This window comes from Enhydra lutris, unplaced genomic scaffold (assembly GCF_002288905.1).
Source record: "Enhydra lutris kenyoni isolate GAN:26980312 unplaced genomic scaffold, ASM228890v2 scaffoldscaffold13, whole genome shotgun sequence".
Taxonomy (NCBI): domain Eukaryota; kingdom Metazoa; phylum Chordata; class Mammalia; order Carnivora; family Mustelidae; genus Enhydra; species Enhydra lutris.
Genome location: NW_019154097.1, coordinates 56,205,367 through 56,306,658, shown reverse-complemented (window position 1 = coordinate 56,306,658; position 101,292 = coordinate 56,205,367). Strand labels below are relative to the sequence as shown.

At 41.1% G+C, this 101,292-nt stretch overlaps 3 protein-coding genes across 3 annotated transcripts in view; 1 reads left to right on the top strand and 2 right to left on the bottom strand.

Annotated features, from left to right (window-relative positions):
• The window catches only part of LOC111145517 (acyl-CoA synthetase medium chain family member 3), a 35,340-nt gene extending 27,505 nt beyond the window's left edge, over positions 1-7,835 (bottom strand). Inside the window, exons 1-3 of the mRNA XM_022500407.1 lie at positions 7,738-7,835; positions 1,206-1,475; positions 42-252 (exon numbers count right to left, since the gene is read on the bottom strand). Coding sequence (XP_022356115.1) covers positions 42-252; positions 1,206-1,424 — 430 coding nt within the window. The 5' untranslated portion in view covers positions 1,425-1,475; positions 7,738-7,835. The remainder of the gene's footprint in view (positions 1-41; positions 253-1,205; positions 1,476-7,737) is intronic.
• A 25,363-nt stretch (positions 7,836-33,198) lies between these two features.
• On the top strand, positions 33,199-40,682 carry LOC111145716 (THUMP domain containing 1). Its single transcript, XM_022500867.1, has 4 exons — positions 33,199-33,513; positions 35,645-35,819; positions 36,986-37,234; positions 39,078-40,682. The coding sequence occupies exons 1-4, from the start codon at positions 33,283-33,285 to the stop codon at positions 39,497-39,499; spliced, it is 1,077 nt and encodes a 358-aa protein (XP_022356575.1). The 5' UTR covers positions 33,199-33,282; the 3' UTR covers positions 39,500-40,682.
• A 3,133-nt stretch (positions 40,683-43,815) lies between these two features.
• Positions 43,816-75,176, bottom strand: LOC111145715 (acyl-coenzyme A synthetase ACSM4, mitochondrial). The gene is made up of 15 exons (XM_022500866.1): positions 74,983-75,176; positions 70,528-70,777; positions 67,786-67,996; positions 62,437-62,644; positions 55,968-56,111; positions 54,983-55,139; positions 52,864-52,943; positions 51,021-51,144; positions 48,630-48,710; positions 48,398-48,499; positions 47,796-47,923; positions 47,600-47,699; positions 45,566-45,685; positions 44,145-44,436; positions 43,816-43,937 (listed from the first exon to the last, which is right to left on the bottom strand). The coding sequence occupies exons 2-14, from the start codon at positions 70,723-70,725 to the stop codon at positions 44,350-44,352; spliced, it is 1,740 nt and encodes a 579-aa protein (XP_022356574.1). The 5' UTR covers positions 70,726-70,777; positions 74,983-75,176; the 3' UTR covers positions 43,816-43,937; positions 44,145-44,349.
• Between the last annotated feature and the right edge of the window lie 26,116 nt (positions 75,177-101,292).

Sequence of the window (101,292 nt, the reverse complement as noted above, 5' to 3'; positions counted from 1 at the left end):
CAGTCTACTTTAAATGTAATCAGATTTCAAACACTACTAACCTGTTCGCAGACAGGCTATATTTGCAAGCCACCATTCTGGGATCTTGGGAAGAATCACAATTACTCTATCTCCTCTTTGCAGGGAACAGGCTTCTGTAAGTATATTGGCAAATTTCCTAGACAAAGATCCCAGTTCCTCAAAACTCCATCTCACTTCTTCTCCATTTCCATTTATCCACCAGAAGGCTGGATTGGAAGGTCTCTTTCCAGCCTGAGGAAAGGCACACCAGATGATTTAAAGCTCCTGATGCAGCTTAATTCTATTTTAACTGACTCAGTGGAATATTTTCTCAGAAGAAAATTCATAGATCTTTAGTTAGGTCACATGGGAAAATTTGGAAATAACTCTGGGGTCTTCATTTCTAGCTGTCAGGAGCCAGGTTTTGTGTTTTCTTTTTTTTTAAGATTTTATTGATTTATTTGACAGAGAGAGAGATCACAAGTAGGCAAAGGAGGGGTTGGGGGAAGCAGGTTCCCCACTGAGTGGATAGCCTGATGCGGGGCTTGATCCCAGGACCCTGAGGCCATGACCTGAGCTGAAGGCAGAGGTTTAACCCACTGAGCCACTAGGCACCACTGTCAGGAACCATGTTATTTTTCATTTAGCCTGATTGTTTTTCTTTCCAAAAAGTTAGAATTCTTGCATCCTTTTATGTTCTCTCATTGCTATATCTATACCCCATTCCCTACCATTTCTGACCATTTCTGACTTTCATACTACTACTTTTTGGTATTTTTAAGAAGTTAACCTATGGGGTGCCTGGGTGGCTCAGTGGGTTAAAGCCTCTGCCTTCGGTTCAGGTCATGATCTCAGGTTCCTGGGATTGAGCCCCACATCGGGCTCTCTGCTCAGCAGGGAGCCTGCTTCGTCCCTCTCTCTCTGCCTGCCTCTCTGCCTACTTGTGATCTCTGTCTGTCAAATAAATAAATAAAATCTTAAAAAAAAGAAGTTAACCTATAATCATACATTTTTATAAACCAGGCTTTCTCAACTATGAAACTATTAACATGTTGAGCCACATAATTTTTTGCTATGGGGGACTGTCCTGTGTATTAGAGGATACACAGCAGCATCCCTGGCCCAAACTGTTTCCAGACATTTGCCCTGGGGGCAAAATCACTTCTATCTGAGAAACTATAGTTGGACTGGCCCTTGTTCCTTACCTTTTCCACATTGGTCCATTCGTCCAGGACATCTTTAGCAAAGTTGAAATACTCTGGAATCTCCAGTCTGAATTCCTGTTTCATAGATTCATAATTGGAAAAATTCTGAGGTGAAACTGTTCTATAATCTTTATGTAGTACTCTCACAGAACCAGGGATTGCAAGGCGCTGAAAACACTTGGCAAGAAGTGATGTCTCCATGGTGACAAGAGCTAGCATCAGTCTTGCTGGATGTGTTAGCACTCAGGATTTCTACAGAAGCCGGTTCATCTAAAAGACAAGCTAATGAACATGCATTTGTCTCTGTCCTAAAGGTAGCCATACCACAAAGTAGCTAAGTTATATTATTATTATTATTTATAATCATCATACAAGTGCCATCTCTGAGCACTCAATATGTTTCGAACACCGTACTCAGTGCTTTACTTACATATGAATTATAGTAAATTTTCAGAGTAACTCTGTGAAGTGGATATTATCATCTCTGTTTACAGATAGAAAAAATTACTAAGAGGCTGTCTTAGTGAACTCTGGCCACCATAAGAAAATACTATAGACAGGCTGGTCAAAACAACATTTATTTCTCACAGTTCTGGAAGCTGGGAAGTCCAAGATCAACTGCTAGCCAATTCAGTTCCCCCATATGGGCTCTGTTCCTGACTTGCAGATGACAACTTTCTCTTTATGTACTCACATGGTAGAGAGAGTGAGAGCTCTGGTTTTTCTTCTTCTTCTATTAGGATACTAAGCCCATCATTGGGGCCTCACCCTTATGACCTCATCTAAACCTAATGACCTCCCAAGGACCCCACCTCCAAATACCATCACATTTTGGGGGTTAAGGTTTCAACATATGAATTTGGAGAGAGACACAAACATTCAGTACACAACAAAGGCACTAGCTGGATTTGAACCTAGAGCTGTCTGGTCCCAGCCCATTTTCCTGACTATGTACGGCATGCTATTGTCTCCCATATGCGTTTCGAAAGAAGTAAAGATCTTAGTCACCCAGTTACTCCCAGTGAAAGCAAAGATATCTAATATATTTCACCTGCATTTCAAAAGTTATAGAGACATGTTAAGGAGAAATTTCCACAGTGGATAATCCATAAGTGAAGAAATAGAGTAACCTAGTACCAATTAGGCATGAAAGAACTGTCAAAAATCGTTTAGTTTATAGGCTGTAGTTCCCATGCTCCCAAATAGGAGCCCACACAACCTTCGAGTCCAGACTTGGAGCTGCATTTACCAGAGATGTCATCATAGGTCTTTAACCTTTGGGACTTTTGTGGGGGAGGACCCTCCAGGCCACCTAGCCCTCCCTGTTTCTGTGGGAATTCATCTGATCATGATGTCATTTACCTGGCTGAGATCTCATAAACAAGGTTGTTAAAAACATGGTTCTAGAGATGATAGGGTTCTTCTTCATACTTTCTGTAATTTTCCAAATTTCCTACAATGAAATACTACTCTCACAATCATTAAATCATTTTTTTATAGAGGGAGGGGCAGAGGGAAGGGAGAGAGAGAATCTTAAGGAGGCCTCACTCATGGAGCCTAATGCAGGACTGGATCTCACAACCCTAAGATCCTGACCTAAGCTGACACTTAACCGACTGAGCCACCCAGGCACCCTATCATTAAGTCATTTTTAACTGCAGCTCTAGCTGTGCAGTATGTAAGGCAGTGTGGCTATGTGGAAGAGTTTCTGTATTGATGCATTGCCAAATAATGGATATCATCCATAAGTTTAATCCTAAATGGGCCTGGTGTTTAGGCGTTATGTAGCTGCACCCAATGCACTGGGAGATCTAGGTACTTCTGACCCTCCCACATCTTTATGTGACGACCTGACAAGTCGCTGAGCTTGAGTCCTCTGAGATCATCCGGTTTGAGCTCCTCATTTTTCAGAAAGAAAATGGAACCCCAGAGAGGGGTTCACTTCAATAGGTCATGTCAGAGTGAGAACTAGAACTCATGTCTGTGGATTCCCATTTCAGTGTTCTCTTTACTATAGTTCAATAGGATTCAGTAGAGCAGTGATTCTCAACTCTGGATGTGTATTTGAATCACCAGGAAAGCTTCTTCTTCTTTTTTTTTTTTTTAAATACCAATGCCTGGGGCTTAGACCAGTTAAATCAAAATCTCTAGGGGTGGGGCCAGGGCATCATATTTTTTAAAAATTTCCTCAGAGGATGCTAATGTGCAATCAAGGTTGAGAATCACTCATCCAGAGGTGATCTGTGAGCCAGCAGATCAGCATCACCTGGAAGCTGGTGAGAAATGTACATTTTTGGGCACCTGGATGGCTCAGTCATTAAGCATCTGCCTTTGGCTCAGGTCATGATCTCAGGGTCCCGGATAGAACCCCACATCGGGCTCTTGCTCGGCGGGAAGGCTGCTTCTCCCTCTGCCCCTCCCCCTGCTTGTGCACACTCTCTCTCTCCCACTCTCCCAAATAAATAAATAAATAACTTTTAAAATATTTATTTATTTGACAGAGAAAGACGCAGTGAGATTGGGAACACAAGCGGAGGGAGTGGGAGAGAGAGAAGCAGGCTTCCCACTGAGCAGGGAACCTCTATCAGAGCAGGAACGTCTATCAGAGAGTTGTCACAAAGATTAAATGAGATAATGCATGCAAAGTGCTTATCATGGTGTCTTGCCTATTACTACCCACCCACTGGAGTAGGGGGTCAGCAAACTTTCTATAAAAGTCCAGATAGTAAATATGGCTTTGTGCACCATATGGTCTCTGTGGCAACAGTTTACCTCAACTCTGGTTGAGATAGCAGCCACTGACAGACAATACATGACTAAATGGGCATGGCTGTGTTCCAAACAAAACCCACTGATGGATATTAAAACTTGAACTTCATGCAATTTTTTTTTTTAAGATTTATTTATTTGAGAGAGAGAGAAAGCACATGCAGGGGGAGGGCCAGTAGGAGAGGGAGATGGAGACTCCCAAGCAGACTCCCTACGGAGGGTGGAGCCTGATGCAGGGCTCGATCACATAACCCTGAGATCATGACCTGAGCCCAAACCAAGAGTTGGACGCTCAACCAACTTTGCCACCCAGGTGCCCCTCATGTAATTTTCATATGTCATGAATTAGTATTCCTCTTTTGACTTTTTTGAAAGATTTGAAAATATAAAATAAAACCATTCTTGGTGGGGCACCTGGGTGGCTCAGTGGTTTAAAGCCTCTGCCTTCAGCTCAGGTCACGATCCCAGGGTCCTGGGATCAAGCCCCACATCGGGTTCTGTGCTCAGCAGGGAGCCTGCTTCCCGCCCTCTCTCTCTGCCTGCCTCTCTGCCTACTTATGATTTCTGTCAAATAAATAAAATTTAAAAAAAAAATTCTTGGTTTGTAGCCTGTATAAAAACAGACAGAAGGCTGGATTTAACTCATGGGCTGTAGTTCGCTGATCTTTGGTGCTACAGTATAGGTTTTGTGAGGGTGGGCATTTTGTCTGTTATGTTCATGGTACTATCCCTAGGAAATAACATAGTGTTTGGCTCGCAGTATGTGCTTATTTTTTGAATGAATAAATGATGTTTTCAGAAGGGAGAACTTTGTATATGGTTTATTTCTATAGCTAAAGGTTATATTAGACCTGAAAAGTACCTCTATTGCTTAACCAAATTTATATGACTACATGTACTGTTCATATATGGCTATTTAAATTTAAATTTAATACTATTTAAAAACACTGGCTGCATTTCAAATGCTTAACAGCCACATGTGACTAGTAGCTACTGCATATAGGTAACTGCAAACACAGAACATTTCTATCATTGCAGAACATTCTTGTGGACAGTGCTGACCTATATTGATAATCGCTGAGAAATGGATGATATGAAACATTAAAATACAGGCAGTTGGGGCGCCTGGGTGGCTCAGTGGGTTAAGCCTCTGCCTTCTGCTCGGGTAATGATATCAGGGTCCTGGGATCGAGCCCTGCATCGGGCTCTCTGCTCAGCGGGGAGCCTGCTCCCCCCTCCTCTCTCTGCCTGCCTCTCTGCCTACTTGTGATCTCTCCCTGTAACAAATAAATAAATAAAATCTTAAAAAAAAATACAGGCAAACTGAGGTGAATGGTTTCCCAGGTAAGATTTTTCCAAGGGTTTCCAAGGGGTTAGGATTAGCAAAGTACTGCCTCCCACTGTTGTCTGGTTTGGCAGTAAGGGTTGAGTAGAGAGGGAACCACCCTTCTCTGCTATTTGCTGGCAAGTTATAGCCCACACATTTGGCAGTTATCTCCCATATTACAGAATTAGTGTCAGGGCTCCTTCAACTGAAGGAAGAAGTTAAGTAGTACTTAAAACTATGTTTTTAGTGTTGTGACTTTTTCTCTTTATTTTCAATTTTTTAGAGAAGGTCTTCAAATGGTTCAAATGTTAAATGTTCAAATGTTAAAAATTACAGTGAAAAATTGCACCCTTCCCCCCCCCCCACCTGCCTGGGTGGCTCAGTCTGTTAAGTGCCTGCCTCTTCATTTTGGCTCAAGTCATGATCTCAGGGTTGTGAGGTTCAGTCCATGTATGGCTCCACACTGGGCATTGAGCTTGCTTAAGATTCTCTCTCTCCCTCAAAAAAAAAAAAAAAAAAAAAAAAAAACAAAAAAAAAAAAAAACGCCCTCTCCCACCCCCATTTCACAGCTGCCCAGTTTCATCCCAACCCACTCCCTCCAGGAACTATGATTAGTTCTATGTATTTCTTTAGGATTTCTTTCCATGTATTTCAGCAGATGACTATAGATCCTTATTTCTTCACTACTTTGACACAACAGGTAGCCTAGAATACTACACTGTTCTTGTAGTTTAAAAATTTTTTATAACAAATTCTTGAAGGTCCGTCCATGTCAGTACATGAGGATCTTTCTCATTTTGTTTTGTTTTCGTTTTTCTTTTATGTTTTGTTTTTTTTTTAAAGAGCTGCATGGCATTCCAGTGAACAACTGTACCATAATTTCTTTTTTTTTTTTAAGATTTTATTTATTTATTTGACAGAGAGACAGATCACAAGTAGGCAGAGAGACAGGCAGAGAGAGAGAGGAGGAGGAAGCAGGCTTCCCCCCGCCCCCCAGCAGAGAGCCCCATGCGGGACTCAATCCCAGGACCCTGAGATCATGGCCTGAGCCGAAGGCAGAGGCTTAACCCACTGAGCCACCCAGGCGCCCCTGCACCATAATTTCTTAAGCCAGTCCCCTATTGATGTCATTTGAATTGTTTCCATTATTGTGCAGTTAAGATGAAATTTTGAAACTATTTCCTCCACTACATTTAGAATCCTGCAAATATACATTGAAAAGAAAATTGACCAGTCAGTTGCAGCTTAAAATGAGCCTAACCATTCTGTTCTACCAAAAAGAAAATATCAGCATCGTCCTCATCAGAGATAATAAGATTGTCTTCTCCTCAAACAAAAATTATTTTTGTTAATCTTAGCACTTTACAACATCTATTTTCCAGCTTTCCAATATTCTTTGTAGGTAAAAGAGTTGAGATACGAGTCCAGATGTTTGCACTGAGCCATAGAAAACTCTTCTAAGAAAGAAAGTACCACTGCTGGTCAGTTGGGTGTGAAAGTATTTGTGGTCTCATCTGACATGCAAGCTCTACATCTGTATAAACATCAGTGCAGAGGAGGGCTTAGCCTCCTTACATCTTTGTAAGTATCTCTCCCACCAAGTAGTCCCAAGTAATCTCATTGGCTTAGCATATATAGCCTCAAAGCAAGGTGAAGCCCCTTCTATTCTCCCCAGCCCTAACAGGACCCACCCTCAACTTTTAGACAGGGTTTTTAGAGCTTCTCTTGATCATTTCATGGAGAGAGGGGCTACCCCAGGATTATTTCCTTGGTTTTCATGTATACATTCCCTGAGATTTCCCTAGATATAATATGCATACTTCCCAGATGATGCAGAAGATAGATTCCAATTTGCCACTGAGCAGGGTGGAAAGTGAAATAGACAGTACAGTGCAAAACTCAGCTGCTCCTTGGACCCAATTAAATTTTTTTCCCAAGACATTTTACCAAGTTAACACATGCACATAGTTATAAAAAAAAATTACATAGTACCAAAAGACTTAAAATTAAAAACTTAGCTATGTTTACAGCTTTTTTTTTTTTTAAAGATTATTTATTTATTTATTTGACAGAGAGAGATCACAAGTAGGCAGAGAGGCAGGCAGAGAAAGGAGGAAGCAGGCTCCCTGCCAAGCAGAGAGCCCAATGTAGGACTCCATCCCAGGACCCTGAGATCATGACCTGAGCTGAAGGCAGAGGCTTAACCCACTGAGCCACCCAGGCACCCCTATGTTTATAGCTTTTTGTGTGCACATACTCTTAGATAGACTTACACAGCAGCTGAGAAATTCTGATAGAAACACTTGGGCTGCCTAAGACTTCCATGAGAACATTTTTGGTCTGTTGCTTTTGGTTGCTTTTTTGTTATCTTGGCTCAAAAGTGTGCATGCCAGAGCAGCAAACCTTACATAGGAGACAGATAGGGTAGTACTCACTAAAGTGACGGATTCCGACACAGCTGGAGGTGATGGCAGACCAGTTTCCTGGGAGAGCAGGCCTGAAACTTGAACTCTCGCTTCTGTGTTAGTTCTGGCAGTAGCCAAAAGAAGAGGGAGAAGTAGTAGTCTGACAACTGGAAGACGCAAGACATACCCAGAGGGCCTTTCCTGGATTGGTAGAGACATTCCAGAGGGAGGAGCCAGAGTGCTGGGCTAAGATTATGCTCAAAGTTTATGCAATCTCCTGCCACCCTCCAATTCATAGTTAATGATTTAAATACACTGCAAGCTTTTGCTGGTGGGGGCGGGGGGACTGGGAAAGTAATTTATTCACAGGAAGGGAAGTGCCCATGGAGTTGCTGGAGGGTTTGGACTTGTGAAGGGGTAGAGCAAGTTTTATCTCAGAAGGAAGAAAGAACAAAGTATGGAAGAGGACATAGAAGAGTTTTGAAATGGAAAACAAAGAAGTTAAGTGGCGCATTTGAGTTGTTCTACACCTCAGAGAACCAGTTCCTGTGTTTATCTGTTTAACTGGTCAGGACTAAACATAAATGCTCTTAGGTTGCTCCTTTGCTCATATTCTGCAGTACTTCCCAGTTTACTCCAGGTAAAATCTCAAGTCCTTACCTTGACTACAAGGAACTGTGTGATCTGGCACAGGGTTCTCTCTGACCCATCAGCTGCTCCCCCTTCCCTTACTCAGCTGGGGCCACATTGGCACCCTTGCTTTTTTTTTTTTTTTTTTTTTTTTTTAACATACCATGCATGTTCCAGCCTTGGGATTTTTGCCACTGCCTGGAACACTCTTCCCTTAGATACGCCTTGGCTAAATCCCCATTTTATGAGGTATCCTATCAAAGAGGTCTTCCCTTACTACATTTTCTAAAACAGCACGCCTCAATTTTTCTCTTTAATCTGTTTTAACTTTTTACATCTCTTACCACCACCCTTAAGAGTAAGAAATTTGTTTTGTTTGCTGATACATTATTGTTGTGATGTGTTACAACAGTTGTCTAAAAAACTTACTGACAAATTTTAGGCATTCAATAAGTAATTGATGGGTAAATGAATAAATAAATAATTTTTTCAGTTACATGTGACAGAAACCCAATTTAAATTCACTTAAGCAGGGATGCCTGGGTGGCTCAGTTGGTTAAGCATCTGCCTTCGGCTCAGGTCATGATCCCAGCGTCCTGGGATCGAGTCCCACATCGGGCTCCTTGCTTGGCGGGGAGCCTGCTTCTCCCTCTGCCTCTGCCTGCCATTCTGTCTGCCTGTGCTCGCTCTCTCTCCCTTTCTCTCTGACAAATAAATAAAATTTAAAAATCATTTAAAAAAAATAAATAAATTCACTTAAGCAAAATGAGGAATTTATTGGACTCTTTTTGGTTCAGTGAAGTTTTGGTTGTTGATTATTTGGAATTTTCTATGTGGATAATCACATAATCTGCAAATAGGGACAGTTTTACTTGTTTCATTTTTTTTTACCGATATAATTTTTTAAATTTAAATTCAACTAATTAACATATAGCATATTATTAGTTTCAGAGGTAAACCTCAGTGATTCATCAGTTGCATATAACACTCCGTGCTCTTTGAATCCCATGGCCCCTTAATGCCCATCACCCAGTTGCCCCATTCCCCCACCCACCTCCTCCAGCAACCCTCAGTTTGTTTCCTATAGTTAAAAGTCTCTTATGGTGTTTCTCCCTCTCTGATTTTGCCCTATTTTTCCCTCCCTTTCCCTATGAGCTTCGGTTTTGTTTCATAAATTTCGTGTATGAGCAAAATCATATGGTATTTTTCTCTGATTGACTTGTTTTGCCTAACATAATACCCTCTAGTTCCATCCACGTCATTGCAAATGGTGAGATTCCCTTTTTTGATGGCTAAGTAATATTCCTATGTATATATCTCTCTCACATCTTCTTTATCCATTCTTCTGTCAATGAACATCTGGGCTCTTTCCATAGTTTGGCTATTGTGGACATTGTTGCTATAAACATTGGGGAGCAGGTGCCACTTCTGATCACTATGTTTGTATCCTTTGGGTCATAGGATATTGCTGGGTCATAGAGTAGCTCTATTTTTTACTTTTTGAGGAACCTACATACTGTTTTCCAGAGTTGCCGTACCAGTTTTCATTCCCACCAGTAGTGTAAGAAGGTTTCCTTTTCTCCATATCCTTGCCAACATCTGTTGTTTACTGACTTGTTAATTTTAGTCATTCTGCAGATGTGAGGTGGTATCTCATTATGGTTTTGATTTGTAGTTCCCTGATGCCAAGTGATGTTAGCATTTTTCATGTGTCTGTTGGCCATTTGTATGTCTTCTTTGGAGAAATGTCTGTTCACGTCTTCAGTCCATTTCTTGACTCTATTTTCTGTTTCTTTTTGGGTATTGAGTTTGATAAGTTCTTTATAGATTTTGCATACTAGCCCTTTATCTGAAAAGATATTTGCACATTCTCCCATTCTGTTGTCTGTCTTTTGGTTTTGTTGACTGTTCCCTTTGCTATGCAAAAGATTTTATCTTGATGAAGTCCCATAGTTTACATTTGCTTTCCTTTTCCTTGCCTTTAAAGATGTGTCTAGCAAGAAGTTGCTGTGGCTGAGGTCAAAGAGGTTGCTGCCTCTGTTCTCCTCTAGAATTTGGATGGGTTCCTGTCTCACATTGAGGTCTTTCATCCATTTTGAGGTTTTTTTGTGTATGGTGTAAGAAAATGGTCCAGTTTCATTTTTTTGCATGTGACTGTCTAATTTTCCCAACACCATTTTTGAAGAGACTGTCTTTTTCCCATTGGATATTTTTTCCTGCTTTGTTGAAGAAGAGTTGGCTATAGAGTTGAAGGTCCATTTCTGGGTTCCGTATTCTGATCTACTGAACTATGTGTCTGCTTTTATGCCAGTACCATACTGTCTTGATGATTACAGCTTTGCAGTACAGTTTGAAGTCAAGAATTGTGATGCCACTAGCTTTGGTTTTCTTTTTCAGTATTCCTCTGGCTATTCAGCACCTTTTCTGATTCCAGACATATTTTAGGATTATTTGTTCCAGCTCTGTGAAATATGTCAGTAGTATTTTGATAGGGATTTCTTTAAATGTGTAGATTGCTTTAGGTAGCATAGACATTTTAACAATATTTGTTCTTCTAATCCATGAGCATGGGATGTTTTTCCATTTCTTTGTGTCTTCCTCAATTTCTTTCATAAGTATTCTGTAGTTTTTAGAGTACAGATCCTTTACCTCCTTGGTTAGATCTTCTTGTTGGATGGACCCTTTAATTATGGTATACTGTCCTTCATCTCGTATTACAGCCTTTGGTTTGAAATCTAATTTGTCTGATACAGGGATTGCTACCCCAGCTTTCTTTTGATGTCCAGTAGCATGATAAATAGTTCTCCACCACCTCACGTTCTTTCTTTTCTTTCTTTTTTTAAAATTCTATTTATTTATTTGACAGAGAGAGAGAGAGAGAGATCACAAGTAGGCAGAGAGGAAGGCAGAGAGAGAGAGGGAAGCAGACTCCCTGCTGAGCAGAGAGCCTGATGTGGGGCATGATCTCAGGACCCTGAGATCCTGAGAGACCCTACACCCCCTCACTTTCAATCTGGAGGTGTCTATATGTCTAAAATGAGTCTCTTGCAGGGGCGCCTGGGTGGCTCAGTGGGTTAAATCTAATGCCTTCGGCTCAGGTCATGATCCCAGGGTCCTGGTATCAAGTCCCACATCAGTCTCTCTGCTCAGTGGGGAGCCTGTTCCCTCCCCTTCTGCCTGCCTCTCTGCCCACTTGTGATCTCGCTCTGTCAAACGAATAAATAAAATCTTCAAAAAAATTTTTTAAATAAATAAATAAATAAAATGAGTCTTGCAAACAGTGTATGGATGGGTCTTGTTTTTTTCTCCAATCTGATACCCTGTGTGTTTTGAGTGGAGTTGCCCATTTACATTCAGAGTAATTATTGAAATATATGAATTTAGTGCCATTGTATTACCTGTAAAGTCACTGTTTCTATATATTATCTCTGTTTATTTCTGGTCTTTGTTATTTTGGGGCTGTCTCTTCACTTAAAGGATCCCCTTTGATATTTCTTGCTGGGCTGGTTTAGTGATCACAAATTCTTTTAGTTTCTTTCTTTCTTTTCTTTTTTTTAATCATGTTCTTTTAGTTTGTCCTGGAAGTGCTTTATCTCTCCTTCAATTCTGAATATTCCTTGCTGGATAAAGTATTCTTAGCTGTATATTTTTCTCATTGAGCATGCTAACTATATCATGCCAGACCTTTCTGGCTTGCCAGGTCTCTGTGGATGGGTCTGCTGCCAGTCTTATGGTTCTACCCTGGTAGGTAATGATGTCTTGTCTGGAGCTGCTTTCAGGATTTTGTCTCTGAGATTTGGAAGTTTCACTATTAGATGTCAGGGTGTTGGCTTATTTTTACTGATTTTGAGGGGGGTTCTCTGGGCCTCCTGGATTTTGATGCTGGTTTGCTTCCCCAAATTAGGGAAGTTCTCCAGTATAATTTGCTCCAATATACCTTCTGCCCCCCACTTTCCTCTTCTGGGATCACAATTATTCTAATATGGTTTTGCTTTATGCTATCACTGATCTCTTGAATCATCCCCTTATGATCCAGTAGTTGTTTATCTCTCTTTTTCTCAGCTTCCTTATTCTCCATCATTTGTCTTCTATATCACTGACTCTCTTCTGCCTTATTTATCCTAGCAATTAGAGCCTCGTTGTTTTTGTTTTGTTTTTTAAAGATCTTACTTATTTATTCATGAGAGACAGAGAGAGCAAGAGAGAGGCAGAGACAGAGGGAGAAGCAGGCTCCCTGCTACACAGGGAGCCTGATGTGGGACTCAGTCCCAGGACCCTGGGATCACTACCTGAGCTGAAGGCAGATGCTTAACTGATTCAGCCAACCAGGCACCCAGAGCCTCTATTTCTTAAAAACTTATTTTTATTAACATATAATGTATTATTTGCCCCAGGGGTACAGGTCTGTGAATGATCAGGCTTACACACTTCATAGCACTCACCATATCACATACCCTCCCCAATGTCTACAACCCAGCCATCCTCTCCACACCCTCCCTTTCCCCAGCAACCCTCAGTTTATTTTGTGAGATTAAGAGTCTCTTATGGTTTGTCTCCCTCCTGATCCTATCTCGTTTCATTTTTTTTTAAGATTTCTTTTTTAATTTATTTATTTGTCAGAGAGAGTGAACACAGGCAGACAGAGTGGCAGGCAGAGGCAGAGGGAGAAGCAGCCTCCCCGATGAACAAGGAGCCCAATGTGGGACTTGATCCCAGGACACCAGGATCATGACCTGAGCCGAAGGCAGCCGCTTAACCAACTGAGCCACCCAGGCGTCCCATCTATCTTGTTTCATTTTTTCCTTCCCTACCCCCAAACTCCCCACTCTGCCTCTTGAATTCCTCATATCAGGGAGATCATATGACAATTGTCCTTTCCTGATTGACTTATTTCGCTCAGCATAATACCCTCTAGTTCCATGAACGTCGTTGCAAATGGCAAGATTTCATTTCTTTTGATCAGAGCCTCTATTTTTTATTGCATCTCAGTAAGTAATGTTTTTTATTTTTTTTTATTTTTTCATTTTTTTTTTAAGATTATTTATTTATTTATTTGCAGACAGAGATCACAAGTAAGCAGAGAGGCAGGCAGAGAGAGAGGAGGAAGCAGGCTCCCGGCTGAGCAGAGAGCCCGATGCGGGGCTCGATCCCAGGACCCTGGGATCATGACCTGAGCTGAAGGCAGAGGCTTTAACCCACTGAGCCACCCAGGCTCCCCAATGTTTTTTATTTTGACCTGATTAGATTTTAGTTGTTTTATTTCTCCAACAAGGGATTCTCTAGTGTCTTTTATGCTTTTTCAAGCCCAGATAGTATCTTTGTAATTGTTGTTTGAATTCTAGTTCTGACATCCTACTTATATCCATATTGATTAAATCCATGGCAGTGAGTACTGCCTCTTGTTTTCTCTTTTGGGGTGAGTTCTTCTATCTTGTCATTGTTTCCAGAAAAGAACAGAAGAGAGAGAGATAATATAAAAATAGCAACAACAACACCAGAAAAATAAACACTAAGCAAATCAGAAGAGAACAGAAACAAAACAAACAAATAAACAAAAAATCAAACAGAAGTTGAACACAAAAGAACAATAAACTAGATCCTCGGTGTATTTTGGTCTGTTAGAAGAAACTTGATCCCAAAATAGGAAAAAAAAAATATATATATATATATACACACAAAAATAAAATTAAATACAATGTAGGAAGCCACAAATGAAAAATACATTTGTGAAACATAAATGTAAAAATGAGAAAAAAGACTTTAAAAAAGAATTGATAACGTAAGAAAATAGCTGGAAAGGGAAAAAAAATATAAAACTGAGAAACTAAAGAATAATAAGAAAAAAGCATGAATGCTAATACTGCTCCCCCCCCCCCCCCAGCTGGAGTTTTCCAGTAAACTTGGTATTAGCTGGAATTTCCTGCTGGTGTCCTGGGGGAGGGGCCTGTTGCACTGATTCTCAGGTGTCTTTGCCTTTGCAGAATCACATTGACTTTGCTAGGGGGCGGGGTTCAGTGCAAGTGGCTCCGAGCCAATGTGGGGATGAAAATGGTGGTGCCTTGATCTCAAGCCCCAGAGCTGAAAGTTCGTGCTGTTCCCCCAGCCCACACTATCTAGTGGGCCCTCACAGAAAAGCAGTCCATCGCTCTTGTCTCCCTGATTTCTGTCTGAACTCTGGGTTCACTGAGGCTGTGACTGAGCATTTTTAGCTCAGGCACATGACTCTGTTTAGAGTCTCCAGACTTTACAGACTCCTGTGGCACATACCTGTGCCACTCCTCCTTGAGGCGGGGTGGGTCTCACCAAACATCCATTCTGCCTCATGCTGGGCCCCTGCTGAGAATGCAGTGGCCAGCTCCTGGACTCACTGTTTGCAGCCAGCTTCCCTGCTCCAGTGCTTGGGGAACTCCACCACACTCAGGCACCCCCATTCTTTTTGTGATGCTGGGGATCCTGAGACCATGCTGTCCACCTGGGATTCTGCCCTGCTTCACATCCTGAACATGTTTCAGGCAGACCTGTAAAATTTCTGATTTTGTGCTCTGCTGCTTATAATACTTTCCAGTACCCGGCTTATGAAGGCTCCCTCCCCCCCAGTTTATCTTCTGATATATTGCCTTGGATTCATGTCTACACACCTCCTATCTTCCAAAAAGTGGTTGCTTTTCTATTTGTAGAATTGTAATAATCTTTTCTCAGATCTCTGGTTGATATCATAGGTATTCAGAATGATTTGATAACTGTCTAGAAGAATTTCAGGGACCAGACAAAACTAGAGTCCCCTACTCCTCCTCCATCTTAATGCCTCCCCCTACTTCTATCTTACAGATCTATGTGCCTTTTATTTCCTTTTCTTGCCTAATTGCATCACCTAGAATTACAGTATTATGTTGAATAAGAATGGTAGGAGCAGATATGCTCCTTTGCATTTTCCCCGATATTAGGGAGAAAGCATTCAGTCTTTCATGCTTGGAGGTAATGTGAGCCGTAGGTTTTTTTTTTTTTTTAATATTTTATTTATTTGACAGAGAGATCACAAGTAGGCAGAGAGGCAGGCAGAGAGAGAGAGAGGGAAGCAGGCTCCCTGCCAAGCAGAGAGCCCAATGTGGGGCTCGATCCCAGGATCCCGGGATCATGACCTGAGCCGAAGGCAGAGGCTTTAACCCACTGAGCCACCCAGGTGCCCCGAGCCGTAGGTTTTTTGTAGATGCTGTTTATCAAGTTAAGGAAGTTCTCCTCTATTCCTCTTTTTCTGAAAGTCTTTATCATGAATAAGCCTTGAATTTTGGCAAATACCTTTCCTATATCAATTAATATAATCATGTGATTTTTATTTGTTAGCCTATCAATAAGGTGGATTACACTGATTGATTCTTTTTTTGATGATTTTATTTATTTATTTGAGAGAGAGAGTACATGAGCGGTGGGAAGGGACAGAGGGAGAGGGAGAACAGACTCCTCACTGAACAGGGAGCCTGACACAACATTGGGCTCAATCCTAGGATTCTGGAATCATGACCTGAGTTGAAGGCAGGTGCTTAACCAACTGAACCACCCAAGCACCCCTGCACTGATTGATTTTTAATCACTAAACCAGCCTTGCTTCCCTGCAATAAACTCCTATTGGTTCTTGTGTATATGTATTTTTATATATATTGATGAGAAATTTTCAGTCATTATTTCTTTTTCAGCTCTGTCCTCTTTTCCTCTCTCTCTCCCCTTTTGGGATTCTGATGATACAATATTAGATCTTTTGTAATAGCCCCGCAGGTCTCTGAGGCTCAGTTCTTTTTTTTTTCAAAGATTTTATTTATTTATGTGACAGACAGAGATCACATGTAGACAGAGAGGCAGGGAGAGAGAGAGAGAGAGGAGGAAGCAGGCTCTCCACTGAGCAGAGAGCCCGATGCAGGGCTTGATCCCAGGACCCTGAGATCATGACCTGAGCTGAAGGCAGAGGCTTTAAGCCACTGAGCCACCCAGGAGCCCCGGCTCAGTTCTTTTTATTCCTTTTTTTTCTTGTCTTCTTTTTGTTTTTGTTTTTGTTTGGTTGTTATTTTTTGTTTTGCTTTGTTTTGTTTTCCGTTCAGCTGGCTTCTCTCATTACTATTGGGTAATTTCTATTCTATCTTCTAGTTCACTGATTATTTCCTTCTCTTCCTCCCATTCTGCTGTTGAGTCCACACAATTAGCTTTTTATTTCTCTTATCATATTTTCTAATTGTATTTTTTAGTTTTTTAAAATTTCCATTTGATTCTTTTTAATATTGTCTATTCATTTGCGGAGGCTTTGATGTTTCAAGCATATGTATTTGTAATTGCTTGTTGAAGCATTTTTATCATGGCTGCTTTAAAACCTTTGTCAGGTGCTTCTAACATCTTTGTCATCTTGGTCTTGGCATCTACTGGCATCTATTGATTATCTTTTTTTTTATTCAGTTTGAGACCCGCCTGGTTCTTGGTATGGTGAGTGATTTTCACTTGAAACCTGGATAGTTTTATATTATGTAATCAGATTCTCAATCTCATTTAAACCATCCATTTTAACTGGCTTTGTTCCACAGTGTCCTGGCAGGGAAAGTGAGAGGGCACCACCTCATTAACGCCAGATAAATATAGAAGTCCACGTTCTCCACTAAGTTTCCAATGAAACTGGGATTGGGAGGAGTTGCTTTTTAGTGTTGGATAGGATGAGTTCCAACTCCTTATGGGGTCTCTACTGACACTGGCTTGCTCCCTATTGGCATTCTCTGATACTATCCCAGTGGAGGGTATGGGGATACAGCCTCATGAGAGTAGAAGTCTAGGCTTCCCATTCTACCTTTGTTGGCATAGATAAACATGAGTGGAGCCATGATTTTTTTCTGGGGTACTTGGCTAGCGTAGAGGATTTGATGTTTAAAAGTATTCTGTCTTGCTGGCCTGCTCCTTTCTTGGCCCTTTGGTGAAAGACAGCAGGCTTTCTCTGTTTTGTTGTTGTTGTTGTTGTTGGTACCGTTGGTGTTTCCAGGTTTTCAGCTTTTTCAACTCCAAGTCTAGGATATATGGGCCAGAAAGAAAACCCAGGGAACTGACCTTTGTGTCATTCCGTAGGTCCCAAAGTCTGTAACCAGTCTGCCTTCCTCTCTATACCTTCCAGAGTCTTCTTATGTTTGTTTTATAGTAATGTCAGGACTTTTAGTTGTACTTAGCAGGAGAAAAGAGAAAGATCTGTCTCCTCCATCTTCCCAGAGTAGAAGTCATCCCATCTCATATTTTAAAAAGATTTTTATTTATTTGAGAGAGAGAGAGAGAGAGAAAGTGAGCACATACAAGTGGGGGGAGGGGCAGAGGGCGAGGAAGAGAGAAAATCTGCAGCAGAATTCCTACTGAACAGGGAGCCCAACACGGGGCTTGATCCCAGGACCCTGAGATGATGACCTGAGCCAAAGGCTGATTTCTTCACCAACTGAGCCACCCAGATGCCCCCATCTTATTTTTTGAGGTTAAAATGGCATTGATAGCATTTTTAGACAAGAACATTGCTAAAAAGAAAATCACAGGCAAACTGAAAAGCTGAACATAAATAAAAAGCCTAGGGGCACCTGGGTGGCTCAGTGGGTTAAAGCCTCTGCCTTCGGCTCGGGTCATGATCCCAGGGTCCTGGGATCGAGCCCCGCATCGGGCTCTCTGTTCGGCGGGGAGCCTGCTTCCTCCTCTCTCTCTGCCTGCATCTCTACCTACTTGTGATCTCTGTGTGTCAAATAAATAAATAAAATATTAAAAAAAAATAAAATAAAAAGCCTAAAGTAAATTATTAACAAAACTGAAATCAGCAATGTACAAAAACCAAACATCCATTCTGACCAGTTTGAGTTTATCCTAAAAAAGGTAAAAGAAGGGGTGCCTGGGTGGCTCAAAGTTGATTAAGTGGGGGCTCATTGCCCTCGAAAGTAAATACAAATAGAAGGGAATTTCTTTAGTATGATAAATAATGGATATCAACAACTTTTAATTTGATACTGAAACATTAGAAATATTTTTTTAAAAGATTTTATTTATTTGACAAGGAGAGATCACAAGTAGGCAGAGCAGCAGGCAAAGGGAAAGGGAGAAGCAGGCTTCCCACTGAGCAGGGAGCCTGATATTGGGCTTAATCCCAGACTGTGGGATTATGACCTGAGCTAAAGGCAGATGCTTCACTGACTGAGCCACCCAGGTGCCCCGAAATATTGGAAACATTTTATGGTAAAATGTTGGAGGCATTTAATGAATCAGGAATAAGGCTATAGCCTCTATGCCTAATTAATATTATACCAAAGGCCTTTGTTAGCCCATTCCAGGTCAACTAGAATGCAAGTACTTTAACTGTTTGCTCATTACTGAATTTCAGAGAGGTAGAACAGGGCCCAACACATAACAGGCATTCAGTAAATATTTGTTAAGTGAGTGAGTTGAAGAAGCCATATCTATGAAAATTATATACTTAAAAAAGCCCAGGAAAACAGAGAATAAATATTTTTATATGTAAGTAATTCATGTTAATTTTAAAATTCTAGCAACATAGAAAAATGCAAAGAGGATGGTAAAAAACCATTTCAAATCTCACCACAAAAAAGCAACTGTTAATAACTCTGGGCTCACATCATTTTACATATCACACTGGGCATATTTACAGAGGGAAGGTAGGTAGATAAACTGATAAAAAGTGGATCTGGGATATGCACAGTATTTTAAGTAAAATGATATAGAACTTTAACCCACAGAAAAACAATCAAAGCGAAACTGAAGAATAGTCAAATACCAGGAAGGTATTTATTTTTTATTTTTTATTTTTATTTTAAGTGGGCTCCATGCCCAGTATGGAGCCCAGTGAGGGGCTTGAAATCATGACCCTGAGATCAAAACCTGAGCTGAGATCAAGAGTTAGATGCTTAACCAACTGAGCCACCCAGGCACCCCCCACGTAGGTGCTTCTTAACTAGACATGTCATTAGTTCCTAAAAGATCCCACCAAAGTTAAGGAAAACCTTAAGTGATTGGAATAATTTTTAAACCTACATTTTTCTAATTAAACTGTATCAATCAATATCTACTTTAAGAAATTAATCAATTGGTTCATTCTGTTTTTCTTATCTCCCTTCCCCTAGCCCCTTGATTTTTGTTATATTATTGCCAGGTTTGGAGACCAGTACATTCTCTTCTATAACCATAGCTTCCTCAGTTACCAAGCATTAATTTATGTCACTGATTCCCAAGGGGGGGGGGGCAGTTGTGCCCTAAGGGGATGTAAGGCAATGTCTGGAGACATTTTGGGTTGTCACACCTGGGGGGAATTCTATTGGCATCTAGTGGGTGGAGACTAGAAGGGCTGGTAGACATCTTACAATGCACAAGACAGCCTCTGCAACAAAGAATTAATTATCCAGCTCCTAACCTAAGTGCTATGGCTAAGAAACCCTGATCTAATGTCTAAGTGGGGTTCAGTGCTACCAATAGTCCTTTTCATATAGCTTCTCTTTCCTTGTATTCTTTACTGTTTTTCTTTATTAGCTGAATTTAACATCTAGGAGATTTTTTTTTTTCTTCACAAGGGCTTATAATAACTGTGTTCCCTTGCTTGGTTGATAATGCCTGTTTACTGACTTTATATGGAGAATAACTTGGCTGGGTTTGAGTTTCTTATGTTAAATTTTCTTTCCCTCAGAAAACTGTGGACCTTGTTCCACTGTTATTTGGCATTAAATATTACTTTGGAGGAGCCCAAGGTCAACCAAATTCTTTTCTCCTGGTATGTGTCTGTTGCACAATAAAAAAATGGACTGGCCTTTGTCCTTGGTTCTTGTCACTGGAGACTCTAAATCCTTAGAATTCCTGAGTAACAGGAGTGTCTTTGTTATTCATGAAACCCCTTAAAGATTTTATGTATTTATTTGTCAGACAGAGAGAAAGAGAGCACAAGTAGGGGAAGCAGCGGGCAGAGGGAGAAGCAGACTCCCTGCTGAGCAAGGTGCCCGATGTGGGACTGATTCCAGGACCCTGGAATTATGACCTGAGCCTAAGGCAGATGCTTAACCAATTGAGCCACCCTGGCGTCCCTTATGAAACCCCTAAATGACACCCAAGTTTATCCTAGCAAGATGACTCAGGAGGAAGGGTCTGGTCACCAGAAAGGTCAACCACGTGATTACAAGGTTGGAGCTTTGAAACTAGCCCAGTCAGTGTCTGGGGAGAAAACTGGAGATTGACTGTAGTCACTTGGCTAATGATTCCCTGATAAATACCTGGTGAAGCTTCCTGTTTGTTGAACTCATCAGATGTACTGGGAGGGTGACATGCCCTGATTCCATGGGGAGGGAACACAGAAGTTCTCTATTTGGGACCCTCTCAGACTTTGCTTTATGTTTCTCTTCATTTGGCTAGCTCTGATCTATGTTATTTGTAATAAAACTGTAATCCTAACTATAGCTCTTCTTTGAGTTCTTTGAATTCTAGTGGCTTAAGGAACATGAGGGAGTTGTGGGACCCCCTGATTTTGTAGCCAGTTGCCCAGAGGTTTAGGTGGCCTGGGAACCCCTGAACCTGCAGTTAACATCCGAAGTGAGGAAAGTCTTGTGGGGACTGTGCCTTTAAACCTGTGGGTTCTGATGCTCATCCCAGTTAATGTCAGAACTGAATTCAAATGTGGTATTGTAAAGCCTCACTTACTCTTCCTGGGTGCTTATGTAATTTTTTCTTTGTTCATAAGTTAATAAACTTCAACCAGAGGTGTCTTGATGTTGTTAGTCCTATATCAGATCTTACTGTGTTCTATTGTTCTGCAGATTCTTTCTCTTTTGTGCTAGTTTATAGTCAAAGCACAAGCTAACACCTCACAATCCCATCCTCCCCACTCCCAGGTGGGCTATACAGGACATTCCCCAGGCCGTCCTGGCTGCCCTAAAGCTAAGGGAAGGAAAAACAAATGGTTAGCTTATAGCAGATCACTGTCCAGCAAGACATGTGTCTACCTCAGTTATAAATGTCTTAGTAATTTGCATGAAAAAAGCATTTTTTAAAATGATTTTATTTATTTATTTAACAGAAAGAGCGAGATTACAAGTAGGCAGGGAGGAAGACAGAGAGAGAGGGGGAAGCAGGCTCCCCACCGAGCAGAGAGCCCAATGTAGGGCTCGATGCAGGGCTCAATCCCAGGACCTTGGGATCATGACTGGAGCTGAGGCAAAGGCTTAACCAACTGAGCCAACCAGGTGCCCCAGGGGAAAAAAAAAAAAAAGCATTATCAATAACCTGACTTCCAGAAGGAAATGTAGATAAAATTAAATGTCCTTATGAGCTGCAACCCACTGACAAATACTTGAGGCAGGCAAAACTTCCTCCAGGAAGCACCCAACTGTCTTCATGTTAGTGGCTTGCTAGAGGGAAAAACCACCTTGGGTTGACAATAGCAAGGCCTCAGATTTCCTGTGAGTCTTCTTTAGCATGTGAAATACACTTCAAAACTCCCTTATCTTTACTTCCCCCAACCCGGAAGTATATAATCAATTGCTTCTCCCCACTGCAGAGGTGACTCTTTCTGCCCACAGGTCCTGTCCTCATTCTTTAATAAAACCACCTTTTGGGGCACCTGGGTGGCTCAGTCAGTTATCTGCCTTCAGCCCAGGTCATGATGCCAGGGTTCTGGGATCAAGCTCCATGTCAGGCTCCCTGCTCAGCGGGGAGTCTGCTTCTCCCTCTCCCTCTGCCCCTCCATTTGTGCTTGCTCTCTCTCGTGTACTCTCTCAAATGAATACAGTATTAAAAAAATAAATAAATAAAATCATCTTTTGTACCAAAGGCATCTCAAGAATTCTTTCTTGGCTCTTGGCTCCGGACCTCACCTGCATTCACAACTACATAAGCGTGTGGCGGTGGGGAGAGATCCAGGAAGTTGGGCAAACTGGCACAGGGGGATAAAAGAGCTTCTTCATGTATATCGTTTCTCATTAGCATGTTAAATCTTCACCCTGGTCATTTGTTAGTATTATAATGAGGGGAAAAGTCAGTGAAAGGTCAGTGCTGGGGTCCAATTTCAGTCGTGTGACTTGATCTTTGCCAGTCAAGTCCCTCTTTGGTGAGCATCCTGCTTTCACATTCCTGCAAGAGCAGAGTTGTATCGAGGATTGCTGGATTTTGTGGTGAGGATTGAGGGGATGTCAGTCCAGTCCCTGCTCTGTCTCAGTAACTTCAGTCCTCATGTGAACAATCCATTTAATACCCTGGACTTTCATTCCCTTGAGATCCTGTCTCCCAATGACCTTGATCCTACTGAGCCTCAGTCTCTCATTATTGTGACTGTACCCTATACCTTCTTTTCTTTTCTTTTTCTTAGATTTTACTTATTTATTTATTTATTTGACCGAGAAAAAGGGAGCACAGGAAGGGTGAGCAGCAGGCAGAGGGAGGGGGAAAAGCAGGCTCTCCATTGAGCAAGCAGCCTGATGCAGGGCTCAATCCCAGGACCTTGAGATGATGACCTGAGCCAAAGGCAGTTGCTTAACCATGAGCCACCAGGTGCTCCTACACTATACCTTCTTATTACACCCATAGTACTACTCCCAAAATGTTTCAACATCCTTCCCCTCCTTTTTTAGAAATTATTTAATTCCTCCTGTCTTGTCACCTTGTTTGCCTTTGCTGTTTTTATTAAGGTAATTCCTTGACCCCACAAAAATCTTTAGTTCATTGACTTGAAAACTGTCTTCATGCCCTCACTTACCTCTTGCCCATCTTGGATTCTAGGTGCTACTCAGCTCTTTTGCACTGCCCTCCCTCACCATACTCATAGAACTCGACTGCTATCTCCCTATTCTGGGACTGCACATGAGCAGCTTAACATGGTTCAGGAGAAATGGTTCTGTGGAAACATAGTTCTGCCCTTAGGACGTTGATGGTACTTGCTAATGGTCTTAAAAAATCCAAGCAGGCCCTCCTCACTGCTCGATAACCCCATTACATATCTCTAGTTGGAGATAACCATTTCCCACCTTCTGTTTCTGTAACCTTCACCTCTCCTTTCCCCTGATTTCACTGAGATTTATAAGTAGCCAGAAGAGAATGTCTTCAACCCCATAGCACCTAGTCAACCTATACTCTTACAGCTCTGCCCACACTCTGCATTCCTTCCTGGGACAATAAATACTGTCAAGTTCCAAGCTTGGGCCACTCTCTCCACTGTGTCCTTGACATCATCTGCTCTCCCCTACTCAAGAACATTACTTCCTCGGGGTGCCTAGGTGGCTCAGTGATTTAAAGCCTCTGCTTTCAGCTCAGGTCATGATCTCAGGATCCTGGGATAGACACCTGAATCGGGCTCTCTGCTCAGCAGGGAGCCTGCCTCCCCCTCTCTCTCTGCCTGCCTCTCTTCCTACTTGTGATCTCTGTCTGTCAAATAAATAAATAAAATCTTAAAAAAAAAAGAACATTATTTCCTCTGTTACCTCTCTCCTGTACCATCCATTTCTTCCTTTTGTTTGGGCTAGGAATTGTAGTAAAGAGATAGTCGGCCACAGACACATGGTAGTATCTCCTTTATTAAAATATCTTATTTTCTTCCACCTTTTCCTTCCTTTATCCTTTTTATAGCAGAATTTCTCAAAATAGTTATCCAACTTGTTGTCTTTACTTCTTTATTCTGTCTCTCTCTCTTTCTCCATCATGGAGAAATTTCAACCATATAAACTAATAGCTAGAATAGTATAACAAATCCATATGTGTATCCATCATTCTGCTCCAATAATTGTCAATGCATGGCCAATTTTGTTTCATTTATACCCCCACCCACACCTCCCTCTTCTTGCATTACTTGGAAACAAATCTAAAAATCATATCATTTTACTAATTCAAACCTGTGGCTGAATTTAACCTATTTTTCTGTTCCTGTACTTTCTGTAAACTGATATACCTAGAGGCCAGATCAGTATTTAGCAAAAAGATTGCATAAATAGTGTTGCATAATTCTATTACATGACATCTGGGGAACATAAAGTCTAGTTGGCTCACCTTTTGTGATGTTAAGCTATCAGTCTGATCCATCAATTACAAGGTTCCATCAGCTTTTCATCTAAATGCAGCTTTGGACAATCATTTCCTATATCAATTATTTCATGATGATCCCTATTTTCTCTGGAATGGGATCAGGTTTTGTTCTCTAGTACTCAACTGAAATGTAATCCCCTTCAAAAATAAAGACATTTTCAAAAACGGTTCTAAAGGAAAACAGAGTTTTATAGTACTGTCTCAACTATTTTGTCAACAACTTACAGATGGAAAGATTTTAATTCTATTTCATATACATTTTGTAAGGAGGGAGCAAGAGGCATCTCATGGTGTCCCGGCAAGAAAATAGAAGCCTGGTCACTGGTCCAGGATTTCCCTCTGAGTCTTTTTTTTTTTTTTTAATCACATTTGTACAGAGTGCCACTCTAGATGAATGGATTCCGATCTCAGCTAGACCTTTGTAACTACTTAGCCATTCTTTTTTTTTTTCCAAAAGATTTTATTTATTTATTTGACAGACAGAGATCACATGTAGGCAGAGAGGCAGGCAGAGAGAGAGAGAGAGAGAGAGAGAGGAGGAGGAAGCAGGCTCTCCACTGAGCAGAGAGCCCGATGCGGGGCTCAATGCCAGGACCCTGAGATCATGATCTGAGCCAAAGGCAGAGGCTTTAACCCACTGAGCCACCCAGGTGCCCCTCCCTCTGAGTCTTAAAGAAAATACCAGCACTGGGCTTTCTAATCAGGTCTCTTACTTCAAAACCCATATTCTCTTCATTTCATTGTGAGCTGTCTTATTAATTTACCTGAAGGACAGTGTTCATCATCTCTATGGACAATAAGACTCTGACAAAAAGAGTGAAGACATTTTGAACAAACTCTAGATTCCCAGTGTGTTTTTCAAGGAGTGCTAGGTCTCAAATAAATAAAATCTTTAAAAAAAAAAAAAAAAGAGTGCTAGGTTATGCTGTAGAAACAAACTAACCCAAAGCTCAGAGGCTGAAGTCTAATGCAAAAGATCTGGGTTGATGGGCTTTCCTGGCTAGCTAACCTCCACACAGTGACTCAGGACCCTTATATTCATGGACTCCACTCTCTCTCAGGCCTCCTGTAGGCCCTGTGCTGGATTCTTTGAAATCAACCAACTGACAAACAGCAGAGCAAGAGCCAGAGCAAAGAGCTGAGAGAGACAGTTGTGGGGGATCTCATATGAATTTAGGGCTAGAAGCCCACATTTCAGTGCTCCACCTTCAGCTCACCTTCCAGGGAGGTGAGAAATTGGCCTAGCTGTGGACCCAGGAGGAAGAGAAATACTTTGGTGAGCATCCACATCAAGAAAGCAACAGTTTATTTTAATGTAAAAATAATACATGCATATGGATAAAAATAAAAGATACAGAGAAAGAGAATAAAGTAGTTACCAAATGTGTTGCAAAACAAGGGTTGTGTGTGTGTGTGTGTAGGGAAGTGGGTGGAATATATATGTAACTAGTTTTTCAAACAAGTCTTACATCAAAACTTTTATTTTTTCCTCCCAATTTCTCTTTCCCCCCTGCTGTATCCAATATCCCTGTTCTGATAGTGACTTCTTGTCATGATCCCACAATTAACAATCACTTTTAGTTATAAAAGTTTGTCCACTTAAAACTGTTCATCACAAACTCAATGTACATCGTGCCTGTTCTTTTCTGCCCAACATAGGCTTGCTCTGTGCTTCTGGGGACGAGCAGTGGGCAGGAGGACTGGCCAGTCTTCTGCACCCCTCCCACTCTATCACCTCGAAAAGAGACAAGCAGCGTGTCTGTCTCCCAGACATCTTTCCCTTCCCTCTTCTAAGTTCTACATACTCTATTGTTGGGGGTAAGGAGAAAAGACTAGGGCAGGAGGGTTTACCTCCTGTTGGGTCTACCTCTTCAAGCCCAGGTATCTTCGGGGAGTCTACTTGACCCACATCTTTAGAACACCCTGTGTTGGGCTGCAGGCTTCTCCTTTCTTGTCTCTCTACCTCGTCTCACTCTCTGTGCCCTGCCATGTGTTTCTATTTCTCTTTCTGGCTCATTTCCAGAAATGGCCAGGCAGAAGGGGACATGGTCCCAGGAAAGCGATGCCAGTATCTTCTAGGAATTTCTGCCTTTATAAGGGATTTCCTTATTGTTCCTCTCAGCAAAGGGTATGGAAGTACTCTCTGCTCTCCCATCCCCAGTCTTTGGATGTAAGCCCCAAAGCAGAGTGGTGTCAAAGTAGCAGGACAAGTTGAGCCAACTTTTCACAAATCGGAGAAAGTTACCTAACTTAGTCTCTTCTGACAGTTCTCTTTAGAATGGAAAGGGCAGTGACTTAATGCCTCTTAATTCTTAGCTTTGGGCTTTAGTTGAGAAATGTGAAGAAACACCTGAAGTCTTATGAAGTATCATTTTTATATACATGTAGGATTAAAACATATGCTAGTGTTTGTATTATGTGTACACTCACATATGTATGTGTGTGTGTATGTATATGTATGTATATATATTCCCTTTTAAAACATGAATTGGTTTATAGTACACATACCTTACTTTTTTCCCCTTCATTTCCCAGTGTATCTTGTACATCTTTCCATATTAACACATTTAGATAAAATAAGGCTTCTCTTGGGTACTGGAAATTAGTAAGGAGTGGCTGGAGACACTTCAAAGCTAACTGGCCAATACAAAAAGCCTGGGTCTTCACTTCAACTCTTGTTTGATTATAAATTAACCTCTCCAAACCTCCCAATTCACAGCAGCCACAACAAAACAGAAGTAGCTGACATTTATTGAATATTTCTATATATGATTAGTATGCATTATTTTATTCAATATTCACAATGACCTATAAGATATATATTATAGCTAGTCCCATTTTACAGATGAGGAATATGAGGTTAGAGCAGTCGATTTGCCCAAGGTCAGAGATCCAGAAAGTGGTAGATCAGTATTTAAACACAAGACTGTCTGACTCTCTTGGGGTGCCTGGATGGCTCAGTCAGTTAAGTGTCTGCCTTCAGCTTAGGCCATGATCCCAGAATCCTGGGATCAGAGCTCTGAGTCAGGCTCCCTTCTCAGCAGGGAGTCTGCTTCTTTCTCTTCCCTGTTCTCACTTGCTCTCTCTCTCAAGAAAAAAAAAAATCTGGGGCGCCTGGGTGGCTCAGTGGGTTGAGCCGCTGCCTTCGGCTCAGGTCATGATCTCGGGGTCCTGGGATCGAGTCCCGCATCGGGCTCTCTGCTCGGCAGGGAGCCTGCTTCCCTCTCTCTCTCTGCCTGCCTCTCTGTCTACTTGTGATCTCTCTCTGTCAAATAAATAAATAAAATCTTAAAAAAAAAATCTGACTCTCAATGTATATGCTTAATCAGTTTGTCTCTCTGTTCATCTGTACATTGAATGCCATATTCTCATTGACTTCCCTCCAACTTTTAATTTAAATATAAATGATTCAACCTGACTACTCATCCGTGTTGAACAATCATCTAACCCTCAGTCACCCTGGACTCTTAAACATGTACTGTACCTACTCTGAAATTTATATTTCTTGCATTAGTACTTTATCCAGTGCTCGTGTTATGCCTTGATGGAGTGTGCAGTTCATAGATGATTTCAGTTCCAAATGGAGGTATTTCTTATTTGTTGAACTGTCTGAGATTCCACCATTAGGGATCCATTCTTAGGAGCACTGACTACAGTGGAAAGTAAGAGGAGCAGGAGGAGGATCTAGAAGCGGTCAATGAAGTAGAACTAAATAGTAACACAATTAAATTTAAACATAGATTATTTAACCAAATCTCAGAGCAGAAGGAACGAAATACCCAAGAATCCTCAGAAAAAGTTTTAAGGAGAAAGACTCATGCATGTGTAGGGCATAAAACTGGAGAAGAAAATTGGAGGGAAAGAGATTTATTCACTTTTGCCCTCAAGAACCTATGTCCATAAAATGCCAGGTTTGCCTTAGAGAAGCATACCTGTCCAGCTAGACTACAGCAGTGGTGGGATGAAGCACATCGAGGGAGGCTGGGGTCAGGAGTTCAGGACACCCAGCAAGGCTGAGCCAAGATGCAGGTAGGAACAAAGAGCCAGACCGAACGTGGCTTCCCCATGGAAAGACCCAAGTTCAAATGGCTTCAGAGTCAGGCTGTAATCTGGGGCTCAGGCTGTTGGGCATGTTTCCTGTCCAACTGTGGGTGTGAGGAAAATGCATGTGTGGCACAAGTGCTGTGGGCACAGAGCCAGTGAAAGGCATGGGGTGTCATTCAATCAAATGGGAGGCAGGAGCCAGCTGGCAGAGGTAAGGGCATGCAGGTATTATGTATTTATCCTATTTTACTTCACACTATATTATTTTTAAAATTTATTTCCTTTCTGGCCTCCTTCCTAGAAAGATTAAATTTCACTTTCAATAAGTGACACACTGAGATAAGAGATTAGGGGACAAATAATGCACTCAGGGGATTAGATTGGGGAATGGATACTAATACTAAAAATACTACACCTCAGTGAGTCACAGTTCAGCCCCAAACCAGCTGTTTTTAAGTCCACATTGACTGAACTGTGACTATGAACTAAGCACTTATCATGCCTGATCTTGTGTTCTCCCAGTAACCTAGAAAATGGGTATTTTATTATTACCTCCATTTATTACTTATTTATTATTTTATTGTTATTTCCATTTAAAACATTTGGGGAGAGTGTGCCTGGTTTTGGGGGGTGCTGGTTGAGCATCTGACTCTTGGTTTTGGCTCAGGTCATGATCTCAGGCTCATGAGATTGAGCCCCATGTTGGGCTCCACAGTCAGCATGGAGTCTGCTGGAGATTCTCTCCCTCTACCTCTCTCTCTTTCTAGTAAAAATAAATCTTTTTTCCTCTTCTTCTTCTTCTTATTTATTTATTTTTAAAAAGTTTTTATTTATTTATTTGACAGAAAGAGATCACAAGTAGGCAGAGAGGCAGGCAGAGAGAGAGGAAGGGAAGCAGGCTCCCTGCTGAGCAGAGAGCCTGGTGCGGTGCTCGATCCCAGGACCCTGGGACCATGACCTGAGCTGAAGGCAGAGGCTTTAACCCACTGAGCCACCCAGGTGCCCTCTTCTTTTTTAATAGCAAATGAGGAAATTTGACTTGTAACTTGGAGTCCCACAGCCAGAACATGGCAGAACTGGGATTTGAACCTGGTTTGGCTTTAGAATTTGGGCTCTTGATCATATACATAATACCAACTCTGAAGGTGGCAGATGTGGAGAAATCAAGTCAGCAGGTGGCCAGGGTTAAATTGTCAAGACATCTATTTCCTGAAAAATGCTGGGTATCAAGAGAATAAGGCAGGGAATGCTGGATGGATAGTGCAGTTAGAACATGAACAAAATCTATGAGTGTCTGCTGTCTGTGTTTGGGACCAGGGTGGATTCTGTCCTCAACATACAAGTAGAAATTACATGGCAGTAACTTTTAAGCTTAGGAAGAGAAAGGGAAAGAGAATTTAGAGTATCTTAAACTATTCCTCCATTCCTTCCTTCAACTATTACAAGCCACATCACAGAGCCCTTGGTACCTAATGATAGACACCAGACCACTCACCATGACTGGTAACCAAAGGAGGTGAAAGATCACACGAATAGAAACTTGACACAAATGTGTTTCCAGCATTGCCTGGGAAATCTCTCTCCTAATTCCTAGTTTCTGTTCTCCCTCCTCTGGTGGGGCTTAATGGGATCTGGATTTGGTATACTTCCCTTCTTAATAGCATGAGTCTTAACCTTTTTTCTTTCTTTTTTTTTTTTTTAAAGATTTTATTTATTTATTTGACAGAGAGATCACAAGCAGGCAGAGAGGCAGGCAGAGAGAGAGGAGGAAGCAGGCTCCCTGCTGAGCAGAGAGCCCGATGCGGGGCTCGATCCCAGGACTCTGAGATCATGACCTGAGCCGAAGGCAGAGGCTTTAACCCACTGAGCCACCCAGGTGCCCCTTAACCTTTTTTCTTTATTGAACATTTTTTGGGGTTGAGTTAAAATGTTCAATAGCATTTTTTGTGTACTTACTGTGGACCAGGCACTATGCTAGGCACTGAAGATGAAAGGAAAAAAATGAGTTTCAGGCAGCTCTATGCCTCTAAATACCACCAGCAATGCCAGCGTAATGAAACTGTTCTTCAGAATCAACTGAGGACCTCCAGAAATCTATCTATGCTCTGCAATCTCCATTCTGAAAAGTAAAGGCTGTGCTCATTATCTAGGTGGAAGCAAAAAATAAGATGATGACAAGATTTTTGTAAGTAGTGGAAGATTCGGGGATAGAATCAAAGATTAGTGACTATTATATCAGTGCCCCTTGTGCAATATCAGATTACCTCTTTTAGGATTTGTTTGAACTCAAATCTGGCGGCAACTCTATGTCTGAGAAGTAGCTGCAGGTCTGGGGAGCATTTGCTGAAGTTGCTGAAGTTATGGATAAAAAGACCAGAGAAAGCAGTGTGAAACACAGAAGCCAACATTCTTGTTTGTAAGTAATATTGAAACATATTCTGGCATACTTAGGCTGGAAAGATACTTATTGGAAGCTCTTGGGAAGCCAAGAGAATTATAGGGAAGGCTGAGGGTGTCAAGGAGGGCTGGAGGAGCTAGGAAGCTGGAACTAAATCTATGTTCTAGAAAGTCTGGCACTGCCATCACCTCTGGAGTGGCTGCAAAGCTGCTGATATTGGATTTGGGATGCCACTGCCATTGGTGGGATGCAGTCTCAACAGGCACTGCCTCTTTATACATTTACTTTCAATTCTCAGTCCCAAACAGAAGCGTCCAGTTGATGAAGCTGAGGTGATGTGCTCACCTTACAGGGTGGGAAGAAGGGATACCTGACATTTCAAGTTTCCATGACACAAGGGGAGCCCTGCTTTCCACTCAGACTCATCCAATGATGTATTCCACCTCCTCCCCAAGGAAGGGGTTTCATTTATTGAGCAAACAAAAACAACAAATGTCAACCATAATGGAGACAAAAAAATAAAGAGAAAGAAGTCCTAGGTGGTCCTTGTATGTGTTCTATCCCAGTCTTCCCCTGTTGGTGATAGAATCTTGTTATTTCTCTGCCTTCATCCCCTAGAATAATAGTATCAAATAAAGACATATTGGAAAACACTTCCTCAAGGATTCCATTTCTTATGAAATCGCTTCCATGTTTGGTCAGAAGGGGGCACCCTGAAAGGGAAATGAGTATTTTCCATTTGTCCTACTCTGCAGTGTGGAATAGGGCAGTTAACACTTAGCACTAATCAGGAATAGTAGTATTAATATTAGTAATTTAAGGAAAGAACCTAAGGAAAGATAAAGTTATACAAAGAATATGTATATATACACACATATATACATATATGTATATACACAACTATACACATACATATATATACATATTTACATATACATATAGTGAAGAGAAAAACCCCAGTTAATCATCAAGTTCAACATCAGGCTAATTATTTTTCCTCCTCTTAGTATTTTGTTGTTTCATACATAACAATTAAATCTCAGAATGTGAGATTGAAATACCTAGGTCAGTAAAATGCACAGTACTCCTGCATTTGCTCACCAAAGCAATACACTGTTGAAGGTGGGACACCAGCAGAAGGGATTTATAAAGTTCCAGTTGACTTTTAATTGCATGAAGTATAAGGATCTGGATTCCTGACTTTAGGGTATGAGGAATATTATGATGTTAACTATGAAGGGATTGCTTACCTATCCAGAATAATGAGTGTTCTTAAACATTTTGGGGGACAGAATGAAAAGAAAATAGCAAGATATATTTCATCTTTCCCTTACTATTAGCAAAACATCATATATATATATATATATATATATATATATGGATTTCTAGACCATTATTTCATATCAGCATTACTTTGTCGTGGGAGTCACAAGAATGTCAATCTGAGAGATATAGGCCTTACAATAACTACAAGGTTCTCTATTTCTGACTTTCTACGACCATACACTCCACATTTTGGGCTCACTGGATTAGCTAATTCTTCCTAGGGCAACAAAGGACAAACCCCTTTGGCTCTTCATGGTTTTGTTCAGAAGTGAGGACGTGATTTCCTGTCCAAACCAAGTGCACTTGGACCAGTAACTCACCAAAATGTTGCTTGCTATGACAGCGTCAATCAAAAGTGTGTGAAATTGATATGGACAGTATCTTGGGTATGAATATAAATACATTTTACAAGTTAAAATGTCCCTTCAGTGACAATTTAATGCCAAGAAGTTTGTCCAGGTTTCTCTGTAGTTTATATTTCTCATTCCTATAGTCGGGTCTCTGACTTAGGAGTTCCTTATACTTTGTATCCTTCCTTTGTGCCTCTGGGGGTCCTTCAACAGGAGTACTAAAGTCTATTGATTATGCACATTTCACCAGAACCAAAAAATGATAGTTTGGAAGGCCCCAGTGACTTCTAAGAAGCACTGGCCTAGAAGGGCAAGATGTGTATGAAATGTCTCTTGCTCTGCCAAATTGAGTACTTAGGTCCTTAAGTAGTACATAGGTACTTAATAAATACTAACTGCATGAATCAGTGAATACGAATGGTAAACGAAACCGTTCTTTACAAGCACGATCTACATCCAGCTGGAAGCCCAGCATGTAAGTTTACAGACCGGCCTCCACTCGAAGGCCGCTTTCCCGGGAAGTCCGAGCTTGGGCTGAAGAGCAGTAAGAAGTGCCGGTCAACCGTCGCGACAGGCGGGCCTCGCACCACCTCTCCACAGCCTGCCACCTACCGGCTCTAGGACCCAGCGCAGCACCGACTGAAACTTGGAGGCGGGACTAGGAGGAGGCCGTCGCGCACACGTGACGTGAACCAGCTCGCGCCAGCGGAGGTGAGGAAGCCGGGAATAGCGCAGAAACACGTTTCTCGCTAGCCTCGGTTCTCACGCGCCATGGCGACCCCAGTCCAGCAGCCTCCTCAGTCGAGCGGCGGAAAGCGCAAAGGCAAAGCTCAGTATGTGCAAGCCAAGCGGGCGCGGCGCTGCGACGGCGGCGGGTCCCGGCAGCTGGAACCCGGGCTACAGGGTATTCTCATTACCTGCAACATGAACGAACGCAAGTGCGTGGAGGAGGCGTACAGCCTGCTCAACGAATACGGCGACGACATGTATGGGCCGGAAAAGGTACGGGCCCCGGAGAGGGCAAGCGGCCTTTGAGGAGTGAGGGAATGCTGCAAGGCCGGCTTTCTTCTACGCGTGCGCGCATTTTGTGGCGGCGCTGGCGAAGGGGCGTGGCCGCCTCTGTGCTGCCGCCTCTTTACCTTATCTGGGTTGCAGACCCCAGCCGGGTCGTGTGCTTGAAAAACTTGCAGCTTTCGGTTGTTTTGTTTTGTTTTCTTCCTCCCCCATTAGTAATCATAGTGGCTCCTATTTATAGGTTGCTTCTGCGGCCCACATGTTGTGTTTCTGAGGCTCTCAAACGTTTCCTACTTACAGTAGATTTGTGGAGTAATGTTCATGAGGACACTGAAACTCAAATTGGTTAAGTGAACGGTCCAAGTTAATAAAGGAGACTTAATTTGTCCTCATAGTTTCTGACGTATCTTACCATTTTTACACCATGGTTGTAATGATGTTTGTCCTGAGCAGTGTCTCTGAAATAGTGGGTTTAGTACTAGTGCTAGTTATTTTTAAAATGCGCGTGTAAATGCAATTTAAAAAGTAAGAACTTTTTGTCCTCACACCACCTAAAACCTAATTTTCACATCACAGTTTGGAAATCATTATATTCCTAGCTTAGGATCAGGACTAATACATACACAAACACCTCAATGAATTAAAAGAGGGAGGCTAATACAGGGGGCATTTGGATTAAAGGTCCATTATTTACTAGTTTTAGGGCTTAAACGCGGGTGTATTATTTAATTTTGCTGAGCTAAATAAAGAAAAATGATAGTGTACTTAATGTTGACTGAAAAGTTGCTTATGTATATAAAATACATCCTGGCAGTTAATAAAGTTTCCATAAATGTGTATAATAATTATTAGTGCTTGTCTGGCAAACTAATAATGGTGGGGCAGAGAACTGGGCAAGAAGTGAGTGTCCTGTCTACACTGGTACCTTGAGCAAATTCTCGACTCTTTCTGTTCCCTGTTCCTTAGTAGAATATAAGGGCTTTTTATGCCCTGTTTGGTCTAATTGATGTAGTTTTTGAATGTAGGTGAGGTCCAGAGCTGAGGCCCAAGAAAGAATTCTCGAGAGGTCTTTGGTGCAAAATGGTGGCTTTATTAAAGCACCTGGTCAGGACCTGTGGGCAGAAAGAGCTGCTGCACAGGGGTTGTGAGGTGTGACTGATTATATACTTGGTAGTTGGGAGAGGTAAAGGAAAAGGGAGGTTTTCAAAAGAACTTTTGGATGTTAAAGAGGACCTACAGGATATTAGAGCCTTTGCCATTATCAAGTTAGGGTTGTTTTTTCCCCTCTACTAAAGCATTAACAGTAAGATATTTGGGAGTTTCCTCTGGAAGTTAGGTTATTGATAAGAAATGCTTTTTTTTTTGCCCCCCTGGTAAATCACTAAAACATTTGTAAGATGAGGGAGACTCTTGTCCTGCAGGACTGTGATCTCTATTTATTAACCATTTGTTTTTCCCTCCCTTAGCATTAGGGCAGCCAGGTGTACCTGAAGAATGTCACACATATCCCACCTGGGAGGGGACTGGGGTTTGCAAGCTGTCAGGTTGGGCTTTGTCCTCTGCCTTCTACTTGCTCATCATAATCTCACCAAAAGGAGAATGTCTTAATAGGCGCAAAGGTATCCGGTGATTGGAATTAAGGTCTATCTTGAATGAATTCATCTGGTGAGCATGTTACCCTGTGTCCCAGAAGGTTAAGATGTTTTTCAAAGCATTTTCAAATTATATGAGGGAACTCCGTTTTTCCTCCACATTTCGTAGAGAGAGATGTCAGCTTCTTTCTTTTTCTTTTTTTTTTTTTTTTTAAGATTTTATTTATTTATTTGAGAGGGAGAGAGGGAGAGATAATGAGAGGAGAGAGGTCAGTGGGAGAAGCAGACTCCCTGCTAAGCAGGGAGCCCAATATGGGTCTTGATCCTGGGACTTCAGGATCATGACCTGAGCCAAAGGCCGTCGCTTAACCAACTGATTATTGTCCAGGCGCCTGCGATGTCAGTTTCTTAATAAAAAGCTTTATTGTCAGTATTGACCTGTCTGCCATTGGAGATTTCACATAGGTAGTTAATTGTAGCTTTTAACATGAACTCTTTTTGCATCTCTGCTCATTTGTTTCATGCAGTTTACGGACAAAGATCAGCAGCCCTCTGGAAGTGAGGGAGAAGATGATGACATGGAGGCTGCCTTGAAGAAAGAAGTTGGTGACATTAAAGCATCGACAGAGATGAAGCTAAGGAGATTCCAGTCAGTGGAGAGTGGAGCAAATAATGTAGTCTTCATCAGGACACTTGGAATAGGTACGCATGACTAATAAACTTTAAGATTATTGAGCCTATAATATCTGGACATCTCCTTGCCTTAGAACACTGCCTACAAAATGGCTTCATGGTTATTGCTCAGTTAATTATTTGACTGATCTTTTCTACACTGTTCTAGCACTAGACATATGGAAGGGTCAGATGGGATGGTGAACATCACATTGGCTTAGGAGTGGAAACCTGGCTTTACCACTTTCTTTGTATGTAACTTTAGGTGAAACAAGAGTACATATTCTGTTTAAGAGGAGCAGTTGCTCTTCAGTGCCAGCCAATTTGGAATGTAAGCCTTTAGGGCCAGATCTTCTGGTTTTTCAAAAGAAGTTGAAAATCTGGAGAAGTTCCTAGATTTTTTAATGCAGTTAACTAATTTAAAAGTATTAAAAACACTCAGTAGCCCCAAACAGACTTGTAAGTAGTGAGGATGGCCTAAGGACCATATCATGATCTTGTGTAATTCATGGTTTGGGGGCTTCTCTGAGTTCTGAGATCTAGATTATTGTCCAGACTTAACTAATGGATAAATTAAATCTTTTTAAAAATGACTTGCAGATTTGTTTTGTAAAAGAGTGTACTATTTAATAATGTTACGTTTGTAGTTGCTATTGTTACAGGAAAACAGTAGGGTGTTGGACAATGAGACATAACAAAAATGTTAACTCCAGTGTCTTCATGAACAGTTGTTTTTAATGAAAGCAGTAACAATGCTGAAGAGTTAATATATTAGGGCGCCTGGATGGCTCAGTTTGCTAAGCTATTGCCTTTGGCTCAGGTCATGATCCTGGAGTCCCAGAATCGAGTCCCGCATTGGACTCTCTGCTTGGCAGGGAGTGTGCTTCTCCCTTTGACCCTCCCCCTTCTCATGCTCTCTTTCTCTCTCTCTCTCAAAAAAAAAAAAAAAAACTTTAAACAAAAGAGTTAACATATTAGATATAGTAATAATCAGTATGGGCAGTGAAGAAAGTTGGAAAAAATGTTTGATTAGACTTATTTAACATTCATTATGATAATTTCTTCTATTATACTGTTGACATAGGTCACTGCCAATGAAGAATTCATCAATTTCAAGAGCTTTTAAAATGTCTGAGAGTTTTTATTCCTAACTTACTTACTTGTTTGCTTTGTGCTTTTTTTCTTTTTTCTTTTAGAACCTGAGAGATTGGTACATCATATTCTCCAGGATATGTACAAAACCAAGAAGAAGAAGACTCGGGTTATTCTACGTATGTTACCCATTTCAGGCACATGCAAGGCTTTCTTAGAAGATATGAAAAAATATGCAGAAACATTTTTGGAACCCTGGTTTAAAGCTCCAAACAAAGGGACATTTCAGATTGTATATAAATCTCGAAATAACAGTCACATGAATAGAGACGAAGTTATCAAAGAATTGGCAGGTATGTTTTTCTTAGTGATTTTACATTAGTATGTAATACTAAATACTTGTTCTTGATTTTATTAAATTTTTTTTTTTTTTTTTTTTTTTTTTACAACTTAAGGCTTATATTTTTGAGTATAAAAGAAGTATATTAAAATGTCTTTAAAATAGGAGTACCTGGGGGCACCTGGGTGATTCAGAGGGTTAAGCCTCTGCCTTTGGCTCAGGCCATGATCTCAGGGTCCTAGGATTGAGCCCCACATTGGGCTCTCCGCTCAGCGGGGAGCCTGTTCCCCTCCCCCCACCCCGCCTGCCTCTCTGCCTACTTGTGATATCTCTCTCTGTCAAATAAATAAAAATCTTAAAAAAAAAGAAAAAATAGGGGTACGTGCCTGGCTTAGCCAGTAGAGCATGTGACTCTAGATCCCAGGGTTGTGAGTTCAAGCCACACATTGAGGGCAGAGACTTTTTTTTTTTTTTTTATTAAATTTTATTTTTTATAAACATATATTTTTATCCCCAGGGGTACAGGTCTGTGAATCGCCAGGTTTACACACTTCACAGCACTCACCATAGCACATACCCTCCCCAATGTCCATAACCCCACCCCCCCTCTCCAAACCCCCCTCCCCCCATCAGCCCTCAGTTTGTTTTGTGAGATTAAGAGTCACTTATGGTTTGTCTCCCTCCCAATCCCATCTTGTTTCATTTACTCTTCTCCTACCCCCTTAACCCCCCATGTTGTATCTCCTCTCCCTCATATCAGGGAGATCATATGATAGTTGTCTTTCTCCGATTGACTTATTTCGCTAAGCATGATACCCTCTAGCTCCATCCACGTTGTCGCAAATGGCAAGATTTCATTTCTTTTGATGGCTGCATAGTATTCCATTGTGTATGTATACCACATCTTCTTTATCCATTCGTCTGTTGATGGACATCTAGGTTCTTTCCATAGTTTGGCTATTGTAGACATTGCTGCTATAAACATTCGGGTGCACGTGCCCCTTCGGATCACTACGTTTGTATCTTTAGGGTAAATACCCAGCAGTGCAATTGCTGGGTCATAGGGTAGTTCTATTTTCAACATTTTGAGGAACCTCCATGCTGTTTTCCAGAGTGGTTGCACCAGCTTGCATTCCCACCAACAGTGTAGGAGGGTTCCCCTTTCTCCGCATCCTTGCCAGCATCTGTCATTTCCTGACTTGTTAATTTTAGCCATTCTGACTGGTGTGATATCTCATTGTGGTTTTGATTTGTATTTCCCTGATGCCGAGTGATATGGAGCACTTTTTCATGTGTCTGTTGGCCATCTGGATGTCTTCTTTGCAGAAATGTCTGTTCATGTCCTCTGAGGGCAGAGACTATTAAAAAAAAAAATCCTTAAAATAATATCAAATCTAACAAATTTCAATATGTTGGTTATGAGACTTTCTGGTAGGTAAATAGGAAATCTTCCAAATCAAGATTTAATTTTCTTTGGAAAAAAAGGACTCTAATTAATGTCTCGGCATTTCATTTGTATTTATTTATTGAAAGGGTTCACAGCATTCTTTTTGTAAAGATTTATTTACTCATTAGAGAGTGTGAGAGAGCATGAGCTGGGGGTGGGAGGAGAGGGAGACAAACAGACTCCCCACTGAGCAGAGAACCCAATAATGGGGCTTGATTCCAGGACACCGAGATCATGACCTGGGCCACCCCAGTCAGATTCACAGAATTTGACTAGGGACCATGTAGAAGAGTAGACTGTATATAAATTGGTTTAACAAGTCCCAAACAGAAAGATGAAAGATTGTATTTGTATCTGTCAAGCTTCATGGTATCCCTCTCCCTCTGTTTTCCTCTTCTTTTTGTTACAGGAATAGTAGGCAGCCTTAATTCGGAAAATAAAGTGGATCTCACTAATCCGCAGTACACGGTGGTAGTAGAAATCATTAAAGCTGTCTGTTGCCTGAGTGTTGTGAAAGATTATATGTTGTTCAGAAAATACAATCTCCAGGAGGTGGTAAAGAGTGCTAAGGACCCATCACAACTTAACCCAAAGCAGTCCGTGCAAGCAGGAAATGGGAAAGAAGCTAAATTGGAATCTGGTAACACATCAAATCAACATGATCCAGCAGAAGGAAAAAATTACCAGCAGGTGGTAACAGAAAATAATGAGGAACTGGGGCAGACAAAACCAAGATCTGAGACACAGGTGGTGAACGAGGGAGGAGCTAAACCTGAACTTGAAAGTCAAGTCACAGAAAGATCTGAGTCAAATGAAAATGACCTCTCATAAGGATAAAAAAACCTTCTTTGGTGTTGCAGGTGGGTTTCCCAGGTGGCGTTCGGTGAGATAGTGCTAGGATTCCATATAAAATTATGACTGAAAATACATTGTTTTTGACCTTTGTGCGCTGCATAATGCTGAACTCATAATATTGAACGGTGATTGAGAAACCCCATTAATGGTTCTGTTGGAGATCTTTTGAACCCCCTATGCCAGTGTGCAGTTAGGCCTATATGCATTTGGTTGAGCTAGGAGAGGCTATGGATAATGATGAACATTTCCATGGAGGGGAGGGTGGAAGGAAGATAGTGTTGGCTTCTCCCTCCTGATTATCTTCCCCAGCCTCCCCTTCTGTGCTGGCATCTGACTTAGGGGAGCAAACGAACTCTGTAAAAGAGAAGTCATAGGGAAATTTTCATTTAAGGAAGGAATTTTTATGTGTTGCAACTCAGCTGTCCCTTCCTACTTTTGTTGTAAACATTGCAAAAACATGGGTCTTACAGGTTTAGAAGTGAATTGTTTTTGTGAAGTTTTTTCTATCTTTTTGTGATTCTGTTACTTAGTTATGTCAGTTTTTACATTTTATGAACATTTGTTACAAATATGATGGTCTAGTGCTGTAATTTTTGAAGACATGGTGTGAGATAGAAGAGGACCATTTTAGGCATACAACTACAGACATTTCTGCTAAGGTTAGTGATGAAGAATTAGTGTTCTGAGTTTCTTCAGTATGGCAGTGGAACAAGAGACACAAATTCTTTTTTTATAGTGAAAACTACTTTTCAGTGATCTTATATAGACTTAAATCCAAGTTGTTCTATTGCATTATATATTGTCAGTGGAATGCAACTTACAAACCTAGCATTTCTCCAGCAGTTGTAACTGTAAGTCAAAACCATTTGATGAGTAAAAATGTTTGTTATTTTAATGGCATCTGGAATATCAAAACAGTAAGCTTTTGTTTAAAAAAAAAAAAAAACATTTCAGGGGCACCCTGGCTGGCTCAGTCCATACAGCATGAGACTGTTGATCTCGGGGTGATACATTCAAGCTCCATGTTGGATGTAGAGATTACTTAAAAATAAAATCTTAAATAAAAATCACAGTGAAAGGTCTAAGAAGCAAATTATTTAGTAACAGCACTTATACCAAGAAAAGAAAAATTCACAGCCTGCTTCCTTTCCTCTCTCTCTGCCTGCCTCTCGGCCTATTTGTGATCTCTGCCTGTCGAATAAATAAATAAAATATTAAAAAGAATCTAATCTCAGCATAATGTTAAAATGCTAGAGTAAGAAGCAGTACAAAAAATTCAAAAACCTTCACTTTCGGTTTATTAAATTAACTATGTCACCTGATGCTAAAAAATTAACTGAAAAGCAGCAGCTTCTCTATCTGGGTTGATAAGTCAACAGATTTCACAAATATTTGTCATACTATAGCTTTGGTAAGATTGGTAAATGATGATGAAATTCAAGAAAGCTTTTTCTGCTATGAGGAGCCTCTCAAAACAAAGGCAGTATAAATTTAATGGGTCTTCATATCGGAAGGCTGAAAGTCTGTCATCTTTACTTCGGGTGCTCATCGATTTTGCTCATTTTGGTAAAATCCTGACCAAAAAAAAAAAAAAGCACATGGCTTTCTTCACAGAGAGCTGCTGATATAAAACACTTGGAGATGAAATGAAAGTTCTGGATAATGCTGCAGAAATTATTATTAAAGACCCATTTATATAAGAATGTTTAAAAAAAAAAACAAAGTCTGAACAGAGAGCACATAAATCTACGTACAGAAATCCAGTGGCTTGTCAGAGGAAGAGTTCTCAATAGGATGTTTGAGTTGAAAGGTGAATTGCCAGAGTACATACAAGGAGATATTAGGCCAGATTTTTTTTGAGTGCTCAGAAGCCCAAGTATGGCTATAGAAACTAGTCTGTTCAATGGACATTTTTCATCACATGAACAAATGAAACAAGTTTCTGCAAGGTCCTGGAGAAAATGTATTTTCTTGAAAGTGATAAGATTCTCAGATTAAAAAGAAACAGACTCTTCGGAATTATCACTCTGCCAAAGGAACTCTTAAAATGTTTCCACAGCCAGTTGGGTATGAGAATGAAGAAAAGATAGCAACAAGTCTGGAGCCTTAACTAAAACTCTCCATGAAGAACTGCAAAACCTAATTAAATAGCATTTTCTCTCCTTTTCCTAAAACTGAGGGAAGAACCTCTTCTCTGAATCTCAGCCTGAGATTTTTCCAGAAGAAAAAGAACTCTGTGAATCATAGTCTGATAGTTCTGGGTTTTTGTGAAATCAGAGTATCCTTAACTTACTGCTCATACTCTCATGCCATGAGGGTTCCCTTAATTTGGAAGATTTTTCAAGGTTTCCTCTAGCGTAAAATTACTGGAAAACACTGGAAGAGACAGACACCAAAGAGGGCTGCATACTAAGTCCAGATTATGAATAAATAGTAAGAGGCTGTGAAATTAACTTTTGGAGATGGGTTTATTAAGTTTGAAACAGTTCAGTAGTATTATAAATGTTGAGTCTTCCTGCACCAATGTCTGTGTTTATTTAATGGCTAGGGAATATGGGAATGTATTTTTATCCTCCTAAACTAGTGGTCCAGACTAGAAGGATTTGGGAGGGGCAAAGGCTGATTTCTGTACAGACTCGACCTTGGTTAATGCAGATGAGGCTGGAGCGTCCTTCTAGATCTTCGATATTTAAAGTGTTAACTCTTATAGGTTGAGGTCATCTTGGAAGGATGATAAGAGCATTTTAAGTGTCATTTGTGTGAACATGGAGGATAGGATTTTGGTGCCTTCATTGGACTTACTCCAAGAAAAAGATCATTTTATTTTGATAATGCAAGACTCTGGGACTTCGGGAATAAAAGTGGCCATATGCTTTTAGAACGGCTAACTTTGCAGAACTGGATTCCTTTTACTTTGTTTAAGCTGCTACTCTACGGAAAGATTTTGCTTTAGTAGTTCATTTTTAATCTTCTTGTATTTATTTGTATTTGGTTAGACTGAGTGCGACAAAAGCTCTTCCCTAGTTCTAAAGCACTGTGTTCTGTTGGAATCTGAATCCCTTTATTGATATATGAAAGGTTTCCCAACTTTATTGTCGCTGACATTTGAGGATGTTGTTTTATAAATGACAAATTTCCAGGATGGGAATTGAATGGTTTCTTTTTTTTCCTTTTAATTTTTTTTTTTTTAAGTTATGTCAGTTAAAAAAAACTTCAGTATTGTGGTTTAATAAACTTGTTTTGCTTTGTGGAGGAAGGAGTGTTATACTTAGTATCTTGAAACATGTTTGTGTAAGGTCACACATGATTTCTAAATGTTTTTACTTGTATTTTGCTTTTGGTATGGCCAGATGTTTAGCTTATTTTTCATAGTTCCTGATACTTTCAGAAAAAGCAAAATAAATTTGTTCCCTAAAGATTGGTGTTCTGTGCTTTTTTTTCCTGTCTTTTATTAAATCTCTTGCTTTATAATACATAATAAAAGATGCTTATATCTCACATTATGTATCAAAAGTCATGTACATTGTCCTAAAACATATAGATATAAAACTCTTAATAATTGCTCTTGATTAATTACTCTTAAGTAATCCAAACTTGGGATATTCTATGCTTTAAAAGGAGGTATGGGGTGCCTGGGTGACTCAGTCGGTTAAGCGTCCAACTCTTGATTTCAGCTTGGGTCTTGATATCAGGGTTGTGAGATCAAGCCCCATGTTGGGCTCTGTGCTCAGTGGGGAGTCTGCTTGGGATTTTTCTCTCTCTGCACCCCCACCCCATTTTCTCTAAAATAAGTAAATCTTTAAAAAAAAAAAGTATAGTAATACAGTACTCGATTAAATTCACTTACTGGCTTTTGAGTTATTTATATTACTTATTTTTTAAAAATACTTATTTGAGAGAGAAGGAGAGATCACAAGTAGGCAGAGAGGCAGGCAAAGAGAGAGGGGGAAGCAGGCTCCCTACTGAGCAGAGGGCCTGATGCAGGGCTTGATCCCAGGACCCTGAGACCATGACCTGAGTTGAAGGCAGAGACTTAATCTGCTGAGTCACTCAGTGCCCCTATATTACTTACTTTAAAATTAATATTTTAATTCACTTTATTTCTGTTAAGTAGGCTCCACACCTATCAGAGCCCAACATGGGGCTTGAACCCATGACTCTGAGGTCAAGACCTGAGCAGAGTTGAGGAGTCAGATGCTCAACCGACTGAAACACCCAGGCACACCTTTAATTCACTTTAAAGAACTAGTAATACAAGATGTTAAGCAGAAGAAATTCTGTCTTGAACACTTCTCTTAGAATAGTACTAATCTTTATTTTGGCTTAATCAGGCACAAGATAAATTCATTGTCCACTGTGCTTTTCTAAGTAATCATTTGCTATTTTAAACGCTGTTGGTCATTAAAATCACTGCCTTTGGGGCACCTGAGTGGCTCAGTGGGTTGAGCCGCTGCCTTCGGCTCGGGTCATGATCTCAGGATCCTGGGATCGGGTCCTGCATCGGGCTCTCTGCTCAGCGGGGAGCCTGCTTCCCTCTCTCTCTCCCTGCCCGCCTCTCTGTCTACTTGTGATCTCTCTCTGTCAAATAAATAAATAAAATCTTTAAAAAAAAAATCACTGCCTTTGTCAGTTTGGTCATCATAACTTTTTTTCCCAAATATTTTTGAATTATTATTTATATAATTTTTGGCTAAGTACAGAATGAAAAATTGAGTTTTTCAACCTGGAAAAACCTTCAGCATTGCAAGAGAGTAGTCTCTAAATCAGCAGGAAGCAAGGACTAAAAAGAAGTCTATAACTATTTAATGCTGTAGTTGCTTATTGGGCTATGTTTGACCCCATTCATGGTCTCTCAGAACATTGCGTTTGATTTTCCCGGTGATTGTCTTCGGGAGTTCTGGAACAAATTCCACCTAATTAACAGAGAAACATACTATGAGACACTTGATTCTGTTTTGACAATCCCAGTTGTCAGTACAACTGGAAGAGCTTTCATGTAACTGATGAGTTTGAGTCTGAGGGACATCTTAGCCTAAACTCATTGAAATTCTTGTGTTTATTGTGCAGTTGACAATGGACCTACATCATGAGTTTTTAGTGCAAAGCCTATATGCTTTATCAGACGGATAGAATGATCCTTTGCTCCATTGCTTCCCCTTCCAGTTCAAATTAGATCTGGGCCTCTACTGCCCCTAGGAAATAGAAGCCACACCTAAATGTACAGAGAAGCAACTTAATTCTTAGGTTTGGGGCTTTTAAGAGCTGGATCCTGCAGCCCCTTTCTAAGGGAAACTTTTGAGAGTTAATTTTGAGTATAATTTACCCATTATGCTCAGAGTAAAATCCTTTCTCTGTTTCCCTCGGTCAAGATGTGACTTTAAAAATTTTCTCAATGTTTCTGCAAATCAACTGGTGACTGATTTAGTAAATTTGATGGAGAATATGTATCTAATTCTGAGGCTGAAGTTAACTACATTTTGGCTGAAATACCAGTTGAATGGAATTCTCATCTTAAGGGTCAGTATCAACCAACAGTATTCCAGGATTAAAAGGAAGGAAATTTCAGTGCCATCATTATGTTTTTATATACAATTGTTCTTAAATCCTCCCTTGAAGTTTTCAGGAAAGATTCCACAGTTTCTTCGGATAGCATCTTTTTTCTGGGCCTTAAGTTTGGTCACTTGATACTTAAAAGGCTTGTGCTTGAAGAGTATTATGGCTTGAGAGTACTGATAACTGAATCAAATGCTGTCTTTAAATTTTTTTCCATTTTTTTCCCCTCATGAAATGGGACTGATTAGTCTTAACAAGGATCCTTAGTAGTTGTTCAGTATTGCAGAGTTGATCAAAACTAATGTACCAAACATCTAAGTGTCCTAAAATAAATTTTTTAAATCAAAATTCTTAAGGCTAAACAAGTTGAAGTAAGCGTCTTCCACTTATATAATGAGCAACCATAAAGTCAAAAGCTAGTAAAATCTATGTACTTAATATCTTAGACCCTTATTTGGTAACACTTAACTTTGGGCAAATAATACTTGCCTTTCTTGGATATTTGTAAGGTGCAGTTGATTTTTTCACATGATCCTGAAGTTCAAGAATTAATTTCTCTGGGTTGGATGATTTAAAGGGTGCAGATAAGACAACAAAAGCTTTCACTACCTGCAGGAGAAAAGTCAATTTATATTGATTTTTTTTCTTTCAGACACATCAGGAGTTTGGAACCAAAGCTGAGCACAGACAGGTACTTATAATTACTTGTTTACATAACTTGAGTGATGAACGCAAATCCAGAGATCACCCTTGATCTTGGATACAAGTGGGGTTTTGAGATCTAATTCCAGATAAATGGTTTGTGAGTGTGAGGAGTGCAGTGTTTCAATAAAGCTAAAACTCGAGTTTTGTTTACATGTCACACATGTATTTAACATTTCAGTCAGACTAGACCTATATGTTATACAGGCAGTCCTTGATTTGCAGATGATCATTTATTCCAGACCTACACTGTTAGAAGCATGTAATAGGGAGACAAATGGAGGTTCCAGAGAATATGGTTTGAAAGGGATTTGGGGAGGCTTGGTGGAGGGATTTTGTATGCTGGGAGATGAATTCTTCGGAAGGATCAATCTACCTCTGAAAGGTCTTTTTTGCCTAATATTTCTTGTTTCTCTTTGGAATGCTATACAAAACCCACCAATTAGATAATTATTAAGGTTAGTTAATTATACTTTAAATTATTAATCATTCATACATTGATTCCAATTGGTATTTACTTCTAATGTTCAGATGAAACCAGCTATATTGAGAGAATGAGAATATGGTGGCAGGAGAAAAGTACTTTGGACAAGAGAATCCACTGGGTGTGGAGGTGGTGCAAGAGGTTTGAGTGTGGGATCCATAGAGTCACTGCAGAGGGTTACAGAGGGCGCCTGGGTAGCTCAGTCGGTTAAATGTCTGCCTTTGCCTTGGATCTCTGGGTCCAGGATCGAGCCCCACACTGGGCTCCCTGCTCTCCCTTTGGGGGAGTGGGGAGTCTGCTTCTCCCTCTCTGCCACTCCCCCTGCTTGTGCTCTCTCTCTCTCTGTCAAATAAGTAAATAAAATCTTTTTTAAAAAAGGATCAGAGAAAGAGATGTGGGAGGATGCTGATACACAAACTGTTTTTGGAATTTTGCTACTTACTAAATCTGTCAGAAACTTCCATGAGGAAAGGAAACATCTCCCTTCCATACTACATGGCTTCCTCTTAAAACTAGGCTATTACTGTCATTCCCTAAGTTCCCTTTCCTTAGGTCCTAAGTAGGCTAGTGAGACTTGTTTGGGAACCTGACCACAGTCTCCTATTTGCATTGTTTCTGTGAGACAATGTATTCTGATTTCCATGACCATCGTAAATACAGTAAAATCTGCTTTTTCTATGCAGCATCGGTTCTCCCCCTTTTAGTAATAGTACCCTGATTTTCCTATGGAACATTACCCTAACTTCTCTGTCTGGTGGTCTTGACACTAACTTCTACCTCCAATGATCAGCATATGATCCAGGTCTGGCCAGCGAGCATATGCCATTCCCTGGCCACATTGTTTAGATATGTGATCTAAGATAGACACATATTACTCTGGGAGTTTCTTGAAACTGTTGGAAGAGGAGCTGTCTCCTTTACTGGTTGTGAAGCTGTGTGCATTTGGAATCAGTTGCTACTGTGTAGGAAGAACATGCCTGAATGGAGCCACCCTAAAGAACAACAGCCAGGAAATGAAGAGAGACAAAGCTTTGCTAACTTCACATGAACCCTTGGATGTAGTGTACCTGAAGACCTCACTTACGCATGGGCCAATAAATTCCTTTTTTAAAAAACTTAAGTCAGTTTGAGTTGAGTTTCTGTCACCACTAAATGAATCCTTAATATATCCCACTTGGGACACAATTCATTTGTAAAGCTGAGTGCTGGTACCCATTTTTGGCACATGGGTGCTTTGTCATGAGAATTACATGATTACTCCTGATTTACTCTCCAGAGGGGTCAAATGGATAGAACTAGAAAATATGAAATTGCTACTTGAATGATATTCACTCTACCTCTCCTCTGACTGGATCCGGACTGCTGACAACAGCTGATTCAACAACAGCTGGGTGTTCAATTAGCGCACTCTCCACTTCAAATGGCCCGATACGGTACCTAGAAGAAGAAAAGAAGCCCTTGGCCACTACATCATCCAAGGAGGAGATCTCCCCTGGCCATCTGTTACTCTCTAAGAGTGGCAAATGCACAAACCCAGAGGATATGATGACATCATCAGCTCTTCCGACAAACCAGAAATACCCATCACTGTCCATCACTCCTCTGTCTCCAGTGGTGTAAAAATCCCCTCTTATTGTGGCAGCAGTTTTCTCTGGATTGTCCTAGGAACCAAAGATGGCTTTGGGGATTAATTTGGTCAAAATAGAAAAAGGGGCATGACATTCATCAAGTGACTAGTACCTTGCACATTCTATTTCTAAAAGAAATTGATTTTTTTTAAAAAATGTGGTTCCTACTGTAGAATAAAAAAGGTTCAAGAATATAATGAAAAGGAAACCCTCTTTCACATCTTCTGCCCCGTATCACCCCCTCCCTCCCCTCAGCAGCCTAGTTGTCTTTTCTAAGGACAAGCACGGCAACTGGTTTCTTACACATAGAATTTAATCTTTACAAAACTTTTAGGAGATAGATGATATTCTCTTCATTTTACAGTTGATGAAATAGACTTGGATTTTGTGACTTGCTCAAGGTTAAACAGCAACACATGATGGATATGAAATTTGGACCCAACTCTGTATGACTCCCCATGCCACCTTTCTGTTAACTTGTAACTGGCACATTCTATGTTCTTATACCACATATTCAGAGAAGAAACAGAAGGGCCGTGTAGACTTTAGTCTGAGGGCTATTTCCCCTTCTTTGCCAGGTGGTAGGATGTTGCCATTTTCATCTATAATCTAGAATGAAAGAAACAATTAGGTTCCTAAAATTTTCTTTTTACAAAATGAAAACAGGTTACAAATAGTTGTACAATGACTAGCAGAAAACTGTAAAACATTCTTCTCTATTGAAACAAATATTACCCACCTGGACGTCATAGGGTAGTACTCCTTTCCCCATCGAGCCCGGTTTAATTTCTTGTCCTTTCTGATTGGCACAAATTATTCCCTATTGAGAGAACATGTTTTATTTAAGAATGTAAAAATTCATTTTCTCTTGCTATTTATATCATGAAAATAAAACATAAGACTCAGTTTTGACTGGACTGATTTTCCCCGTGTGCATGTTTGTCTTCTGGATACACACACACACACACACACACACACACACACACACACACTATTTTAGACTAGTGCTTCTCAAACCTGTGTGTCAGAGTCACCTGGAACATTCATTTTTCAAGCACAGATTGCCAGGCCTCATGCCAGAGTTTCTGAATCAGTAGGTCTACCTGGGGTGGGATAGCGTGTGTGAAAATTTGAATTGCTACCAAATTCCCACATGCTGTTTCTGGTGGCGGTTTTGGACCACACTTTGAAAACTACTCCTTTAGACTAAGGGTCCTATTTATTGCACCTTGGGATAAATTCCACACTAGGCCTCTCTGGGGTCCTCAGTGCTGCTGAGAAGAAACACTTGATTCTTTTTTTTTCCAGAAACTTCCCATAAGTAAGTCTGTTTGTTTGTTTATTTATTTATTTATTATCAATGTTGCAAGATTCATTGTTTATGCACCACACCCAGTGCTCCATGTAATATGTGCCCTCCTTAATATCTACCACCAGGCTAGCCCATCCCACCCCACCCACTCCCTTCCAAATCCTCAGTTTGTTTCTCAGAGTCCATAGTCTCTCATGCTTCATCTTCCCCTCTGATTTCCCCCCCTTCACTTTTCCTTTCCTTCTCCTAATGTCCTCCATGTTATTCCTTATGCTTCACAAGTAAGGGAAACCATATGATAATTGACTTTCTCTGCTTGACTTATTTCACTCAGCATAATCTCCTCCAGTCCCATCCATGTTGATACAAAAGTTGGATATTTATCCTTTTGGATGGAGATGTAATATTCCATTGTATATATGGACCATATCTTCTTTATCCATTCGTCTGTTGAAGGGCATCTTGGCTCTTTCCAGTTTGGCAATTGTGACCATTGCTGCTATGAGCACTGGGGTCCATATAACCCTTCTTTTTACTACATCTGTATCTTTGGGGTAAATAACCAGTAGTACAATTGCAGGGTCATAGGGCAGCTCTATTTTTAATTTTTTAAGGAATCTCCACACTGTTTTCCACAGTGGTTGCACCAACAACAGTGTAAGAGGGTTCCCCTTTCTCCACATCCTCTCCAACACTTGTTTCCTGTCCTGATAATTTTGGCCGTTCTAACTGGTGTAAGGTGGTATCTCAGAATTCCACTGGTATTTTTCAAAGTGCTAGAACAAACAATCCTAAAATTTGTATGGAACCAGAAAAGACCCCGAATCACTAAGGAAATGTTGAAAAAGAAAAACAAAGCTGGGGGCATCATGCCTGATTTCAAGCTTAACTACAAAGCTGTGATCACCAAGACAGCATGGTACTAGCACAAAGCAGACACATAGACCAAGGAACAGAGTAGAGAGTCCAGATATGGACCCTCAACTCTATGGTCAAATAATCTTCAACAAAGCAGGAAAAAATATCCAGTGGAAATAAGATAGTCTCTTCAATAAATGGTGCTGGGAAAATTGGACAGTTATATATAGAAGAACGAAATCTGATCATTCTCTTACACCATTCACAAAGATAAACTCGAAATGGATGAAAGACCTCAACGTGAGGCAGGAATCTATCAAAATCCTAGAGGAGAACATCGGCAGTAACCTCTTTGACATTGAACACAGCCACCTCTTTTAAGACATGTCTCCAGAGACAAAGGGAACAAAAGTGAAAATGAACTTTTGGAACTTCTTCAAGATCAAAAGCTTCTGCACAGTAAAGAAACAGTCAACAAAGAAGCAACCCATGGAATTGGAGAGACAAAGATCTATAAAGAACTCCTCAAACTCAACACCCAAAAAACAGATACTCATATCAAAAAATGGGCAGAAGACATGAACAGACATGTATGTCTTCTCCAAAGAAGACATACAAATGACTAACAGACACATGAAAAAATGTTCATCATCCTTAGCCATCAGGGAAATTCAAATCAAAACCTCATTGAGAGCCACTTGATTCTGACCCTCTCCATCCCCGAACACCTTTGAGAGTTCTCCTGCATAGGGAGAAGACAGGAAGACTTCAAGGAATAATCCGAATTCCACACTAGCCAAGCCAAATTGGGCAATTCAGAGGTCTTGGTAGTTATGGCAAGGTATGGTATTCTCAGAAATTCCCTAAAAATTTATAGCCCCAAGGGGGCTCTTCAGGGGCTCCGCCTGGGATTGAAAGGCTCCCAATATGCTAAACTCAAACTTTTCCCGTTAAACATACCACTTCTGTCTGTCCGTAGCCTTCATACAGTTCCAGCCCAGTTTGGGCTTTCCACTGTTCCAGCACCTCCGGGTTGAGTGGCTCCCCTCCTGTCAAGCAGTGCCGTAGCTTCTTGAATTTATATCTGCAGACACAGAGTCTCATGGGGTCTTTGGGAGGAAGAAATCTGAGTGGCTTTCATTAAAAAATTATTAAGATGTTCTAGCAACAAGCCAATGAGCTAGGAAAGGCAAGCCTTAGGAAGGTTCATTCAGCAAATATTTTTTAATCACTTACTATCTTACCAGACACATTTATAGGTTTTGTGGGGCATGTTAATGATGAAAGTAAAATTTGCTGACAGAGCTTGTATTAGGAGGGGAGAAGGTAGGAGAAAGTACTGATAATGATCTTAAGCACTTATTATGAACAAAGTGGTAAAACAACCAACACTAATTGAGCATTTATTGTGTTGTGAGGGCTTTTGGAGCATTCTCATAATCCTCATGCCCTATTTTATAGATGAGGAAATTGAGACTGGGAGAACTTAAAGAAGTTGCACAAGATTTCATGAAGGGCTGAGTTAACTACTCCACAGCTACCATTTGTCCGGTGTCTGACCGAGCAGGCCACTTACACTGAATTCTCACCACAAACTCATGAGGCAGCTCTTAATCCTCTCTTGTGGATGGAATGAAGGGAGGCTTACTTAGCAATCTCATCTCAAGTGTCTGAGGTCTCACTATAGTAAACAGCAGAGCCCCACTTGTTTGACTTTGGAAATCAAGCTTTTCACCCCTGGCCTTACTACTATGCTGCCCACTTTCTCAAGTGAGAAAGTCTGGAACAGCCCCGCTCTGATGCATTGAGGTTTCCAATGGGCAGGACGGGATTGAGCCTATTCAAATAGCCCTTGAAAGCCCTTGGACTACTCTTGAGATGTGAGCAAGATGCTCACATTTTGAGGGGCACCTGGGTGTTGCAGCCAGTTGAATGTCCCACTATTGGTTTTGGCTCAGGTCGTGATCTCAGGATCTGGGGGTCATCAGATTGAGCCCCATGTCAGGCTCCATGCTGTGTGCAGAGTCTGCTAGAGTTTCTCTCTCCCTCTCCCTCTGCCCCTTCCCACCATGTGTTCCCCCCCACTTAAATCAATCAATCTTAAAAAAAAAAAAGATGCTCACATATTGAGGGCCTCAAGGGAATTGACCCTAACTAGGATAAGAGAAGGTTCAGATCTGTTTTATTTTGTTTCCTAGCACTCTCCCTCCCGGGCATCCACATTTGAGGGGGATAGAGGATGGACAAGGCTGCACTACTTAAATTGTCACTACTTACATTGTTTCTCTCTTCCTTTCTCTCTCTCCTCACGTATTCAATTCATATTGCTTAAGTAAATATACATTGCAAGTCCACTAGAGGTTCAGATGATTTGGATGAATTGATTATAATCCTCAGGTCATAAAACTATATTAGCTTCTCTTCAAGGCATATAAACACAGTTGTACTTTGGGGTGCTGTGGGATTAGTTCTCAGACTGTAGGGTTCTGGTTGTCCTCCCTGAGAAAGTGGTAGAGTTGCCCCTAGACACTAACCCCAGGGGCAACTGGGAGGCGATTTAGGCAATATCTGGAGCCATTTTTGGTGGTTGCCAGGGAGGATCTACTGACATCTAATGGGTGGAGACCAGGTAGAATGCTGCTCAACATCCTACAGTGCACATGCCAGCCCCTGACAGCACAGAATTCAGTCCAAAATGTCAGTAGTGGTGAGACTGAGGAAACCTGCACTGAAATGGGGAGATCTATGATGCTAGACTGCAGCTTTTCATTTGTGCTTCACATGGAGATGCCCGCCCAAGTACCTCTTCAGGTCTTTCTGCACAAGCATCCTGTACACAGTGGGGGCGCTGCACAGGGTGGTGATGGGGTAAGTGGTGAGAGTCTGCATGATGGAAAAAGACAGTTGTCAGAAGTGGTTAATTAGAGGCCACAACTAGAGTTGATGTCTGCCACCCCTCATCCTCTTTCACTGACAGGTTTCCATCATATATGATCACTGCTCAGAACAAAAACCCAAGTATTTAATAGTTGTTCCTAGTGACTGTATGTCTGCTGGGAATTTCCAGTTATTGGAAAGAACACATGTCTGTTACAGTAATAGACATACACAGTCCACTTTCCACAGTGGACTCAACACAGTCCACTCTCTAAACAGAAAGTAAATATTTGAATTTGAGACCAGCCCCCAAGTGTGAGCTGGTTTATTCTACCTCAGGGCTGCAAATTACCTTTCACGGTGGAATTTTGAAACCTCCTGCCCATATATTCCTATACAGTACACACCCTGGGTGTGAACTAACCTACCAAAGCCTCCCAACACTTTTTCTCTGAAAGACATCAGTGCTGGGGCACCTAGGTGGCTCAGTCGGTTAAGCCTCCACCTCTTGATCTCCACTCAGGTTGTGATCTCAGGGTCGCAAGACTGAGCCCCTTGTAGACCCCACACTTAATGCAGAGTCAGCTAGGGATTCTTTCTCCTCCCTCTCTCTTTCCCTTTGCTCTGCCCCCTGCTTGCCTTCTCTACCCATCCCTCAAATTAAAAAAAAAAAAAAAAGACACTCCTTTTGAGTGGATTGATTAAGTGCACTAGTGAGGCATTTTTCAGGCCTTTCCTTAACTGTTTAAGATTTGCCATGCTTATTTTACCTCCATCTCCATAAAGAAAAATAATGACCTAGGCATGCTAAATCTAGAGAGATACTCATGTTTTAGATGTCCTATTTCTAGACAGATTCCACTATGTCACATAATGAATTGACAGTTTGTATTAAATGTAAGCATTTGAGAGAATATTTTCAAGATGTATTTGTAGGCTATCTGGATTATCAAGGATCAAGAAAAACTTTTGATCCTTAAGTGAGCATTTCTGCTGTCTGTACATGCCCCCTGGATTCCAGCTGTTCTTAATAACAGTAAATGCATGTAACTAAGAATAGTGTAAAGTTTTTAGAATACTTAAAATACACACACTATCTTTGCAAAATAAGAGTATTATTATTTTAATAGACTAATATAAATGCCATATATTATTATAGTATTAATGTATCTTATTTACTATAACATTAAAGACTATTAAAATAAAAAAATATTTTTCTTAAATATTATATAATGTTTAATATTTTGTTAAAAATTATTTTTAAAAATACAGGTTTTAGAACTGCAAAGTTAGCTTATTTAAACAGGACACTTTGTAAACCTGACATAGAGATCCCAGTTCTTATGTTACCCACCATTTCTGTTAAGACCCTCAAGCCATCTCATAAGACCAGTTAGCAAAATAACAGGGTGAGTATAGCTTTTATTCACACACAGGTGTGGTGTTTAGTAATACGTATTTCATTAAACATAATTGATTTTTCATGGTTGAAAAATAATTGTCCTAAATCACATCTTTGTAAAGGCTAAAGAAATCAGGGCAATCTGATACTTCAGTCTAGCTGTGTCTTGTTGAGAAGGAGGGACGTGCTTGGTTTCAAGACAAATATTGGGTTCTGAGAATTAACAAAGTGAAAAGCACAGGGTGAAGGGAGAATGGAAGGAGCTGCTGTGGGAGAAAGGTGACCCCACCTTCAGTCTTCCCTACGTAGGGTTTTGGATTTATCGCCTATTGTTTTGGTTTCACTGAATCAGAAACCAAAGATTTGTTTAGACTTGAGCCTTGTAATCTGTTATTTAGAACATTTCAAGCGGAGTGTGGGCAAATCCTGAATAGTGTGAAACATGGGAGTGTTGTGGGTGTTCCTTCTTTGTTAAATACATTCAAAAGCCAAATCCCTGGAGACTTCATTTCTTAAAAAGGAATGATTTCCACAAGCCCAGGAAACTATATTCTGAAGAATCATTTCTTTGTGGTTTTAGCAGGGTATGGTGTGTGTGTGTGGAGAAGACAAGGGAAAGATGTAGCTAGAAACCTTGACTTACATCTAGGAAGGTGTCAGTGTCAAGCTGGGCCATCCGATGTACAAAGACACAGGCTCCCTGAAGCCAGGTTGAAAACACACTGCCAATGGCAGCCTTGATCCAGCCAGTGTCAGACATATTCCACATGATATCTGAGGACTTCAGGTCTAGCCAATACCTAAACGATATGGAGAAGCAACAACACAGACCAAAAAATCACGAAACAAAACAAAAAAACCAAAAAAGCAGAAAAGCAAACAAACTGGGAATCTTCAAGAACTGGCCAGAACCTCATGGCTACAGAGAAGGGTCATAAGAAGCCTAAAGGCAGAAAGAGTGATTCTATCTTCCACTTTTGTTAGGGGACCTTCTCAGGATCCTAGGTAATCTGAAAGCAGAGAGGGGGCTAAATTTGACATGGTATTCTGAGTTTGTTCATGAATGCAACAAATACTTATTGTGCAAATATATGGTAGGCCCCGTTCTCCCTAGCGTGGTGAGTGAGATAGAGCAGATACCTGCTCTTAATTTAACAGGACAGAGAACGGATAAGCACACCATAAAATGAGTAAGAATATAAATCAGTATCATAATTTCAAATAGTGATAAGTGCTCTGAAGAAAATAAAATACGGTAAAGTGATAGTTATAGAATACATAGGAAGGCCTTTCTGGGTGGGTGAATTTACCTGGCACCGAGAAGGAACCAAACATGTTGTTGTTGGAGATGGACTCAAGGCTGGTTCCTGTTTATCACCCTGTGCTCATCACACAAGTGCCCTCCTTAATCCCCATCACCTATTTAACACATTAATTCTTGCTTGATCAGTTGGTGAGATGGTGCCATTTATTGAGCTAAGACTGTAGAATGGCATCAGGGGTTCTGTTTTGTAGATGTTACACTGCAGAAATCTAATAGTCATTCAAGTGGAGGTGTCAGCTAGGCAGTGGGATATACACGTTGGGAGCTCAGGAGAGAGTTTAGCAAGAACAGTTTTCTTCCCTACCTTCCACAGAGGGTGTACCCAATTCCGAGGCTGCTTTGAGAGTGCTGGGCCATCTTGGGAGAGCCTGTGGTCCCACTGGTGAAATAAATGGCCATTGGTTCTTGACTGCCTGTCTCCACACAGTTGTGCTCCACAGAGGCAGACCTATAAAATATGGGTCCCAACCCAACATGGTAGCTGAAGATGGCAGCCCAATTTAACTCTGAGACCATATATATATATATATGATCATTATATATATATATTACAATTATATATATGAGATTGTTATTATATATATTTCAATTGTATATATATATATATTTTTCTCTGCTACTTGTGCCCTCTTGATACCAGAAAAGAGTTAATAGAACAAAGACCTAATCCAAAACCTCTTTGAGAGGAATTTCTCAATAAATCTTAAAGGGATTTTGCAGATCAGTGCTAACCTTTAACAATTCATTTTTCTTTAAGCACTAACTCTGTATAGTCCACACTGATAGCCAAGATGACTTTCAGTATCAATGACGTAAATATGTGAATTTTATTTACTTAAACATTTTCTTCTAAGTGCTTTTATTTAATCTATATATATTTTTTTTAAGTCAGTCATGAGTCTTTGTGGATTGTTTATTAAGATTTCAGGAGTTTTTATGATTTAAAGGAAGATCTTTTGGTATTTGAATCAAACTTTTTAATACTTTTTATTCAGCATCTTCATCACTGGCAGACATTGTTGGGAGCTTACCATATAGCATCCCATTCTTCTCCTTTGCACTGATAAAACTCTGATTTTGTTCAGGTATCAGGCAGTTATATGCTTCAGGGGAGACTGTTACTTATATAGCTCCAGGGGGTGAATCTTGATTATCCAAAGCCAATTGTGGTAATTCTCATGCTAGAGAGTGATTTAGGAATGGGCACACGTATAGTTACAATCAATGAGATTTAAAGGCTTTACGGAAAATGTTTCCTTAATATAAATCAAAACCACAATGAGATACTACCTCACACCTGTCAGAATGGCTAAACTTAAGTCAGGAAAAGACAACATATGTTGGCAAGGATGAGGAGAAAGCAGAACCCTCTTACACTCTGGGTGGGAATGCAAACTGATACAGTCACTCTGGGAAACAGTATGGAAGTTCCTCAAAAAGTTGAAAATAGAGCTACCCTATGACCCAGCCATTGCACTAATGGGTATCTACCCCAAAGATACAAAGGTAGTGATCTGAAAGGGTACCTGCATCTCAATGTTTATAGCAGCAATGTCCGCAATAGCCAAACTATGGAAAAAGCCCAGATATACATTGACACATGAATGGATAAAGATGTGAGATAGATGTGTGTGTGTGTGGTATATATATATATGACATACAGACACACACAATGGAATACTACTCAACCATCAAAAATGATATCTTGCCATTTGGAGCAACAGGGTTGGAACTAGAGGGTATTATGCTAAGTGAAATAAGTCAATCAGAGAAAGACAATTTTCTCAGCCTTTTCTCACTCAGATTTGCAAGTGAACCCCTCTTGGGTCCTCCAGCTTCAGTCAAGCTGATGTGGAGAAGGACAAGCTGCCTCTTTTGAGGCCTGCATGAAATTCTAACCCACAGAATCCTGAGCAAATAAAATGATTGTTGTTTTATGCCACTAAGTTCTGGGATGTCTTATAGCTCCGTATTGGATAACTGATAAAAGACCCGAGAATTTTGGAGACTCATGTATCATTTCCTGCGTTTAAGGCAATAAGGTTGAGGATGCAATTTAATTCATCTTGATGATCAGTGAATACGGTAGTCATTAAAATAGTAAAGCAATGAAGATTAATTATATAAACATATAACTATATTGTCAAACATTGTTTCATGAAATACTAATATGATTTTCTTGGTAACTTACCTTCTCCCCCACAAAATAAAAAAAAAAGACCATTCAGTTATATTGCATATATATATATGCATATATATATGGTTTGGTTCTTCTCAAAATCAGTATATACATATACTGATATTGAATACATATATTATATACATATACTGATATTGAATACATATATTATATACATATACTGATTTTGAGAAGAACCAAATTGGAATCAGAGCGACCACCCTGGGGACTAATCTAGGTGGGAGAAGATGTGGGTCTGAATCTGTGCTCTGGTGAATGGGATGGAGAGAAGGAGGCAAAGTAAAAAACTAGCAGGACTTGGAGATTGATTGGAGTTGGAGGATGAAGGAAGGAGGCTAGGCTGATCTGCTTTTTAATATGGGCAACTGGGAGAATCACATGCTTTACCAACTGAGCCAGCCAGGTGTCCCTCAATAATTATTTTTGAAGATATGCTATATTTAGCGGTCAATAAAGAGCATATGTACATGAAGTTGGTATGTGGGGGCTGGAGAAAGGAAGATTTCTTCACAATATCTAATACTGTGGGGGAAAAAAACCCACTCTTATTTTTTAATGATTCTCAATCCAGTGTGGAAACCTTTAATGTAAGGCTTTAAATTTTCTTTTTTCTTTTACCAAAAGAGGACACATTACAATCTGCAGGTGACAAGGAGATTTTTAATTAGTGATTTCATTGTCTGACTAACTCTGTTTCTTTGGACACCTGAGTTTTCTCTTTCTGGATTTTTCAGAACTGATTATATGTTGATGACTTCCAGATTTGTCTCTTTAGGTCCTTGAGTCTGAGCCTCGTGTATCTACCACCTGCTAGACATTTGGATCTTCACAAACTCCTCAATCTTAGTATGTCCAACTTTAAACTCTTTCTTGAGCTGATACTACCCAGCCATTCAGTCACCCATGTTATAAAGCAGATCAACCTGGACTCCTTCCTTCATCCTCCAAGTTTAGTCAAATCTTATATTAGGTGATTCTTTTATGGGAAGGAGTTTGGATCAACTGACACAATTGCTAAGTCCTTGGAGGCAAGGTGGCTCCAAGATATAGTTATGACTGATTTTATTGTGGGTACTGCAGATAAGGCAGGGGAAACCACTCACTGAAATAATTCCTGGAAGCTGAGCCACCCACTCTGGCTATGTGGAGACACCAGGAGTTTGCTCTTCAAGTCAGGACATTCTGAGATGATGGACTCCACTGCCGGGACCACCTCTTCACTGGCCACAATACACTTGGCCTTGGATGCTTGAAGCCGATAGAGAATATCTTTTGCTCTCAGCTGGGTTGTTCCTGGCATGAAGACCAGCCCTGGGAAGGAGAGAGAGCCCTGAGTTGAAACAGATCTCTTGTGCCTTAGGCAAGACAATGGACTGTGGAAACAGGCTTTGTACTTGGGTGGGGAATACAGACTTTAACTACTCCTGTCTTGGTCCCTAGGGATATCCCACAGGACCCTGGTCACTGGGTAATCCTTCGAACAGTGGCTTCAGAGTCTAATAGTCCTTGAGTCTAATTCTGTCCTTGTTACTTATTAGCTTTGTGACCTTGAGCATGTTACTTGATCTCTCTGTGCCTTCCTTTCCTTATCTTTAAAATGGGGAAAATAATAGTAAGTGTCTGGCATATAGTAGGCAATATAATGGTGGGCCATTATTATGTAACATTTTTGTGGAACATCATTATGTAATGCTTAAATAGCGCTTTACAGCTCATAAGCAATTTTCAGGAATATTATCTTACTCAATCTTCTGAACCAGTGATTAGTTAGTCAAGTTAGTCTGAAAGGTAATCCACTAAAGATGAGAAGAAGAATTAGAATTTTAAAAAGTTGTATTGAGATAGTGGTATTCTTTATGTTTTAATCTCATTTTGTGTATATTTTATAACATACATGCTATATTGTGCAGAAGAACAGTAAAAATAATTATATCCAGATGGGAGGATGTGTATCCCAAATATCTTTATTGATAGATTGTGCAGTTAGAAGAGCTTGGAGGTCACTGTTCTAAGTAGCCATGTGGGCCCATGCTGTTAGAATTAGAGATTAAGTCACAGCCAGCGAGTGGCCGAGTCAGCCCTGAAACTCGGGTCTTCCCAGTGGTCTGGAATCGTCAAAGTTTGCCTACACTCCTTTGGCAATGCTTAGTTTATCCCATCCTTTCACTCCAGTCTAAACACTGGCCTGAGATGGGCCTGATTTTAAAATACCAGTTCCTTATGAGAAGAGCATATATGGGAGAATTAGATGAAAGAAAGAGGGATGGTGGTTTGCTCTTTCTAAAGTGAATCAGTGAAGGAAAGAGAAGTGTATGTAAAGTATTACAAATAGCCACTACCATTTATTGAGTACTTATTATGTGTCTGTTATCTCACTCAAAAATCAATCCCAGTGTACAGATGAAAATGAGCCCAGGGGTCACAAAGTCAGTAAGTGGCAGAATCAGAATTCAAAAATACATTTCCTAGACTCCCAAAACCTGTGCTATATAGCAGACTACTTATTTCTTGCTGAGTTTCCTATTCAGTGAAATGGGGATATGTGGATTTGAATTCCTAGAAAGGAGACTATACTCGTTGAATATATATATATATATACATACATATATATATATATTTTTTAAAGATTTTATTTATTTATTTGACAGAGATCACAAGTAGGTGGAGAGGCAGGCAGAGAGAGAGGAGGAAGCAGGTCCCCGCTGAGCAGAGAGCCTGATGTGGGGCTTGATCCCAGGACCATGAGATCACTACCCAAGCTGAAGGCAGAGGCTTTAACCCACTGAGCCACGCAGGCATCCCTTGTTGAATATAATTTTTAAAAGCTCTCACTTGTCATCACCTCTTGGGAAAATGAATAAATATATGACATTAAGGAAGTTAAGAAAATACCTAACCAGATCTCAGATAGTATACTCCATATAAAATATGATTATTTATTTTGCAAACACTTGTGTTTTTTTTTTTAAGATTTTATTACTTTATTTATTTGTTAGAGAGCACAAGTAGGGGAAGTAGTAGGTAAAGGGAGAAGAAGGATCCTTGGGCAGAAGATGCAGGACTTGATCCCAGGCCCCTGGGATCATGACCTGAGCTAAAGGCAGACCATTAACTGACTGAGCCACCCAGCCACCAAGTGTTTGTGGAAACACTTGTTCTTAGTGGTTCAGGAATTACTAGTACTCTTGGTAGATTTGTGATATGAATGTGTTCAGTGGATATCATGAGGGTTAAAAAAAAGTTCTTTTCTGGTGGATTTCAGACTGTATACACTCTATAGCACAAGCAAAATATTTTGCCACATGATACAATACAAGCATCTCACCGTTCACTCAGAAGATTTAATAACTCTGAACTAGAAAATAATCCTCAGCTGCTTGTTTAACATTTAATTAACTGAATGTTTTGATGGTTTGGCTTGTGGGTTCATTTTTAATCTTGGCATTTCCCGAATTGCTTAAATTATGTTAAGTAACATTGAGTACATTTTTATTTTTATTTTTATTTTTTTTTAAAGATTTTATTTATTTATTTGTCAGAGAGAGAGAGAGAGAGAGAGAGAGCGCGCGCAAGAGTGAGCACAAGCAGATAGAGTGGCAGGCAGAGGCAGAGGGAGAAGCAGGCTCCCTGCTGATTTTGAGAAGAACCAAATTGGAATCAGAGCGACCACCCTGGGGACTAATCTAGGTGGGAGAAGATGTGGGTCTGAATCTGTGCTCTGGTGAATGGGATGGAGAGAAGGAGGCAAAGTAAAAAACTAGCAGGACTTGGAGATTGATTGGAGTTGGAGGATGAAGGAAGGAGGCTAGGCTGATCTGCTTTTTAATATGGGCAACTGGGAGAATCACATGCTTTACCAACTGAGCCAGCCAGGTGTCCCTCAATAATTATTTTTGAAGATATGCTATATTTAGCGGTCAATAAAGAGCATATGTACATGAAGTTGGTATGTGGGGGCTGGAGAAAGGAAGATTTCTTCACAATATCTAATACTGTGGGGGAAAAAAACCCACTCTTATTTTTTAATGATTCTCAATCCAGTGTGGAAACCTTTAATGTAAGGCTTTAAATTTTCTTTTTTCTTTTACCAAAAGAGGACACATTACAATCTGCAGGTGACAAGGAGATTTTTAATTAGTGATTTCATTGTCTGACTAACTCTGTTTCTTTGGACACCTGAGTTTTCTCTTTCTGGATTTTTCAGAACTGATTATATGTTGATGACTTCCAGATTTGTCTCTTTAGGTCCTTGAGTCTGAGCCTCGTGTATCTACCACCTGCTAGACATTTGGATCTTCACAAACTCCTCAATCTTAGTATGTCCAACTTTAAACTCTTTCTTGAGCTGATACTACCCAGCCATTCAGTCACCCATGTTATAAAGCAGATCAACCTGGACTCCTTCCTTCATCCTCCAAGTTTAGTCAAATCTTATATTAGGTGATTCTTTTATGGGAAGGAGTTTGGATCAACTGACACAATTGCTAAGTCCTTGGAGGCAAGGTGGCTCCAAGATATAGTTATGACTGATTTTATTGTGGGTACTGCAGATAAGGCAGGGGAAACCACTCACTGAAATAATTCCTGGAAGCTGAGCCACCCACTCTGGCTATGTGGAGACACCAGGAGTTTGCTCTTCAAGTCAGGACATTCTGAGATGATGGACTCCACTGCCGGGACCACCTCTTCACTGGCCACAATACACTTGGCCTTGGATGCTTGAAGCCGATAGAGAATATCTTTTGCTCTCAGCTGGGTTGTTCCTGGCATGAAGACCAGCCCTGGGAAGGAGAGAGAGCCCTGAGTTGAAACAGATCTCTTGTGCCTTAGGCAAGACAATGGACTGTGGAAACAGGCTTTGTACTTGGGTGGGGAATACAGACTTTAACTACTCCTGTCTTGGTCCCTAGGGATATCCCACAGGACCCTGGTCACTGGGTAATCCTTCGAACAGTGGCTTCAGAGTCTAATAGTCCTTGAGTCTAATTCTGTCCTTGTTACTTATTAGCTTTGTGACCTTGAGCATGTTACTTGATCTCTCTGTGCCTTCCTTTCCTTATCTTTAAAATGGGGAAAATAATAGTAAGTGTCTGGCATATAGTAGGCAATATAATGGTGGGCCATTATTATGTAACATTTTTGTGGAACATCATTATGTAATGCTTAAATAGCGCTTTACAGCTCATAAGCAATTTTCAGGAATATTATCTTACTCAATCTTCTGAACCAGTGATTAGTTAGTCAAGTTAGTCTGAAAGGTAATCCACTAAAGATGAGAAGAAGAATTAGAATTTTAAAAAGTTGTATTGAGATAGTGGTATTCTTTATGTTTTAATCTCATTTTGTGTATATTTTATAACATACATGCTATATTGTGCAGAAGAACAGTAAAAATAATTATATCCAGATGGGAGGATGTGTATCCCAAATATCTTTATTGATAGATTGTGCAGTTAGAAGAGCTTGGAGGTCACTGTTCTAAGTAGCCATGTGGGCCCATGCTGTTAGAATTAGAGATTAAGTCACAGCCAGCGAGTGGCCGAGTCAGCCCTGAAACTCGGGTCTTCCCAGTGGTCTGGAATCGTCAAAGTTTGCCTACACTCCTTTGGCAATGCTTAGTTTATCCCATCCTTTCACTCCAGTCTAAACACTGGCCTGAGATGGGCCTGATTTTAAAATACCAGTTCCTTATGAGAAGAGCATATATGGGAGAATTAGATGAAAGAAAGAGGGATGGTGGTTTGCTCTTTCTAAAGTGAATCAGTGAAGGAAAGAGAAGTGTATGTAAAGTATTACAAATAGCCACTACCATTTATTGAGTACTTATTATGTGTCTGTTATCTCACTCAAAAATCAATCCCAGTGTACAGATGAAAATGAGCCCAGGGGTCACAAAGTCAGTAAGTGGCAGAATCAGAATTCAAAAATACATTTCCTAGACTCCCAAAACCTGTGCTATATAGCAGACTACTTATTTCTTGCTGAGTTTCCTATTCAGTGAAATGGGGATATGTGGATTTGAATTCCTAGAAAGGAGACTATACTCGTTGAATATATATATATATATACATACATATATATATATATTTTTTAAAGATTTTATTTATTTATTTGACAGAGATCACAAGTAGGTGGAGAGGCAGGCAGAGAGAGAGGAGGAAGCAGGTCCCCGCTGAGCAGAGAGCCTGATGTGGGGCTTGATCCCAGGACCATGAGATCACTACCCAAGCTGAAGGCAGAGGCTTTAACCCACTGAGCCACGCAGGCATCCCTTGTTGAATATAATTTTTAAAAGCTCTCACTTGTCATCACCTCTTGGGAAAATGAATAAATATATGACATTAAGGAAGTTAAGAAAATACCTAACCAGATCTCAGATAGTATACTCCATATAAAATATGATTATTTATTTTGCAAACACTTGTGTTTTTTTTTTTTAAGATTTTATTACTTTATTTATTTGTTAGAGAGCACAAGTAGGGGAAGTAGTAGGTAAAGGGAGAAGAAGGATCCTTGGGCAGAAGATGCAGGACTTGATCCCAGGCCCCTGGGATCATGACCTGAGCTAAAGGCAGACCATTAACTGACTGAGCCACCCAGCCACCAAGTGTTTGTGGAAACACTTGTTCTTAGTGGTTCAGGAATTACTAGTACTCTTGGTAGATTTGTGATATGAATGTGTTCAGTGGATATCATGAGGGTTAAAAAAAAGTTCTTTTCTGGTGGATTTCAGACTGTATACACTCTATAGCACAAGCAAAATATTTTGCCACATGATACAATACAAGCATCTCACCGTTCACTCAGAAGATTTAATAACTCTGAACTAGAAAATAATCCTCAGCTGCTTGTTTAACATTTAATTAACTGAATGTTTTGATGGTTTGGCTTGTGGGTTCATTTTTAATCTTGGCATTTCCCGAATTGCTTAAATTATGTTAAGTAACATTGAGTACATTTTTATTTTTATTTTTATTTTTTTTTAAAGATTTTATTTATTTATTTGTCAGAGAGAGAGAGAGAGAGAGAGAGAGCGCGCGCAAGAGTGAGCACAAGCAGATAGAGTGGCAGGCAGAGGCAGAGGGAGAAGCAGGCTCCCTGCTGAGCAAGGAGCCCGATGTGGGACTCGATCCCAGGACGCTGGGATCATGACCTGAGCCGAAGGCAGCGGCTTAACCCACTGAGCCACCCAGGCGTCCCTTGAGTACATTTTTAATGCCAAACCACCTTTAATCTCCTTTCAACCCATTGTTGGCTTCACATTTCCAAGTTCCTTTTTATACCGCGTGTAAAAAGAATTTTATTTCTTGCTTTCTTAAAAATTTAATATTGAGAGTGTCTGGGTGGCTCAGTGAGTTAAAACCTCTGCCTTCAGCTCAGGTCATGATCTCAGGGTCCTGGGACGGAGCCCCACATCGGGCTCTCTGCTCAGCGAGGAGCCTGCTTCCCCCTCTCTCTCTCTCTGCCTGCCTCTCTGCCTACTTGTGATCTCTGTCAAATAAATAAATAAAAATCTTTAAAAAGTTTAAAAAATGCTTAGAAATTTAATATTGACAGTAAGAGCATTTTTCAACACCATCATGAATCCTTAGAGTTGGTCTTTTTAATGATATCCCATCAAGTTGAGGTATCATAATTTCAACTAGCAATGAACATACCTCTACTAAACTTTGTTAGCTAGAATGGCCAAAATTAACAAGACAATAAACAACAAGTGTTGGAAAGGACGTGGAGAAAGGGGAACCCTCTTACACTGTTGGTGGGAATGCAAGTTGGTGCAGCCACTTTGGAAAGTGGTGTGTGGAGATTCCATAAGAAAATAAGTCATAATTTATTTAATCATTTCTATAGTTTCCAGTTTTTTCTCGTATTAATGATAGTGTAACAAACATCCTTGTGTCCTCTATGGTAGTTTTTCCTCTAGTCTTCTTATTTATTTTTAGTTGATTTATAAACATTTATATCATGCTCTGGAGTAGGGATTGGCAAACTTTTTCAGTAAAGGGCCAGATAGTAAATATTTTAGGCTTTGTGGGCCGTTCCATCTCTGTCTCAGTTAATAATTCTGCCACTGTGGAGCATAAAGGGCCACACACAATAAATAAATGAGAAAGCATGACTATATTCCATTAAAATTTTAAAACTTTATTTATGAAAATAGGTGGCCAACCCATAGGCAATGGTTTTTGCCAATTTCTGTCCTAGAGGGGAAAACAATACTGTGGAATTTTTATTTGAGGTACGTTATAAATTACTACTTGGGTACAAAATGTGTCATTGAGTACATTAATTAATAAATTAATTAATTAATTTATTGCCTAGAAAGAGGCAGAGGGAGGGGCCTGGGTTGCTCAGTCATTAATAGTCTGCCTTTGGCTCAGGTCAGGATCTCAGGGTCCTGGGATTGAGCCCTACATGGGGCTCCCTGCTCAGCGGGAAGCCTGCTTCTCCCTCTCCCATGCCCCCCTTCATGTATTCCCTCTCTTGCTGTCTCTCCTCTCTCTCTGTGTCATATAAGTAAATAAAACCTTAAAAAAAGAGAGAGAGAGAGAGAGAGAGGCAGAGGCTTTCCAACCGGTTTCCACAGTCATATTCTTTTTTTTTCTCTTTTTTAAAAGATTTTATTTATTTATTTGACAGACAGAGATCACAAGTAGGCAGAGAGGCAGGCAGAGAGAGGGGGGAAGCAGGCTTCTGGCTGAGCAGAGAGCCCGATGAGGGGCTCGATCCCAGGACCCTGAGATCATGACCTGAGCCGAAGGCAGAGGCTTAACCCACTGAGCCACCACCCAGGCACCCCCACAGTCATATTCTTATAAGTCCTTACATTCCTTTTTTGTTTGTTTTTTAAAGATTTTATTTATTTGACACAGAGAGACACAGCAAGAGAGGGAATACAAGCAGGGGAACTAGGAAAGGGAAAGCAGCCTTCCCACTGAGCAGGGAGCCCAATGCGAGGCTTGAGCCCAGGACCCTGGGATCATGACCTGAGCCAAAGGCAGATGCTTAATGATTAAGCCACCCAGGTGCCCCAAGTCCTTACATTCTTACAATGCTTTTTCATCCTTTAATATTTTCATATTAGGGAGAATCCAAAAGTATTTAAGAAAGTAAATTCTGTATCATCTAGATAAATACATCATAGCCATCTCTGCCAAGAGGCATAGTTATCCACATTTGCTTTGATACAGGTTTGTGTTTAAATCCCAATTGCAGGGGACCTGGGTAGCTCAGTTGGTTTAGTGTCTGACTCTTGATTTCAGCTCAAATCATAATCTAACAGTTGTGGGATTGAGCCCCACATTGGGCTCCACACTGAGATTCTCTCTCCTTCTCCCTCTGCCCCTCTCCCCTCTATCTCAAAAAACAAATAAATAAAATCTTTAAAAATAGATAAATAGATTCCAATTGCATAACTTTCTAGCTGTGTGACTTTGGACAATCTTTTTAATATCTCTGAACCTCGGTTTCCTCCCTTGCAAAGTTTTTTTTTTTTTTTTGGCAATACTCATCTTAATAATAATAGTTGTTATTATTATCCCATCATGGAATAATAATAATTATTATTACTAATAATTGTTATTAATTAATAATAAAAAATCAACTCTTATTTTTCTGTTTTTTGTAAGCATAGCTTCAGTTGGAACTAACAATTCAGAAAAATGTCAAATTTCATTCTCTCTCTGTTTCGGCATGACTTAGAAATGTTAGATATTGGGGCACCTGGTGACTTAGGTCATGACCACAGGGTTGTGAAGTGGAGCCCAAGTCTGGTTCTGTGCTCAGTGCGGGGTCTGCTTGAGATTCTGTCTCCTCTCCCTCTCCTCCCCCGACCTACTCACACACACTAGCATGCATGCTTTCTCTAAAATGAATAAATAAACCTTTTTTTAAAAAAGAAATGTTAAATATTGGCACTCACCTGTTCGCATACAAGCCACGTTTACAAGCCACCACTCTGGGATACGAGGCAGAATGACGGCCACTCGATCTCCTCTCTTCAGGCCGCAGGGGTTGGTGAGCACATTGGCAGCCTTTCGGGACAAGGAGCCCAGTTCTTCAAAGCTCCATTTCACCTCATCCCCTTTGCCATTCACCCACCACAGGGCTGGGTTGGCTGGTCTCTCTCCTGTCTGGCCATGGGCACATGGGAAAGAAAGCAAGCTTGCATGACTGGTCCACCAAATAGATGGGACATCTGCCATTACTTCCCCTCAGCACCCATGCTGGTGGATTCCCGTAACAGCACCCCAGTTTGTCTTTGGGCGAACTACTCCTCTCCTACTGAGTACAGCTTAGGTGAGACAACCCATCAGGGTAATTGTCCACCCACGAGTGGGTGGCATGTGACCCATGTGGGGCGAGTCAGGCCTTCTCTCCCAGATTTTGAGTTCTCTAAGAAGAACTGAAAGATACAATATGGTTGAAACAAAACTTGTGTATGGGCTTTTGGTGCTTACATACCCCCAGGGAGCTGTCCTGGTTTCCTGGTCTTGCTGAGACTGACTGTCCAGTTTTATGAGCACTCCCATGTCCAATAAACTTTTTTTCTTGCTTAAGTTAGATTATGTTCCATCTAAATAAACCCAATTTTTGTACTAAGGTTGATTAGGAACTATATGTATGTATGTATGTATGTATGTATGTATGTGTGTGTGTGTGTATGTATATATATATATATATATATATATATATTTTTTTTTTTTTTAACTCCAAAGACTGAAGTATGGCTTTTATAGGTAACAAAGAACAAGATGGTGGACCTTTGGGGGAGGTTCATCGAGGGATTGATTTCTGGAGGAAACTTCTCATATCATTCTACAGAGTACACTGTTTATGCTGCAAAACCCCTGTGTTTTATATGTTACCTGGGAAAAAAAATTATTCCTCCTTTCTTTCCCTATCTGGAATATCTGGAATTCTCCTTTTACCTTCCCTGGTTGGAAACTATTTCAAAACTCAAATTCCATTTTACTTCCTCTGTGAAGGTTTCCTTAGGCTCCTCTTCTTCTCCTTCCTGACATCTCTGTGTTTCTGCAGAATAATGCTCAAATGCCAGATGACTCCATTACACTGTATCATATGCCCTGCACTATGGGTATAAGCTCCCTAAGATCAGGGGCTGTTTCCCATACCCTTGGGACTGGTGACCTTGGATAAGGAGCTTAACTTCTATGAGGTTATTTTCCTTATCTGCGACCTCCCAGGTTGGTGATGGGGATTTGTTGAAATAATATAGGTCAGCATTGCTCAACCTTTAGTCATTGGAATATCACTATTTTTGCCAGATCTGTCTACACCTGTGCTATTGTTCTTTGTATTTTTCTTTACATTCATTCACTTTTTTGGTACACATTTATTTAAAAAGGAAAATGCATTTACTTGTCACCATAATTAGAGAACCAGTACCACTTGTTAAAATAGGTTACTGAAAAATAAATATATTAAAAACAAAATATACCCAGAGATTTTTTACTTCTACCTGCTCTTTTGTTCAAAAGAGAGAATAGCAAGTATAAGAGAGCTATTAAAGATGTAAATGGATTTAAAGGAAGACTGTCCCCTCAATTTAATAGGAAAGATTGATTCAACATTGTTTGAAACCTTGTTTATCTTCTGAGGCACAGGCTCTTGCAGTGAGTTTTGGGAAACACTGATAGGTAAGTATCTAGCTCAGTGCCCAGCATGGGGTGGGGTCAGTAAGCAGGGACTTGACCTGAGGCTACACTGCAAACGCTCAAGGCTTTTTGCTTTATTCTTCTCAATGTCTGATTTCTCTCCTAATCACTCCAATGATGACTATTATTATAAAATAGAGGCAATGTCTACAATAGCCAAACTGTGGAAGGAGCTGAGATGCCTTTCAACAGATAAATAGATAAAGAAGATGTGGTCTATGCACACAATGGAGTATTACTCAGCCATCAGAAAGGATGAATAACCACCATTTGCATCATGGATGGAACTGGAAGGGATTATGCTAAGTGAAATAAGTCAAGCAGAGAAAGACAATTATCATATGGTTTCACTCATATGTGGAACATAACTAATAGCATGGAGGACCATAAGGCAGGGGAGGGAAATCTGAAGGGGGAGAAATCAGAGAGGGAGACAAACCATGAGACATTATGGACCCTGGGGGGAAAAAAACTGAGGGTTTCAGAGGCGAAGGGAGTTGGGGGATGGAGTCAGCTGGTGATGGGTGTTAAGGAGGGCATGTGTTGTTATGAGCACTGGATGTTATATGCAACTAATGAATCATTGAATAGTACATCAAAAAATGAATGATGTACTGTACAATGGCTAACATAAATAAATAAATAAAATCAAAGTTCAAATTACTGCTTTTTGAATAAGCCTGTGACCAGCTCAAACAGATGAATGGAGAGCAAAGAGACTTGGAGAAAATGCAGGAAAAGAGGTAGGACACTGTAAGTAACCACCTTGCTCTGGACTGAGGAGGCTCCAGAGAAAGACAGCACGGGGAGTTGTGGATCAAAGACCTTCCCTGGGGAGAAAGGAGGGCAACGGGAAAACAAACAAAGAAAACCAAGAAGGATGAAAGAACTGAAGTGGGAGTGGCAAATGGACCATGGAACAAGGAAATGGAAGCCTGAGACACATGTGGATGCCAAGCATCTAACAGAAGCCTGTCAAGTCATACCTTCTCCTTTTGGGACCACTGGTCCAGCACATCCCCAGCAAAGTTAAAGTTCTTAGGCAGTGACTTCTCACAGCGATTTATGGCTTCAAAGTCAGCAAGAGTCAGAGGCGACCAAAGCTGGTGATCTTTGTGAAGGTACCGGCCAGCCGGCTTGGCAAGCCAGATGAATCTGAATGTCTGGTATCGGAAAAAAATCATTATGATTCCCAAAGGGCTTTGCCAACTGATGTGGATGTGGAAGTTCTGCAGCCTGTGAGGAGAGATGTGTGTAGAGCGTTAGTTTCTTTGGATGCTCTGTGGTGAGATTGAGAAGTGGATTGTGGCTGTGTGCTCCCCCACCCCCGGGGAAGCTGGGGAACACCTGGAAAAGACTCATTTTTCTTCAAAGCTGTGGCAGTCAGCTCCTCACCAGTCTCCCTGCCACTGGCCTCTCCCTCTTCATTCTGTCTATGATTAGATTATTCTTAAAAACAAAACAAAATAAAACCAACGATTATAGAACTGTCGAGTTCCCATCTTCTGTCCCTACCCTCTCTCCCAACCAAACAATAGACACACAGAATATTTGCTGCTACAAGGGACATTCAAGCCCTGCTTCTGTCTGTTTCATACCCAATTCTAACTGTATTTTCTAACTCCTCTCCTTGAATTTCCTCTTCGAGTAAAAGCAGTGCACTCACTTTTCAGGAATTTCTAGCTCTAAGATTTAGTCTGTCATTCCCCTTCTCGCTTCTCTGCCATCCTTTCCCATCAAATTCTTCATTATAAGTGGTTAGGAACCTTGATTTAAGTCCTGGATCAGCAACTTTCTGATGGTAGGACCCTGGGGAAATCACTTACCCTTGCTGCACCTGAATTTTCTCATCTGTAAAATGGGGGAGGAATATAATACCTGTCTCCTAGGGTTTTTATGAGGATTTAATAAGATAATGTGTGTAAAATGACCAGCATGTAGACAGTACCTCCAACGTGTTAGCTAATGCTTTTGTTAAGATTATTTTCGTTAGTACCATGGTGACATATGTTCATGAAATAGTTTTACTTCATGAATCAGGAGACCTGGACTTTACTCCAACTCTTTCAAAAGTAGCTTTGTGATACTAGTAAAGTCATCTTCCTACTGTCATCTGTAATTTAACATTTCTCTTTTTTTCCTAATTTTTTTTAAGATTTTATTTATTTATTTGACAGCGATCACAAGTAGGCAGAGAGGCAGGCAGAGAGAGAAAGGGGAGGAAGCAGGCTCCCTGCTGAGCAGAGAGTCTGATGCAGGGCTCCATCCCAGGACCCTGAGATCATGACCTGAGCCAAAGGCAGAGGTTTAACCCACTGAGCCACCCAGGCGCCCCTAATTTAACATTTCTTTTAAAATAATACTGTTATTTCTTCCTCTGAATTTCCATATTATGTGTCAGTACTCCTCACATGACAGTTTTCTACCTTATATTATTGTTTTCAATGTCTGTGTCTTGTACCCCTAACCTACCTTGATGGTGCGGGTAGAGGCTGTGTATCTTATTCTTATTACTTAACATGATGTCATGACTTACCTTCTTCAATAAAGGTTTTTTGCTGAAGATGAATACCCTTATCTTTTTGCCTTCTGGTCCCACTTAGTTGCCTTGTATGGGACGGAAAAATCTGCAGGTGCAAAGGGTGCCTAGGTCTGCCACATGGTAATAACATAAACAGCAGAACAAAGGATGCAGGGAGTACCATTCCCTCATTGTTTTGGCCAAGCCTTCTTTGCTGCTCAGGGTGACATGTGGAGAAGCAGGAGGCCCATTTAGTGCAAATGCAATTTACTGTAACCCAGGAAGAGCTATTTCTGGCAATACCATTGGTATTAAGTTCTCCATTATTACAAGGAAGAAAGAAGAGGGACCACCTGCGCAAGTATGGTGGAGGTAGCAAGAGTAGAGAAGGGTGGGGAGAGGGAAAGTAGTGAGGGCCATTTAGCATTTTGCCAAAAGTGACACCCTATTTCTCTCCCAAACACACACCCACACCCACAACCACACATGTGGGTATGCACATATACAACACGCATACTTGCATTCACACTTGCCTCTCTGGATGCCCTTCGCCAAGGTGCTTAATATCTCCAAGTTTCATTTCATCTGTGCAATGAGAGTAATGGTAGTACCTTCTTCACTGGTTAGTCGTGGGGTTTAACTGAGCACCTTATCATAGTGCCTGGTGGGTAGCTAGGGCTCAGCAAACATTGCATGTTAAGAATCAAACTTCACAACTGTTTATGGCAGAAGGCTTTCACTGTTTGAGATCCCAAAAAAACTAGAAGAGCTATTGGATTGGAGCCACCATTTTCATAGCATTTTTTTTTTCTTTTTGCCTCTTTTAATGCTCTGTCACTTGTGCTCCAGGCTCTTGGGGCTGAACTCAACTGCCATCAGTCCGAAGCATTCTAGTCTTCACTTCCATCATTTTGAACTTTCTTGGTCCCAATTTATTTATTTATTTAAAATATTTTATTTATTTATTTGACAGACAGAGATCACAAGTAGGCAGAGAGGCAGGCAGAGAGTGAGAGAAGGAAGCAGGCTCCCGGCTGAGCAGAGCTCAATGCAGGGGTGGATCCCAGGACCCTGGGATCATGATTTGAGCGGAAGGCAGAGGCTTTAATCCACTAAGCCACCCAGGCACCCCCTCTTGGTCCCAATTCAATGATGAATTAGAAAGATTATCAAGACATGGGACACCTAGAACATTCTTGCTTCCTAAGGTGAATGGTGCAGGTAATAGAGCAGATAGTTTTTTTTTTTTAAGATTTTATTTATTTATTTGACAGAGATCACAAGTAGGCAGAGAGGCAAGCAGAGAGAGAGGGAAGCAGGCTCCCTGTTGAGCAGAGAGCCCGATTCAGGGCTCGATACCAGGACCCTGGAATCATGACCTAAGCCAAAGGCAGAGGCTTAACCCACTGAGCCACCCAGGCACCCAAGCAGATAGTTTTTAATACAAATCTCCTTCATCTTTTCCTCCAAATTGAAAAATCAGTTGTTCTGATTTCCTGTATCACCACAGATAAATATGCCATATCATCAAATTAACATACTAAAAAATCTGAAACTAAATATCATAAAATAGATCTGATCTGAATTCATCATTACCTCCATTATCTGCATAATCAGTGAAATAGGTCTTGCATATGCAACCACAATCATTACTAATAAAATAGCAATCAAGATATTACAGGTGAGGATCTTTCAGTTAAACTGTAAAAATTTTTTGCCAGTAACATTTCTTCTTTCTATCTCTTTAGTCTGCTATTGATTTTCTGGGTAAATTTGTACATATAAGCCTTTATGGAGACTGTGAAACTTGGAAGAGTCTCCATTTTGCATTGAACACAGCCATTTCCTGACTTTGGATCCTGTGGGAAGTTCATGATTCCAGGGTCAAATCTGAAAATCACTGACTCTTTTAGGTCGAGACATTATCTAAGTAGAAATTTGTATGTACACATATTTAACAAAATATTTCCTGAAGATATCTGTAAAAGTGAGAGAATTTGAGTAGGTTATTTCTAAAGCCTTAGTGATTTCCAGTGCGTTAAGGGAACCTTTAACAGTAGAAGGATGTTTGAGCAATTAATGTGCACTCAGCACTCTGTTTTTTATACAATATCTTGTTTACTTATCTCAACACCCTTCGGAGGCAGGCATTTTGTTTTATTTTTATTTTTAAAAATTTTTGAGAGAGGGGCACCTGGGTGGCTCAGTGGGTTGAAGCCTCTGCCTTCGGCTCAGGTCATGATCTCAGGGTCCTGGGATCGAGCCCCGCATCGGGCTCTCTGCTCGGCGGGGGGCCTGTTTCCTCCTCTCTCTCTGCCTACTGTGATCTTTGTCTGTCAAATAAATAAATAAAATCTTTAAAAAAAATTTTTTTTGAGAGAGAGAGACAGAGAGAGCGCCTGAATGGAGTGGGGTGGGGGGGCAGAGGGAGGAGAGAGAATCCTAAATGGGCTCCAGGCTAAGTTAAGCCCGACATAGCCCTTTGTCTCACAATCCTGAGATCATAACCCTGAGACCATGACTTGAGGCGAAATCAAGAGTGCAGGCATCTAACAGACTAGCCACCCAGGCGCCCTAGGCATTTTGTTTACCTATAAATTGACTAAGGCTCTGATAGTTGAATAATTAACAAAAGCCATTCACGGAGCACTGAGCACAAATTTTAGCCTGCATTTGTTTTCTCCAGGGCCAACACAAGGAAATGCTATCACAGATTTTTGCTATGTTTCTATCAACTTTCATAAGGTAGAACAGTCCTTTTTCCTGTCAAAGTGACATTTATCTGGGGTTGATCAGCAGTTACCCAATTACAGCACGATGATGGGACTCTTTGTGCTCTGTTCTGTACATTTAAACGTACTCTTACAACTTCTCATTTACTAGAATCACTTCCATGTTACCACATGCATTTTTTCCTTACCAGAAAATGGTATTATTGATCCAGAAAGGCCTTCAGCTTCTTCACAAAGACTCAGCTCCGTATCTGCCAAAAAATTGGTTCCTTCCTTCTTTTCTTTTGGTGGCATCTATGCCATTATAGTCCAGAGTCTCTGGTGCACAGTTGGGAGAATCATAATCCTGTGGGAGGAGAGCTGATGTTTCTCTGGACAACCTGTGGTTAAAGCAACAGCAATTTATGAGACACAGCTGGGAGGGGAGAGAGGAAATGCAGGAGCATTTCCTCTTACGGTTCAGTGCTAAGCCCCAGCACATTAGTGGATTATTCTTGTCCATGGAGCTGAGGATATCAAGATCCATACTGTTTGATGGCCTATTATCAGAGTCTCTCATGATTTTCAAGTAGCCTAGAATATTGGCATGCTTGATTCTTGTGGCTTAGCTGGACATAGCCTGTTGTCCTGGCAAAGGACAGCTAAGGGAATCATATCTGAAGTCTCAACTCATTGATTAGAGTAGATCATGAGAAATCCTCAAACTCCTAGCTTTTATTGAATGTTTTAATGGAATGTTTTATTGAATGTTTATTGAATGTTGGCAATCTCATTTGGAAATAATTTCGAGACAGTATTGCTGACTGGTTTGAACATAAACGTTGCCTGCTTGTAACTTTGTGAATGTCGCTGCCAGCAGGAATTGGGTTTAGTGAAGTCTGTGCCTAAATGTTGCTTGTTGATGACAGTGATCAGTGACATTTTTCACCTCCAGAGTTCATTGGTACCCCCACATGATATCCAGAAGAGAGTGCCTGGGCTCAGACATCAATAGGGTTCCTTTGTCCTTTAATGAGCAAAGTCCCAAGGTTAAGTTGAGTGTTGTAGACTGAATAAAGGCTCTCCAAAGATGTCCATGTCCTAACACCCAGAAACTGTGAATATGTTAGCTTATCCAGCAAAAGGAACTTTGCAGATATCATTAAGTTAAGGACCTTGAGATGGGTAGATTATCCTAGTTTATCTGAGTGGGCCTGATGTAATTACAAGAGGGAAGAGAGCACCTGGACAATAACACAGGCTCAACAAATGATAGTGCTCATTAGGAGGTGGCATCCTCCTCCCCCGCATATTCCATTTCCCTGTTCCTAACAAGAAACAGTAGAGCTCAACACAGGCTGAGCTGCTATGCGGGGTGGGTGCGGAGACATTGCTGGAGGAAGTGAAATTTGAATTGGGCTTTGGAAATGGCAAGACTATGAGTAGGTGGGAAGGCAAGCTAAGAGGGATCTCAGGAAGGGACCTCAACATGGAGGAGGCCCAGCTGCACCTGGATCTTCCTATGGTTTAGCTGATCAATACATTCTTGTTTTCCCTCATTTTTTAAAAATTCAAATTTTAGTTAGTTAATACATGGAATATTGGTTTCGGGAGTAGAATCCAGTTTTTCCTTCCTTACATACAACACCAGTGCTCATCACAAGTGACCTCCGTAATATCTATCACCTATCTAGCCCATCTCCCCCTCCCTCCAGCACCTCCCGCCATCAACTCTCAGTTTTTCCTCTATTATTGAAAGTCTCTTATGACTTGTTTCCCCCTCTCCTTTTTTTCTTTTCCTCCTCCCCATGTGTTCATCTGTTTTCTTTCTTAAATTCCATATGTGAGTGAGATCTGTGGTCTTTTTCCCTGACTGATTTATTTCATGCAGCATAATACACTCTAGCTCCACCCACGTCATTGCAAATGGCAAGATTTCATTCTTTTTGATGGCTGAGTAATATTATATATACCACATCTTCTTTATCCATTCATCAGTTGTTGGACATTTGGGCTTCTCCATAGTTTGGCTATTGTTGATAATGCTGCTATAAACATCTGTGTGCATGTACCCCTCCAAATCTGTAATTTTGTATCCTTTGGCTAAATACCTAGTAGTACAATAGCTGGATCATAGGGTTGTTCTATTTTTAACTTTTTGAGGAACCTCCAAATTGGTCTACCGAGTAGCTGCACAAGTTTGTGCCAACAGTGCAAGAGGTTCCCCTTTCTCCACATCCTAACCAATACCTGTTGTTTCTTGTGTTGTTCATTTTACTTGTTCTGACAGGTGCGAAGTGGTATCTCATTGTGGTTTTGATTTGTATTTCCCTGATGATGAGTGACGTGGAGCATCTTTTCATGTGTCTGTTAGCCATTTGGATGTCTTCTCTAGAAAATTATCCATTCACGTCTTCTGCCCATTTCTTAACTGGATTATTTGGTTTTTGGGTGTTGAGTTTGGTAAGTTCTTTACAGATTTTCAATACTAACCCCTTATCAGGTATGTCATTTGCAAATATCTTCTCCCATTCCATAGTTTTCCTTTTAGTTCATTGATTGTTTCCTTTACTGTGCAGAAGCTTTTTATCTTGATGATGTCCCAATAGTTCTTCTTTGCTTTTGTTTCCCTTGCCTCCAGTAATGTGTCTAATAAGAAGTTGATATGGCCAAGGTCAAGGAGGTTCCTGGCTGTGTTCCTGTGTTCCTTCTCTAGGATTTTAATGGTTTCGCATTTAAATGTCTCACATTTAGGTCTTTCATCTATTTTCAATATATTTTTGTGTATAGTGTAAGAAAGTAGACCAGTTTCATTCTTCTATATGTTGCTGTCCAGTTTTCCCGGCACCATTTGTTGAAGAGACTGTCTTTTTTCCATTGGATGGTCTTTCCTGCTTTGTCAAAGATTAGTTGACTATAGTCGATGATGGATGACCCCCATTAGTTGGGGGTCCATTTCTGGGTTCTCTTTTCTTTTTCTTTTTACAAAAATTTTTTTTATTATTTGACAGAGATCACAAGTAGGCAGAGAGGCAGGCAGAGAGAAAAAGGAGGAAGCAGACTCCCCGCTGAGCAGAGAGCCTGATATGGGGCTTGATCCCAGAACACTGGGATCATGACTTGAGCTTAAGGCAGGGGCTTTAACCCACTGAGCCACCCAGGTGCCCCTGGGTTCTCTTTTCTGTTCTATTGATCTCCATGTCTGTGTTTTTGCCCATATCATAATGTCTTGATGATTACAGCTTTGTAACATACCTTGAAATCTGGAATCATGATATGTCCAGTTTTGTTTTCTTTTTCAGGATTGCTTTGGCCATTTGGGTTTTCTTGTGGTTTCACACAACTTTAAGATTGTTTTTTCTAGCTCTGTGAAAAATGCTAGTGGTACTTTGATAGGAAAAGCATTAAATTTGTAGATTGTTTTGGGTAGTATAGACTTTTTTTTTTTTTATATGACAGACAGATCACAAGTAGTCAGAGAGGCAGGCAGAGAGAGAGAGGAGGAAGCAGGCTCCCTGCCGAGCAGAGAGCCCAATGCGGGGCTCGATCCCAGGACCCTGAGACCATGACCCAAGCCAAAGGCAGAGGCTTTAACCCACTGAGCCCCTCAGGCGCCCCTGGATAGTATAGACATTTTAACAATATTTGTTCTTCTAATCCATGAGCATAGAATGCTTTTCCATTTCTTTGTGTCCTCTTCAATTTCTTTCATATATGTTCTATAGTTTTCAGAGTACAAATCTTTTAACTCTTTAGTTAGGTTTATTCCTAGGTATCTTATTGTTTTTTTGTGCAGTTGCAAATGGAATCAATTGCTTGATTTCCTTTTCTGCTACTTCATTATTGGTGTATAGAAATACAACAGATTTCTGCACATTGATTTTACATCCTGTGACTTTGCTGAATTCATGTGTGAGTTCTAGCAATACATTCTTTTTTTAAAAAGATTTATTTATTTGAGACAGCACAAGGGGGAGGGGCAGAGGGAAAGGGAGAGAAACTCAAGTAGACTCTGCACTGAGTGTGAGCCAATGTGTTTGGGGCTCGATTCCACAACCCTGAGATAAAGACCCATGCCAAAACTGAGTTGGACACTCAACTGACTGTGCCACCCAAGCAACCCTCCAGCAATACATCCCTGATTCACCAGACCAGTAAATCCTTTTCTCCCCTCAAGTGGTATAGATTGGGATTCTGTTACTTACAACCAAAAAACAATTGACCAGTATAATACTGGTCCCTTCCAGTTTCAGGTGGGCTAGAAACAGAGTTAGGAGCCAACCAGTCTTTCCATTTCACCTCTGGAACACCTCCCAACTCCTGTGTGTCCTGGAATCTTCACTTCCTATGTATCCACTACATTACCAGAGTAACCATCCTAAATACCTCTTCTTTGAAAAAGCATTTTCTGGCTCGCATATCGCCTTCCTCACCACTGCCAGAATATAATCAACTACTCCCTCTTTAAACCCATTCACATGCCACATGCAACACTTTGGTAACTAACACATCACTTCCCTAGAATGTAATGTCCTCCAGGATGGGTGCTGTGTCTTATTCATCTGTGACCCCTCTGTTCTTAGCCTGAAATATTGTAGTGTCCAGATTTTCCCACCCCATCCTTGGCCCGTTTCTGTGTAGAGTTGATATGGTCCGTATCAGTCTCCTCAACTTTCTGAAGAGGATGTCAATCCAAGTCCCACCTCAGCAGACTATCTGAACTTTGTTGCTGTTGTCCAGTTATGGTCTTCTTCAAAACCTTCACAGAATTTGCTTTTGCATTTGTTTTATGGATGCTAAATGTGTCCATAAAATCATGCTTTTTCCCTCTCTTTCAGCTGGATAGAGGAAAGCTCTAGCCAAATTTCTGGTATACTTTTAATAGAATGGAAAGGTCTTTGCAGCATGTGTTTTATGTCCTCATCTTATTCTAGCTTTTTGTCCTGTTTTTCTACCCTACTTTGTATTTATCTTCATTTCCTCAGCTCCTTTTTTTTTTTTTAAAGAGAGAGAGAGAGAATGAGAAAGAGAAAGCATGAGAGGAGAGAGGTCAGCAGGAGAAGCAGACTCCCTGCCAAGCAGGGAGCCTGATGCAGGACCCGATCCCAGGACTCCAGGATCATGACCTGAGCCGAAGGCAGTCGCTTAACCAACTGAGCCAACAAGGCGCTCCATCCTCAGCTCCTTTTTAAAAAAGATTTTATTTATTTGTTTGAGAGAGAGACATAACACTGGTATGAGTGGGGATTGGGGAGTATAGAGGAGGAACAGAGGGAAAGGAACAGCGGGATAAGGAGAAGCAGACTCCCTGTTGAGCAGGGAGCCTGACATGGGGCTCCATCCCAGGACTCCAGGATCATGACCTGAGGTGAAGGCAGACAACCAACTGAGCCACCCAGATGCCCTGCTCAGCTTCTTTTTCTTTTTTTTTTTTTTTAAGAAAAATATTTCTAGGGGCGCCTGGGTGGCTCAGTGGGTTAAAGCCTCTGCCTTTGGCTCAGGTCATGATCTCAGAGTCCTGGGATCGAGCCCCATATCGGGCTCTCTGCTCAGCAGGGAGCCTGCTTCCTCCTCTCACTCTACCTGCCTCTCTGCCTACTTGTAATCTCTGTCTGTCAAATAAATAAATAAAATCTTAAAAAAAAATAAAATAAAAATATTTCTATTCCATACCTCAATAACCACAATTATTTCCTGATGGGAGGTATCTACCTATTATGCAACGCACAACTTCCTCAAATCTTGGCATCATATTGGCAAACCCACCATCATTTCCCCTTCCACAATGATTTTCATACAGTACATTTTAAAAAACAGATTGAATCCATTCTTTATTTCCCTAAATAAAATTTTAATAATAATTTTTATTTTAGAATAGTTTTAATTTACAGAAAAGTTGCTAAGACAGTACAGAGAGCTCTAGGGAATGTTTTTCCCGTGGTTAGACTAGAGTCACTGGTGTTGGGGAAGAAAGTCACAGCAGTGAAGTGCAATTCTCGTTGTACCATATCAAGGGTGCTTGCTATTAACTTGTCACTGATGATGTTAACCTTGGTCACCGGGCTTAGGGAGTATTTTCCAGGTTTTTCTATATGCACTGTTATGATAGTCATATAGTTGAGATAGGTTATTCTCAGAAGTTGGTTGCTAGGGAGACAATCTTAGATATCTGCCTCATCTATTAGATGCTTATTATACACCAGTAGCAGGGCCAGGACCTGGGGATATGAGACAGTACGTAGTATTCTCTCCCTAGGATGTCATGAAAAACAATCCCTAATTCCTAGACAACTTACTCCTGAATTCCACTTCTCAAATATTCTCTCTCCTTAGTGCTTTCATCCAAAATTTGGGGTGCAGTCATCCAGCCATAGTCACTTGGGATCCATTTGGTTCTTTGAACATCTCTGAGGTCTTTGAATGCTTTGTTTGGTTTGTAAGAGCTGAATTCTCCCTCCTACAAGGGGTACTATGTAGTCTATGCTTTCTTACTTAGTTACACAAGTGTCCTATGGGAGCATTTTACTTAAGCTAGGAAGAAAAGATAACAAGCCACCCCTGTTAAATTGCCACCAGCTCTCTAATGGGTCCTTTGGAAGGGCCAAGATTACTTCCTGTGATGACAATTACCAGGGACCTTGTTATGCAGAAGACCTCAGGGACTATGTGGACATGCAGCTGGAACCATTAGCTGGGCCTGTAGGGAACATGTTTCATCCCTGGCAAGTGAGATGGTAATTATAATCTAGCATAGGTTTTAAGGGGGAGATTGCAAATTCTATCAGAATAGAGAATCTACAGTTAACCACTTAGGTAAACTGCTTGGATCATAGGCTGGGAAAGTTGAATCATTCCTTAGGTTTATATAAGCACAACAATCCAGATGTTAGGAGTCTAAAAATCCTCAGGGATCTGTTTTCCACAGAAACTGTTCACCTGGTAGTAACAGCTATCCTTTACATGTATACAGCAGTTTATAATTTCCTGAGATATCATGTGCTATTATTTCAGGTAATCCTCACAAAAATCCTATGAAATGGGTACTACTAGTACTACTTTACAAATGAGGAAACTGGAACTCTGAGAGGTTAATTTTTAAAAAATTTTTAAAAGGTTATTTATTTTATAGAAAGAGAGAGCACAAGTAGACAGAACAACAGGCAGACAGAGAGGGAGAAGCAGGCTCCCCGCAGAGCAGAGAGCCCGATGTGGGACTCAGTCCCAGGACCTCAAGATCATGACCTGAGCTGCAAGCAGACACAATGGATGGAGCCACCCAGGTGCCCCCAGGGCATGTATTTTAATACTTAATTCTTTCTCTTTGTTATTGTCATCAATTATCAGCATATTGAATTGCGCTTTTACAACCTGTAATGGTGATTAATGAATTTTTTTAACTAGTAAATTTTTTTTTAACTAGTAAATTTTTTAAAATAATTTTTTATTTTTTTATAAACATATAATATATTATTAGCCCCAGGGGTACAGGTCTGTGAATTGCCAGTTTACACACTTCACAGCACTCACCATAGCACATACCTTCCCCAATGTCCATAACCCAACCACCCTCTCTGACTAGTAAATATTTATTTATTTATTTATTTATTTAAAAGATTTTGTTTATTTATTTGACAGAGATAACAATAGGCAGAGAGGCAGGCAGAGAGAGAGAAAGGGAAGCAGGCTCCCTGCTGAGCAGAGAGCCTGTTGCGGAGGGCTTGATCCCAGGACCCTGGGATCACGACTGGAGCCGAAGGCAGAGGCTTTAACCCACTGAGCCACCCAGGCGCCCCTGACTAGTAAATTTTTAAAGTAAGATTATAAACTGAAACACACACACATACACACACACACACACACCCCTATGATTATTTAGGGTACCTTTATTCCCCCAAATATTTACTCATTAACCTACTTTGTACCAGACCCTGTGCGGGTTCCTGGGCATACACAAGTTACAGATTCACACAGCTTGTAGTTATTAGAATAAAAAATGAGGTGGGATTGTTACTGCCTTTGTCACCCTTGGATGAGATGGCACATACATTAAGCCATAGCTGACCTTGAGTTGCAGTATTTTCTATGCAAACATACCAGTTAGAGTAAAAAAGTGGTGTTACCATTGACTTCAAACTCTACCCCTGGAACCTTCTGGCCTCAGTGGATAATTGCCCTAGGGAGAGTCATTTCTTTACAGGTTCCCAAGGGGATGAAGGGAACCTTAGATGCCAGATGTAATGATCAAAACATTGACTCCATTTCTTTCTCTAGTCCAAGTGGGCAGGGGACCAGGTGCAGCCAGAAGAAAGATCTATTGTTTTCTATGAAGGGAAATGAAAACCAGTATTTGAGAGTTTAAGCCAAATTGGTGACCTGCATTTCAGGGCCCCAGACAGTGTAGGTGAGATTATCACACATACCGCTTCACACTTTACCCTAAATGTTGACACAGGAGGGAGGTATTGGGTTTACCACATTTCTCATTTATTCAGATGGATGCTCAGATCATGAGAAATAAGAAGAGAATATACTGGCACAGTTAAGTGCCTTTGGAGCCATGTCATTATCCTCCCTTACTCCGCTGGAATATAAGCTTCATTAAAGGAGGGATTTTTGACTGTTCTGTTCACTATTCTATCTCTAGTGCTTGGGATAATGCCTGGCACATAGTAGCTTTCCCAGTATTTGTTGATTGAATTCATGTATTTCTCCTACAGAAACATTAATATGGGTAGGCTCTTTTTTGGGAGACCTTTTTGCCCCTGCTCAGTTCACATATACATGCATATACATGTTCCTTCCAAGGAAGTGTTTGCAGTCTGAATGAGGCTGTCATTTGGTCTTCCATTTATCGACTGTCTTGTCAGGTTGAATAACTGATCATACTGAAAGAATAGAGGGATGTTTTCCTTTAATGGACTTGGAGTTTTTTAAATTTTGAATGTACTGATGAGCAACACACACACACACACACACACACACACACACACACGTGCTCTTTGCAGGCCTGTATCTTACATAAATAGAACTAGTGAATTGTCTTCCCTAGTAGAACTAGTAATTTATCCTCCCTGATAAAACTCACAGAGGATCCAGTTTGTACCAGGATAAACTATGCTATGCTGTATATCACATAATCCCTCAGATCTCCATGGTGTATAGAACAACAAAGGTTTGTTTATTATTTTGCTTTTGCTACTTGCCTGTCATGGGTCTTCTGTGACCTGTCTGATGGAACAACCATTATTTGAAGGGTTATCAGTAGGGGTGGAACCGTGAGCAGTTATATGTTCTAGCTTAGAAATGATAGACATCATTCCCATTCATTGGCCAGAACTTGTCACTTGGGGTGGGAGAGTGGGTAGCTGGGCGATGACTACCGCAGTCGTCCTTTTACCAGAATACATTAGATTCATTTTAACTCTGGAAGTCTTTCATAACATAACCCAAAAGAACTCTCCTAGAGGAGCAGTACTTAAAAAGAAAAAAATAAAAACTGACCATTTTGTAACCTTAGCAAACTAGAATTCACATACAGGAGAGTGGTGACAATCAAAGACTTTGGAATGAGAGAGAGCAGAGTTCAGATTTCAGCTCTGCGACTTAGTTCGCTGTGTGGTACAATGCAAAACACTTAGTCTCTCCAAGATTAACATTATCTTCTCTAAAATACTTAACAGATAAGATGAAATTATTGTAGGGGCACCTGGGTTGCTCAGTGGGTTAAAGCCTCTGCCTGCAGCTCAGGTCATGATCCCAGGGTCCTGGGATCGAGCCCCACATCGGGCTCTCTGCTCAGTAGGGAGCCTGCTTTCTCCTCTCTCTCTGCCTGCCTCTCTGCCTACTTGTGGTCTCTCTTTCTGTCAAATAAATAAATAAAATATTTTTTAAAAAAGATGAAATTATTGTGAAGATAAAATGAAATTCTGTACAGAGGGGACGAGCATGTGATGTCTAACACATACTCAGATTCAATAACATGTTAGCTAGCTTGGAAGTTGAAATGTTTTGATATTTTATGAGTTGGTGCCTCTTGGGCTAAGTTCTCTTGGCAGGCAATGCTTTCATGTTCTCAGGAGGTCAGGCAATTAAGATTGCTCACATTTACCTGTGGGGGATGTCCTTGAAAGAGCTGTTCTTTTGAAATGATTCTTCAGCTTACTCTGTTTAAATTTCACAAATTTTCTGTGTCCACCTAAAATCTTACACATGTATTCTCCTTAGTCCAGACCCCCCGGGAGTCTTAGTATTTTCAAGTCTCAACCTTGGATACCTATCAGAATCTCCAGGGTGTTTTTCAAAGCACACATGTCTACATCCCACCTCAGACCAATTAAATCAGTTTCTCTGAAAGAGGGGACCCAGTCACCTGTATTTTTTTTTTTTTTTTTAATTTATTTACTTGACAGACAGAGATCACAAGGAGGCAGAGAGGCAGGCAGACAGAGAGAGGAGGAAGCAGGCTCCTCGTGGAACAGAGAGCCGGAAGCGGGGCTTGATCCTAGGATCCTGGGATCATGACCCGAGCTAAAGGCAGAGGCCTTAACCCACTGAGCCACCCAGGCGCCCCCAGTCACCTGTATTTTTAGAAAGCTTCTCTAGTGAGTCTAATGAGCAGAGAGGATTAAGAACCACTGCTCTGCATATCCTTGCTCTTGGTGACCCTTCCAGCCTTACCTACCGTGACGTTTCTCTCCCTTGCCCACCATGCTCCAGCCATCTTTTTTGTTCATTTGCCAAAGTTGTTCCTACTTTAGGGCCTTTGCATGCACTGTTCCCTTAACCTTGAATGCAACAAATTGTTCATCGAGTATCAACTCAACTGTCACATTTTCAGAGTGTCACATGATCACCCTTCATCCTGCTTTATTTCCTTTCTCACATTTGTTGGTATTTGAGCTATTGCTAATTCATGTGCTTGTTTAATACCTATGTCCTTACTATCATATGAGATCTATGAAGGTAGAGCCTTTCTATGATTCACTCATTATCGTATGCCCAGGGCTCAGAAGAGTATCTGTTCTAACGTACTTAACTAAACGTTTGTTGCATAAATTATTCTTGTCTGCCATTCCTGACATCATCGTATGACATCATTTTTTTTTAAAGATTTTATTTATTTATTTGACAGAGAGAGAGATCACAAGTAAGCAGAGCAGCAGGCAGAGAGAGGGGGGAAGCAGGCTCCCTGCTGAGCAGAGAGCCTGATGCGGGGCTCGATCCCAGGACCCCGAGATCATGACCTGAGTTGAAGGCTGAGGCTTAACCCACTGAGCCACCCAGGCACCCCCGTATGACATCATTTTGACAATCAATTCTTATGAAATATTCACAGAACAATCATTTCCTTATAAGCAAGACTTGTGGCTTCTCTATGTCTCATGCCCCTTTACACAATTTATATTGTTTATCAGTTTGTTTTAGGGAGAAAGGAGAAGCAGCACTGGATAAATATTCATTGTGATCATCATATACGCTGGCCTTTATCCTTTGCCCCTACTTCTTTTCTGTGACTGGTTACCATCATTCTGAAGGTTTCTTGGGTTGCAGTGCATTGAGATTTCTTTTCCTTAAACTCCTCTCTCCAGTGATCATTAAGAAGAAAACATTTGGGACTTGAAGTCAAAGGTTTGAGTTTGAATTCTGACTCAGCAGCTTATCAAGGGAATCCATCTAACCTCCCCAAGCCTGTTAATGAAGTCAGGGCACTAATAGCTCCTATCCCAAAAAAACTCAAAAAATAAAGTGAAAGGGATGCCTGGGTGGCTCACCTCGTTCAGCATCTGCCTTTGGCTCAGGTCATGATCTTGGGGTCCTGGGATCTAGCTCCATATTGGGCTCCCTGCTCAGTGGGGAGTCTGCTTCTCCCTCTCCCTCTGCCTCTCCCCACTGCTTGGGCACTCTTTCTCTCAAATAAATAGATGAAATCTTAAAAAAAAAATAAGAAGCTCTAGGTAAAATTACCTTATATTTTGTGGGTATCCAGAAAATATATTTAAAAAGAACATACCACTCAAAGGCCACTTAGATTTCCCATTTTCTTTTTGTCCCTCTTGCTATTGTATAACAATGGGGGAAGGGACCTCCTTCTCAGTCTCCCTGCCTCCATCCTTCCCTCCTCTGGGCCATAAACATAGATTCTAATCTTTTCCATTGTACCATCCTACTCTTTTAAAATATTGCATAAAAATACTGCATTTTATTTTCATGTTTCATGAAGTTCTTCATGCTTTCTCATTATACAGTTTTTTTTTTTATTAGTTGGTGTTGAAGGATAGAGCTTTAGAAGTAGAAGGCACCATAGAGTTCCAGACCCTTTAGCTTACAGAAGAGAAGGATATAATAATCGATTTACCTTGAGACGTTGTGAGGTCAAAGGAAAAAGTCACCTGCTCCCATACCACAATTACTTAGAGACAGATGTGCCTGAGATAGATGTTTCTGGAGCAGATCAGACTTTCTCTATAGAGAAATACAAGTTGAGGGAAGTCTTTTTAATTGTAAGATTAAAAACAAAAAGTAAGAGAAATTGAGCTGGAGCTAAGATTATAAAAGCTTTCACAGCGTGCCAGACAAGAGAACCAATGGCAACAAGTCCATTCATGAAGCTGCATTAAGAAATCCCAGATATTACCATGATTGAGTTGAGGCACTAAGAGATACACATATGGAGAGATGGATTATATTTTGGTTTCCAGGAGCTTCCACCAGCCACCACCAAATACTAATTTGGGGAATCCAGTTTGCATATTGTCTAGCAAAATGGTTTTCAAAATATGTTTTGGAGGTCTTTAGAATCAGAATCATTTTGGCATACTTTAACTTGTTACCTTATTTGCGTTATTTCTCTCATTATTTACATATACACACATGCATACACATATGAATATATACATATGTTTATATATGTATACACACACATTTGTTTTTGAAACCATCAGAAAATAAGTTGCAGACATTACTCTCTTCACATTTAAAGTCTCTTTCAGGGTGCTTGGGTGGCTCAGTCATTAAGCGTCTGCCTTCAGCTCGGGTCATGATCCCAGAGTCCTGGGATCAAGTTCCATGTCAGGCTCCCTGCTCAGTGGGGAAACTGCTTCTCCCTTTACCCCTCCCCACTTGTGATCTCTCTCTCTCTAAGATAAATACATAAAATATTAAAAAAAAGTCTTCTGCACTCATCCTTAAAACATAAGGACATTCAGGGCGCCTGGGTGGCTCAGTGGGTTAAGCCTCTGCCTTCAGCTCAGGTCATGATCTCAGGTTCCTGGGATTGAGCCCCGCATCAGGCTCTCTGCTCGGCAGGGAGCCTGCTTCTTCCTCTCTCTTTGCCTAGTTGTGATCTCTCTCTCTGTCAAATAAATAAATAAAAATCTTAAAAAAAAAAAACATAAGGACATTCTCCTGTATAACAATAATACTGTTTTCATACCTAAAACAATTAACCATAGTTCCTTAATATCATTTATATCCATTCCACACTGAAAATTCTTCAATTATCTCAAAATGTCTTTTGTAGCTTTTTGTTTTCTTTTCCTTTTTGTTTGTTTGTTTGTTTGTTTTAAGATCCAGTCTCCAAACAAGGTCCATGTAATGCATTTTGTTATTATGTCTTGTAGTCTTTTCTAACCTGGAGGAATTCTTCTACTTTTATTCCCTTGACATTGCCTTTGAATCCAGGGGAATTGTCTTGTTGAGTATCTCACATACTGCATGTGTGTGACTGTTTCTTCATTGTTCTGTTCTGAATATTCACGTCTCCCACCCCAAATTTATATGTTGAAATTCTAACCCCTGAGGTGATGGTATTAGGAGGTGGGAACTTTGGGGGTTATTAGGGATCACTTAATAGTTTAATTGAGCCTACTAGTTTTGAGGCTGTTTACTTTAACAAAGCCTCACGGATGGGATCAGCAGTCTTATGACAGAGCCCCAAGAGCTTTCTCGCCTTTTCCACTGTATGAGGATACGAGAAGAAGGCCCACACCCAACCAGGCTGGTAGCTTGATCCTGAACTTCTGGCTTCCAAAACTGTGAGAAATAAATTTCAGTTTTTTATAAGCCCACCCAATGTCTGGAATTTTATTCTGGCTTCCCAAATAGACTAAGACAGTCATGGTATTATTTACCTTGTTATTATGAATTGGAGATTAGGTTTAGATTGGAGTAGATAGGATTCAGGATCAGTATTTCTGACAAGAACATTTCATAGGCAATCCACATACAGTATGCCTCATCATGTCTTTAGGCATCTGCTGTCAGATCGTTCCACTGTTAATGATATTACATCGGTTCACTTGGTTTCGATGGTGTCAGACACATTTCTCAATTAAAGGAACATTTAGGTAAGCATGTAATTTGTGGGACAATACTGCATTCTGTGTGAATATCCTATTTCCTAATAACCTTCATTTGGAAGATACATCTTCTAATAATGATCCTTATCTGAATCAATGACTGCATGGGAGGTTACAAAAGGATTTCCAAATTCTCTCATTTTTCTGCATTTACTACCTGCCATGTTCTCAAAAAAGAACTTCCCTTCCTCCTCCTACCCCCTGTATCACTAATGAGTCATGGAATTTTATTTATTTATTTGTTTATTTTAAAAGATTTTATTTATTTATTTGACAGACAGAGATCACAAGTAGGCAGAGAGGCAGGCAGAGAGAAAGAGGAGGAAGCAGGCTCCCTGCCGAGCAGAGAGCCCGATGTGGGGCTCGATCCCAGGACCCTGGGATCATGACCTGAGCCAAAGACAGAGGCTTTAACCCACTGAGCCACCCAGGTGCCCCGAGTCATGGAATTTTAAAACCTTAATCACCAGTTGCAGTGATTATTCTTTTTGATGTCCAGAGTTTCTCAAATTCAGTCAATGAGAGCCCTTCAATGGACTTCCGTGTCCTTTTGATGTGCCTCCACCATTATTTGATTACTTCTTTACTTCCTGATCTAACAAGAGGTCCCAGACTTACCTGGTATTTACTTTGCTCTGTACTTGGAAATAATCAGTTTCTCGTAGGATCTCCTTGAATAGGCAATGATATTTAAAAGTCATGATCTAGACTCTATGTTGATTCATTACTATTAGATGCCATTTTTTTTTTTTAAGATTTTATTTATTTGACAGACAGAGGTCACAAGGAGGCAGAGAGGCAGGCAGAGAGAGAGGGGGAAGCAGGCTCCCTGAGGAGCAGAGAACCTGATGTGGGGCTCGATCCCAGGACTCTGGGATCATGACCTGAGCTGAAGGCAGAGGCTTAACCCACTGAGCCACCCAGGCGCCCCTGGATGCCATTGTTTTGAGGACCTTTTTAGTACACAGAACTGGGAAAAACAATTTCCAAATCAAACTTAACAGGACAGGTTTTTTAAAAAGATTTATTTATTTCTTTGAGAGACAAGAGAGTGGGAGGAGGGGCAAAGGGAGTGAGAGAGAGAGAGAGAGAGAATCCCAAGCACACTCATCACCGAACACAGAGCCAGATGTGGGGCTCTTACGACCCTGAGATCGTCCCTGAGCCAAAATCAAGAGTCAGATGCTTAACCAGCTGAGCCACCCAGGCTCCCAAAGGTGGCTTATTTATTATTATTCTTATTCTTATTATAATTCGTTTATTTATTTATTATGTCCAATTAGCCAACATATAGTACATCATTGGTTTCTGATGTAGTGTTCAATGATTCATTAGTTACGTGTAACACCCAGTGCTCATCACCACACCTGCCCTCCTCAGGACCCATCACCTGATTCCCCATCACTCCATCCCTTCCCTTCTGTAACCGTCTGTTATTTTTTTAATGTTTACGGAACATTTGCTTATCATTTCCTGTAAACTGTCTATTCATGTATTTTGCCTATTTTCCTACCAAGTTTGGTCTTTTTCTTCTTCAAGAATTCTGGATATCTTAGAGATATTAGCTCTATGTCTATTGCATAAGTTGCAAATATTTTCACTCAGTACCTCATCCGTAATATGTGATCCCCATTAGCCATCCTGGAGCTAATTTCTGAAGAAGGGCTCCTTCTCCATACAAGCAAAACATGGGCAGAAGAAAATGGAATTCCTGTTTCTTGGGTGTCAGGCACTGTTCAGGGAGCTTTGTGAACATTTTCTCACTCACCGCTTATGAAATATCTTTCAGTATTATTTCTTACCTGAAAACCATATGGCTAATGTATTTTAGAATTCATTGTTTCACAGCTTTTAGAAAGGTACATGTATGGTACATAAAACCGTGGAGCTGTATCTTGAAATCATACCAATAAATATTTGTGCATTAAAACTTATGACTATGCCAAATGATTAGGATAAAGACTGCAGAGAGTTTCACTTCCTGAAAGGTCAGGCTTTGCATCAAATGAGATATGAGAAGCAGTTTTATTTTTCAGAGCTTCTTTGATTTTGGAATGGGGGATAGGAGATGTTGGAGCTCTATCACGCTTACGTTATAGGCAGGGGAAAGGAGTTCTGGTGTTTTTTAACCAAATACATCCTCTGACTTTCACCCTTTTCTTCTTTTTCTCTTTGTTTTGTCAGGAAGGGAGGAGGGAACAAGCTGGAGAGCTTGAGGATTCAAGTGAGTACCAGGAAAAGTGTGGCATCTCTCCACTTCTCTTCTCTCCACCTTCCTGCAGCTGGGGTGAGACTGAGATGGGCAGCCCTTCAGGGAGCCCAATATTCTTTTTTTTTTTTTTTCCAATATTCTTTATAGCGAAAATTTAACCAACATCCTTTATACACTTGTTCAACATCTGCTTGGAGGAAAAGCTGTTTGCTGCATGGGGAAGGATGTAAAAGAAAGGTATAGGTGACAGTGTGCAGCTTCATCCCCAGAGTGCCAAGCAAAGCACCTCTGGCCCCAAACTCGCGTGCCCCTCTCAGAAGCAAAGCCCTGCAGTTGGTCTGATCTACTTTGCTTAGGTAGGTGGTTAGCAACTTCCTCCTTTCATTGCTGTGTCTTTTATGCGATTCTTAGACAATATCCCAAATTACTTCCAGCCACACACTCTCAGTCTCTCTGAAAAGAATTACAATACTGCACATTTCTTTGTCTTATTACTTTTCTGGTTCTCTGGAAAGATTATCCCCCAGACAAATATGGTACAGGCCCTGGTCTGTAATGAAATATTTTGCCAGAAGGGCTTGTTTTGCTTCATTATCTCCACTTATCTGGCTGTATAGGACTTCCTTCAGGACTCTGGAGTTTTATGGTTTTTATATTCTGGTTTTTCATGACCTATCTCCTTTCTCCATCAAAACCAAACTATCTTGTCTCCTTGTGCCTTAGTGTACTACTGAAAATCTAGTAAATGGGGAAGACTGGATTCGTGATCCGTCTCTCCCAGAGTTCTGGTCTTTGAATGATACCTTAGGTCAAAAGTGCTCTAATGGCAAGCAGGTATTTTAGACCATAGCGTGTAGGTAGAGGGACTGCAAACTGAGGACTTTTACTTTCATAATGAGCACACCACCCTCTGCTCAGTCTCACTCAATTAGGTGTCCAACTCTTGATTGATTTTGGCTCCGGTCATAAACTTTTAGTTGTCAGACTGAGCCCCATGTCACTGACAGTCTCCGTGTGCAGTGGGGAGCCTGCTTGAGATTCTCTCTTCTCTGTCTCTTTCTCTTCCTCTGCCTTCCCCTCCGAACTCATTCTTTCTCTCTCTTGTTCTCTCTCCCTCTCTCAAATAAATAAATAAACCTTAAATAACTAGTCAGAAAAAGACAAACATTCAGATTTTAAAATGGGAAAAGAACAGTAAATATACAAAAAACTTCAATCTGGGGCACCTGGGTGGCTCAGTGGATTAAGTCTCTGCCTTCAGCTTGAGTCATGATCTCAGAGTCCTGGGATCGAGACCCACATCAGGCTCTTTGCTCAGCAGGGAGCCTGCTTCCCCCCCCCACCTCTCTGCCTGCCTCTCTGCCTGCTTGTGATCTCTCTCTCTCTGTCAAATAAATACATTTTTTTTTTAAAAGAAACACTTTGGGGTGCCTGGGTGGTTCGGTTGTTAAGCATCTGCCTTTGGCTCAGGTCATGGTCCCAGGGTCTTGGGATCGTGCCCCGTGTCGGGCTCCCTGCTCAGTGGGAAGCCTGCTTCTCCCTTTCCCACTGCCCATGCTTGTGTTCCCTCTCTCACTGTCTCTCTCTGTCAAAAAAAAATCTTTAAAAAGAAATACTCCAATCTTACTAGTAATCAAAGGAAAAATAGGATTAACATGGAAGATTTTTCACTTTTCACGTTGGTAAAGGCTTAAAACCTGATAACATCCAGTGTTACTTGCTCCTTTACTGTCTGAAAGGGTTTTTGTAATTTTCGTGTTATTTCTTCCATAAATGTTTGATAGGATTTGCCAGTAAAACTACTTGGATCTAGGACTTTCTTTCTGGTAAGATTGTTAATAATTATTTCAATTATTAAAATAGATATTGAATCATTCAGATTTTTGTTTTATTTTGTGTTGTTATATATTTTTCTTTAAAAAAAGATTTTATTTATTTGACACACACAGAGAGAGAGATCACAAGTGGACTGGCAGGCAGAGGAGGAGGGGGAAGCACGAGCCTGATCTGGGCTCAATCCCAGGACCCTGAGATCATGACCTAAGCCAAAACTGCTGAGGCAAACAATCAACTGAGCCACCCAGGCGCCCCTAACTTTTTTAAGTGTGTAAGATCTGTAGTGATAACTCTCTTTTAATTCCTGATATTGGCACACAAAACTTTTATATTAAAGGATGATCATCCAGGTGTTTTGTAAAGAATTAAAAAATAAAAGCCTCCAACAATTAAAGATTAGTAAACTAAAAAACTTTATCATCTTGACAGAAGGAACTACTACATGGCCCTTAAAATGATATGAAAACTCTGATGAAATAATACTGCATGCTTATAGGGATAACTAAAGTTTGAAAGATTCATAATAACAAGTGTTGTGGAGGGTATGGAGCAAATAGAACTTTTTAATTAATTTAATTTTATTTTAAATTCCAGTTAGTTAACATACAGTATAATATTAGTTTCAAGTGTAGGATTTAGTGATTCAGCACACAGTACAAAATCCAGTGCTCCTCAAGTGCCCTCCTCAATCCCCATCACCTATTTCATCCATGTCCCCACCCACCTCCCTTCTGGAGGCCACCAGTTTGTTCCTGCAGTTATAAGTCTCTTTCCTGGTTTGCCTCTCTCTCTCTCTCTCTTTCTTTATGTGCATTTCTTTTGTTTCTTAAATTCCACATGAGTGAAATCATATGATATTTGTTTTTCTCTGACTGACTTATCTTGCTCAGCATAATTATGCAATTGGAACTTTTATTCAACTTTTATTCAGCTTCCACTGTGGTAGGAGTATACATTAGGAATTAGAAAACTGTGTGGTAATAACTTAATCAAACTTAAACTATGTACACCTTACGATTCCGCATCTCTACTCCTAGATATATATCAATCATAAAATCCCTACAAGTATTCAGCAACAGACATGTACAATAATATTTATAGTAACTTTATTCATGTTATCCCAGATTGGGAACAATTCCATTCTCTCACCAAAAGTAGAGTGGAGAAGTACATTTGAGGTATGTTCATAGAATGGGATTCTACATAACGATGAAGAATGAACTCTTGGTACAGACAATGACATGTGTAAATCACAGGCATTATTTGGAGAGAAAGAAGTCAGACACAAAGACGTACAGACTGTAGGACTCCATTTGTATAAGTGAGCAGGCAAAATTGACTATGGTTTTAGAAGTCAGAATAATGGTTACTGATGGCAAGAGAGGTAAAGGTAAACCTGGAGACCAGTTAGAGGTAAAGGCAAGTGAACTATCAGAAAGAGAAAGTAAGAAAACAATCCCATTTACAATTGGATCAAAAAGAATAAAATACCTAGGAATCTAATTAACCAAGGAGGTAAAAGACCTGTATACTGAAAACTATCAGACACTGCTAAAAGAAATCAAAGAAGACCCAAACAAATGGAAACATATTCCATGCTCATGGGTTGGAAGAATTACCATGGTTAAAATGTCCCTACTACCCAAAACAATCTATAGATTCAATGCACTTCCTATGAAAATTCTAATGGCGTGTCATGCGTCCTCTTTCCTGGATGAGAGCAGTTGTCTTGGGGTCAGCTTTCTGCTCTAAACCACGTGAACCATCACGTGATCCTGCAACCACTTTCCAGGACTGGCTGGCAAGTGTGGCAAGATCCTCCCTCCAACCAGTAGTGCAGGTCGACACCACAGGAGTCCCAGAAAGGCTCACACAAATGGGGTAAGTGCAGGGCTCAGAAGGAAACGTGCTAATCTAATGGAGAAGAGTATGCAGAATTTGCATAAATTTTCAAGATAAAGGTTGAGAGTTCCATTAGGTTTCAGGCCAAAGGAAGCTGCTAGAGCCAAGCCCCAGAGCTTGGGGAGGGCTAAATATTCACCGTTCTCCCTGAGCAGAGGCAGTGAGGTGAGAAACTCTGGGGAGCATGTGAGTGTTGTATTTCTCAGCACAGAGTGTGCATTCTTCATGTTTGGAGCCCATGACAGAGCCAGGTCCCAGGTATCTGGCTCCCTGTGACAGTTTTTCTGCAGGCCAGAGGTAGATGTGACCCTCCAAAACACAAGACCTGAGGGCCTGGGTCTCTTGACCTGGGCAGCTGCTCAGAAACCAAACAAGAGCCATTGATCCTGCAGGAACCGCATTGGGACCACGGAAGTGGAGAAAGCCCTGAGCGAACATCCGGCGGTGGCAGAATCAGCTGTGGGGAGCAGTCCAGACTCGATTCGAAGAGGGGTAAGGAGGACACAGAGGTCCTTGTGTCTGTCTGTGGGCACTAATGCAGGTATGGGGATGCCTTGGAGGGAGGCCCAGGGAACATACATGTGCATTTACACTGTGTGGTCAGCAGAGGGCAGTGTGGCCTCGTGTGTGTGTGGGGGGGGGTGCGCGCGCGCGCGCGCGCCCGCGCTTACTGGCTTATTTCTCTCCTCACAGCAACCCCATTAATTAAGGACTCTGAGACCCTCTTTTACAGAGACAGTAACAAGCATAAGGAGATTAAATGAGTTGCCTGATCACAAAGCTCTAAAGTGGTGGAGCCAGAATGGGAATCTGAGCAGCCTGCTCCAGAGTGTGCATTCATTGATTCACTGTGTGTTGAGCACCTACTGTGTACAAGGCCCTGTGCCTTGTAGTAGCAACATAAATAATATCAACAGAGTTAATCCCCACCATATATTGAATGCCCACAGACTCTATCTTCAGTAATAGTGAAAATGGTGACGATAGGCGTACCTGGGTGGCTCTGTCTGTTAAGCATCTGCCTTTAACTCGCATCATGATCTCAGGGTCCTGGGATCGAGCCCCGCATCAGTCTCCCTGCTCAGCAAGGAGCCTGCTTCTCCTTCTCCCTCTGCTTCTGCCCATGACTTGTGCTCGCTGTCTCTCAAATAATAAAATCTTCTTTAGAAAGTAAATATAAAGTTTATTTAGCATAATGTTTAGAAAAATAAGTTCAATCTTTAAGAAAAAATGGATAGTGATAGGCATAAAAATTAGTTTAAACTAGCTTCATGGTTTATATGATGGATCTTGGTGAATCTTAGCATCCATAGCCTGAGGAATGAAGCCTGCTGTCCCCACATCACAGAGAAAGACACGGAGGGTAAGAGAGGTGAAGAAATTTTCCAGGCAAAGAGTAGAAATTGGAAGAATGGACACTGGTCCTGTTCTCCTCCAGAGGCTCAACTGTCAACTTGTTTTTTCCATTTCCTTAATAAATATTTACTTTTTAGACTAGAACCAGTGCTAAATTCTGTCTCTCCAGGATTCTCCCCAGGCCCCATAAAAGAGGACTCTGGGGCCAGATTCTCCCTCCCTGTTCCGGAGACCCTGGGTGACTCCTTCTGTCTATTCAACAACCAGGACACAGAGGTCTGGGGAGGGACACTTCCTTGGCCCCCGGTGTCTACCTCTGCCTGACTTGCCCACGACATGCTAGAGGGTGAGGTAAGGGTCAGAGTAATGAGATGGCTGGGGAAGGAGGAAGAGGCCGAGGGCAGCCCAGCCTGGTGATTCCACTTACCTGCCAGACCATTCTTCCCAGCTCCATCCAGCATCCCATTGATCTGCTGCTGCTTCTGCTGCTGCTGCTCCTGCTTCCAGAACCCTGCCAGCTCCAGCAGAGGTGTGGGAGGGATCTGCCCTGTGGGGACCCAGGAATCCTGTAAGATGCCTCCAGCCCTTTCCATGGGTGTCCAATCCCCCATTCCTTCCAGGGAGCCCCAGAGCTCTGTTCCCCAGCCCTGTAGGATCCCTCACTCAATCACCTTTCCCAGGGTCCAGGAATCTCTCAGTCTTGCCAGGGGCCCAGGGCTCTCCCCACAGTTCATGGGGTCCTCCTGCCATCTGGAGCCCTAGAGGTGATGTGGGCAAATGTCAGGGCGTAGCACAGGCCTGAAACAGGAGGGACATGTGGTTGTCACCCGGGCTGCCATTAACAGCTGTGAGACATGAGGCACTGCATCTGGGAAGACTCTTGGCCTATGGAGTTGAGGACGCCAATGTCTATATGTGCTCCACATGTGGCTTCCTCTTGTCCTCCGCACAGTTATGGACACAGGTGTGGGCACTCCCCGTTCACTGAAGGAAACACGCACCGGGCCGCACAGCAGGTAAGCAGGACAGCTGGATGTCAAACTCTAGATTCCTGGCTTGTCTCCAGGGGCTACAAAGGGTTCCATAGATGGGAGGCTGAGACTGGCTTTGGGGACACCTCCTCAACTCCGTGACTGATCTCACCTGTTTGAGGCCCCCAAACTCTGTTCCCTGCTTCTTTCCCTGCTCCCGATTCCAGTTCTAATCAAGGTGACTCTGGCCATCTTTCATAGAATTCCCTGGTCCCCCTTACAGGCTGGGCATCTTTCCTGTTCATTTTTGGGCTAGTCTGACTCCACCCCTTCCATAGCTGGTCTCTCCTTCTACAACCAGGGTGGCCCAACTCTGGGGCTCTTGAGGTAGACAGCAGCATCTAAACAGAATTTAATACCATTGTTTTGTTATCCTTGTTTTGTTGTTGGCTTGTTTTTTAATGGTTTCTTTATATTTATGTTAAAGATGTTCTCCTAAGTGAGGGTGGCTGGAGTGGAGGCAGGGTGGGAGGGATGGGGTGTCTGGGGGATGGACCTTGGGGAGGGCATGTGCTTTGGTGAGTGCTGTGAATTGTGTAACACTGATGATTTACAGACCTCTATCCCTGAAACAAAAAATTCATTAAATGTTAATTAGAAAAAAAAAAGCGATTGTTCTCCTATTTTAGCAGTACTAGAATGGGTCCTGTTTACAAGAAATTTACATAATAATAAGGTGGTGGTTTCTAGAGCATTGATTTTCAGCTGCCTTGGGCCTGAAGGAGTTGAAGAAACATGGTGTGAGTCCTAGGGAGAAATAGTTTAGGAAGTTCAGCTCAGGACAGGGCCCAGGAGAGAGGATAACATGGGGTTTGTTTACTCTCCAGGGCATCTGGCCCTGCCCACCTGCTTGGCTGTCCCCACCCAGCACATCTGGAGCTGCCGACTCTCTGGGTGTTGTCCTGCATCCCCCAGGGGCGAAGCTGGTGAAAGTCTTCTCTTAAAATGCTCCCATTCTTGGAGGTCCCAGGAGATGCCATGAGAGTCTGATTGGATTGTTTCCCTCTGAGCTTCATCATGTAAAGCCCAAGCTAGTGAGTAGGAGGGTCACAAAGAGAAGTGACAGATACACTCTGTTTGAGGTGTTCAAATGTCTCAGCCAATTACAGTCTTCTCACACTAATACCGGATGATAGTCCAGCCCAGAAGACATATTTGATTACAATTGGATCATCCTCGTATCATTCAGTTCAAGTGTGGCTCTTTTTCTTTTCTATTTCTTTACTCCTATTTCATTGATAGAGGTACTTCTCAATTTCTAAACATATGGGAATATCTGGTTAGTTTTTTATCAGTGATTGATAGCATATTATGTTACCACAACATGCTCTGTTGTTGTCTGTGATTTCATGCGTCCAAAAAAAAATTGAAATTTCCCTTATGGCCAAAGTAAATCGGGAGCATTTTTGTAACGGTCTCTGTGCCTAAAATCAATGTGTCCTCCACAGTGGATATGGATGTGGACAGATGTATGGAGACAGCTGAGGGATTCAGATGGTTTGCTATCAAGATCTATATCTTGTCTATGCCCTGTAGACTGCGTTGAGTTGCTGAGAGAGGCTGGAACCTCCCACTCGGGTCGTGTATTTCATTGTTGTTGCAGTTTGGTCCTGCTTTGCTTTCTACATTGTTCAGCCGGTGGCTCTTGGTCGGGAGTTTGGAAAGGAAGGAGAGCGCGCCCAGAAGAGGGAACAGGGACCTGGATTGGAGGGAGCAAACAAGAAGGATGGCCAAAGTTCCAGAGAGGACCTGTCGTTGGGATCGCACATGGTGGGGTATCAGGTGGGAAGGGGCTTTGTATAAACGAGGTCATCTGTGGCATCCATGTTGAGCTACAAGGGGCAAAGGCAGCTGATTGGTGGAGAGATCAGAAAGGTTCTAGGTTGCTAAGGAAACATTCAAACAGGGGAAGTCTTGGTGGAAGATGGATTCTTCATACCATACCAACTGCTCCTGAGAATTTACTTTACCTGCTAATGTGTCCTGCTGACCTCGTGCTTTACTAACCCGCTGACCTCCTAACGTTTGTGAACCGTGCTCCTTCCCATCGAATACTTAATCTGACCCTGACACTGTCCCTGACCCCTTCTCCTGACCAATGCTTTCCCCATCCTACCCTCTATTTCCTCCCTATTCCCATCCCTAATTACCACCCTATCCCCTCCCCACCCCTCCCTAGCCCCCCACTCTTCCCTCCCCTGCCCCCCAACCATCTCCACCTCCTCCCTGGGGTCACAGTGCCCCTTAAAAGGACGAGGATATGATGGTGCAAAGGCTACTCTTCTGGCTCCTCTTGTTCCCGTGTCCCAGTTCCCCAAACCCAAATGTGAGTAAACATGACACTTCAGCGGTGTCTTCCTTCTTCTTCTTATTTTTTTAAATATGATTTCTTTGAGCAAAAGAAAGGGCATAGGTGATGGGGAAGGGCAGGGGGAGGGAAAGAGAGAATCCCAAACCAGTTGTGCATTGAGCCCAGAGGCCAAAGAGGGGCTCAATCTCAGGACCATGAGATCATGACTTGATCCAAACCAAGACTTGGTATTAGTGGTGTCTTCCTTCCGACTGGGTTCTTTCACATGGTGGTTAAATAACAGCTCTTTCATGGGGTTCCTGATGGGAACCTCAGAAGAACGACAGTTCTTCCTGAAGACTGGGCACAACAGGGCAGGTTTTTCAGTCAGCCTTAAGGGGTTGTGGCCACAGCCATTTCCATCAGGTTTTGGGTTCTGTCTGTGCTGCTTGGTCCAAGAAGAGCAGCTTTGGTAGGATGGAAACCTGAAGAGACCAAGTTTATAGTGTCAAGAGGAAGGATTTGTGAAGATACAAAAAGCCATTGAGCTCTTTGTCCTCAATAGGGGGCTTGTGTGATATGTACATTATATCTCTTTAAAATTGTCTTTGAAAATGTCAGGAACTCTAATTTAATAGGAGCTAGGGGTATTAGATTGGCCCCTGGAAGCCCAGTGATGATCCTGCTGCAAACCTGGTAAATTCAGGGTCCATCTTCTGTGTAGTTGGTTTTCCTATCAGCACATTGTTTATATTTGTCATGTTTGACAACCCTGGGTATCTTAAGCATTGGTGTTGGGACTAGAGTGTTAAAAAGTGAAATGTCTTTTGTGCTCTGAGCTTCTTGGTTTGTTGACTTTTAGCAACTTTTGAATCAGCCCTTTCCTTCTGGTCTTGGAGGCTGTCCCCAGGGACCATGTGTCCTACCAGGTCCATGGAGACCTGAGAATCCCAGAAGACACTAAGTGACCGAATCCTGCTGGGATATATGTCACAGGAAAATCACTAGGAGTGATGTGATCAGGAAGTGAATGAGTTGTTGTCCTTTCTTTGACCAAGTATGTGCAGAGTGTTGATTTCCCCAAAATAAGAAAGTTCTGGATGTCTTTAGAATTGTCCAAATATAAAGAAATATGTGGTTCCCAGCATGAATATTTCACTCTATCATGAAAAAGTAAAACCTGTACCCCCAGGAGAGAGAGAGAGTCAGCCCACAGTCAGGGAACACCCCTGGAAATAAGTAGACTTCTTTAGATCTGCTTGTACCAGATCATGAAAGAGGGGTCCGGAAGTGTCCGTGTCCAAGAAGGACCCTTGTATTGAGGCAGACCCATCCCACATGAAGGCCTCTAGTCAAAATAGACTTCATTCTGTTTCATTTGAGTCTTCAGAAGAGGGAATTTCTTGGTCGTCTTGATTGGAATCATTCCCCTCTACCTGGGCTGCATCTCATGGATCGGTTCCCCTTTCTCACCCTCCTCATCTCTGAACTCTTGCCTAAACGAACTGGTCTTGCATTTCCCACCTCCACCTGCT

Bases quoted from the DNA above. Each gene is read 5' to 3' on its own strand.
- LOC111145716 (XM_022500867.1), top strand. From the start codon at position 33,283: ATGGCGACCCCAGTCCAGCAGCCTCCTCAGTCGAGCGGCGGAAAGCGC. The intron at 33,514-35,644 runs GTACGGGCCCCG...TGTTTCATGCAG, and splicing joins ACATGTATGGGCCGGAAAAG to TTTACGGACAAAGATCAGCA. The intron at 37,235-39,077 runs GTATGTTTTTCT...TTTTTGTTACAG, and splicing joins AGTTATCAAAGAATTGGCAG to GAATAGTAGGCAGCCTTAAT.
- LOC111145715 (XM_022500866.1), bottom strand. From the start codon at position 70,725: ATGATTTTTTTCCGATACCAGACATTCAGATTCATCTGGCTTGCCAAG. The intron at 56,112-62,436 runs GTGAGTGGTTTC...CATATTTTATAG, and splicing joins AGCTTCCAGGAATTATTTCA to GTCTGCCTCTGTGGAGCACA. The intron at 55,140-55,967 runs GTAGGGAAGAAA...CATATCGTTTAG, and splicing joins GGGTACACCCTCTGTGGAAG to GTATTGGCTAGACCTGAAGT.